General features: G+C 37.3%; 6 protein-coding genes across 8 annotated transcripts; 4 read left to right on the forward strand and 2 right to left on the reverse strand.

Annotated features, from left to right (window-relative positions):
- Window positions 1–4,058: 4,058 nt before the first annotated feature.
- Window positions 4,059–7,474, forward strand: LOC128544808 (NADPH oxidase organizer 1-like). Its single transcript, XM_053515089.1, has 8 exons — window positions 4,059–4,233; window positions 4,324–4,404; window positions 4,493–4,571; window positions 4,742–4,922; window positions 5,047–5,237; window positions 5,342–5,443; window positions 5,591–5,708; window positions 5,940–7,474. The coding sequence occupies exons 1-8, from the start codon at window positions 4,084–4,086 to the stop codon at window positions 6,562–6,564; spliced, it is 1,527 nt and encodes a 508-aa protein (XP_053371064.1). The 5' UTR covers window positions 4,059–4,083; the 3' UTR covers window positions 6,565–7,474.
- Window positions 7,475–11,209: 3,735 nt separating this feature from the next.
- tbl3 (transducin beta like 3) lies at window positions 11,210–32,666 on the reverse strand. The gene is made up of 23 exons (XM_053515486.1): window positions 32,492–32,666; window positions 32,275–32,326; window positions 32,085–32,180; window positions 30,807–30,854; window positions 30,551–30,692; window positions 29,885–29,969; window positions 29,608–29,778; window positions 29,216–29,291; window positions 28,432–28,528; window positions 27,795–28,006; window positions 27,262–27,403; window positions 26,990–27,048; window positions 26,700–26,806; window positions 25,628–25,763; window positions 24,327–24,557; window positions 24,090–24,160; window positions 23,404–23,560; window positions 22,942–23,000; window positions 22,378–22,481; window positions 19,293–19,364; window positions 18,729–18,887; window positions 16,774–16,867; window positions 11,210–13,065 (listed from the first exon to the last, which is right to left on the reverse strand). The coding sequence occupies exons 1-23, from the start codon at window positions 32,521–32,523 to the stop codon at window positions 12,705–12,707; spliced, it is 2,763 nt and encodes a 920-aa protein (XP_053371461.1). The 5' UTR covers window positions 32,524–32,666; the 3' UTR covers window positions 11,210–12,704.
- A 366-nt stretch (window positions 32,667–33,032) lies between these two features.
- Window positions 33,033–38,803, forward strand: LOC128544138 (protein SCO1 homolog, mitochondrial). The gene is made up of 7 exons (XM_053514127.1): window positions 33,033–33,331; window positions 34,423–34,536; window positions 35,435–35,525; window positions 35,751–35,948; window positions 36,044–36,136; window positions 36,880–36,995; window positions 38,231–38,803. Exons 1-7 carry the CDS (start codon window positions 33,212–33,214, stop codon window positions 38,363–38,365), a joined length of 867 nt encoding a protein of 288 aa, XP_053370102.1. The 5' UTR covers window positions 33,033–33,211; the 3' UTR covers window positions 38,366–38,803.
- A 5,087-nt stretch (window positions 38,804–43,890) lies between these two features.
- gas7a (growth arrest-specific 7a) lies at window positions 43,891–92,388 on the forward strand. 3 transcript variants are annotated; one of them, XM_053514638.1, is made up of 13 exons: window positions 43,891–44,014; window positions 55,704–55,766; window positions 57,195–57,280; window positions 60,910–60,978; window positions 70,210–70,299; window positions 74,311–74,426; window positions 76,594–76,668; window positions 76,784–76,862; window positions 78,092–78,223; window positions 81,374–81,497; window positions 87,415–87,494; window positions 87,717–87,815; window positions 89,071–92,388. In XM_053514638.1, exons 2-13 carry the CDS (start codon window positions 55,718–55,720, stop codon window positions 89,182–89,184), a joined length of 1,113 nt encoding a protein of 370 aa, XP_053370613.1. In that variant the 5' UTR covers window positions 43,891–44,014; window positions 55,704–55,717; the 3' UTR covers window positions 89,185–92,388. The 3 variants fall into 3 exon arrangements, with proteins under 3 accessions (XP_053370613.1, XP_053370615.1, XP_053370614.1); XM_053514640.1 differs by lacking the exons at window positions 43,891–44,014; window positions 55,704–55,766; window positions 57,195–57,280 and adding an exon at window positions 59,574–59,720; XM_053514639.1 differs by lacking the exons at window positions 43,891–44,014; window positions 55,704–55,766; window positions 57,195–57,280 and having other exon boundaries at window positions 60,672–60,978.
- Window positions 92,389–93,115: 727 nt separating this feature from the next.
- On the reverse strand, window positions 93,116–95,202 carry rcvrna (recoverin a). The gene is made up of 3 exons (XM_053514641.1): window positions 94,696–95,202; window positions 94,360–94,471; window positions 93,116–94,151 (listed from the first exon to the last, which is right to left on the reverse strand). The coding sequence occupies exons 1-3, from the start codon at window positions 95,074–95,076 to the stop codon at window positions 94,033–94,035; spliced, it is 612 nt and encodes a 203-aa protein (XP_053370616.1). The 5' UTR covers window positions 95,077–95,202; the 3' UTR covers window positions 93,116–94,032.
- A 3,502-nt stretch (window positions 95,203–98,704) lies between these two features.
- Window positions 98,705–106,132, forward strand: LOC128544974 (germ cell-specific gene 1-like protein). Its single transcript, XM_053515286.1, has 5 exons — window positions 98,705–99,005; window positions 99,164–99,211; window positions 99,737–99,889; window positions 102,424–102,535; window positions 105,856–106,132. Exons 1-5 carry the CDS (start codon window positions 98,705–98,707, stop codon window positions 106,130–106,132), a joined length of 891 nt encoding a protein of 296 aa, XP_053371261.1.
- The last annotated feature ends 4,430 nt before the right edge of the window (window positions 106,133–110,562 follow it).

Below are 110,562 nucleotides of genomic sequence, written 5' to 3' on the forward strand. Positions count from 1 at the left end.
AGGGCTTTTCTATGGTGCGCAAAGATAAGTACCAGCCCAATACAGATACAGAAGTCGCAATCACAGACTCCAGAGAAACAGCAGCTTAGTAAACCTCTGATTTAAGAGCTCCCAACACCATGCATGAAGCCACATGAATAAATGTCAAAAATGTTTCAAGTACAAAGAGTCACAAAGACTTAAAGATTTTAGTTTTAAATAGTATAATAATAATAATAATAATAATAATAATAATAATAATTATTATTATTATTATTATTATTATTATTGAGTTTTATGATATGATTATGATATTATAATAAAAATATTGAGTTATTGAGGCAGGAATGGTGTTTAAATAAATTCTGAACATTATACCGTGCTACAAAAATATAAAAAAAATCCTGGCATCTACATCAAAGCAGACATCAGTATGAGTTTAATAACCGTAAGCATAGCCTATTTAGACACTGCGTACGTGATGAAAACACTGAAGACAAGCAAAGGTATTTCGGTAAAGTCTCAAAAGAAAAAGGGCAGAAGTGTAGAAGCATGCATTAACATTTCCACAACAATTTTTATGACCTGACAGGAATACATGATAAAAACTTCCTTGAATCCACATCTCAGGTTTAACAGCATTTCCCAAGATCGCCTAACCTAACACTCCTGTTAGATGCTTAAAAGACAGTTTTGGATCAAATCTTGCTTAAGTCACTGTTTAAATTGTCGCTTGTTATGTTGAGATCTATGCAATTTTTAAACAAGCATTTTTTAAAAATAATTTATTTACAAGTATACTACAAGAATAAATAATTCAGTAGTTCAGTGCTTCTTCATTTGTTAATGAGAAAAATGTTGTTTAACTTGTTTTACATGTTAAAAGAATAACTCATTGTTAAGACATTATTCTTGAGAATATGCTGAAGTTAATTAAAGATTCTTGTAAAATATTGCAGCATATTTTACGTTTCAACACCCTTTAAAAATGCTAAATCTTTTTAAACGTGACAAAATTTTATACTGTTTTTTTCCATATAAAAGGTGTTAAGCCCTTATATTGCATAGCGTTAAATATACTCAGCTCTAGTGACCATACAAGAGCTTTTTGATATTTGAATGCTTAAGCACCCAATTATACTACTTAATAAGAAAACATGTAGATTATTACAATTAGAAAACTTTTATTGAGAGAATTATGAGAATTTTTACATAAAAACATAGATCCATGTCATTAAAAAGCATTTTTATCACTAACAGGAAATGCATGTTAAGGAAAAAAGTAATCATAATAGATAGGAAAAAAGAAAAAGCAAAAAGATAAGTAATGGAAAATAAACATACTGTACACACACAGAGCGAGCAATTGTTTTTACTGTGGAAATGTCTTATCGATGTTATTATCTCAAACCAGATGAAAATGGCCAGACTGGTTTGAGCTGACAGGACATTTGTCATAAATCAAGCTACTGTTCTTTACAGCAATAGTACGCAGAAAAGCATCTCAGAATGCAACCTTAAGATGCATGGGCTGCAACAATAGAGTACTACATTAGAAGATTGCCCCCAAATCTACTGTCCTATTTTGGTGAGACTGCATCTACTGCAGCCACATCATAGGTGTAAAGAGAGGTTGCACCAACTACTGTAGGCTTAATGTCAGCTCAATTGCAATGGTATGCATTTGTTTAAACTTAAGAAAAACTGTTGAATGCAGCAGTCTCAGGAGCTCAGAAGCTTTTGAAATATTAAAACCAGCCTGTCCGATAACACTAACCATGCCACAATTAAACTTAATAAGATAGTAAAGTGGTACACACCTACTGTATATAAACATCTACAAAAATGCAGATGGTCCTATTTGTTTCTTAAAGTTCCAGAGTAAATTATGTTAAAGACATGTTGAAATCAAGTTATGTTAACTGGCTTTTTATTGTCATTTTAACTATACACAGCTGGAACAGTACACAATGAAATAAAACATTGGTGCAATGATGCATCATAGTGCTACATAAAACAATACTGAACTAAAAGAGACAGATAAATTACAGGACTACATTAAGTGCGGAAGAAATTGTTAGTGTGAGCATGATCATGTTTATGGTATGAAATAGTTGTCAGCCATCACATTAAAACCATTAACATTATAACCACCTACAGTAGATTTTGCATTGCAAATGTGCCGCCAAGGCAGGTCCATTTACTCTGGACATTGGCAGAGGATTCTTTGGGTGCAGTGGGGTGCGGCCTCCATGGATCATACTTGCCTGTCCAGCACATCCCATGGATACCCAAGCAGATTGTCAGGGGAATTTGGAGGCCAGATCGACAGATTCGGGCTCTTTGTCTGTTGGACGTCGTGTGGCGGGCTGTGGTGCACCAGGTGTTCTGGTGCCTTTCTACCATGACCAGCATTAACTTTTTTTTTGGTAATTTTGTGCTGCCTTTGCCTCTTCCGTGGGATCGGAACAGACAGGCTAGCTATAGCTGTAGAAGAGCCTTAAAACATTAGTTTAAAAAACACATTCTTCCAAAACAAGTTAAAGTTAAAACAGTGATCTGCATAAAACAGGATAATATTGGTTCTACTTTGCTTAAAGGCGAGTATGCCAGATGTTTATCAGACAATCATAAATATTACAATATACAGTACTAACCATTTAATCAAATTAGCAAAGATTTAACTTTTGTGAATCTGAGGGGAGCATGTTTCTCCAAGTCCAATAATAATTGTTTGGATGGCTTCAAAGGTGTCCCTTCAGTCCTTTTGGAATTCAATTTTCAGAGCACAGACAGACCTGACCAAACATCACTCTTAAAGCTGCTGCATAGTCAGTTACCCGGACACTCAAGGACTACAGTCCCATCCAACAGCATAGTCACGCTTCTCCTGTAGCTCAAATGCCTAGCCATCACCACTCAGCAGAGCTCTGGTTAAAAAAAACAAGAGCGACAAAGATGATACAATTAACAGAACATCTAGTTATGATAAAATTAAAATTTATTATATAGGTTATATATCACCAGAGTGTGTAACAGACACACATTTGTTTCATATTCAAAAGGGTTTCATATTTTCAAGGGTTTTACTTTGTCATTCTCAGGAGTAACTACATGTTTGAAGTGACGTTTTAAACTAACCAGGTGTTTATTCAATTCAGTTTTATACACATACTGCAAGGTAACCGATATAATTTTTGTATGTACTGTAGATGCGCATTATAGTGACTCTAAAGCAAGACTAACGCAGACATTTGTTTTATCCCTTAACTTCCCGAGTACTGAAGCGCCATTACTCATTAACTGTAAAACACTTCTGGGGTTTTCTCGAACTTTCGTTAGCTGGGCGCTCGCGCGGCCGCGTGTGCTGGGGTGGAGCAGGGCGCCGTCGCTGGACACAATCTTAGAAAAATAAGGGGGAAGTTAGATACGGTTATAAACGATTAGCTCCCTAACTTATGTACAGTGACAGTAACATGAAGCGTACCGTTAGCTAAGCTTACCTCAGTAATGTCAAGGTGTTTCTGTATAACGTATAGGGAAACACATCGGCCTCAATTATATCACGTCAGTTGTCTAAAATAACTGTAAGCTAAATAAAACACACACACACACACACACACACACACGGTCATCTTCACGTCTTCAGTGCATTACAAAGTCAGTGTATATTTCCAGGCACTACTTCATATTAGACGTAGTTACAGATTACTTTTCAGATAAAAAGCATAAAGAAGGTAATAAAAAAATAATAATTTGGTTTAAGTCTCTCTCTCTCTCTCTCTCTCTCATTTTCATACACTATCCGGTCCTTAAAAATGGAATGCATTTTAAGATAAAAATAAAAAAAAAACACACACACACACATTTCAAAGACAATAAAGTCAGTTTCTCTGTGTGGTTTTTTTGTATCTGTAACTCTCTAAAAACATTCATATTGTAGTGAAATGCATGCGGAGAAATGTTCCTTTTTCTTATTTAAATATAAGTGAAACAATTACTGCCTCATGTTCAACAATTAGAAAAAATGGTACATGTTTCGGTTTAACAGCAGCTCCTGCCTGCTTCTGACTCCGCCTTCCTGAGCTTCATATAGCCCTGGACATGGTGTGTTTCCTCAGTGTGTTCATCTGCAGTGGAACAGAAGTGATAGAGGACAGAGCAGAACAAGCCGAGAAACAAAGAGACATGGAAGAACGCAGACTTCCCATTAGTGTTCGCCTTTTAGGAGTGATGCACAAGGAGAAGAGCAAAGTAAGACCGAGTTTAACTGTGTGTGTGTGTGTGTGTGTGCTGCTTTTGTTTCTTTTGCACAGTAAATCTAAACATCTGTATTTCCTTCAGCTCTACATGACCTCGGTTCTTTGGTCAGATCAGAACGAGATCGTGGTCTACAGAACACTTGAGGAATTCAGATCACTGCATGTAAGTTGAAATCTCCGCATTAATCAAAATGAATTTAATTATAGTCTGATTTTTACAGACTTTCTGACAAGTGCTTTTCATTTTCCAGAATCAACTGAAGAAGAAATGTGCAGCTTCAAATGTAGGTCCGTTCCAAAGATCAGTTAGGATTGTTCCCAAGTTTAAAGGTGAATATAATTCCTTTAAGTCATAAAACAATAAATAGTCTTTTCACTCTAAATATAGTACTTATATAGTGCATGTTGCTTATTTCTAAAAAAAAACTATTTTGAAATGACAATGAAAGAATAAAATGGGAACCTTATGGTGATCCTGTATTTCGCACATCTGCTCACAGCTGAGAAAGTAAAGCGAGGTCTTCAGAAGAGCTACAGTAAGTCTCTGCTGAGGCTGAAGCCGCTGGAAGAGTACTGCATGGCACTGCTGAGTGCTCATCCTTCTGTCTCTCAAAGTTCAGAGCTCAGCCAGTTTCTGCTTCCCAGACCAGATGATCTGAATCCAGAATTTTCCCAGAACAGGTATACACACACACACACACACACACACACACACACACACACACACACACACACACACCAATAACTATTTTTAATATATGAGAAGTGAAATATAGCATGCTAAGTGTTATGTTGTTTGGCACAGCATTATAATCATGCCGTCAGAAGAATCTCTGGGCAGAAGCAGTCAGCTGAAATCAGATGCCAGTGTAACCCAACCATTTGTGACCCAGATGTACCGATGCATCGCTTCCTATGAAACTAGGGACACAAAGAACCGTCCCTTTAAGGTTGAAGTAGGGGAAACTGTTGATGTGCTAATAAAGGACAAAGCAGGTGAGCGTCATTAGATACACTCTTGCCTTATCTATTAATCATTATTTAAATGTTTGTATATTTTTTCATGATCTGCATTGATTTTTCTACCTGCGTCCTCACAGGCTGGTGGTTGGTTGAGAATGAGGCTAAATGCCTCGCCTGGTTTCCTGCTCCATACCTGGAGAGTGCTGAAGCAGATGACGAAGAAGATGAAGCTGGAGAAAGTAAGATCATTAAAATATGCTGCTTCTAAGCTGTACAAGAGAAATCACATTCACATCTTTTGTCATGGCCTAGTAGACTATGTGAAAATCCTAACAAAAATAGACAACCTTTATGTAATTTCTATTCCTAATGTTTTTTTTCCATAGGTGGTCTATATGTTGCCTCCAAAAGTTACAAATCCACGAAAATAGATGAACTGTCTGTGGAGATTGGATCCGTGGTTGAGGTTTTAAGAAAATCGAATGACGGATGGTGGCTAGTTAGGTAAGCATTAAATTTTGTGAAAGCTAACAAAGGATCAGCTATTGCACAAACCACAGATAAACTTACCATTTGTTATTGAACAGACAGATACCTACATGTCAACCATGTATAAAAGTGTACAGTATCATTGTATGAAGCATTTGTCAATGATTTTTCTCTTTTTATTTGTTTCCATTAAACTGTTCCATAAATAATTTCTTGACATCTCGTTGTTCTTCTCTTTTATCTCAGGTACAACTGCAGAACTGGCTACATCCCTTCCATGTACCTACAACCATACATCAATCCACGAGTGCATATAATTAGCTCCCAGACTGAAAATCAAAGTTCAAACCTAAACATGGCTCAGTTTCAGGTCCCTGCTCGGTCTGCTCTGATGATCCCAGGACATGAGCTCAGTCGCTCACAGCACAACCTCCAGCAACTTCCAGGAGACAACCTGAATCTTAGTGATAAAGCCAAATCACATTCGTTGAATATTCTCACAGTTGTTCCCCGCATGCCAATCACAATTAAAGTGGAGCATGAGGAGGACAACAGGATAAGGACCTTGAGCCGCAGCAGTAAAGGAAGCTTTAGTGACTCAGACAGCTCCTCAAGCAGTGGGTCCTTCCGCATGAGCAGCCCCACGGTCATCCGGCAGGGTAGCATGCCTCAGCTTGACCACCTGGATCCCACCTGCGGTAAGCTCCTGCCCAGCACATCAGAGCCCAATGTATTTAAATTGGCTAGAACACCAAAAATTCCACCAAGGCCTCAAGCACAGGAGATCCTTAAGCGCTGCACCACTGTGACACGTAAAAACATCTCCAAGAGCCAGATGTTGTCTCCAAATGATGACATCCACTGCCGCTGAGCACAACTGAAATGTTGTTTGTTTCATTATCTCAGCTAGATGTGGATCACCACACCAATGCAAGCATGGAGACACAGTTGTGTGTGGCAAGCAGGATTCGGTTTAATGCATCAAGTAAAGGTTAGAGTCCAGTGAAGGAAAATACTGCCATAATATTATTATTGAACATACAGTATCTAATATAGTGGCTTTCTTTCTATGGGGAAAGTCTTTGAAGGAAAAGTGCAATCTGCCTTATGATGCATGCTAAGTATTTTATAGTAGTTCATTTGTACAATCTAGGGTTCTCAAACTTCAGCCTAACTCCCCCTGTGAACTGTGAATTAGCTGCCAAATTTTAACAGTGCTATTTAACATCTGCCAAATTAAAAAAACATGCAACACTGTTTTAGACTGAAGCATTTTGAAATAAATTGTTTCGATTTAATTTGACGATGTTGAGACCTTTCTGATCCAAAGGTTCTATGTGACTATCAAAAAAGATTACAGTGAAAGAATAATACAATCTCTCTTGAATTATACAGACGCATATTGTTTCTCAAAAGTTTGTAATGAAATCTTCCAAAATGCTTTAGATAATTTTTTTTCTTTGTTCAACTATACTGAAAATCTCTTCCATACTGGAAACGTAATTTAGTGCATCATATATGCAGCATTAAATACTCCCTATAGTAAGATATCACATGATTGATCTTGTATTATTGCATTTGCATACGAATAAGCATAACTTTAAATTATTATAATTTTTTCAATTTTACAATTGAATGAAATTATTCTGTAAATCATACACAAGCTGAGCTCTCATTGTAAAATTACATGTAAAGTGTGTGGGAAGATTATGTGTTCTGTTTGATTCTTTTACACTTTTTAAGCCTATACATAAAATAAAAAAGGATGTCTTGTTAACAGTTCTCTTGATGTACAATAAAAATCTAATAAAAAAGTATAAAACTAACTGCAGTTATTGTATTCATACAGTATGTATCTCAACTACAAATAGGCACAGTGAACACTCTTATAGGTCTTTTATACATTCATCTAAAAGCTCCATTGTGGCTTGAAGTGGAAAAAAAACTGATTAGGTTAATTACAATATGTAGTACTCCTCTGCACCCCATTATTTCAGTGTGGTTTTGTAAGGAATCCAAAACAAGGGCTTTTCTGTAGCCTGTGGAAAAAGTGTCTTATACAGGTTATACAAGTATAATGGCAGGTCCATGTAGTTTGGAACGTGGAGCACATATCTGTCAACATGTTGGTTTTGCTTCATGTACATGAAGATTGCAAAATATGTGAGTACATCATGCAAGATATACATAGCCTCACGTCAAACATGTTTTAGAGACACCTGCAGACAAGCAGATGTTGTGAAATATTTAATGGCTCTTTTTTGCACCATGTGATTTCGTTCTTATTTTAAAGGACCATTAAAGGAAAATATTTATTAGTTTATATACAATATGTATAATATATTTACAGCTAAGCACCACCATACCAACACGTCTTCCATGCTCCACAGTGAGAACCACACATTCAGGAACTGTCTGTTCACCCTCTTTACGCTAACAAAGACACAGCAGTAAGAACCCAAATTCTCATATTTCGACTCATCAGAGCGAAGGACAATTTTCCACGAATTTAATGTGCATTAATTGTGTTTCTTGGCTCAAGCAGATCTTTTCTGCTTGTTGTTCTTCTGAAGTAATGGGTTCTTTGCTGCAATTCATCCATTTAGGCCTGACTCATTCAGGCTCACTTGAACAGTGAATGCTGAAATAGGTCTGTCGCTTGAACTCCAAGAAGCATTTATGTGTGATTTAATCTGAAGTGCTGTCAATTGCCAGATTCAAGGCGAGAAAAATCACAGATTAACTCGACATGTAACTGCGGCCATACCTAACTGTTCTCGCTCTCTCCGTCGAGCCTAAAATGGCAATCCAGAGCTGCCAGTGATCTAGACCCCCTCTGCCCTCCAGACTTGTCCAACTCAACCTGGAGCCCCACTTCTGGTTGGAGATCTTGTTGCATTTAGGCCTTTGGCTTGCTGCTAAAGGATGGCCCCATGTGGTCTGTTTGGAGTGCATGTGGTGACTGGGGAGGGTTCCACTTGACCATGAAGAAGGTATTGGACTGGAGGACGAGTTCCCTAATACTGGTTACTTTCTTCCCATCATCTCAGGGAATTTTTCTTTGCCACCATCGTCCTCAGACACAGTCTTATAATTATAATTTATACACATTTCCTCACACCTTTTAAACTCATTTCCATAAATTGATTTAACCTGTAAAGGTGCTTTGTGACAACAATGTTAAAAGTACTATATGAATGCAACTGAATTGAATTGAACCCCCGGACCTTTTCACCGTGCTCTGCTTAGGATGCATGCAGTCCTTAATGTTTCCTAAAAAGGTTCGAAGCAATCTCTTGAAAGTTTTCTCTAACTCAGTATCCTCTTTCCAAGGAGAATGTTCTTCCTCTCGTTTTCTGGTGGCAACTGCCTTCTTCAGGTATAAACCCTAGGAAAACTTGGTTTGCAAAATAAACATAGTACTCAATCCTTATGCAGTGCATGTTTAAGAGACACCTGCAGAAAGATGAGCAGGTGCTGTTGAATATTAAAATGCAATTTTTGAGCATTTTATTTAATTATCATTTTAAATGACAATTAAAATAGATAATGTATTATTTTTAACTTAAATGAAACTTATCTCTAATATGTTCTAACCGGATTCTGTGTAATTGGATCATCAGTTGAAAAGAGGCATGTTTAAAATAATAGCAGCGTGGAGTTCAATTACAGGGGTAATTATTCTGTGGAAAACAGGTGTCAAACAAGTTCCCCTAATTTAAGGATAAATGCAAAAAAGGTTGTCCTGTGCATTTCTCTCTGAAAATCAGAGTAAAATGGGTCGTTCCAGACATTGTTCAGAAGAACAGCGTACTTTTATTCAAAAGTTGATTAGAGATGGGAAACCATAGAAAAAAGTGCAACAAATGATATGCTGCTCTGCTAAAATGCTATTAAATGCTTTAAAATGGGAACCAAAACCAGAAAGACGTGGAAGAAAACGGAAAACTACTATTTGAATGGGTTGAAGAATAACAAAATTAGCAAATTGACTCAGCCAATGATCAGAAGAACATCTAAAGTTACCTGTGTTTACTGTTACTATTAGAAGACGGCCATGTGAAGTCAAGCTATCAGCAAGAAGCCCCCGCAAAATCCCATTGTTGGGGGAAAAAAGACATTTGCTGAAGACGTGACAGTTCGCCGAAGAACACATTGACTGGCCTATAGAGAAACGGGGCATTATTTTGTGGACTGATGAAAGCAAGATTGTTCTTTTTGGGTCTAGAGGCCGCAGACAGTTTGTCAGGTGACCCCCAAACACTGAATTCAAGCCACAGTACATTGTAAAGACGGTGAAGCATGGCGGGACAAGCATCATGATATAGGGATGCTTCTTGTACTATGGTGTTGGGCCCATTTATTACATTTTAGGGATCATGGATCGATTTGAGTACATTAGAATACTTAAAGAGGTCATGTTGCCTTATGCCTAAGGGGAAATGCCCTTAAAATGGGTGTTAACAAGACAACCAGCCCAAACACCAGTAAGCAAGCAGCATCTTGGTTCCAGACCAACAAGATTAACGTTATGGAGTGGCCAGCCCAATTCCCAGATCTTAATCCAATAGAAAACTTGTAGGCTGACATTAAAAATGCTGTTTCTGAAGCAAAACCAAGAAATGCAGAGGAATTGTGGCGTGTACAATGTGTAGTACAATTGTTACAGATGTGAAGCTGTTCTCAGAAACCATGGTTATACAACTAAATATTAGTTCAAAGATGCACAAGAAAGATTAAACTTCAAGCATTTTTGTTTAAAGGGTAAATTCAACACTTTTTAAAGGTGAATGATGACACTGCTATTTTTTTGAACAGACTAATATTTGTTTTTCTTTACTTTCTGTAAACTAAAAATGCATTTAGTACATCTTTCTTCATGTTGTGATTCAGAAGAGTCAACGTGCAAGGTGTCCTATTGCATTTGTGTGATTTAAATTAAAAGTTATTATATGGACATAGAGCTTTACTCACTTTTTTCAACACACTGCTATTATTTTGAACACAACTGTATTTTGTCAAAACAATGGAAATATTGTATTTAAAATTTAACCTTGCCTAAGATTTTTCTGCATACACAATTTTTAACAAACATTGCAGGAAAAACTCTGTCTGCATAAAGACCTTTCCAACTGTATTTTTCACAGAACTAATCTTATAAAAATAGACATAAGCACAGTTTTGCATTATTGGTTCATTTCTCTAATCAAAGCTGAACTTTTCAAAGCAAAAGTCATTACATGTGAAATGTTTGAACCAGTTATGTCAAGGATATTTTCTAGATGTGTCCTAAATTTATTCAATGTTCTCCGGTGAATCTGAACTGCACCAGTTAAAAAGAATGTTCAACCAATCAGTGCGGCATTGTGATGTGGATCAGAATCTTCGGCCTGACAAACAGGTAAGTCGGCAAATGGTTATGACTGAAGAATGTTTCCGATGCTTACATTTCTAATTTAGTATTTTAACCTTTGTGCTATGACATGGTCCATCAACAAATTACAATACACTCAGGAAAAAGTGTGAAAATGAATCCTGTTCAATCTCTTCAGTAAATCCTTCACGTACAGTTATGTGTAACTTTGTATCGATTGAATTAATATACGTCATAAAAATTGCATTTTCAATTATCATCAAATCTTAGCCATAGTTTTTTTACATGCATTTTTTTTTTCTAGAAAATACTTAGAGTACATTGTCTACTGACAAAATGATTATTTCAAACAATTACACATACAGACTTGTCATTCTGATGGCAATGACAGGTTCATTTACATAAATATTTACTATACTTTTGAAAAATAAACTAAAGATTTTGACCAGGTTGTGCACTTACAGTTTTGCAAACAATAAGGATGATTCAAGAAATATTCCAAAGGGTCTAAGAAAAACATATTAGGTATGTGTAGTCTGAGACTTAAAATGTTATAATATCTAGTTAAGATGCATGCAATAGAAAAATAGCTTTTATCCGAGGGTAGTTACATCCAAACCAGATGGACACTGTTCAAATAGGGCTTGGGCATCATGATGTCACACCAATACTTATGTTTGGTCCCTTAAAAAAAAAAAGGAGGTACATCCAACATGGGGAATTTCACAGAATGCACTGTGGTGGAATTTTTTTTTGCTCCATGTTCTGGAGATGAATTTGATAGAATTTATCCTGTTGCCTTTTTCCACCAGTGACCTAATTAAATACAAGGTAACTTGTCCCACTTGCAGCTATACATACACGCACCATAAGATAAGGTGAAGTGCTATGGATTATGAGGAATTAAGTTCCATCTTTATATACTTCTCTTCCAGTCACTGTAAAACAGGTAATGTTTGTCTTTCCACACTGTTCCAAAACTAAATGGACTTTTTATCCAATCTAATGATGCCTTAAGATGTTGCTACTGGCAATGACAGCTCTTCGGACTTAATGTCAATAGTAAGAAATGGCCATGGAACTATTGAGCAATCACCCAATCAAAAAACCTTTGGTCCATAAAACATTTATGTCCTGATTTGGATGTAATCACCCTTAAATATGTTAAAAATCAGCACTTGCAACTGCGGTAGACACCTAACAACTTTGGCAATTGCCAAATATTTATGTTTTGCTAGTTTGCAGTGTAAATCACATTTACCTTTTTGCTTTAGGACAGGAGTAGGAAGATGTCAGGGTTGAATCTTAAGAAGTAAATTGAAGACTTAACAATTCACCTAGGACAGGAGGCAAATTTTCTATACAATGCCACAAAAGGGATTTTATGTGCAACATTTCATCTGATGTAACCAAAACAAATTTAAAGAACTTAATTAAAACAATGAATTTATTAAAATCTTTTTCCTGGATTTAGGAAGGTGGTATGAAAAGAAGGTCATTTATAATTGTACATGCAATTAAATGACTCTCAGCTTAATACTAGCTGTTAACAGTAAGGCCTGGTCCTTGCTCTCTTTTAACACGGTAACACAAATCAGTACTGTATACAGAAAATGTTACAGTTTATATCTTAGTGATCAGCTCACAGTGGTTGCAATGCACGAAGTTAGCATTGCAGCCTTGTTGGGACCAACCGTGGAAATTTCCGCCTCCTCCTCCTCCTCATCATCATCATCATCAGAGCTCTCAACATTGGATGGATGACCTCTGTTTTTTACACTGTTTACCCTCTTGTTTCTGGATCTAAAACCCTTCAATGCGATGACACTGTCACTGTCGTCATTCTCCGAGTCTTCTTCACTGCTGTCTGCGTCCTCCATGTCATCACTGTGTTCAGAATTCTCCTGCTGTCCACTCGGTTTTTCCCGCCCTGGATTCTTGTCAAGTACAATTATGTTCTGTGGCTCGGTGTTCATCTCTTCTCCCTGCATTTCCCCACTGGAGAAAAAGTTATCCGATTGTTAAAAAATCATGACAAGGCACATCACATACTTTCTGTTTCAGCTAAAATTATGACTTTAAAATCTTCACCAAAAATGCAAAGTTAATTCCATGAGCTGGTGCCATTTGGGTGCCTTGCAGCTCTTAAAAACATTTAACGTTTATATACATACTTTTATTATACATACTTTTTTTATGCATCTTTGCTGACAATGGCCTGATTTTGTTAATAACTGATTAACAGGGTTGAGATTTTTAGCATTCAGTTGCATATCAGACTTGAAAAGTATTCCAAATATTTAATAGGGTCAAGAGGTTTAGTTAAGTTACATGAGTGAGGGAATGTTGTGAAACTACAATATCATTTATTCACGACATGTACAGAATAACATATGGAGGAAAAAAAAAACTGTCCAGTTTCTGTAAACCCTGGGCCTACTCTAGCCTTGAATTCCTATTAGGGTAGAACCTGATATGGTTTTCTGCAACAAAGTTCGACAATTTATAAATCCGGGGTTAGTTCAGTTTCCACTGAATGCATTCTTTTTTTTTCTCCCCACACTATTTTGTGTAAATGCTAGAGGGGGTTCTGTAAAAATACCAGGAGATCAGCATCATCAAAATCATCACAATTATGGGTGTTAAATCTTCACCAGGAAGGGCAGGTATGGGTGAAAGCTTTCATTCCAACCAAGCAGAAGCCAGCCAGACAGTCTATTGAAGGCCAACAATAAATTCATTATTTAGTTGGGATCATATGGTTTCACAAATGCACACTGGGCCTTTCTGGAGAACATGACACTCCTGATCTAAACAATCCTAAGGAAAAAAAAGGGATCTTCATAATTCTTAGCCATATAAACTTACAGAGGGATTAATACCAAAACCCATGAACAACAAACAACAAGAATCAAAAATATCAGATATCACAGAAATTTACACAAATGCAAAGAAATTTACCACTAGGTAACCAACAATGCAAAGCCACATGGATAAACTGGTTTCTTGGTTTACCTGATCATGTGCACAACAACAAGCACTAAATACTGATAAACAATAGCTTTTGCATGCCAGCATGACCTTATGCCCAAGTTTGGAATGCAAAATGTTTGAAATGTTTATGCTTTGTCTGTTTAAAGAAAAACTGAAGAGATAAAACAGTCATGCATGCTTGCTAAGAAAATGTTTCTGCTGCTTTGGAATGAATAATAGGTTATGCCAAAATCTCTTCTACAGTAAGTATGTTTTAAGTTTCAATTAATCATTGTGTCTAATCAGATGTCTTCCTCATGGCTAAAACTTTCCTTTCATTTTCATGCATTAGTGTCTATCTGTTCATGTTTCCTTTATCTGATCAAATACCTTACTATTCTGTCTGAGATTTAATTTCCCTTTTCCATTAACCTCCGTTCTTCCACTATAACTTATGGCACAACCACTGAACTTAAATGTTTAGCACATAAGAGACTCTTGACTCTAAAAATTCAGTTACAGTGTCAAATGCACTGTAGTAAACTAATAGCGGGGCATTGATGACTAAGCCCCCCAAGGATGGGAATCACCAGGGACCACCTGATATGATATCACAAAACCTTGGAGCCAAACAGATTTTACTGAAGTTCTGATATTTCAGAACTTCATTTTCATACAAATGTTGTCAACAATTAGATTAAAAAAAAAAATATTTTGTTGAAATTCCCAACAAACACAAAATTTGCTCCTGCCACACAGGACGCTGTGCTGCCTGTAAGCATTTGAATGATTTACAGCATGCAACTTGTAGTATTATAGTAGAAAAGCACCTCAAATGCAACCATAATTTTTTTTCACCATCTCTTTACCCCCCCTTCCCTCCCCCCCCCCACTACTGGTTGTGTAACCTGCTGTTGCTGTAACGCAATATCCCTCACAGGGTCCAAAAAGTCTGTCCTTATGGATTAAGGTGGTGGAATATCCAAAAGAAAAAAAAAAAAAGTTACTTCATGTTCTCACAGAAATTATATCTGTAATGAACAGAACAATGTCTGTCTCTTTCGAAAAAGCAGACACTCCTTTTTACCAAGAATCTGAAATGAATCTTAAAGTCCTCTGTCCTGAACACTTTTGTAATGGGGAAACTTTGACTAATAGAAAGTACTGTGATTTCTCCCTTAAATCAAGTTAAAAAAAAAAAAAGCATTCTTACCACATTAATGCTTACACTTCTTACTTAAAAAAAGAACACTTAAAAAAACAATTTATTATCAGCCTTTTATCCATTTATTAATATTATTTTAATACAATCCTTTTGAAAGAGCCATAAACAATGTCTTACAACAATAATAATGGTCCGATATGTACTGCTATAAAATAATGCACGCCTTCTGACTGTCAACAGGCTGCCTATTTAATTCACTTTTATTTTAGGCCATTGTAATTTTTCTATTTAATTTGACTCAATACCATTAGTTTATTGTCTGACTTATCTCAAGCAAATAAATTTTTTAACAGCTTTATATGTTTTAAAGAACACCATGAGTATCTCAAACATTCATCATTAGGGACAAGTACTGTATATACATCTGAAGATGTATACATTTGTTTATTTATAGCCAGAATTTCTATTTCTGTAAAGCAGACCAATAGTAGGTGGGGGAAATTTTGTTGTTGATTAGTTAGAAGTCATGTCATGATGAAACAATAATCTTTTTCCTTGCTGCCCTAGTAAGTGGGTGTTATTTCACCAACCACCCATAAACTCAGAAAAAGGAGAAATAATCTCACAAAATAAGAGTATGTGTGAAAAATGAAAGCGGTTTGTATTTTCTGCAAAATAATGGCTAAATGAGAGACCCCTCAATTTTTCAACTGAGAACAAACTTACTGTGACAGGCTGCAAAGTGCCTGAAGATTTAAACATTTTAAACATTGCTTTTTTTTAATGTACAACCTCAACAGTAACCTAATTCCCATCCTCTCAACATTTAGCATCGCAGTATACTAATCATTAGCCTGATCATCTGTCATCATCTGCACCCATTTCTCACTGGTTCACTGATTCATAAGTCACTGTGTGGCTTAACAACCAAAATACATTTCTCTGAAACTGGTCACGTACAGGAACTTGACTGAAAACAAGAGCCAAAAAAGTCCTTTAGGAAGCCCAGAGAGCTATTCCTCAAGAGATCCTCTTTAGTAGCAAAACATGAAGAGATGCAGGGTGGGTCAGGGCTTTTCCACATTACTATATATTCTTAAAAGAATTGGTCAGTTTTAGACAATTTAACGTTCGAAAGCATACCTAAATAATTTAATGTGGGAACTGACTTATTGATTAAATTAATTGAAACACCCAACAAATGACTAAATAAATTTCAAGAAGGATTATGAATGATGAGCTCTACTTCTGATTAGTCAGACTTAAGCATTCAAGCTCATTGTGGCACCTTAGTTATCAAGAATTACATCAATTGATTTTAATAGTAGATAGAGACATAAAAATGCTGCAACAGGAATAAAAACACTTGTTCCTTGTTCCTTGTATGGCAGAAAGGTAACTTGTGCCTATGGCAAGTAAGTGCTCAAATATCATTCCAGTTGCCATCGTGATGTATAAATATGAACACAGTGATGATATGAAAATATTGGAGTACAATACGAGTTCTTAACACATGAATCCTATTCAGGGGAAAATACCTAAGCAAGGTTAAGCTCAAATCTGCTCACCTGTCTTTACTTCCTGTCACTCGCATCTTCTGCCACATGTAATCCAGGAACATGGAGGCCTGGAGCAGACGGCTGATCCTTTGCATGTGTCTCTCTGCAAAAAATCAAAGCCGGGACCGTATCACATATCTATAACAAACATTAACCCTACTCATGAAACAGCTTGAAAATCATATAATATTAAACCCTTTGCATGACACTGAATGACATTATTAAAACAAAAACAACAAAAAACAAACAAACCAAAAAAAACATACTTTTACATGTTTATGCTTCGTGAAGTCATAATTATTACCATAACTTTCATCAGGAAATAGAAGCAATTTTGTTCCCTAGGGCCAAAGCCAGGTCCACAATGATGCATTCATGTAATATTTGCTTGAATTATAGATTTTACATTAAACATTATCTCTAAAAAATGTTAATGTGTCACTTTTTATAAGGCTTTTATAGAGCTGCTCATGTAATTAAAGTCTGAAAAAAAAAACACATTTTAAAAACAACAAATTTAACCAAGATAAGGAGTAATAGTTACTACGGTTCTTTGGAGAAAGTTTTATTTAAGAAAACTCTGACGCCGGAGAACTTGGTCATAAAAATATTTTTGGAGTGACTTAAACTATTTGTCCAAGACACAATAAAATAAAGGCTTGTACAGGAATGGCTGTTTTATTGCTTTAATATAGTAAGCATAAAACACTAAAACCTTATTGACAAATTTCCTATTACAGCCCTCCTCAGAGTATTTTATTTCTTAACAGCATGCATTTTGTAGACCTAAAATACAGGGAATGTTCAAGACAAAACGAGACTCAGTTATAAGAGTAAAAACTATCTTTATTTCTCCATATAATTCCCTGCTACACTAATGCACTTATCCCAGTGTTAGACTAGTGCTTCGCCAAACATGTTGAAATTGGAGCGAGGTCAGGAGTGTATGGGAGAAAATGTGTGTGGTGTTTTTAAATGATTCTGTGTACAATTTCCATAGAGACAGATGTATCTCTTCTGCAAGTTGGCGATAAGTTATCTGTCCATTTTCAAGGTTCAGGCGTTCCACTCGCTGATTTTTTTTGAGAATAACTGCTCAGGGGTCACTTTGGCTTGGATGGACATACAGCATTCTTTAAAACGTTTCCACCATTTGAATGTTTTACAGTCTCATCAGTGTACTGTGCTCGAAGTCGGCTGCAACTATCAATCAGTTTTAAGCTTTCATTCACCAAAAATATCATCTCAAATCCTGGTTTAACTTGAATGCCCCTTGTAAATAAATCTAAACAGTAATAATAGGAATACTGATGATGATGTTATAAAATAGGAGAAAAAAGTAAAGAAATACATCTATCTAGGAACCTCTGCAGTCCAATCAGGTACCATGGGGACCAATGATAATTACCATTGTATTTATTTCTATTTTTAGGACTGTGGTAGGACAATATTCACACATTACGCACAAATGATACCCCTATCTCACCTACGTGAGAGGAGTAATTGCCCGACGTTCCACAGGGTCTGTAAGTTGTTCCGCAAAGAGCCAACTAATCCAGCAGCCTAAAAGTAAAATTACTTAGTCTTAGCCTTTAGCTAGCTACCTAGCATCGACTATGTTGCCAGAAATGGCGATGGATATGTAACAGGATGGGAGGATCCATCAGAGGTAAGCGGGGTTTAAGCTACTAAACCAACACTGCTCCTAACAAGACAAACCAGGAAACGAAAATGTACAAAATGTATTGCAGGAATTTGATGGAGTTTGTAAATCAATGGCTGTTTATCTCGAACACAGTGTAGCGTGCGCAAAATACAAAGGTTAGTATGGCTTTAAAAACACAACTATAAACTTTACAAAATCCTGATTACTTAAATTCGGGTCTTTTTGTGTGATTAAGGAAATGAAACAGGACAAATTAATGTCATGCACATACTAGGCACCCACCACAAATCGTACTAACCAGTATAGGGGATAAGACCCTCTAGATGAGTGCGCGCTCCTTGGAACTGCAGCAGCTCGTCTGGGCTCAGGTGAGTCAGTAGCACCTGTAACACTGCCTGGGAGCTCAGACAGCTTCGTGCATTTGTGTTCCACACCACGCAGTATCGCAGCAGAGACTCTGAACATACAAGCACACAAGAAGATTCAACTAGTTGACTTCCTGGACCAATGAACACAATAACCGTAAATATCCTTTTCTTTTCTTTACAATCAAATAAAATGGATTATTTTCCCTTTACATGAACTTGATAACAAATAAAAAAAAAACCTAAATGGCATTAAAAAATAAGGCAATACTTAAAATATTTTTTTTTATTAGAAATTGTATGATTTATGTTGTCATTATTTTAAAGTAGTAAGAATATCATTAAAACATGAAATATCACTTTTGTCTTAATACTTCTGGCCACCATTGTACCATTCATTACTATAACGATCTTTATATATTTTGGTACTACTGATGTCAATAATGTTCATGTTGTGATGTCCTCAAATTGAGGAGTGAATGGTGGTGTGAGCTCACCCTTTTGGTCCTGCCGTAGTCTAAGGATGGTTTTCTCCAGATGCTGCTCAGCCTCCTCCTCTTGCTGGATTTCTGCCAATACAGAGTTCATTGGAAACAGAAAGCAAGAGGGTTATACTTTTAAAACTAGGTTATCAATCACCATTAAAGAGAAATCCATTTAACTTAATTGTAAGGGCAGCAGTCTACACCTGCGATGAATCAATCTCCAACAAAGGATTGGCCAAGTTCCAACTAGTCTGGAGTTTCCTACTAAAGGTTGTTTATTACCATCTCTCATTACTCAGTATCAAACTCTTTATTGTAAACTCCAACCACTGATCACAACCAGTGTGACGAAAGCATACAAAGCTTGAACTTTGAATTCATTCATTTTCAATCAAAAGGAAGTTGACATTTATAATAGCCTGGGAGCCACTGGGCTACATTAGTGACCTTTGTATAGTTATAATTATCTTAACTTCAAATTGAATCATTAAACTATTTAAGCAGCTCAAATATTCTTGTGTTATTAACTAGTTAATTACTCCACAAATATTTTGTTGTAGTTTATGCTTGACCCCTAGTTCGTTCCATACATTTGCAGTCCCAGTCTACAGCATTTTCCTGGAACTGATGAAACACTTATTTTCATTTCGTCTCACTGCTGACTGTAGCTGGAAGTTGCCAAAAATATTTCTACACTTAATTAATAGACTATTAATCTCCGTGGTATGGTATCCCACAAATTCCATCATAAAACTATTTTAAACCTGCAATGTTTCACAATTACTGACCATTTGACTGATTCTGATTACCTCTAATGAAGATTTGTTTTATCTGATGGTCTTTGTAATACATCACTCAAATCAGAGATTCAGTTTCCTTAAAATACTTTCCTTAAAATGAGTTTTTTCCCTCCGTTATGCATCCTGCCTAAAATGTTATGCTTTCCAAGATGCATTTCTGCTCACTACAGCAGTACAAGTGATTATCCAGTTTATTTTGCCTTGAAATAACTCTTATGTAACATCTTTCATGCTAATTAAAATAGCTTTGGATATGTACTTTATCATTAAAAAAATTTGATTACATGAATATTATAAAAATTTCTTCTAAAAGATTTTCATAAAATTTATGTCTATGCCATTATAAAATGATCACTCACTTTATTTGTGTATATATACACAAATAATATTTTTATTTGCATATATATATATATATATATATATATATATATATATATATATATATATATATATATATATAGACACACACACACATAATATAAAATATATTTATTTGTATATTTATATTGTATATTTATATAATGTACGTTTATTCCTGTAAACGTAATTTGTAATGCTGTATTATACACAGCTTTTCTTACTTCTTAGGTACAAAAACGTTTTTTTTTTTTTGGAATTTCTATGACTCAAAGAGAAAAGCAGTTGTTAAACCTGTTTAGTTGGTCAAAGAAACTTTCCTAAAAAGACAACTGGAAAAAAGGAGTGCAGCATTGAATATGTTCTACAAATAGAATCCATTTAAAAGACTGGCCGGGGCAGGATTTTTTTCCGATACATGCCTGCACGTACACTGGATTACAGGAAAATTACTACTCCTGTAACGTCATGGAAGCGTGGTCACCGCCTATCATACTCTGCCTGAATAACCGGAAACCTTCACCTTCCATTCAGCAGTGTTCCTAAAGTCCGAATCTGCTTTAAGTGTCTTGACGAGTTAAGCTGCTATGTCGAAATATGTAACCGTATCATGAACCGATAGCGTTATGTTTTAAAAGCCAAACAATTGCGGAGTGCAGCAAAACCAATGAGGGCATGTAAAGTGTGTACATGTTTGTTGTTGTTTGTCTTTCCACTGCTGCCGTCGAGGTGTCGCCACACCGGATCATTCGATCCACACAACAACTTGGCACAGGTTTTATGCCGGATACCCTTTCTGACACAACCCTCTCATTTTATCCGGGATCGAAACCGGCACTTAGGTTTGAGCATTGCCTGGGAATCGAACCCATGCCTTCCTCATGGCGGAACATTTTACAGCGAAATGGAAAAAGAAAATTGTACTGTGTACGCGAGAACCATATAAGTAGATGGGCCTGACACAAGCAGACATGGCAGCTGAAGGCAAGGTTAACTCAGTGGTTCAGAATGTCACAGGTTTAAACCCCAGCTACCACTGATGGGGTCCTTAAGCAAGGATTTTTGGCCCTCACCTGCTCAGATCAGTCAAACTGGATGAGGTTGTGGGCCAAATGTTGTAAAAGTAAAATTTCAGCTACATAAGGAGCACTTTCCATACACTCCTGTATATATCTCTTGCACATCCGCACGATATCCTGCATATCTGTCCACTAGGGAGGGTATTCTTTATTGGATATTTATTTCAAATGCACAACAAGGTAAACAGCAAAGATAATTGGGTTTAGACTGTATCACTGTGCATCTCGTAAAAACAGTAGAGATTTGACATACACATTTTTCACACTAATTTCCATGATATTTTTTGAATGTGTAAAGCTGCTTTGCGACAATGACAATTATTTACAGTGCTATAAAAAGATAACAGAATTAAATTAAAAAGATATCTTCAAGCCATTAAACCATTCTTGTTACAAGACTGGTCAGTATATTACAGAGAACCGGGTGCCACTATGTGGTGTATTGTCTCGAACACTCGCCTGCATTATGATATTTCTGTTTATGTTGGAACTGTGCAGTATTTTTCTAAATGCCCATAACCTCTCAAATGTTTTGATGTATATAGGATGCAGCCAACTTGTTTATTGCTGGGACGGCATAGTCTCCTTTTCCCCCCATAGCCAATAACAGTGGCGTTATCCAATCATGAGTGTCCATGAGCTCACGCATTTGGAAAAGGGCAGACACTGATCTGGAAATACTGATATCCAGTGTATTACGTAACCCAGGTGAGGCAGCATGGGCAGTAAAGTGATCCTCAAATACAAGTTTATGCCAAATTTCAGTACTAATTTTAGCCCCATCACCAGGAGATCCCGGGTCTGAATCCCAGCGATGCGATATCTATCTGCGGTCTGTAAGGGCTGATGATCGTACAATACCTTTGATGACTCGAAGCACAGTATGAGGCTGATCCAGCGAGATGGCTATGCCCAGAGCCTTTAAAAAGTTCTTCTCATGAAGCAGATTAGATAACTCCTGTTGCCTGAAATAAAGAGTTGAACCATTATAAGCAATGATGACTATTAAAACAAGGTGGTTTGAGACTATACAAAACTCCTTTAAACCCCCCAGGAGAACAGAAATGTTAAGGTAAGCACAGATAACAACTTAAAATAATAATTTGATCAGTTAATCTTAGATCAGGGATGGTTAATCAACTTAGATTTGCGCTGACTGGATGCATGGCACTCGCACTCCATGACCTTCAGTTCCCTATCATCGACTCGGATTGCGGCGTGTAATCTAACTCCAATCTAACCTGCTTGTGCTCTGCTTTGGCACAGAGTGTTACGAACACTACTGCATGGTTTTCAACATATGGCATAGTATTCTCACTCTAAGAATACAGGATATTTTAAATTCCTTACCATTCTAATACATGTCTTACTTTTACATTGTTGTGATTGTAACACAAGCACTATGACGAACTTGAGGAATCTTACTTGAGAATCTGACCCTCTTGCTTCGCCTGCTCCTCTGCTAGTTCTTCCTCTGTGACATCCTGAAAAAAGAAATAGCAGAAACAGCCAGATCAGGGAATTACTGATGCTTGTTTTCAACTTGCTTTTATTTGTGCACATATTTAGCTTATCATACCAAGTTTATTTAAATTAATTGCTTCCTTTGTGCCTTGTCAATGAGATCTGTCCACCTTGGAGTTTATGCACTAATAATATTGTATAAAATCCCTTTGAATCACATTACCTATCAAGACCAAAGTGCCGTGACTTCTAATTAATTTCTACTTAATTAGCCTATTTGACATAACACCAGTTTCTTCTGTAGTTCAGTTAATAATCCAGTTTCTGCGGTTATGCATATCTCTGTCCTCTGCATAGCTTTAAATATCCCCATAGCAATACCTCACTTTCAACCCAGTGGTACAAAAAGCTAGACGATCAGACCTTCCAAACTGTGATGTTAGAGTCAGCGGATCCGGTCACAATCAGATCATCGCTGCTGTTGCCGTGCAGAGCCCACACTTTATCCTGGTGAGCATCAAAGGTCTTCACACACTCATTGGTTTTAATAGTCCAGAGCTTCACAAGACCATCGGAACCACTACCAGACAACAGAAAACAAAGATAGGAAAATAAATAAATAAATAAATAAAACAACTTGTGTCTGTTGTGCCTTACTCTATAGGCAGTCACTGGCCATATTAATAGGAACAGTTGTTTACCTGCTTATATAACAATTTTTAAATTATGTAAAAATCATGCCATTCTAGTGTACATTTTTTATGGAATTTTCACATCAAACTGCAGAATAAAGACAAATGTGATCTTCCTTAGTCCTTTTGCCCATGGGTTTTTTTTTTTTTAAAAAAAGCTGATCGTCTCATTGATGTCACATAGATCACATTTTTCTAAACTATTGTCCTGTAACGGTGTAATTTTATGCATTGTGCTACGGGTCTTTCTATTAATGTGGCACGCTAAGAAAGCATGCAAAACCCATCTGTGAAGATTACATTATGCTGGTTAGCAGGAGATGTGATCAAAGTCACATGATGATGTCGGGTAAATGAGATAAGACATTTAAAATAAGCCGAAAAAATGTGTAGCAGTTGCAGGATGGTGTGGCTTACCCAGAAACTATCTGAGTGCCTCGGCTGACAAATATTATCTTCAGGACAGAGGCATCGTGTCCTTCAAACGTCTGCAGAAAATAAGATTAGAATAGAAAAAAAATTAATAATTAAGCTTAACCTGACCATGAGATCACATTAACATCAAACATGCTTCCCAGAAAAACATTGTTTTCACTCATTTTATCAGCAAAACTGCTGCTTGTGTGACTTATGTGCTTACTCCATGTGAAATACCTTGAGACAGCTAAAGTCATGAAGGCCCCAGAGCTTGATTGTGCCATCAGCTGATGCACTGGCCAGCACTTGGTCCACAGGAGAAAACTGTACACACCAGATGCCTCGGCGATGACCGCGGAGTACCCCGAGCAGGCTCATGTCGGCCAGGGACCAGAGCTTGGCTGTGCGGTCTTGAGAACCAGAAGCTAGCAGCTTGTCATTGGGTGAGACAGCCACGCTGTTTACATCCTAAAAAGAACAAGTGCACCAATATAATAAATGGCTGACTGAAGAATTTCGGGATTAACTGCTTCTCAAAGGTTCCTCTCAATCTTACTTAATTAGTTTTAGTACTGTTGCCTACATTATGATACAGTATTGTTTCTATAGCAACCTCTCTTTCAAAGGAACTGATAATGTAAACAATTTAAATACTTAAAGTCTAATAATAATAATAATAATAGCATTGGTATTAAACAAAAAAGTTTGATAATGCAAATTTTGTAATTAAATAAAAAGATATATTACAGTATGGTTAAAACTTTCCGTATGATAATTTGTGGTAAAAGTGCCCAGTTTGTTATAAGGCTGCATTAATTTGTCATTTTATTTTTTAAGAAAACCTAAATAAATTATTATGTAATGCTGCTGTAATTTAAGTGGTAACAAAAGCAAGCCTTCTTTCATTAAGGTTTCGCAACATTACACGCAACTATAAATAGTTATAAAAGAACAATTCCTTCTTTTTTCCATTACTAACGAAAGATACTTTTGCAAATTGCTGCTGCACTGTGTAGAAATGATAAAAAAATATATATATTTTTTATAAATTCAATCAAAAACACACAAAATAATCAACTTCCAAGTTCTAACAGTGTCTTTACATGGCATCATGCCAGATCTCACAACCCAGAACTCATTTCTCCTAAACTGATCGGTTAATTGTTTTAATGCTACTTATAAAATAATGATTTAATCTCTTTATGTCTATAGCATATGTTGAACTGCTGAAATCAAATACTAATCATATTAGTACTGTATTGTTCTGGTAAGCAACTTCCCTTAAACCTTCTCTTAAGTCTCTTTAAATTACAAGAAAAGGATTGCAGTAAATCAACTCTCGTCATCCATGCTTTCTAAGTGAACAAAGCTTTCATTTTGCCTTTCAGACACACTGAACGGCATGACACCTGATAGTATTTCCTTCTTAACAAAGAGATTTTTTTTTCCTGAAATAAAAACTCAAATGGCCCTCGAACACATTGCTGTCATTCTCACACTAAGCCAAAACAAAGAAAGGGTTCAAAACAATGACCAACTTTATCATGGGCCTTCTCAGTGACTCGAGCAGTAAGCTGGACCGGCTCGACACCCGGACCAGGAAGATTATCAGGCAGATCCCATATTTTGATAGTGCAGTCCTGACTTCCAGACACCAGGAAGGCCTTCTTTAACCTGCAAAGACATTGAGCAGGAAGTGTTTGTTCAAGGCTGTTACATTTTTTTTTAATAAAATATTCAGCTTCCCTTTCTGCTCGTTATCATCTTATCATCACAAAGGGCTTACTAAACTCTTAGCAGGAAAAAGACAGCCTGGAAAATGCCATGGTGATTTCAGAGAAACTGATAATAGGTTGTTTTGAGCTGATCCTCATAGCTGTTTATTGAAGCGAGAAAGCTCTATAAAGTCTTGGTTTATTAGTTAGCTTTGGTTATACATAAAGGAAGTACAGGGAACCTAACAGGGGGAAAGATATGTAGTTACAGAATTCGGGGAATTCTAGAGTATAATGTTTATCACGTAAAGCTTTTATGCTTTTAACACGCAAAAGTTTTAGGCACGGCTGTGAATGATGTTTGCGGCCGTGGCGGCTCAGAACCCATTGCAGTCATGAAAGCCAGATCCGTCAAAATCGATGTCAACTTGCAGACGAGATGCATGTGTTTGAGTACGGTTCCCACAATCATTAACAAACACCACTTGTACATTACAGGGAGTTTTTGCCACATCCCCTCATACAGTCCTGACCTCGCTCCATAATTAAGAATTGAGAATTAAGAATGATGCGTTATATTTCTGTTATATTGTAGCAGCTACTGTACAAACAGTTGTTCATGATAATCCCCCATTTTAATGGCAGAACACTCTGTTATGCAAACTCTTTCAAAGTGTACGCACAGTTGCAATAGTACTACTTATTGTGCTCTTTTTCAGGTGGACTCAAACACGGAACACTGATCCGTGCACAGGCACAATACAAAGCATTCAAATTACGCAAGCGTAACAAACTTCGGAGTCAAGTGTCTTTGGGTCTGAGGCCACAATCTGAAAGCACTCTTAAACAGCCGTTACTTCTATTGCATTTATTAATATATGCTTTTATGTGTGACCTGGAGCACGAAATGGAGCCCACAGCGTTGGAGTGGCCATGGCCCTGAGCCACACACTCTACATGACCGGTCGCGAGGTCCATCTTCCACACCCGCACAGAGTTATCCTGTGTAAACACACACACACACACACACACACACACACACACACACACACACACACACACAGAGGTACATTAGGAGCAAGAGCTTTTTAGTAGCAACTTCCAAGACACCTCCGTATTTTGATGCGTCTTTAATTACCTCACTCAAATTGGGAAGAAAAAAAAAAAAAAAAAAATTCCCCTTACCTTGGCACAGCTTGCAAACATGCAACGCTTTTTAAACACATCCAGGGAGAGGACAGTGTCTATTAAAAAAAAAGAAAATCAATCGCAAAGAGGAATTGCAAAGAGGAATTTGATGAAAAAGGTGACCGACTAGATGCACAAACCTTGAATTAAATTTTACAGTTTGGCATTAAGAACCTAAAGACCACGCACATACAGTATTCACAATCATACTGATCGCAAGATTTACATGACTTGTATAGCCACAGTGCCATCTGCTGGCCGTCACTGACCTGTGTGACCGTAAAGAATCTGGCAGCTGTTGGTGGCCAGCTCGAACACCTTGAGTTGTGAGCTGTTTGTGGCCACAACTATGTGACTGTCCTGTTTTCCCAGAAACCTGACATCCAGAACGTCATCGTTATAGCCCACAAACTTCAGGAAAAAGCAAAACAGATCGAACGATCAAAGCATAAGCCATTTTGTCCCAAAACAAACATGTACAATATAACATTACATTATAGTACATGATATACTGCCTGGCGCCATCATGTTTTTAATTTATTGGCCAACATAAATCGATTAAATCAATTGGATATGCAGAGCGAACTGTCATCCAACTAATCTGAGGCATAACTGATGCCATAACTGATCAGCATATTTGAATTTTTTAAAATTTATGCCAATATTTTAATAAATATGACGGGACCTTCTGATATCCACCTAAAATACATAATTTCACAATTTATTTGCACAGAGGCTGCAGTGATTCCAAACGTCTAAGGAAAGCGTTTGGGTGGTACATTATTGACAGGTCGGTGCTCACCTGGTGCTGCACAGTGAGAGAGGGCAGCTGGTAGAACAGGATGTTGTGCTCGGCTGTGACTGTAGCCAGGCGGTTGCAAAGAGGCAGAAACATGCAGTACACTAAGCTCAGAGGATCCCCGTCCTCTTCCTCTGACTGGGAGCCTGCAGCGTTCGGTAGCGTCTGTGTGAACACACACCGTGCTGAGCTCGACTCCCAGACCCTCAGCACACCTGCGAGACAAGAGGAGAGGATTAGATCTTTCCTTATGCACTGGACAATACGGCACAGGAGACCGATCACATTAATAATACCACAATTAAAGTCTGGAGCAAGGCAGACGATTACTGTAGGTTTTGTCTATTTAGAAATGTAGCGCTTATTTAAAATGGGTGATGCAATAAACATGATTATTCATCTGAATCCAGTAAGCTTTAATAGTGTTTACTTGACAAACGTAACCAAATGTCAGAAACACCCACCGAAGATTGACACACAGTACAAGGAGATAAATGTGGAGATGATAACACATTCACACACAACATAGTATACTGGGTAGTCATAAACTTGTCAAGTGTTTTATATAAGTCAGGAAATGACTCACTAAAAACAGTAATGTGAGTGAGTCAATGTTTTCCAGGAGAGGAAGAGAGATTACCTTTACTGCCAGCAGTGACAAAGTGTAGTTCTTTGCTTTTCACGCCAAGCTTTGAGTAATCCTCGTTTTCTGGCAGAATGACTACACCCTCCACAGCCTAAGTACAACAAATTAAATAAATTAATTAATACATAAACAAAAAAAAAAAAAACAGACGCATACATACATACAAATGACAGAAGTCAACTTCCACTCCTTTTATAACTTGCTGAGCAAAATAAACATGCAATAAAACACATGTACAATATGCAAAGTACATTCAAGTCCACCTTGGACTTGTGATAAAACTTCTTTTGAATTTCGCTATAAAACACATTGACGTTTACAGAGGACTTCAAGCACGATACAGTGATGAGGCTCTGAGCCGCAGTTAAACGGCTTGCAGCAAGTGGAACACCTGATCTGTTAAAATCGAAGGATAACTTGTCTACAACGTGAGGAAAAGACGCATCTGTCTGTGGAAACTGTACACACAATCGTTCATAGACTTTGCCCGCTCCAAGCCATTTCCACATGCTTTGGCCATTAAGGGAGTTCCTGGGAGACCAGGGTTTCAGACGTGATGCAGGCAGTCTGATCATGACTCTGGTGTACTGAGAAAACTTTCTACCTTGACCGTATCTAAACACTTGGGGAACCCTGGGATAAGTGCATTAGTGTAGCAGGAAATAATACAGAGAAATGAAGGAAGTGTTCATTTGTGTTGTCATCCTGCACAATCAAAAGTCCAAGTTTGACCAGAACGCCCATGTACAATACACAAATTTCTGAAGCGAAGTCATACCTCATACACAGGAACGGTTCTCTTTACTTTCCTCTCTTTAAGGTCCCACACTGTGCAGATTTTGTCTCGACCAGAGCTGGAATCAAACACAGAGTTACAGTTCAGCTTAGATATGCATAAGGGAGGAATTCTAAGTTCATAAGAATTAAATGTAAAGCACCAGCAGTAAACCACTGAAAGCATGCAGTGTTTTAAACATGTGAACTTACAACAAAAAATAGTCTTCACAGCAATTACAGTCTATTTATAACCATGAATACAAAAATAAGTGAATATTTCTGTTTTCTATTTTCTTCTGCATTCCAGCATTTATTATTACCAAAAAACTCAGTATATTGAACCATGCTGGAATATTTACTTAAACTTTATTTCCACCATTCCTTTCAGTGTACCTAATTAAAGTGAAGCCATCGAGAGAAAAGGCAAGTGACGTGACCGCGCTGAAGTGGCTCTCCAGGATGCAGATGCACTTGCTGGTGCGCAGGTCCCAAATACGGATTCCACACTCCATAGAGGACGAGAAGAGCTGCAGCAGGGTGATATCTGGATGAAACTGCACCAAACTGAACAAAGCAAAGAAAAAAAAAAAGGTTATATATAAATTTAAAGACCACAAATCTTTCTCAGATCATCCTGCTCAGTCAGAATAATTTGTACTTCATTACTTACTGAACAACGCCAGAAGAGCCTTTTAGATTGTGCGTGCAGTACTGTTTGACGACATCCCACAGCTTTATAGTGCCATCACAACCCCCTAGAACACACACAAAAGACTTAGATTTGCCTTTTCCTCTCTCAACTTTTTTTACGGTCATGTGTAAAACTTTACGGTCATGTTAAAAAACGCTCTCTTTCAATTTTATGTTATCTGTGTGAAAACATTAAATAAAAACAATAGGATTCATGTGATCATATCGGGTCATAATATCAGTTAGGGTTAGAAAACCATTTCCAAACAATTTAACATGCAGTGTTTTAAAGTGCGTGTTCTGCTTTTCACAAGTGCCAACCTGTCCCGGAATGGACGTCTCAGGATATCCATCCCGAGATCAAACTGTGCAATGCTCAGAGAAATAAAAAAAGAGAAACCTCTTCTTTTTAAGAACATGGAAGCATAACTAAAAAATACTGAATCATAGGGGTACTCAGTACTGGCTTTGTTAATTAAATAAGTGCACAGTGAAACATTTACATGTTCTTATTCATCTGAGGGTGGATTTACTAAGACCAGCTTAGAAGATCAAATGATTTTTATTGTGTCACAAAAACATAAAATTAAAAGGCACACTCATTTTTACACATGATTATGTCTGATGAGCTTAAACTGTGTCCTACCAGTTGCCAGAAGAGTGGAGGTGCAGTCGAATGCCATGCTAGCCACAGGCACGTTGTGAATCGCCCTCCACGTGCGAGTACACTTCTCTTCCTTCCAGTCCCATTGCTTCAACAGTAGAGCCCTGCTGGCAGTCACCAGTATCTGCAATAAGACCCAAATACAGCAACCTTATGACTGATATCTTGAAAAAGCACTGTTTGTTAAAAGAAAGTTGTAAAATAAGGTTTATGAATGATAGACGGAAAAAATAGCTACCTCATCATCAGGGCTGAGTGAGAACGAGGTGATGTCCTCTTGATCATCCTATATATATATAAAAAAATATTTTTTGGTGATTAAACCACTTTGACATCATGCCAATCTACATACTACAGGTTCGCAACACTGGTCATGAAATAACCCTTACACCTATCTCTGTAACTAAAGCAGGCACATGGAAGGGTACTCAATGAAGACAGTTGCAAACCTCTAGAACAAGCATCACTAAATGATGGCCTGGATCTGGACCGAGTAAGAATTATATCCTGACTTTATTGCTTTTAAAGCGCAATCTAGCGCTTTTTTTTCTTCGGGGAGGGTGCGGCTATACACGTCACTCAACAGAGCCAATTAACGTAATAGTTTACCGTGTATAGACAAACTAACACTTAAAAGATGAATGTACAGATAAATACATGTTTATTCTTCCAGCAGGAAGTTTAAAAGCAGTTTGTTTTATTTGTTCTAAAACAATGGCGATTATAGAAAGCAGTAATTTGAAGCACTGGCATGAGAGAAAACATCAGCTGTTTGAGAAAACATATCAGAAGCAGTCTGAGGTGAGGGCATGTAAAAATACCCGAACGGAGGGTCTGCTATGACCGAGCAATCAGAGTGCTTTTACATTTACTTACAGCCCAGCAGGATGCAATTCAAGATTCACTAAAGATTGTTGGTTGTATTCTATACACTCACTCACTCACTCATCATCTATACCGCTTTACCCTGTATACAGGGTCACGAGGGGCCTGCAGCCTATCCCAGGAGACTTAGGGCACATTGCTGGGTATACCCTGGATAGAGTGCCAATTCACGACAGGACAAACATACACAAACACACACGGCAATTTGGGGTTAACCTAATCTGCATATCTTTGGACTGTGGGAGGAAATCAGTGTACCCAGAGGAAACCCAACAAGCATGAAATCTCCATGCACAACGACCCGAGGCGAATATCGAACTCGGACCCTGGAGGTGCAAGAACACAGTGCTAACCACTAACCCACTCCGCCGTTCTATTCCGTAGAAGGCGATCAAAGATCAAACTGTCCACATGTTTAACAGTAATTGAAAATTTACAAATATTATCTAAATGAAATAGAAATTTTAAACTGCTTATTTTTTCTGAACTAACAATGACTGCATACAAATAGAGAGAACTGAATCCTAAGACAAACATGAAAATCAAATCTTGGTTCGACTGTTACCTGGACCTTTTTAACTTTTAATTCAGTAACCCTTCTCTGTGAGGATGATGTACTGTATACACTTACCTGTTCAATACTGTGGAGAATTTTGCCAGTAGAAATCTGCAAAATGTTGACTCGTGGTCCAGAGGTGCAAAAGATGTGATTTTCATCACGGCTTATCTTTATGTAAAGAATAAAAAACAAAATGACATAAAAAGAGGACTAACAGTTACATAATCAGAACTGCATTTCACTATTGGGTGCACTTATTTACCTGTACTTTCCCTCCCTTGTAGAATGGCTCGATTTTACTGGAGACAGCATAGCTAAAAGCAGATAGAGCTTAAATTAGTTTAAATAGTCCAGCACATGCCCAGCTTTCTGGCTTGTGAAAACCTTTTTTATGTTAACTTGCTGCAATTTCACACAGCTACAACTAACCATATAGCTCTAGCTAACATCACCTGCATAAGAGGAAGACTCAAACTTACTTTGTTTTAAACCGCAGCGTGTTGGCTGCCATGGCCACACCTTTTCAGACCTTTTCTTTTCTTGAGGAAGCGTATTAAATGGGTTTGTTTATGTATTTATTTATTTAACTTAAAGCATTACAAATATAACTGAGCACATTCTCCCTCGCGGCTCGCGCAGTGTACATGTGTTCTCACTGGGGCAGCGTCGCACGAATATGACGTCACACAAGCGCAAAAAATCTTTCCCTTACTAACTAGGTAAACTAGGCGATTTTCTCACTACGTTTTTACAAATTACTGTTTGCATATAAAAATAATAATGTATTGTTTTTTATTTTATAATTTGCATGTGTATTGTATTAGTGATCTAACGACATTGCTAGGGAACCGTTAGATGTCGCTGTTGCCTGTTTAGTGCTGAATAGCAAATAGCGTCCTTTCTCACGTCGAGTGCACTATACACCCTGCGGTGTATATTATTTAAGGTCGAGTATAGTGCACCTAAATAGGGCGTATGATAATATTTAGCACGCTGCCAAAGCAACTGTTTTACCTCACATCCGCTTTTAGTTTTCCTCTCTGTTATGCTGCTCGGGTGACCTCAAAACTGTGCATTGCCTTGATGTACTGTTTGGCAAGAGTGTTAATAATATCATTTAATTATATTTCGAGTTTTATTTCATAAGCCTTATCTGTCTTTTGAAATTTGAAAGCAGTTTACGTTTGGCACTTTGAGTCATGGCCACACAGGTTTTACAGGGATTCAGGTGTCTGATGTCCAGGACGTTCATCCACCACAGGTTTCACTCAAACCACAGCTCCTGCCACATCCTGTTAAATAATGGAAATGTCTCTCAGGTAGGTATAAATGCTGCATGATTTGTTTAAAAAAAAAAATCACATTGCAATTATTAAGACAAACTGTTTGATTTAAACTACGTTATTTATTAATAAATTGCAATTACATAATCTCCCAGGTTCATATCGCCATTATCATGTTTATGTGCTTAATTGTGAAGCCCTTATACAATGTAGTATCAAAAAGTTTCGAGACTTGTTTTTATAACACGCCAACAGATGGCAGCACAAGGCTGCATTCACAGTCCACAGGGAGCACCGAGCTTCAAAAGTCAGTGTGCCAAAAGACCTCATCCTGTGGAGCTGTGGAACTGGTACTATTCTGACCATGTGCTTTACCATGTCTGCTATTTCATCATGGACAGCAAGTTAGAACAATGAGAGAATGTGAAATTCATCCATGTGGGACTGGGCAAATCTGCCTTAGATTTTTTAACATGATTTGTCAAAGTTTCAGACGACGCTCCGATGAGTTGTTTGAAGTGTTTTGAGTGGCACAGCAGACCATCACTGGAAGATGACAAGAGATCAGGAAGACCTTCATGGAGCTTAACCCCTGCTAACTTGTGCATGAGGATTATCATAGAACAATCCATTGAATTTCTGTTGAGGTCATACGCAACAGTCCAGGCAATCCTCACATGTGATTTGATCACCCAGTTACTTCCAAGTTCGTCCCCAGGCTGCTGACCCAAGAGCAGTGCCGTGGATGACCCGTCCTTTATATCAAGGATCATTAACACTAACGAAACTTGGGTGTGTGGGTACAACCCTTAAACGAGGCATAAGTCTTTACAATGGAACAGACTATCATCTCCATGACGGAGAGCTCAACCAAGTGCATGCTCATCGTCTTTTTCGACATGCGTGGCATTGTGCATCAAAAATTAGTTTCCAGGAGCTAGAGGTTAAAGGCTGGAAGGCGGGAAAAAAGAGCTTGTCAACAGCTAATCTCGAAATATTTTGAAACCACTTCATATATGTAAAATATACAGTGTGTGTGTATTATATATATAAAAAAGATGCGTTTGACACTACACTTGTTTCCTATTATGTGTTTATTTGACATTGTTTCTTTTTCAAATTTGCAGCTGAATGTAGCCTTGGCATGCAGAAGTCCCGTATTTCCCAGTGTGAGGACACTGTCTTCTCTCCCTCCACCACCTTCGCCCAGGGACAAGAAAACTACAGAGAAGAAGTTTGGTGTAATCCATGCAATCAAATATCTTCTAAAAAATATAGTTTTTTTTTTTTTTTTCCCTGTATAACAGCAATTTGCCAAAGTTAACCATTTTTTTGTACATTAAAGATTGCCATTTCATTCCTGTTAAACAGATATCTGTTATATTGGCTTTACACTTATAGCTGCATTTAACATTTTGCATTATGCTGAAATTATGTATGAGGTCTGTCCGGAAAGTATCCAGTATCCATATAATATGAAAAACCATTCAATGAAGCAGATACAGGGAGCATTGTACAAATGATGACAGTGATGCCTTAGTCCTTTTCAAAGTAGACACTTTCAGATTGCCAGTACTTTTACCAGCGCATCTTCCACTGTTTAAACCCCTTCTGCAAAACCCTTTGTTAGAATCATAATCAGCTGACTTGTCGTTTTTACCTTAATCACGTCGACAATCTGAAGTCTCTTTCCTTTCAAACTCGAGTTTAGTTTTGAGAAAAGCCAGAAGTCACAGGGTGCCAAATCTGGGCTGTAGGGGGGCTGAGTCACCAGGGTGATTGGATGCACTTATTGCATCATCCCTGAAAGCCGCCTGAATCATCCCGAATAGTTTTTGCAGAGAATTGTTCGAGCTAAACGATGCAACAAAATGATGCAGACTCATTGCTCTAACCGTTCAGTCCTTTTGAATGCGACGGCCACACGGTACACATGCTCACTTGATGACGTCTAGCACCCCACTGACTAAGTCATCATTGTTCATGCATGCACATTTGAGTCTCATTGGCTGCCAGGTTACATCAATGTTGCACAAACCATTCTCATTATATTAACAATAGCTAAATACTTGGCAGTCATAGCAAGGATACATAGCAAGTTCTTGAACAGTTGTCTCTTGCTCCCCTGTGTCTTTTTAGCCAGTCACTTGGAAATCTCTTGCTGTCACTTTTGCCCTGGGTGGGACTCTTCTTCTGGGCATGAAATACTTTAAAAAAGAGAAAGAAGAAAGTAAGGCTTGGATACGACTTTCTCTATTGTTACACACACAACATACCTGACTATAATGTAAAGTTTACTGTATAGATATGAATACTCTTATTGATGGAAATGTGTACAGTATTGTTTGTAATTAATCTATTAATAATTAAATTGTTTGTTGGATCTCTGTTTATGAAGCATCATGAATGCAGAGATTGCTTAAAAGGGGTGTTTTTTTTCCCCTCACCGGTATAGAGTTTGAGAAAGAGAGAACAAGGTCTTTAGGGAAACCAGCCCTTGGAGGTCCATTCTCTCTTAAGGATCACAACAGTAAACCTACAAAAAGTGAAGATTATCTTGGCCAGTGGGTGCTCATCTATTTTGGATTCACACATTGTCCAGATATCTGTCCTGATGAACTGGAGAAGATGATTGAAGTCGTGGATGAAATAGGTAACATCTTTTTAAGGGCTACTTGATTCCAATTTAAATGAAGTTAATTTTCTTCATGTTAAAAGTGTTTTTTTCTCTTTCATTTTTATATTTAGACAGGATAACGACACTCCCAGATTTAACACCGATTCTCATCACAATCGATCCGGAAAGAGATACACCCGAGGCCTTGGCAGCATATGTCAAAGGTAGAATTTCGGCTATTGTTTCTTGGTACAGCATCCTCAGGTGTGGACAAATCATAAATTAGTTAACCAACCAACAGGAAAATAAAACATCCGGCACTTCTGCACAGTTCCATATTGCGCTTCCTTAGAGACTGCAATTACCAGGTAGTACAGTAGCTAGCATGATATAGTGTATGATCAGCTTATAGTGCACTACACAAAATTTAAGGAACACGACAAACCCTGTGTCTTGGACCTCTGTAAAAAGTCAGCAAGTTGTTGGACAATGTGTTCTTTATGAGATCTGCTGCTTTATTATCACAAAACACTTAATGATATTTTCTAGTTTGGCTAGCATTTTTATTTCTCTCAGTACAGTATTTATTACATTATGTACAGTATTACATAATGTATTAGAAGAGTTACAAATTATTTTTCTTTACTTTAAGTTGTGTTTCAACATATCTGAACTTCCTGATTCCTTACAAAATCATCAGTTCTAAATATATTCTTATTAATCCACTTATTTAACCTTATTTTACTCTCACATCACTATTAGGTGCATTAAGTTTAAACATGCATATCAAGAGTCACTATTGAATAGTTTTTTTTTGTTCTCTCTCTCTCTGCTAATTGAGCCTCCAAATTAAAAATACCAATAGGTCAGACAGATATTTTTTCCTGTGCTAGGTGCGCAGGCTATTGATTTGTCTACCCTTGAATGTTTTAATGCACTGGAACAATTTATTTTTTGTTATCTGCAGAGTTCTCACCAAAGCTGATCGGCATGACAGGAACACTGGCACAAATCGAGCAGGTCTCCAGAGCCTATAGAGTGTACTACAGTCAGGGTCCAAAAGATGATGACAACGACTACATTGTGAGTTTTGCATACCTTCAAAATGTTATAAATCAGATTATACATTTTGGGTTGATCCCAAATAGTGCAGTGTGTGTGAAGGTGGAAGTTTTGCACATTGGAGATGGGTGAAATAACGAGTCAGTAATGAATCGCGATTCTCTTGTGTGGTGATTCACATATTGCCACACTGACTTCAAAATCATAAAAAAAAGTTAAAAAATAGATACATACACATTTTTACATTTATAATAGGTGATGAACTGGTTAATGACCAAAATTGGCTGGTTTTCAGTTTAATTGGCCATTGACTGGCAATCCTCTGATTAGCCTCAGATGTAAACAATGAGTGCAAAGCTTTCGAGTGGCATTGCATTTTTTTTTTTTTATTTTATTTCATTAAAATTTTTTTTTATTGCATTTCATTTTCAAAAATCTTTGCATTTTCATTTTCATATTGCATTGCATTTTCAAAAATCACACGTGTTCAAAGCCTCCTTATTACACACACACTTACACAAGTCTTAAAACACTGTGAATGCTAATTTTTCTTGAAAATTGTGCACGTTAGAAGCCTCACACACCTGTGTGCTGCACTGTCAAGCTGGGTTTTGATACTTTCGGGGAATTTGAGGCAGTAAAACATCGCTGTTTCATTATAATCCTCCAGATGGCGCATTCTGAATTAGATGTAAGGAGGAATTATTTGTAGGAGTGAATTATATGCTAAAGTTTGTTTAGAAATAATGATGGCAAATGACAACAGAAATGTTAAATGTTAAACTCTTGTATATGAGTTAGTTTGTATTGTTAAAAAGCTTGTCCTTGTTGGTTTTCCATCTGCTCCCAGGAAGGGGTCGCCACAACGGACTATTATTGTTAAAATACTGCTCTTAGTTTTTAAGTAAGAAAACTAATGTTATAAAGACTAGGCTACATTTAACTAATCCTTAATTTTTTTTAAAGGTTTAAAATAGTAACAAAATTTGAGAAAATTTGGATATACTGTAGGATTGGGATATTTATAAAACCATGATACTTTTATGTGATACTATCGCAATTTTAATTAAATCGATACCTAGGTGGTGACTTGTGATTCCCATTCCCACTGCACATTACACTTATTTTTAGCAGTGGACACAAAGCAATGTCGTAACAATTAGTTTTTTCACATTTTAGGGATCAGACAAGCATTATAATAAGTAGTTTTAATTCCCTGCATCATTGTTCAAAATGTGTTTTTGCTCCAAATACAGGTTGATCATACAATCATTATGTACCTGGTTGGTCCCGATGGAAAGTTTGTAGACTATTATGGCCAGAACAAGAAATCAGCAGAGATCTCCTCTTCCATCGCGTCACACATGAGGAAGCACAGACAGGCCAAGTAGTGAAAGATGGACTTCTTATGGACTCAACCTCAGAGACTGTTGTTTACAGAAAATGTTTTTTTTTTTTTTTTTTTGTTAAACGTTTCATAATATGAAACAGGTCTTAAATGAAATATATTTCTGTTATTTTTATTTTACTAAGATTGAAGAAGGATTCTGACTTACCATAGTGCTTTTGAGTTATAAGTGGTGTAAACCTTTGATCTCCTTCAATACTAGAAACCAGGCAGATCTATTAATAGTTATATCTTTTATATCATGCATTTTATGTGCCCAAATTCTGTTCAAGCTGTTCTCAGATTTATTTGGTAACAGATACAGTAGGAGAACATTTCTATGTCCTAACCTGCTGGAAAGGTGATGTTTTTCTCCCTCCAATTTCTGATCTGTGGTCAGGCTGCTTTTTGGGAACCAATAAAAATGATGGCCATCGCTAAATCCTTATTTGATATTTTTCAGGCTTTTAGAGCAATGGCAGTTAACTGCAGTGTGATCTAATGCCAAGAGTGATTACAAAAGAGTTGGCAGTTTTCCAGGTGTGGAGCAACGAGTCTAAAACAATAGGAGTGATAGGATGAATAAGAGGAGAACAATGAGTAAACTTTGCGTAAACTCTTTTGTTCAAGCTCTGGTAAAATAATGAGCTCTGCTTACATTTAACAGGTAATTTCTTCCTTTTTTAATTATAAATCTATGCAACAAATTTTGAAAATGCCACATTTTTTTTCTGTTGGAACCATAACATCCCCATACAGTATCATCTACAATAGAATAGTATATATTTATTTTTAGCACACTACCCAGGATGCCATGGAAACAGATTTACTCAAAATAGCTTAACAGATTTCAAACTGTCATCACATGGTTACACTTTGGAATACATTTAAATGTGCTATCTAACACTTTGGCATGTTTATACTGTATCTGAGATCAGAAAGCTTTCTAAAAGAAACTGCCAGGGAAATGCTACATTTTGTTTGTTAAACATATTAATGTTGAGCTGATTTACATTGCTACCTACTTTTTAGTCTATACGGGAAAGGAAATCATTCAAAATTTTACTGGAAGCTGCAGAAAATAGAAAAACTGAGCAGTGACTTGTGTTGGATTAAAAGACATTACCCGTGTGATTATTATACTGTAGAACTAGAATGTCACTTCTTGCAACATATATAAGATAAATCGCAATCAACTAAGGAAAAACAGACAAACAAAAAAAAAATACTCTTGATTTCACACAGTGGTATCTGATTTGGTGGGAATTACTGGGTCATGGGTATGCTGCTTGAAACAAATCCTAATGATTGTTCTCATGCTCTTTCATTAGCATGCAATAGCAATAATAAACCAGCAAAGGGTTCATTACACTCTACAAATCAGTTAGGTTCTAACATCTGGGAGGGAAAATCTGTTTTACTTAACACGGTCTCATTCTCACATATATTTAGTAAGCATATTGTCCTGATCAAGTTTGTGTCTCATAGGAGGCTCATCCTCGGAACACTAGGCAAGAGGTACTGTAGAAATACCCTGGGTCTGGTGCTAACTGCAAGGCAACATACAGTACAGACACACATTCACACACTCAGTAATACTTAGTGCCAATCTGCCTTTAGCCATGTTTTGTGGGTGGTGGGGGAAACCCATATGGACAGAACAGGCACAGACAACTCTACACACAATTATAAGCTTAAGATCAAACCCACTACACCAGTGTCAATGCCTGTTTCCCTAAAATTTCAGTTTTTTTAAAAAACTTGGTGATTTCCTCTGATGCTTAGCTGTGATCTTCAAAACCGGTTTGTGAAAGTGCATTTACCCGAAGTCAGTTAGACTGCAACCTTAAGCTTACTTAAGCTTGTGGTCAGATAAGTGCTGCACAAGTGTCTGAGACAGTGCTGGCCGAAAAAAAAAAAGGTTGATGCTGGCCATGATAGAAAGGTACCAGAACATACTGTGCACCACAGCATGCCACACAGTACACAGCTTTCAGGCAAAGAGATCAAGTCTGCTGATCAGGCCTTTAAGTTCCCCAGATTCCAATCTGGTTGAGCATCCATGGATCAAACAGGTCTGATCAAATCAAAAAGGTTTTTGCAAGCAGGTAGCTATGTCTGCCATTGAAGCTTAAAAACATATGATATTCTAATATAAATTGTATTATTTCGTATAATACCTAATATCAAGGGTTTGGGTTTTACCTACAAAACCTTTCACAGTCTTTCACAGCATGAAGGCAATTAAATGCATCAATCTACAGGCATGTTGTGGCAAGGGAACTCTTGTTCAAGCTCAGGATTGAGCATGACCAGAACTCTGGAAGTGGCATTTCAAAAGCATACACATTACATTTTTGATTAGAGGTTTTAGCCATTTGATATACAAGATGTCTCCAGCATTTGTTAGCAAAAAGTCTTACAGAATATTTCATAAGTAGTACATTATATATTTAATTTTTTATTATAGTTATTTTTTCAGGTAGAATTTTAAGAATGTTTGTCAAAAGAAGATTGTTTTGAAATCATTCTCATGGGTCATGGCGTTTACAGCAGTCAACATCATTTAAAAGGAATGCATTCAAAGTGCAATTACATTCATAACATGAGTTCATTATGAGTGGGAAAGATGACTCCTTGTGTGTACAAAGCTATGGCAGTCACTTAGAGAATGTTTTTGCAAATTACAAATGTCTTTCAGATATTTCAAATGGCAGTGACTCTAGAGTTCAACCTATCGCATTATTCATTTGGCATGTTTTAAAACACATCCATGTCACACTTTACACCTCTCATTAAAATAATTAAATTAGAATCCCTAACAAATACCTAAATAACCTATTTTTTCTTTAATGGAAATAAATGAATTAACCTTTTCTTGAAATATAAAACATCATTATTATTATTATTTTTTTTAGTGTAGCTACAGTACATTCTTTCCCTTTACAAGAAGCACTCAGTACTATAAAGAGGACAAACTATTTCAAACAGCATTTAACTTCATTCTTCTCTATATTTCAAACATATTTCCAACTAAGGGAAATGTATCAGTCCTTCAAAACTCAACCATTTATTGTGTAGACTTTTTGTTAGACTTTTTATCATTATACAGTGTGTTTCCTTCACTTGGGATCTTGAGAAGGATGCCAGTTATGCATTTGTGCCCAACTTGCAAATTAGATTACGGAGTAAACACAGAAAGCAACGTCTAACATATGCATATAGCTAACATGTGCATCTCTTCGTTGAGAAAAGGATTTCAGCTGGCCTTTAAAATGAGGTTATGTGACCAGCAACAAAGCACACATTGTGTACTTGTACAGCAGGAACAATCTAATACTTGTTAAAATGCACAGTATAAATATAAATAAGAAAAAGCTAACATTTTTATATGGTAATTATTGCATTAAACTGTATATTTACTATGGACATGAGCAATTACATGTTTGTGCCGTGATGCGTTGTGCTATTGTCATGAGATTTAGTGTTGGACGAGGGCTGTCAAAGAGGCAGAAAAATTATCTTGTTGTCTTAGATGTAGGAGGTCTGCAGTATAAGGCACTGCATTTGCATTTGTCCACCAAAGAGACACACAGTAATGCACTTTCTCATATGTGGGGGAACCATATGGGAAACTTCCTCACATATTCTCCATAGAGGAGACACCCTAGGGGAAGATTCGACATGTTTTCTCACACATAGGGGCAACACATCTAACACATAGAAGCAAGCTAGAGGGCACTTCATTTCACTTAATTTGAAGGAGTTTTTTTATTTATTTATTTGATGGTTAGCCATCATATGAGAACCCTGTGGAGCATTTAATCTACTGCAGTTTTTCATCCCCTGCAGCACTGATGGAGGTAAAGCCCTGTTGACATCTGGCATAGGTTTTGACAGTGTGACATCGTAAGACAAATGTGTACTATACAGTAGTTTGTATAGCTCGTGTTTAATTACAGGTGGTTAAATAGACATTTGACATTTTTAAATATGACAGATTTCTTTTTGGACAAAAATGTCATAGGATATGTACAACATAGTCCTCTTTTGAAAGCATGTGCCTTCAAAACTCCATAGTACTAAGATAATACATTTCTATCTTATTATATCATATATTGTATGGTTAGGTATATCGTAAATATAATTTGTGATGATCTTGAATTTATGATTTGATACAGTATATTATCATATTAGTATTTTAATCCAATATCTTGAAACTGATCTGTTATATTATGGATAGAATATACAGTATATATAGATTTTGATCTCTTGACTTGTTTTTTATCATTTTGACCTAGTGCATATGCGATGTTGGGGATCTGCAAATTGCATAATATAGATAACATTTTGTGTTTCACCATAATTCTGTTCCTTGGTTTGACCGTCCTAATTCTGACTATATTGATTATCTTTTTTTAGCCTCAGGAAGCAGAGAAGCAAACTTGAGCTTTTAGCAGCATACAGTATGTACATTATGCTAAAAGATGGCAATGATACATATCAAGGTTACTAATGTCATTAATTTAAGATTTCTTCATCATAATATGTAAAAAAATTAACAAACCCAGATAATTTACTGGTTTAATTCAGCATGATTAAGTAGCAAATTAATGAATCACAACCAAGAAAAAAAAACACAAAAATAAAAAAGTCAGTTGAATGTAAATGTGTTCTTTATCGACTAAATACCATTATACGAGGATTGAAGCAAAAAAAAAAAAAAAGAACATTTGTTTTTATCCTACTTTGGATGCATAGATGAATTAGTAACATGATAAAGAAATCATGGTAATGAAATCAATTGTGGTGATTTATGTAAGAGTTGTTCAGCACAACTGAATCATTTGTGAATCACCCATCATCAGTGCTAGCATGAATGGCCAATGAATGGGCACACTGATGGAACTGGAAGCCCATGACAAGCATGCAACTTTTTTCTTTGATCTGTTAACATGACAGAATTCTCATAAATAATTTTCGAACAGGCCGAGGGTGGGTTCTACTGTGAGAGCTTCATGATGGCTTTTTAAAAACAAGTACTTTGTCCGCCCTTCTCATCACTCATCCTTAACTCCCTGGTCTAGACACCAGTAAAAATAGCAGAACCGTTGTCTTTGTCTGAGCTACTGTCATTACGGGGGGTTGGTGGGGCGGGGCGGGGGTTCTTTGGCAGGAAGAAGAAGTCCTAAACAAGGTCCATTTGACTTGAGCAGCACAAAACTGGCCTTGTTAACTGGAGAGGGAGTCATTTCTCTACTCTCCCTGTCTTCTTGGTGTCACGCACTATGCTGCCTGTCGTCTCCAGAGTCCAGGAGAAGGCTTGTAACCCGATTGCATCTGGGGCTCGAGAACAAAGCCTTTTAGAAAGTTTCCAAGCTTGGCAACCACAGCCTGGCATTTTTGTCTGACCTCTGCTTATGGGAAATGAGAAAGGAAAAAGAAGGGCAGAGTTCACGGGTCTTCATCCATTCATTCCACATATTTGAGTCTTGGATTTGGGTCGTTTTGTACTTTCTGTATTATTGTACGAGTGAGTGAGAGTGGGTCTAGAACCAACTGCTCTGTTATAAGTGATACACAGGACATTCATCATCCCATCTAGAATTTTCTACTTTGAATATTTTGACTCGTTGATGAAGAGGAGCACCTGGTAAGAGCATTTAGTCAGTTTTGGGGAAATAAAAAGGCTTACAGGACAATTAGCTGTGTTTACTGGTCTAACAAAAATGGAGATATGTTCTAATATGCCTTGCTGATATAAATACATATATACCCTATTTAGGGTCAGTATATAGACAGAAATGTTACATTTTCTTGCTATGAGGTGCTTGGTCTATTCAAATCCTTTCTGATTGTGTAGTGTCTTTCATGTTCCATGTACGTGATTAATCAATGCAACTCAAATGGTAGATCAAACAGGTGATTTTTCTAAAATAATTTATAAATCTCTGAATTATTTACTCCTGACAGTCTAGTGGTTGTTTCTCAAATAACACCCCTGGTTATTTTATTTATTTATTTATTTATTTTTATTATTATTAAACTAAAATCAGTTTTTTTAAATAGACATATCCATTAGTATGACTTTAGATTCTTTTCATGCTGCTTTCAACTCAATCCAGTGTGTTTAATCATCAGTATCTATAATATTTTATTTCTTTTGTCATGTTGCACCTTGCCCTAGATCTAAGTATCGCTTTAACTCAAACTTTCAGGCTACGTTACATAGCCTGCATGTTTAAATTACCCTTATGATGTTTTTGTTCTGAGAGCAGGATGAATTTTGGCCATCGTTGCTAAAATTTTCATGAACTATGGTCGATACTTAGCATTCTTTTTAGAGAGAATAGCCCAAATGTCAGTTTTGTTCTCTACAGACAAATCAGGAAGGAGTGTGTAGATGGAGAAACCTGGTGACTGATTTCTTTTTGTGGACTAGGACAGTTTTAATGCTAGAGCCTTTCTAAAGATTTTACACCGTGCTTATACAATGATTACATCATCAGTCAGCACAATATATGTTTAAGCAGGAAATGGGGTCACACACATTTTTCTCTACATTACCACTCTTCAATTTGATTTTTCCTGTCCCACTATCATATTTGCTCTGTACTTTTTCTGCAGTCCTTTGATGTTCCTTTATTTTTTTGAGAAATGTAACAGTGGTGACATGCTGAGATTTTAATGAAAAAACTCCTGACAGTGCCTTTACTTTGTCTTTAATGGCACTGGCACTAAATTAGTCCCCGACAAGCATGTCACAATATATACTACTGTATAGACTCCTGATCTCAACTGAAGGCCAAAGAATGCTTTTTTGGTGGGTAATTTGGTTGTGACAGCAAACCGAAGCCGAACATCATACCATGTAAAGCTAGTTTATCTCGGAATAGATGTTTATCTCCGAATAAATGTCATGTTCCCTGTCTTCCCCTTGGTAGGTTTGTTACAACTGATGATTCTTTGAGATATAAAGAGTCAATTAATTCTTTTTAATGTCCAAGGCCATTATGCCAAATGATTACAAACTAAAGGATTTCTGTTGACAGTGATTATTGCGACATGAATCAATGGTCTAATAGTGCAATTGTATTCTTTTACTGTGATTCATGTGATGCAACATCTCTGCATCCCTATTTGGGCATTTTAATAACATTCCTAAACATACACTAAGAATTGTTTACCCGTGTTCCATTATGGTACCTTGTTGGACTGTTGGATGTTGGACTGATAAAACCAATTTTTATCAAATTGGTAAATTTACCAATTTAGAATTTAGTTTATAATTAGCATATAGGATTAGTTTGGTTCTTCTCATAACACTGATCTTGCTGAGGTTGCTTTGTGTGTGATTAACAACTTTATATAACCCTTAACTATTTCTATATTTTGTAATATTTTTATTATGCCCCTACTTGTACATTTTATTTTACTAGTTAAATTTTCTTTCGAATTTCTTTTTATTAATATTTATTCCCTATATATAGTTTTCTTTTCTTTTTAAGGTCACTGGCGGTCGTACAAGCATTTCACTGCATATCGTACTGTGTATGACTGTGTATGTGACAAATAAAATTTGAATTTGATTTTAATTTAATTGTTCAATTGTGTTGACTTAAAGCAAGAACTTTTGATTTTCTTTCTCTTCTCTGACTGAAAAATATTCATGATAATAATAATAATAATAATATCAAGAAATTTTGTGGCTGATAAAAACATGATGCACCATGTCACCATCAAAATTATACCATAATTTGTGCCACTTAATGTGATTTGTGCTATGTTCAGGCTGGTAAAGGAAAGTTGTTAAGTCATACGGTATATTCTATCAACTGCAGTGAAAAGAAAGGCAGGATTCATCACATAAGACTCACACACCACAGCCTAATCACACTGGTAAATCCTGTTCATTTTTGCTGAGTCTGTGCTGGCAAAAGAAACATTTGTGTTATTTAATTTCATTGTCATTTTAATTTTCAATATATTTCTCAATCGTAACTCCACATTGCATTAACTTCCAAATTATCCCAAAACAGTACGCTTAATACAGTATATGCTGTGCTTATACCCTTTAGAGATTTTCTTTTTCTTTTAACGAAACAATACTGTATATTATTGGCATTGACATCTGCAGTACTGTACATGCTCAGACAAGCTCAAGGAGACTGGATGTTTTACCCAACTGTGTTGGTACAAAGTCAGAGTGTATGGGTGTGATGAAGAATATGTGGGTATAGAGCAGCGATTATGGAAATGTACCAGTGGTTGCTAAATCCAGTAAGTACTGTGATAAAGTTAGCTTTAAACAAAGGATATGTCAGTCAGACATGCATTACAAAACAGGTTTCTAATCCTAAACAGAGTGCACATTGCATATTATGTGCTGATATTTGGAGCTTTTGGAGCTTCTGGATGTCAATTTTACATTTTAAATTTAAAGGACATTTATTATTTATAGTGTTTTTCACTATCCTGACATGTAGTCCAGCTATTAAGAAAAGGCAAATTTGCCCATCCATCCACCTAAATGAAAAACTAGAGGATGTGTCTCAAACCGCTTATGTAATATGTTTTTTTTTTATTTTTATAACATTTCTGAGTCCCAACAACAATTAACATTTATTGTTTCCAGTGTGTCTTCAAATGAAAAAGAAAGTTCTTCATTTTTACATTTAGTCATTAGTCACATCTTTTATTTTAAAAAGATAATCCTACCACTTTGCTTACTTGAAATCGGGAACAGTCCAGCTAGGCAGTGATACAAAGTACTGTTGTTTGGTGTATCAGTGCAAGCCTTACCGTATTGTTTTACAAAATTATTTTTTCATTATTAAAAGAGGCATTGGGAAATTTGTGTGTTTTTTCTCTCTTTTATTTTTTTACATGCTACAATAACTCAATGGCCCCAAAAATTCTACTCATGCTCCTTTATTAAAAAGGGTGCGAGGAACAAGACTCATGCCAGCAGTACACCAAAATGCCTCAGTGGATGTCTGCTAATACAGCGGAATGAAAAATTAGTAAAAGAGCTCTCCTTTGTTCCCTCATCACAGCATGTGCCAGATCTTTCAGCGTGAGTGTGAGGGAGGCGATGCAGTGTGGAATCTCTTTTATGTCTTTTATGTTACACATCAAACGTCGACCTACAATCTGTAGGAGTGCATGTAGAATGCACACCTTTATAATTGATCTAATGATCACTGGCACCCTTGATCTCCCCATTTTAGGAAAACATCCGGTGAATGAATGTTCTGTGATCGGAAAGGCCATGTTGATGGCAGAGGTCAGAGGAGAATGGACAGAGTGGCTTAAGTTGACATAATTAAGTAACTCAAATAGCCGCTTTTAATAGAAAGAAAAGAATCTAAGTCTGCCAAGAACAGCAACCTGAGGATACAGCGGGTGCAACCCACTGAAATTGAACAACCGGAGATTGGAAATAGGTATGTTGAGATTTGGGACCATTAAAATAACTGGATTTATCATTTGAGGATTTAATCGGTAGATCAGTACCCTTGGGATGTAATTCTGTCAGAGGTTAGAAACTGATAATGTATGAGTAATCTGAGATGGCATATTTGTGGCAGTCTGGAAAAACTATAATATAGTATAATACAACTATAACAAACATTTCAGTCCCGTATTCTAGTAAACAGCCAAAATATACTTATGGCAACTTTTAGAAACCAAGAAAACCAAACTATTAATCCTTTAGTCATGTCGCCAGTGAGCCAGTTTAACAAGTACAGTTATAGAAACAGTTATAAAGTCTGCCTAAAGATGAGCAAAACCTTTCTAGCTAAATTTGATTTCCTTACAAAGTAAATGTTTCCCTTTGATCAAGCTGCTTGATAGCCATGTACCCTAGAGAGATGGACAAATCATTTTGTCATTAGATACTGTTCGTCAATACGTCTGTGATAACTTATGTGCTGCAGTTGGAATAGAATATATATATTTTTTCTTTCCACTTTATTTATAAATTTTTTTTAGTATTACAAAATTATCACAAACATTTCAAAAATACAGTTTACATAACCCTTCACCCTAACTAAACATAGAAAAGGTAGTCAGGATGCAAATAAGGAATTGTCAAAATAAGATACAACCAATAACCCCCTAGTAATAAAGAACAATTATTGTGACCCCTTCCCTGACTTTAGTCCAGTGAATACGATGGAGTATTTTGCATTGGATCCACCCATGATTGGCACATAGAGATAAAGAATGCACCCTATTCAAGACACTTTCCCATAATTCCTCTGGAATCTCTTCTGATAGGTCTTCTTCCCACTGTGTTTTTAAAGATGTCAGTGAACTACTATGCAGGAAACATATTTTATCATAAATATAGGAAATCATCCCTTTCCCAATAGACCTTGGTTCGAGGAATGAGTCCAAGGGAGTTGGAACTGGAAGACTAGGAAATTGAGGATGCATATCAGAAATAAAACTGCGAACCTGTAAATAGCGAAAAAAATTGTTTTGGGGCAGTAAAAACTTATCTGAAAGCTGCTGGAAAGATGCAAAGACATCATCTATATATAAATCTCTAAACATAGATAAGCCGTAAGTTGCCCATTGGGAGAAAGTTCTATCCATCATGGATGGTGGGAAAACAAAGTTTGATGCTATGGGGGCCGACATAGGGAAAGCTTGTAATCCATTATGCCGTCTAAACTGTCTCCAGATTCGCAGTGAAGTTTTTACAATTATATTTTTTTGTAAATAGAGGGTATGAACTGTTAATAGGGGAATGTAACAGGGCTGTTAATGTAGTGGGCAGACAAGAGGTTACTTCCATAGCAAGCCACATAGGTGAACACTGAGGCTCTAAAGTTAGCAGGCCAGTAGTAGTACTGAAAGTTGGGCATGGCCATACCTCCAAGAGATTTAGGGCATTAAAGAAGTACTTTACGGATTCTAGCAGTCTTTTTATTCCATATAAACTCTGTAACTAAACCGTCAAGTCTTCGGAAAAAGGACTAAGGGAGAAAAACAGGGATACACGGAATAGAATATTTAAATGCACATTTTTTCACATAAACATAAAAAAAGTTGTTATTGTGACATCTGGAAATAAAAGTTTTAGTTCAGGAACAGCAGGCCCCCACATACATATATATCTAAAAACAGAATGCAGCAGAAGTCCAACTATTAACTGATTATGTTATGGATTCTACAGAACTATAAGAACGCTTTTAGATTATTTGCTTTTGGTATGCTTCGTTCATCAAAACAACTAGCAACATTCATTTTAAGGTGATTTGCTTCTCTTTTTTAAGTAGTCTACACTGCAGTAGTCTTTACTTCTTTAGCATCTTTTATTATGTCCATTGTCTTTTTCTTCTTTTCTATACCCATATTTCCTCCCAGTCCGAGTCTGGAGGTGGTTGATAAGGTGTGAAGAGACATTAGTTTTGTTTCTAAAAGGTAATAATGCTGTTTTTGTTTTATGATACAAGCTATACCTTTTCACACTTCACAGATACAGTATATTACATATCTGATAAGGGTCTTAACTCTAGCTGCCTGGGACGCCTGGGTAGAAGGCACAGTATCTGAAGGCATGTCTACACGGCTTATGAGGCAATGATTACACTGTATATGTTTCTAAGCATAAAACAAGGTAAATTATTATTAACAAGGTTTATTATTTTGTTATATTACTGGACAGCTGAAAAACATGAGATTAAACATGTGATTTATCAGAACAGCCAATGTATTACTAACTCTATTCTTAGCATGTCCCTAATGCTGTTGGCACATTGCTAATTAGAACACATTCTTTAAAAAATTAATCATATTCCTATTCCCTAATCTTACTCAGAAGGCAAAGGGAAAAAAGGAGTTAATAGAGAATACAAGATAAGGAACCAATAGATAATTAAGTTATTAAAGTTTTGTAGTCTTTTTTCCCCCATGTTTTTTTCTGACAGATATTTTAAGTTATGATCCAGGAGTCTTAGAGGTCCAATACCACTATAGGGCAGAACTAGACAATTTTATTTTACACTTGGACTGTAACTTCGATTAGCACATTAATTTACCCAGTAAAACTAGGTTTACTGATTTTATGTTCTTCCATGTTATAAATGTACATGATGGTGGTAAATTCTGCTCCCTTAACAAGTGACTCCTCAGTATATGGTACAGGTATTAAGAATTTTAAAAGAAAAAAGAGAGAAATGGTTATGCAAACTGTATATGGACAATTTGCCAAGTTTTCAAAAAAGATGAGGAGCTCTGGCAATGGCCAGAGTCTCCACGGGATGAGTGAATGCCCACTTAACAAGTACTAGGGCTCTGGGACAGCAGCATAGGCATTTGCTCCCCTCCCAGCTCTCATACGGGAACTGCAGACACACTGTTGCCTGTTGGTCATTCCGGCAGGTGCACAACATGGTCTTGCAAGTCTCTCCAAAGTAGTTGGAGAGATCACTGGAAGGGCAAGACTGGCCTGGGCTATGACAAGAAAAATGTCCCCTCAATGTCAGCTTTGCCCAGCAGAGAGAGTACTTACTTGCAGAGAAAATACTTGCTTGGTAACCTTGAAAAACACCATCGATAAGATAAAAAATCATTCCACTGGAATGACTCAAGGCAGACGTAAGGAACTTCTGCTAGTGGTGTCCTGAATGCCAGAAGAACACACCCAAAAAGCCGGCCCTGCCCTGCTTATCTCTCTGCCTGTTATTAGTGTGCTGTTCGAGCGCATCGGCATGGACCTGATTGGCCCACTTCCAAAAAGTCAGTGAGGAAAAGTTTGCTTCATCACCATGCTTGAAGTGGCACTTACAGAATAAGGCAAGGAGAACATTGCTTTCAGCACTGAGCAGGGCCACTGGCAGGGCTGACAGAGGCACAGTACCTGGATTGGATTAGCTACAGACAACTTAATTCATAAGAAAAAAAGGACTCCTCTCTGGAACCTGCTCTGCAACTGAAAAGGTGCAGTGGACAGCAGAAACAGAGGTGGCATTTTACCAATTGAAGAGCCACCTTACCAACTCCTCTGACCTCTGTAACCTCAATACCGACAATCCCTTTCTGGTACATATAGATGCCTCAGAAACTGGGCCTGGAACCATCCTTAACCTAAAATGGAGAGGATTATCCCATTAAGTTGGCTGTAAAGAGGCTGAAATACTACCTAGCAAAATGGCACTTCACTCTGGTCACTGATCCCCTACAGTGGATGGCAAGAGCTAAGGATACCAATCCTTGCATCACCCACTGGTTCCCCTCACTACAGGACGACTCATTCTCGATCCTGAACAGACCTAGAGCACAGCATAGCAATAAGAATGGTCTCTTCAGGCACCATACTCTGTCCTCATCTCCTGGTATGAGCTCAAAGCTCATGGATGTGCTGTGATGGTGAGTCTACTGTCAGCAACTCTTACCATCTACCAGTTGCCAGGAGGAGAATGGCAAAAGATCATCATCCATCATCTTGGTGTCATTAACGTCCCATAAAAGGACTGTTGAATGGCAGTCCGGTGAGTAGTACTTTGCAAACCACAGAGAAGGGTTCTTTACCGCAGCTCAACCGCTTAAAAGGGTCCCTCACTAAAGCCTGCCTTTTTGGCTTCTTAATTTTTAGCCTCAGTCAGGCCAGCCTGTTGATCAACCTAGAATGCCCACTCTTATTGCCAAAGATCCAAGGAATGAATTCTATGCACTGGCTCACATAACCCTCACTTCACCACCCTCCTCACCAAGTGATTCATCCCATCCCCATCACTGTTCATTAATCTGCGTTCTGGCTTACCCTATTGCAGTGGTTTACAATTTATATTTAATATTTTGTTTATTAGTTTATATTTATATATAAAATGTATCACGCCGTATGACTGCAGATAAATCCCCGTTATCCGTTATCACCCAAATTAAGATAAATTCCCTGTTGAGTCTGGTCCCTCTCAAGGTTTCTTCCTATTGCCATCTCAGGGAGGTTTCCGTGCACTGTCGCCGTCACCCTTGGCTTGCTCATCAGGACAATCTTATTATTTTGATTACACATTTCATACAAACTTCCATAGTTCTCATGATTGTTTAAATCTGCTTTGCGACAATGATCATTGTTAAAAGAGCTATATAAATAAAATTGAATTGAATATTCTACTGGTAGCCAAGGAAATGTAGCTGCCTTTTTACCTTATATTTACTAATAAAAATAAAAAGGCAGCAAAAAATTCTCTCATTTTTGGAACAGCTACAAAGGGTAAAAGTTTCTACAGAAAATGAAAGCATATGAGGCATTTTCATATTCTAGCCTAATAGCTGAGCAGAACCTCTGCCTGCTTAGCAACTTCTGCTTTATTTAGCCAAATATTTGGCTTGCTGCCACATATTGTAATACTCTCAACATGATAAAAACCATCATAGGTGCACTCTGGTACTTAAACAAATACACCTCTGGTCAAGTCTATCAACAAAAATGGTATTATTTTTAAAAAAGTGCAAATTCTCGTTTTTTTGTGTGCTGCTAAATGAATATACAGTATATTAGATATAGCACCAGTCAAAAGTTTGGACACAAGTTTGGATTTATTTTTCCTTATTATAAAAAAGACAAGAAGATCAGCTGTTCTGGAACAGTTCTTGGAAGAACAATATTGTCAAATGCATTTGCAAAACCCATTAGGCACCAGAATGAAGCTGGCTCTTAAAGACCATACCAGGAAAACAAGACCAAAACCTACATCTGCTGCAGAGGAGAAGTCCATTTAAAGTTACCAGCTTCAAAAATCACCAGTTAACAACAAACCGTTATGAAGGCTTTACTGAGCAGAAGTAGCAGACATCTCAATATCAACTGTTCAAAGGAGATTATTATGTATTTGGGATGCCTTCAGCAGTGTTTTACAATGTAGAAATAAATACAAATCAAGAAAGATTATGTAATTACTAAGTGTGTCCAAACTTTTGCGGCGTGCTACAAAGCCTTTCTGAAAAGTCCTGTTGTCTATTCTGGCATTTGAAAACGTATACAGTATACTTTCTCATTGTTTTTCCTCATCAGTGACCAGAGCCATACACCAAACTGCAAATCTCTCATCTTCGACTTTTCTTATGAATATTTCCTAAAGCTACTATCCGAGGGCGTGCGTACCTGATAAAAAATGTGACTTTTAATGAGTGCAGGCATTTCTTGTATTATATTGTGTAAGCGTAGATGCTGTGCCAACTGCGTGAAGAGCCGCAGGCTGTGATGTGCCATTAACACTTTTCATCATCTCCACAAACCGTTTATCCTAAAAACTAAAGCATTGCACTGATATAGATTGGATTTATCTGATTTATACTGACACACATAGCAACAGCAACATGGACAGAAACTCTGGGTTTATAACCTTTTTATCTTTCTATTTGGCCCCTGCATTGCCGCATGATGTTTAGCTTGTGTAATGCTGCAATAGCCATTTATTTTTCAACAGAACACTAATATAAGTGCATACGAAGGGCAGCACTGTGTAATACTGATCATTATCAGTAGTTAGAGACCAGAGCCCTGGCAGCACCCTCATGGGGCAGGCTGTATTTGAGTTTTGGATAAAGAGAGAGAGAGAGAAAGAGAGAGAGATGAGAATCAGCTGAGGAGGGCCTCTGATCTTGGATCAGTCTGCTTCTTTACAATGCTATTTAAAACCTGCTTGGTTCAAGGAGATAAACCGTTCTTGAGTCATTGCTATTCTGGATCGTAGTTTGTGTTCTGTGTATTTGGTGCACTTCTGGCATTGGCTGGGCACCACTCATTCCCTGTGAACTTCGTGCATTAATACCATGTGCTGATGCATTTACTTTGTAAACATTTGTGTCCTCAGATTTTCTTCTTACATTATTGCTCATCAGTCATTATTGCCAGCTCTGAGCAGTCTGCACTGTTTGTTCATTTATTCAGCCAGATGTCGAAATGAAGAATCGCTTTTTCTTTCTGTGTCAAAAACATCAGCCCTCAATTCATTACAGACTTACATAGACTACTAACACTGATGTCAGCCTTTCAGATTTGTATTCATATCTTATTATTTAAAGAAGTGGCTGCCAAAAGATCAATATACAGTTTGCATAGACTATCAAACTACTATTTGATTACTATTTAATTGTTTTCACATCCTTTTTTTTTTTTTTTTTTTGAAAATGAACTTCTCACTCACCACCTGGGACACAGCTGCTTTGCGAGTGCTTATGCAAGAAAAAACATTTTTTTTTTTACTTCTTCGTAAACATTATCAGAGCAACTGAGCAAAAAAAAAAAAAGAACTTTAATGCTGTTATCCTTTGTAGGTCCTGCTGTGCAAAAGAAGCACTGCACTTAGTAAAATATGATTGCACTTCTAGGGCCTGATTTACTAAGATCCTAAATAATGAGTGCTAATTTGTGTGCGCAAAAGGGTAAGCTTAGCACACAAAAAGCTGCGATATTGTGTGCAATGTACAAAAAAGTTTCTTTAATTACATTATGATATTATCAAGATTTAGAAATGAGGTATTTCCTTATGCTATTTGTGTGAGCTCTAGAGGGCCAGGCACACTGAAAGGAAACTGTTGTATAAACATAAGATGGTTGTGAGATGCATGGAAAAATTATACCAAAAGACTGTATGATCATGGCCCTGGCTACAAATTAAAATCTTTTCATTGTTGAAATGCAGACATTGTCTAGAATGCATTTCGCAGATGTAATAATCTGTGCATAGATCACATTTCTGAAGGGTTTTTCAATTTTGTATTTGGTAGATTATGCACATGTGTCCTTCACATCTGTGCCCTGTGAAGGATTGGCACCATGTCCAGGGTGTACCCCACCATAGTTTCCTGGAATAGGCTCCAGACTCCCTGTGACCCTGTACAGGATATGCAACATAGTAGATAAATTAATTGATAAATGAATTAATGCTTGTGAGGTGGTATAACATCGCAGTTTCTCGATTTTCTTGCAGATAGCAAGTTCTAAACTATTTACACATACAAAGCACACAGTGCAGCATCCCATGTGGTACAGTAGGAGCAAATATTATATGCCAAGTTAGTTTCAAAATATAAAAATCTAAGAAGAAATCACAATACAAATTGAATCGGCACATATTTATAGTGATAATATCGTATCGGCTTGTTCCTGGTGATTCCCATCCCTAATATCTACTAATTTCATTTATTTGCACTGACCTGTCCTGTATTTGGTAATCCAAACTGTAAAGTCATTACACATAAAAACCATACACAAAAATCTACTATGCATTATGTTTTAAATGTTTTTTTAAACATAAAAATATAGCAGTCTAAAAAATAAATCGTCTCTAATAACTATGTTTACCATATATATTTTCCAGAAGCAACGTGGAAAATGCCATCTACTCTAACCACAAAGACGACCCAGACATATAAAACTCCAGGTGAGGTCAAGTTACTTAAGCCCCATTTTGCAAGTTTCACTAGCCTTATCCACATCAGTGGTTAAGGCATTGGACTACGGTTCGGAAGATCCCAGGTTCAAACCCCACCACCACCAAGTTGCCACTGATGGGCCCCTGAGCAAGGCCCTTAACCCTCAACTGCTCAGATGTATAATGAGATAAAAATGTAAGTTGCTCTGGATAAGAGCGTCTGCCAAATGCCTAAATGTAAGATGTCTCTAAAAAGCCTCAATTAATCTTTTGCAATTTCTCATACTTATTTGACTCCATTATTCAAATTGTCAATATTAACATGAGCATGTGCTATACAACACCCCTACATTGTCAGTTTGCCTGTAAATAAATGGCCTAGTCCCAGTCGAGTCAACACACTATTGTGATTATGCCAAAGAAAAGAAAAACCTGCATGGGCACTAATGGGCCAACGAAACTTGTGCATACACAGGCGACCAGGCCGTAATTCCTGACAGCGTCCCACTCATTGAATGTTCACAGGAGCGGGTGCACTGAGCTTCAAGCTTCAATCCTGTACCAGGATTGTCATTTCCAGACGCATGACCTTATTTAAAATGTTTGCACCAATCAAATTTTTTTCCTGCAGCTAAGAGTCTCCTTACCGTACTGTGCTTGAAGTAATCTATAAATGGCAATTCGTTTTGCGCCTTCATTCAGGAGAAATTTCATCACACGTCCCAGTTTGACTTGAATGCCCCACATATATTTATGTCTTTCTATTGGTTTTGTCCCAGTGCCCATTAAACATGATGTTATATCCAGGAGAATAATTAATTCCATTTCTAATTTTTTTATTTTTTATTTATGGTCCCATAATAAGATTTGAGAAGAATATTTCGTATACAGTGCCACTTTTGCTAATAGAATTTTTGCCTGCAAGTAACAAAATGACATGAAAGTGTTTCAAAATGACATTATAACTCTCGATGTGTGTCACGACGCCAGGCTGTGAATTACAGGCTGAGGAACACATACACAGAAAAGGGAAAAAAACGGATATAGCCAGTGTCGGTGGGGATGTTAAAGAGGTTAGAATTAACGGACAACCCTAGGAAGGATTAGAAAAACAGCTTGTGACTCCCAGTAGAGTTGCCAATTATGTGGTCTGGCCTGAACCATCACTGCACCACATTTATTATATCACCCTCATTTATCATCATGTTGTACAGCACTTGTCAGGCTGATGTTGTCATTGTCATTTGTTTTCATGGAGCCATTTATCAAGCAGGCTAGAAGGTATATATGTTATTGCTTTAACTGTTATTGTAAATGTAAAATTTCAGTTAATTTTAGTGCAAAAGCCTAAATATCATTTTTATTATTACTATTGTAATGACACAATGAGATTTCAGAGTTCTAACTGATGTAAACCCGTGATCTTTATGTTTTTAGTAAATGGATCACAGTCTACTGACGTTCCTGTGAAGCGACTGGAGAAGGTGGACAGGATGGTGCAAAAAGCCAGAGTGAAAAGCCAGGTACTGTCCTGCTCAGGCCGGTCAGACCTGAGATCTTTAAAAGGATTGATCTGGATGTCCGTGTGATGCATTACTTAAAACAGAAATGTCAGTTTACCTTCAGACTACAGCACTGCAGAGTTCAGTCTACATCTGATTTAGCTTATCAGCTAATTACCAAGGCATTCACAGAATAAGATAAATCACTGTAGGGCTTCAGAGTTTGACACTTTACACTTAAAGTCGGGAGAATAAAAGTGCACATTGAGATCACAATGCATCAGAGTATTGTTTAATCAGCAGGATTCTACAGTACGTATAGGTGAGGCAAACCTCAAAAATATACCCGATATTTCAACCACATAACCAGATCTTCATTGGTGCTGTGTTTTACAGAGATGAACTATTCAATATTCTGAAACCACAAAGTGTTCAATAAACTTTTGGTGCCCATTAACAGGGATCCTGAGGCTACGACTAAGTACAGTAGATAAGCCTTTGGCATTACTAGAAATTACAATCATTATACATACAGTACTGTGTAAAAGTCTTAGGCACACGCAAAATTTGAGGTGACCACTGGAAGTTTTGAGATCAGCTCCGTTTACAAGAAAGTACTTTATTACTTATTGATTACTTATTAGTACTTTATTATGATTTGGGTGGGTGTGGAAGATCTCCGACGATCATCATGCACAAGGTAGCGAATGGTTTTTCAAGGTAGCGGATGGTTGAACTTGTAGGTTTTTGTGATCTCTTGACGTTTTCCAGTGATGCTCTTCTGTTCTTGCAGTGTGCATGTCACTCAAAACATCGTGAACGACTCATTGCAGCATCGCTGTAAATCGTTTTGTTCATGCTGTCCATGATGAAATATTATGTGGTCAGAATAGTATCAGTATCAGTTTCACAGCTCCAGATGTACACAAGGCGATGTCTTTTGGCACACTGACTTATGAAGGTTGGTGCTTCCTGTGACTGTGCGTGCAGCGATCTGGTGCCATCTGTTGGAGTGTTACAAAACTAGTCTTGAAACTTTTCGATACCACTTCGTAAATGCTATAGAGCAAGCATCTCTCCCAAAAAACAGTAATTAATGGAGCAAAGTCAGTACTTTGGTGCAACAATGCTTTAAAGACCTTTTAGTCTCAGGTAAAATGTGTGCAGTTTCTTAAGAGAATTAGCTACTAAGGGTTATCCTACAGAACCACCCACAGTTGTTCTGAGGACTTTGACTGTTGCACTACCTTCTTTTTGCACCAGCAGCTTCCTTTTTTTCAATTTTTATTTTTTTTTAGTCTGAAAAATGGTTGTATCATGTGCCGTTTTTTTTCAGTAGCTGTAGTTTTTTCCTTTAACATTTAATTCTGTGTAGGAATTCCACGGTTGAGATGCCATGGTGCTGTAGTGGTTAGCACTGTCGCCTTGCATCTCCAGGGTCCAGGTTCGATTCCTGTCTCTGTGTGCTTGACGTTTTCCCTGTACTTGGTGAGTTTCCTCCGGGTACTCCGTTTTTATCTCAGAGTCCATATATTAGTTCCCAAAATTGCCCGTAGTGTGTAAATGAGTGTGGGAGTGATATAGATTGGCACACTGTCCTGAGTGTACCCAACCTTGTGCCCTAAGGCTCCTGGGATAGGCTCCAGGCCCCCCGAGACCCTGAATGCAGGATTAAGCAGAATAGACAATGAGTAATCTATAGAAAAGTTTGTACTAAAAAACGCAGGGTTCCTACGACTTTTGCACAGAACTGTCCATCCATGCCTTACGTATTACTAAATGTTACAATAACACAATCAAAATCATATGTTTAGCATTGCGATGGTATGCCACCAACAAGGTATTGCCAGTTATATGGGTATAAGATGCCAACAATATGAGAATGACTTTGGCATTAGGTTATGTATAAGAAATCAAAGTTGGATCTTGTCATTATTACAGTAACAATTTAAACATTTATGCCAAATATAAGTTGCCTGGCATGTTTCTAATTTTTTTTTAATTCATTGTCAGACTCTAGTCAAATGCCAGATCACTTAAATTCAAACATACCACTACTGTCATGTAGTTCTTTCGCAAAGTTCTTTGAACCATAACGCTTGTATAGCAGAGAAAATCAGACCAAGCAAAGCTATAGTATGGGTAGGTCACATGGTTGCCTGGCAGTGGGACTTGGGCGTGAGCTTGCCAGCAAGCAGAGTGGAGCACAGGCCATATGGGCGTCCCGCTCCTGGACACTGGCACGTGGTTAGCTTCTGATCCCAGGCCAGGATCACAAAAAGAAAAAAAAAAATCAAACAGGAGAATCATAGCAAGGATAGGATTGTGTTAGTCTGGGAAGAGAGAAAAGGAAATCGAAAGGCAGTGTGGAGCTGGCACAAAGCAGGATCGGATTGTCAAACGGCAGGTTACAGAACAAACCGGGCGGTGTGGGGCCACTGCCTTCATGTTCCTGAGAAAGGTGAGAGGCTGGGGGTTTGGTGGTTAGTCGTTTTCTATGGTTCAATGTGTGGTGCTTTTGCTCTTTAGCCGAGTGTGTGGGTGTGTGTCTTTGATCCGTTACATTTGTATATTTGTATTGAATATTGCATCAGTGTTCTCCCAAATAGAACACAGAACAGAACAGAACATGGTTGTTCTAAGCATCGCGGGCGTGAGGGAAACAGCAAAGGAAAACACTGAGAAAGATCCGAACACTGGGGTGATGATGGATGCTGATGAGTTTAGGTGTAAATATAGCACCTGCACACAGTGGAGTTTTCGCACCTTTACAAAACGCACCAACACAGACGGATGCACGCTCATCACACTACCGCCTGCTCTGTAAATACAGCTATCATGCGACCCTTAGGCAGAAATAAAAATCTCATTTTTTTCACAGGGAAGGCTTTTCATTTTTACATTCTTTTGTTCCAATTGTGCATATTGGATTCAGCTCACCTCGAATCATTAGCTTCTCTGTACTTATTACATCCCTCACACTCCCCCCCGCTACCCACCCTTTTTCTTCCTTCTCCTCTTCGGTTACTCAAGCACACATAGGCACGCTGAAGGAAGAGGGAGGTGTGGTGCTGTTCGAGTAAATAAAAGCTGTTTTCCCTCCATGCGCTCCCGTTTATGCTCTCTGCTCCCTTCATCATATTTCCTTCTTGTACTTTTCCTGCCTTGCCTGTCGTTAAGTTTATCTCTTTCCCTTACTCTCCTTTCAATTTCCCTGTGTGCACGCACTCAGCCTTAAACTGAGGGACTGGAGGTGTGTCGCACATCCACTCACCCACTCACTTACTCATTCAGGCTTGCTGTCTTACTCACTTTACCTTTCTGTCTCTCTCTCTCTCTCTCTCTCTCTTTCTCTCCTGCTCTCCTTATTGCAGTTGCACGGTCACACAAACCCCCCTACTCTCCAACAGCACTGGCACGCCCCTCTCCCTACACACATCACATCTCACACACACACACACACATAAACACAGCCCACTCTGCGCTGCTCACCACGGCAACGCAGGCAAGCAAGCAGAAGGCACACAGGAGATACAGTGGAAGAGAACGAGTGAGAGAGAAGGAGTGAAGGGTCCACTTGAGAGATGGAGACAGAGGAAAGCTTTGACACAGAGGGCAGTTTTGACGATGCCTCCTGTCTCTCCCCACAGAGCCCCGGGTCCCTCTCACCAGCCAGGAGACAGAACAAGGAGAGGGAAATCAAGGAGACCAAAACCACAGTGAGTCTGGAGAAAGCGCGCACACACACACACACACACACACACACACACACACACACACAGACACATAAATTCACAAATGTACACTTAACAGCTGGAATACCCTAGAGGCTGATTTAACAAATACTGACTTGATGCTGATTTTTATTGACATCCCTCAGGCTGCAGTCTGTCCTGGATAAAGGATAGCTGTGGAGTAAAAGCACAGCTTGATTGATTATTATAAATCACTAAAGCAATATTAAGTCTGAAATGTCAGGTCATTACACTTTTAAAACCGGCCAGAAGGGTTGTAAACTCCTTGAGTGTTCTACTTATGGGAAACATCTGTTCACTAGTTCAGTGGCACTCTATTTTAGTATATGTGTGTTTCCCAAAGGGATTACATCATTGCCGTTCTATAGAGTTCCTTACAGATCAGATACTTATGTCACCGGGTGACGCTTTAGGTTAGTGTGTTAGGATTGTAGATTTACAAACTTAGGAACATCAGAATGGTCATTGGGTGTTGGTGTCTTAACTTGCTCTTTTTTTTGTCTTCCTCTGGCTCTTCCTTTTCAGTCTCCTGAGAGTACTTGGCATTCCAGACTCTGATCTGATGTGACTTTTGGTGTGTGCAGTTTGTTTAAAAAAGCTCTGGCGTTGCTGAAACTGACAGCGTGAGACTGATTTCTTTTAGACGCACACACTTCTTGCTTGCTTGCATCATTGCTGGTGGATATCTAAAGAGACACACACACATTTTATATATATATATATAAAGGCTATATATATGAGATACATGTAGTACTCTGATAGCAGCCATATTGGGATCAAGAGGGCTACAGTAGCAGATCGGTCTTGTTTGTTGTCCGGGTGAGATTTGTATTATATTTTGGGCAACATGCTTGCATCCAAGCAGGTTTAATGACAGCTCCGGATTCCGCAGGTTTTAAAGAATCCATATTTACTCCCCATCCCTGGATGTCTTGTGATGCTTTCTCCGTTTGTAATAAAAAATGGAAAATTCACATTCTTAAATCATCATGGTTATTATATATAAGAATTTAACACCCAGGTCCTCTTATTGTTGAATCACTGCTTTGACTGGTTTGTTTTGTTTCTTCCTTTTGGACATCCAATCCCATCACCTAATTAACAGGCTGCATGTAAGTGTAGTAGAGATGACAGGATCTGGTGTCCTCGATGCACAGATTTCGTTTTTGTGCGGTCTTCATATTGTGTCTAATAATGTGTCTCTAATTGTGTTTAGTGGAAATGCTCACTCGACAGGCTACAATTCAAAAAGTAATATTGTATATTGTTATATAACCAGTAATATCTGCCTGAGATAGTAAAAAAGGAATGAGTACGAGAGAGAGAGAGAGAGAGAGAGAGAGAGAGAGAGAGAGAGAGGAAAGGAATGAATTAGGGATGCCGCATGTGCTGGAAAGCAAGACCGGACTTCTCGATTATTGTTTTGGAAGAGGGGAGTACTGTTGCTGTAACACTAACAGGTTAGCAGAGCTGTCCATCAGGGCTATAAAGCCCGCCTATTGGGAGAGATAGCTGCAGCCCAGGGAATGGGGAAAGACTTGGCTAGTCCAGTTTCCATGGTGACAAAAGCACCAGAAGTGATTAATGGGTGTTGAAATGAAACACACACACACACACACACACACACACACACACACACACACACACACACACACACATATATATATAAATACAAAGATAAGGTTAAAGAGAAATAATGATTGCAACAAAAAAAAAAACCCATGAAGACAGAACAAAGACTTTTGATAAAAAAAAATAAAAAAAATACAATTACAAAAACAGAAAACATCTGGCACAGAAAAACATCTAATTTAAATATGCAGATCTTGGCAGATAGTGATGCGGCTTAAACTCATAAATTATGTGAAAAGGAAAAATCCTGGAGTGCTCAGGATAGAAGTGTGCATGAACCTGCATCTAATGGTTAAGAAAAATACTCTTATCCATCAGGCATGCATATATGTGCTGCATTTCATGTCAATGGCTGAATATTGTGAGCGGCACATAGAGAGGCTTAACATGCGGTTTTCCATGACAACCACCATCAAAGCTGCTTTCGATCAATATGGTGGGACGGCTCAGATTCATGGAGAGGCAGAGTTGTCCTTCTTCCTTCTGAGCCTAAGTGAGGCACAGCCAGTGACGTGTGCAGATCTGCGAATCCAGACTCGAATGCATTTCAAATAGCCTGAACCATAATTCTCTCAAGCACTTGTTGCTTAATTTGAGGCTCAGTACAGGCTTTTAAATAACAGCTTGTAGGAGTAGTGTAGGTATTATTTAGTTTTTTTTTATTAGGTAATGTTTTTTCATTATTAAGGCAGGTGGATGTGAATATGCTTAAGTCTGGTACAGTAAAGCACTACATTGTTTCACAAAAGGGAAAAAAAAATGTGTGTGCCTTCACAGTGAAACCAATTTGTCGCTTAGCAACAGAGGCCGAGCAGTCCACATTCTGAGCAGTGTTCGAGATCAGCAATGTTTGCTGGAGTGTGTACACTAGTGTGTGCTTGTGGATGTTTTCAGCTGTTCACTGCAGGTTTTCCAGTACAGTATGTGTATGTTGTGCCAGAGGAACCCCACACCAAATGGAGTTTTATTTACTGGTTGGCATTCCTGGAGTCTACTACACGCTATCATTATGTCCGTGGCATTTGCTATTCAGCGAAAAAACTGGGTGCTGGGCAGCCAACCAAGCATAGGCAGTGCATCTAAAAAGAAAGCGAGTGGGTTAACGTCCTGATGCCTAATCCAGACTATACACAAATAATGTGCTTACTCAAACACTGGATGTTTATAATACATTTATAAGCACTGTATTAACCTTTTATAATTAAATGAGCCATGGTTTCTGTAAAAGACATTGTCACTAAGCTGCTTTACAGAAATATAAATATACTGTATGTATTACAGTATGTGACTTTCAAAAGGGCAAACCACTTTACTCTTACTGTATGTTTTTCATCAAGCTCTGAAACACATACTGGATTTATTCGTTTTACTGTAACTGTAATATGACTTTTCAAGGCTTGTTTGTGTTTCCCCAACAATGCTATTAAAAGCAACATCAATATGAACAGCAAGGGTCTCTCACATGGTTCTGAATATGTTGGCTCTGGCTGATGCTGTATTAACTCTATAAAACCATTTGTCATTGTATTCAGGCGTTCCTTCCTCACTCTTGCACCTTTGCTATTAATTTCATTGTAGTCACTGGATAATTAGCAGTTGTTACTTAATAGTATGCTATAAGCTTAAGTCTTTTGTTGCACTGTTTTTTAAACCTAATATCATACCAGTGCATCTGTAATTAAGGAGAATTTACACAACATGTTGCCCTGCACTGAGAAAATAACCCATTAACTTGATACCTACTAACAGTGCAAGTCAAAATTAAGGGATTTCTTCAATTCAATGTATATGATCTGCTATATCTTGATTCTAGAAAGCAACTAATAGTAACACTTTTCAGCCAGTAATATACTTTGACATGGCATTTCAGATGGCTACGGCTCTGGATTGCTGATGGGAGAGCCGAGGTTCAAGCCAGAGTTGGGTCCTTGGGCAAGACCCTTAACCCTACTTCCAATAAAACCCACCCACTGCATGTTCTAGTCCCAAGCCCAGTTATAAAAATTAGCATCTGCCATTAACCTGTGCCAGTTCTGGCGAATAAATGATCTGATGTGGCAACCTCTAGGATGAAAATGAGACAGTGTCTCACCCGCTTTATCCTGTATTTAGGGTCGTGTGGGCCTGGAACTTATCCCAGGAGACTTAGGGCCTGGACAGGGTGCCAATCCAATCCATCACAGGGCATATACACTCTTTTGGAATGCCAGCAATTTGGGAATGCCAATTAGACTAATCTGCAGATCTTTGGACTGTGGGAGGAAACCAGAGCACTCGAAGGAAACCCAGCAAGCACAGGGAGAACATGCACACTCCATGCAGACAGAGACAGGAATCGAGTCTAGCTGGGAACCGAACCTGGACCCTGGATGTGAATGTATATTAACCTCCTGAGACTTGGACTCTACTGTTGTGCACATTGTAATCTCCTATTTCTGTTTATTAGCATCTGAAAATAAGCATCTGCAAATAATAAAAAGATAGGGTTTATATATATATATCCCACTCAGGGCATGAGGGGTGGAACTCCTCCTCTCACAGGAACACAAGAACACACAATCACTCTCTTACTTACATATTACGGGCAATTTGAAAACGCCAATTAGACAATGTTGGCCTGCATATTTTGGGACTATGGAAGGAAACCAGAGAAACGGGAGGAAGCCCCCCAAGCACAAGGAAAACATGCAAACTATACACACAGACCCAAAAGTTGGAGCCGTACCCTCGCCTCTGGAGGTGTGAGACCACAGTACTAACCATTATGTCACTGTGATGCCTTAATATAAGGGAGAAAAAGTCTTTGCTTTATATGAGAACACTTTTCTTCAAAGGAGTATACGTTTTTTCGGGTTTTGACCAAGTTGTTGAATAGTTACATGCCATAGTGAAATAAACATATCGAATTTAACATGATTTGTTTAATCCAGTTTGTGATCAAACACTGCCTCTCTACAAAATTGATCAAATTCATTGACAGTTTCCTGACGGAGACACGTTGTCTACAGTATTTTGATGGCAAATAACCAGCATTAGTACAAAAAGGGGGTTATTTCATAAAAGAGTAATCAGAATATCATTTACATATATAATTCATTCATAAAAGTGCAAAAATAGGGTTTAAAGTAGGGCTGCACAGTTTGGCCAAAAATTTACATTGTGATTATTTTGACACATAATGTGACTGCAATTTAAATTGCCACTTAGTATTGAAATCTATTTATCTAAGTTAACAGCAAATAATGGCACAAAAGATCACAAAATTAAACAAATACTTGTGGTGGGGTGTGGCCCCAGCTTGTTTATCCGGTGCATCCCATGGTGCTCATTCGGAATGGGATCTGGGGAATTTAGTGGCCTTCTCAACATCCCTGTACTCTTTCCTTGCTAAAGCATACACATGGTGAGCTGATCCACTTATGCCTTTCTGTCATTGCACCTGTCAGTTTGTGGTGTATTGGCTTTTTTCTGGGATCAGTCAGGAAGAGCTGGCGTTTGGTTCCCTGCAGACATTGATCTTGTTGCCAGTTCGCTGGTATATAATTAAAAATCAATGTTATTCAATTTACTTGGTAGCAAAGTTAATGCTATGCTTGTAAGGAGCTGCCTTTTGCAATTAAATAATTTTCACTCAATTTCAATTTTAAAGCAAAAGGTTTAATTGTACAGTTTTAGTTTAAATAACTAAATTCTACTTCTGTCCTTAGATTCCCATTAAAGAGAATTTCAATCATGTTAGAATTCTTCTCGATGGTAATTGCACCTACAATATCAATGCTATAGATTGTTTGCCTACTCCTTCACGAATTTCCCTGAGATCATCCTAACTATCTCACTTTGCTAAGACTTGTTACTATAATGATGTACAGCTTTTCCAAAAGTGCTGTGTTCCAGGTTTTGCCAGACGTTTGATGCTTTCCAGGCTGAGCAGTGAGCAGAGGCAAAACCGAGGCTAACGAGGGGGGTGGAGTGGTGTACGAGCGCTGCAGTGCCGATAAATGAGCTAATTTAGAGCATGATGGGAAGCTGATTTAAACAACAGCAATGACAAATGTTGAGGTGGCGTAATGGAAAACCCAGTGGCCGTGACAATTGGTATGATCTCCCAGCGAGGTAATGAAAAGGGACTGAGCACAAGTGTGTAAATCAAGACATACGACTGAAGCACACCTGGGACACATGAGGCTGTGTGAGTATGTAATGGTAGGCTTGAGTGTGTAGTGTTTGCAGGGTACTGTATGTGCACAAAATATAACCTCAGGCACTTAATGTACCTGGAGTATTTATGTGAATATAATGCATAAAATACAGTAATCAACGTTACGTGATCGGAAAACACAGCTATGGCAACAACATTTCTGAGAAGGTTAGGACATGAAAATGCACCATTAGTATTTATGGTTTTGCCATGTTTGCATATTTTCCTTTGGGGAAAATTTCTATTGCTATGAAATCATTTAAATACTGATATGGCGTTAATATCCCAAGTAATGTTTGAAAATCTATGGGAGCATCTTATCTTAACTATGTGCAAATCTTTGGAAAATATCTCTGAGAATTAGTTCCATCTTCCTGCATTGCTCTATGAGTGTGTGTATATGTTTGTGCATTTGTGTGTGTGTGTGTGTGTGTGTAGGGCAGAGGGTGCGTACTGTTTGGCAGTTGGAGGGGTGCTGTGCAGATGGTGAACATTACTTAATTGTAGGTCTAACAGGCTAATTGGAGAGGTTGTGGACGCAAAAGTGTATACTCAAACTGATTGTGTTTTATTGGTGGATACATTTGATTTCTAACTAATTGATTAAATCTGGATTAGCTATAACTATAGTGTAGGGAAAAATCATTCAGTTTGATCACATTGCAGTTTCTTCTCCTTCTTCTCCTTTCCTTCCTTGTACATGTTAGGTAATAATGCAGATGACCAGTTCATTGCTGACCTTTACACATTCACCCATCAAGCTGCTTATATGGCAGCCACTATATCTTCTGCTGACATAATCGTTTATGCAGGGTAACCTCAGTAAGGGAAGGTTTTTATTATATTTATTTATTTCATTTATGGGGGGTGGGTGGGGGGGTTATAAATAGGAACTGTACTATTAGCCAAAAATACAGTTGTTTTCTTACAGAGAGCAGCCACATGTCCATACAGGATTAAAACCATTAGGTATCCCCACATCCTTTGTTTGGTCCCCCTATAACAACTTGGATGCATATATATACTGTAAGATTTCCCTAATATCAGAATCAGAAAACTTCATTGATCCCGCAGGAAATTGCTTATGTGATGGCTGCCATAACACACAAAGACACAGAATAAATCTAAATAAAATCTGAATAAAATCTGTGGAAAGAAAACAACCACAATACAATATACAGACTGCTACACACAATGTCTATCTATCTGTAAGTCACGCAGCTGAGTGAAAAAACTACTGACATAATCGGAAGTTTAGTATAAGTTATTGCACTTAAAATCAGTGGTAATTAAGTACTATTTAGTAATATTAAGTAATGAAAAGTAATATTAACCAAGTAGTAATACTATTGCACATAAAGACAATTGTACGTAAGTTATTGCAAGTAATAAAGTGATTTAACACCCATTTCGAAAACAACAAATGATATTGCACATAATAATGTTTTAACACCTGGTAAGAGCATTGCACAGTATTGCACACAGTAGACTGTTGCACATCATAGCAAAAATAATGCACACAGTCTTCCGCACACTGATTTTAACCCATAATAAATATACAGCAAGAAGCAGCAGGCTATTGCATGGATTACTGTGTGGGATAATAGTGGCATAAGATGGCATGGTGGCTTAGTGGTTGGCACTGTTGCTTTGCCTCTAATGGGTCCAGGTTTGATTCCCACCTCGGGTATGTGTGCAATGAGTTTGCATGTTTTCCCCGTCCTGGATGGGTTTCCTTTGAGTATTCTGGTTTCCTCCCACAGTCTAATGACATGTAATGACCTACAAATTAGGTTATTGGTTTGTGTGCCCAGGGTGTATCCCACCTTGTGCCCTAAGTTTCCACGGCAGATAGGCCCTGCAGCCCTGTATACAGGATAAAGCATTATAGACGATAAGATGAGAAATGTGGCTTTTCTACAAGATACAATGCTTGTACAACCATACAAAATTTATTTTATGAAATGCAAAAAACTAACAAAAATCAGTGAGGAATGTGAGAGAATAATACTAATAAAAAAGTCTTATGACAGACCACGACTTCAAGGGAAATAACCATACCATTGTTGCACTGTATTAGGTGAAAACGTATGAGAATGCATATATGTAAATAGTTCAAAAAGAGTGATTCTGATTCAAAAACTGACCCATCAATAATTCGGTTCATATGCAAAAAATGTATTAAATTGTTTAGTCAATAAATCACACAGTGTAGCACCCATCATGAGTTGGTCAGGTCGAGACTCAGGTCTAGGCAAAATTATGTGGCAATAAAAAAAAGACCTGAACATAACGATTGACCTGGATATCATATCTATTGAGTTTTCTTCCCTGATGTTACATTGATGCTTCAGGACTTAAATTGTGAAAGAGTGGTTTTGGGAGCATAAGGAATCACCTTTACACATGAATTGTTTGCTATAAAGGCAAATGAAATCTTGTGTGCACCTTTATTGTTTGGCCACAAGTGTAGATTTCAGAGTGCATATGGATTTAAACTCTGGATAAAATTAAATTGTGTTTGTTTTGTGAGCCATTGAGTCATGGAGTACTTCATGACAACGTGAATCACAGCGTGGGAACGAGGAGATTGTGAAGTGTAGGAATAAGTGGCTAGCACATCTAGGTGTTTACTGTCTGTTCAACATTGCCTGCATTGTCTTACAACAGTGCTGTGTTTATGGTGCTGCACTGGCACTACTTGAACAGTGTGCATTATGTATGGTAATTATCGAGCATCACACTGCTGCCAGATTTCTATAATATATGGCTCCAAGGCCTATAAGAATGCTATTTTGTTCTACTGTTTACTTGTGTATGGCCAGAATGAGAGTAAGGGGCTACTACTTTATAAAGGTTAAAACATACAGTATTATTTATCTTTAATCTTGTGCTTGAACTGATTTATTATTATCATCATCATCATCATCATTTACTCAGGCAGCAGTAATGCAAATGCACTTCGTTTCTCTATCATATTTTAAACTCAGTTGTAGACATAGCCAAATAATTTAACTTCAGATTGTTTTTTTGTTTGCATAAATATATGTTTAGAAGATGTTTTTGTACAGTTTTTTTTTGTGGTTATTATGTGTTATTTTATTGTGGTGTTGACAAGAAAAAAAGAAAAGAAAATTGTGTATTGTGAACCCTTTTTTCTCATCCTTCCATACAGTATGTGCAGGTTGATTTGTAGCTCCCAGCATTTGTGTGTTTTATAACTGTAGAGTATAATTGACTATATACAGTAATATGCATTTATGTTTTTTTTATACTACTATGAAGCCTGAGATTATAATTTTTATGCTGAAATCTTTTTTTTTTTCCTTACGTGGTCCTGTTTTTCACTCTTTATCACTCTGTAGATCAACTTCGTTACGTTTCCATTGGCACAGTCTACGCCTGAGCAACAACTCCTCAAACCCAATGAATGGAGCTACTGCGACTATTTCTGGGTAAGTCAAAATGAGAGTGGGAAAAATTGGCAAGATAATCTTTATCTTAAATCTTACCCTTACAGGTACTACACAGCTTCACCTCATCCTTTCCTTTTCATTATACAGTTACATACACTTCACTTACATACACTTACTTTAACCTTTGTCTTTCCACAACTATTTCATCTATGACATAATTTTTCCAACAATTGTTTATGCATGGATTATTTCAATTCCCTATGGTTTCAGATGTTTATATACTGTACACTCAGTTGACTGGGCCTTAAAACAGAAATTCCAAAAAATAAACTAAAAAATAAAAAGACATGGGCAAGAAATGAGGCCTACAAACCTGCATGAGTTACATCAATTCTGTCAGGAGGAATGAGCTAATTGTAAGAAGCTTGTGAAAGGCTAACCAAAACATTTGACCCAAGTTAAACAATTTAAAGGGAATATTAGCAAATACTAATTAAGTGTACATAAACTTCTGAACCAGTTGAAATATACAGAAAGACATAAACCGAAAAAACAGAAATTGTGAAAAACTTGAGTGTAAACGTAGTTGTCTAAGGTTTATGTAAATTGGTGACATTAATTATACTCTACCCATTGTGTAGTTAATGTGTGGTTAATAAAGACAAGGCACAAGTGCGTAAACTGTTGTCTGCTTTAGGGAAAAGCCAAGAATTGTTGTAAATAACCGTATGCTTGGTTAAAATATCGACAATCATTATTAAGATTTAAAATAACAAGGAATTTTATTGGCTAGCTAATAAAAGACTATTTTTATTTCTTGCTGATCAAACCCTTCTGCCATCTGAGCAGAATTAACCCACGAGCCGAGTATGGCAATTCTGACCCTGCCAGGTTAGCTTTAAGTTAGTCTGGGAAGGTAACATTCGGCAGTGGCAGCACCATGCTAATAGATTTAATTGGATGATTATTAGAAGTGTTAGACAACTAACATGGCATGCCAAGATCAAATCTAATGTACCTAGCTTATTTGTCACTGGGATTGAATCTTTAAAACAGCAAGACTGTTTCTATTTTGGCATAGCCTTCCTGTTTGGTTTTCAGAAAATAAGATCAATACTTTAATGATCAAGTGTGACTTGTCTAAATTGTTATTTGTATTTGGTCTTTTTGAATACATGGCCTTGCTGATCTGCATGGATTTTTTTCTGCATAGAAGCATCATCAGAAATGTGTAGCTAAAAGAGAACAATGCTGAGCACAAGTTAATACAGAGGGGTATTCAACCAGTGCCTGGACAGAAACAGTGGGCAAAACAAAAGGCACATGGCAGCATAAACACGAGACTGAAGAACACATCAAAAACTACATGATGAGGAAAAAGACATTTGTAAGCAATTATACCTCTTTAACTTCAGCTGCTGCATCACTAGCCCCCTATTAAATATATATATATTGTAGCGTTTTTCACCGCCACGCAGGAACTTGGAGAGACGAGTGAGCTTCTTGGGTGCCCAATGCAAAATGGCTGGGAGAAATTTATTCGCTCTCACACAACGGCACATTCAAATAACAGTCACACAACACAAGACACACTTCTGATCCACACACACACACCCTGGCCGAAGCCACTACCCCAGACACCTTTCCCCAACACGGTGAACACATAACAGTCCCTCCCGCAAAGCATGATGGTTATTACTCAAACCCCACCCACGCCACAATATATTTGCCCCATTCCTAAATTGGTATATATATAACGTATATATTTCTTTTGCTTATTTGTCACCATTAAATAATTGACAGACCCAATGAAATACAAAATGCAGTTTTTAAATTATCATTTCATTTTTTTAAGGGGAAAAGTTGTCTAAACCTACCTGGTCTTATGTGAAAAAGTTATATTAAATTAAATTTAAGTTTCCCCATGAGTGATTACTGCCAGACCTGTTGAATCAAGAAATTACTTAGATTTCTGACAAAGTGAAGCACACCGAAAGATAACGTACTTGAAAGCTGGTAAAGTACCATTCCTAAGGCTTTGGGAGTCCAGAGAACTATGGTGATAGGATTATCCACACACCGAAAAAAAAACTTGAAACAGTGGTGAACCTTTCCAGGAGTGGCCTGTCTACCAAAATTAAAGACTTGCTAGTTATTGCAAAGACCTGCAATGATTGCCATTGTTCGCCAGTACTGGTTATTTATTTGGTTTAGGGGGCATTTATCTTTTCCACATAGGGCCAGGCAGGTGTTGACATTTTTTTGTTTAATAAATAAATTATTTGAAACATGCATTTTGTAATTACTCTGCAATATTAAAATGTAATATTGAAATTAGTTTGATGATCTGAATCAATCAAGTGTGACAAATGTGCAAAAAAAAATGCAACAATAAAAAAATTAAAACCAGTCTCATATATATATATATATATATATATATATATATATATATATATATATATATATGAGACTGGTTTCAATGTTACCAATAACAGGGTAAAAACATTGTCATTGTCCAAATTCCAAGGCAGCAGGATGGAAACATCACATTGTGTTGTGCAATTCTGCATTGTGTCTAGTGTCTAGTATTGGAAGGTCTATGACGGTCAACCCTACTATCATGCAACTTTAATCCAGACAATGGAAGAGGCCTGTGTTGACATTGCTGTGAAGGCATGCCAAGGCTGGATCCACCACTGAAGAAGATACTTCCCCTGATGTTTGGCCAGAGAAACCATTGCTTGTGATGGTGATGAGGTGCTGTGGCCATCAGAGACAGAACGAACAGTCCTGACAGTGCTATATACTGTTTTTTTTTTGTCATCTTCGGAATCAACAGATTTTGTGCTACATGCAACAAAGAAAAATGCAAATGATCTATTTATTTGGTGTTTCTGTATAATGTTTGGTAGCAAAAGTGACCTTTTTAGAAGTCACTAAAGAGTGACTCTGTTTATTTTGTGTACTGTAGTAGTCTTATCGCTAATTAAAAAATATTATAGACACAACAAAACCAGGCATTTAGACAATGAGCACTTGGTTCAGTTAGTCTATCCCTGTGCTCGGGTTGTCAGTCCGTTGACTCATTTTATTAGGACACTATGACGGAATTTAGTTTTTTTTTTTGGACACATGTCCCCTAGGAGGCTCCGCACATATGTAATAATGTAAATATGTAAATACCTGTGATAATAATGTTGACATGCTTCCTTTTACTAGGGAAAAAAAAAGTACAAAAAAGTTTTTATTAGAAAGTGTTTTGTACAGAAAGCAGTATTAGAATTTAAAAAAGGATTGAGTTTTCTAATTGCTCTAGTAATATTTCAGTTTGTGGTGTGTGTGTAGCCACAAGGCATTCCACAGTTCAATGAGCATTGCTTTCCTTAAATTATAAGTGAGAAGATTATGTGACACTTCTGCTATGTGTAAGGAGGTACGTCAGTGGCTGTCAGACCAGCAAATAATAGACACACACATATACACACACATTCGATTCACATTCGAAGTTTAGTATTGTTCTGTGTTTTACCAAAACAATGAATTACCGGTGAACCTCCATGCTTGTGCATCAAAGACCACACATGCTCAATTACTCATGTAGGATGAAACACTTTCTCTCTTGAATCACATACAGCCCCACACGTGATGTCATGCCCACACACACCCTCTGAATCATACAAGCTCATCCCCTCACTCACTGACTCACCTACTCATCAACATGCACACAGGTGGGTGTACTGTATGTTTGTCAAAGTAGGAGTTGGGGTCAAGGTTTATCCCTTTGTGAGGACATTTGACTGGTCCTTATGAACAAGATATTTTTAAACAATCGAACAAACAAAAAAGCAGCTTCAACAATTAGAAAAAAAATGTCTGATAATTTTCTGTTAGTTACTGAAGCTGTGTTTCAAATTTCAAATTCGAATTTTATTTGTCAGATACACAGTCATACACAGTACGATATGCAGTGAAATGCGTGGAGTGTTTTGAGTATTGTGTGGGCGTACCAATATTTAACTATTTTTACCCTGTTTTGTCTGTGGTCTATAGGCCGATAAAAAAGACCCTCAGGGGACGACCACGGTATCGGGCTTCGAGGTGCTGCTACAGAAACAGCTGAAGGGCAAACAGATGCAGAAGGAAATGGCTGAATTCATCAGGGAACGGTATGCCAATCTCTTACACTCCATCACGCCAGCACATCTCTTTAGTTTATACAGGTATGCTAGAGAAATTCAATTAAACTTAAAGGTCATGCAAATAAAGGACCAGGAGACAAATAATCGTTACCAAACTCCAAATTTTCAAGTTTACATTAGTGATCTTAAAAGGAAGTAGATATTCGTTGATGAATTTTGGTTAATCATACTGTATAGTGGTCATTTTATTGCTGCAATACCAAAAGCCACCAATATTACGTACATCTAGTTGATAGCGCATACATAATTTACATACATAGTTACACATGTACTGTACGCAGTAGAAAGACATCAGTAAAAAGCTAGCAGATGACATTAAACTGAATCATTGGTGGTTGTATGTGCTTAATGATAAAACATTTTAATAATAAAACACACGCTAAAAATACTCAACCTGAATGGTGGAATCCGTTAAAACAAAGTAAATATTCCTTTTAATCAACAACACCTTCGTGTTTCATTCCCCATCAGTAATTCCTCAACCCGAACTATTTTCTATTAATTTAAGAATGAAAAGTCTGTTTACATGTAATGTTGTAGAATGTCACTGAAAGAAGTTGTCATGCATGTGATGAGGCTGGAATGTAAGTGCATACTTCATGTCATGATGACAAACTATAAACTAACCATCTCGTAAAAAACTGAAACAGTAGAAAACTGTACTGCTCATGGAAGAGCAAGGTAGAGGAGCTTGAACAGATGATTAATTAACTCTTAATAAAAAAAACATGTGGACATAATAAGGACATTACCAATAGTGAGACTAAGTTTAAAACTAAAAAGTCCATGTCAACATAAAAGTTTCCTATAAGAAGCCACAGTAGTGCACTGTTGAGTAAATCCTGATTTAACCTCCTCGGACACCCAATGTGCCTAACAGTCGACCAGGACCCCCTCCCCACCTTTTACAGTCAGTTTCTCCCATGCTGAGACAGTGAAATTGAACACTGGAGTCTTGCTGGGGGATTGGCATGGGGTTTGTGACATAAAAACAAGGCCCTGGACTGCACAGTGGAGTTGGGACTGGGCTTGCACTTGGTGATTGGGTCAGGGTCTAGTGTGGGGCTAAAGCCATGACTTGATTATTCATGGGGCAGGATGGAGCTTGAGAACTGGAACAGGATTTAGCATAGGCTTTGAACCAGTCCTTTCCAACAGCTAGGGCTCAGTGCTTAAAACATGCACTGGGTTATAAACTTAAAATGAGCACTGGGCCAGGACTTGATCTGAAAACCAAGCCAGGACATGGGAGCTTGACAGGTTCCAAACCAGGAGGCCATTTGTTTGACCTCTCTAATGCTCTGGGCTGTGAATACCTCCAGGGTCACCACTACTGACAGTGGATCTTTGAGGAAAGTTGAGCTGTTAGCCCTTCACTGTAGTATAGTACAGTTTCCTTTCCACTTGGTACAGACTGCAATGGTGTCTATCAGCCTTGGATTGGCATATTTGATTGCTCTTGTTGGAATAGTATGTGAAGAGCTATCTTCTTGGATCATGCAAACGTCTTGTGACCATGTACTGTACGTCCCTCCAGTAGTGAGAGCCTGCCCTGCCAGATGCCTTTGTGAACCCCATGACCATGTAAATTATGGCACTGCTGTTTTAGGCTGTATAAAACCTGATGTAAAACGTGTGGTATCTAGAGCATCTTGGTAAATCATACAGCATAGATTTGATTTGTATTACTCATATATGTAACTTTTCATTAAAGCGGCTCATCACATAGATTGTAATGACCACTTTTATGGCCCTGTGCAAGACAAATTAAAAGACACCTTTGCTGAAGATATTTCTTTGTAAGTGGCTTATTTTATGAGATTTCCTTTAATCCCATGGTTTCTTACTTTCAGCTTTAGGGAAGAGTGACTCACTGTCTCTTTGCCTACCTCAAAACAAGGCTGGCTTATTACACAACTATGCCTATGGCTTATTCTCATCAAGTGTTGTACCCCATGCCCGCATTGTGTGTGTAATTACATTATTAACAGGAAACTCAACGCAGTTGGTGTATCCAGCGATATTATTATACCAGATTTATGGTCAGTGCCTCAGTTGTTTGCCGTACACTACTTACTGGATAGCATGATGCCAGTTCTGACTGTTTTTCTTCTGCATATTCTGTCTGTGCTAGAATAAAGATTGAAGAAGAGTATGCCAAGAACCTCTCCAAGCTTTCCCAGATTCCGCTTGCTGCTCAAGAAGAGGGGTATGTAAAACCAGATAGTGGCAGGCATCTGTGTGGGTGTGTAGAGTGACTGATTCATGTGTGTATATGAATTCTAGCTTTATTTCACTCCAATGGCTATTCTGTCTTGGTTTAGGACACTCGGTGAGGCTTGGGCCCAGCTAAAAAGAAGTTTGGCTGATGAAGCAGAGGTGCATCTCAAATTCTCTTCAAAGGTAGGAAGCAGCAAAACAACAGACAAAGAGTACAAAGAGTATTGAATATACACATTTAATATAGTAGTATAGTCTTGAATATACACATTTAAGGACAATCACGCTGTAAAGATAGACTCATTGTTGGATAAAATAATGAATAGATGTTGGAGAGGGATGTCTCATGGTGAAAAGAACAGAAGCTTAAACAATTTTACATTAGACAACTATCTGTCCATATGTATCACATACATATTTGTGAGGGTTTGTGTATAAATGATGGGTTTCACTGCAAAACAAGATAAATCTGTTCTGTCAGTTTTTTCAAAACAGAGCAGCAATCCCACACCCTGATTGTGTTTCTGTAGTGTTCTGTACTAGCAGCTATTTGAAACAAGTAAAAATAAAATTGGTTGCATACAGACTTCTTTTTAATCAAAAAGTCTTGGGATACATTAAGAAATAATACAAAAAGTTTAGTTCACAATGTAACATCCACGTACTCTTCCATTGTTAGCATCACTTTTGCAGATGAGGACAGCGCTTTGTCACAGCAGTCCATGACTTATTTGTAACCCACAATGGCAGTAAGAGCTTTAACCATGATACTTATTCAACAATCTCCAACAATTCACTGAACACATTTAGTTTCCTTTCCTGCAGTCACCAAGTAGTTAATGATTTTTTTTTTTTTTTTTATGTGTGTGTGTGTGTGTGTTTTTTAATAAATGTTGCTTTTACCAAAAAGCATGTAAGGTCAAAGGTTCTAGATGGAGATAACATGATTTAAATGAATAAATAACATTCTTTGTCATAGGCACACTTTATTGAAACCCATCTAATATAGGCTTTACTTTTTAGATTAGGAGCAAAGACATGTTCTGCTAAAAACAGGTATAATTCATGGAACTTTCTGGACTCTAGAGACACAATGAAAAAGATGGCGCACTCTCAGAATTTAATAATTATTACTAAGATAGGAACTCTGTACCCTATTCAAATGTATCCCCCAAAATGAGGCAAAGTCTAGCAGCAGGAAGCAGCAACTCAGGAAGCACAGCTGCCCACTAAAAGTGCACACACATCACACACACTCAGGTACTTGTACGGTTACAGCACCTACACTGACCTACACCTACACAAGGCTATGGATGACAGTATTGTTGGGCGAGTGGGCTGTGGTTAAGGGCTGGTTATGAGAGTAATGATTTTTTTCCTCTCATGTGAACCGTCCAACTTTTGCCTTAAAGCTTCAGTGTGAGGTGGAGAAGCCACTGCTGACGTTCAGAGGGGACAACTTCAAGAAGGACATGAAGAAATATGACCACCACATTGCTGACCTGCGGAAACAGCTGGTCAGTCGTTATGCTGCTGTAGAGAAGGTATGGTCCATAATCATGATTTCGGTAGAGCTCTCATTACAGACAATTTTTAAAGTATTATTACTAATAGTTATATCATTTCATCTTTAAACATTACTTAAACCCTGTCAGGATGTAAAACCCTGTTGTAAACACAGCATGTAACAGCATGTCATACTATATGCTGATCTGAGCTTCTGTGCCGTTTACATCCAGTGATATAAGTGTCATGTTACCATAAGCACACTGTAACTATCATGACAGCTTCTCTATTTGACAACATAACACCTAAATGTACTTCCTAAAATTTTTGGGTACTGTAGTTAGCACATATTTTATAAGTAGGTAGGAACTGTATGATCTGTCATATCATGTTTTGTAGCAAATCGTGAATCAAAAGCCACTAGTGTGATTATTTCAAGAGATGAAATGATGATTGCTGACACAGCAGGGTAGCCACTTGTTCTAGTTTTCCCATGGCTGTCCCATTTTAACTTTCTATCCCAGAAAATATGTTGTATTAAGTTCATGTATTGTTCCACCCATTTTTTAAATGTTTCATACAACTGGCGATGGCTTAGTGGTTTTTCAGTTGCACCTGCGGGTCCGTGTTCAATTCCGTGTGCATGGAGTTTGCATGTTCTCTCCATACTTGTTTGGTTTCTTCTGGGCCCTCCTACAAGAACTTGACCAAAGACAAGTAGATAAGGCTAACTGGCGTTCACAAATTGCCCATAGTGTGTGAATTTTAACCAGAGGTCCTACTACGGGCGTTAAAATGGGAAGTGGCTGCAATGATCCCTAGTTATCTCATCCAATCTTATCCAAATTTTATCATTTTAATTCATATACATTCACATTTCATACACATTTCCATAATTCTTTTGATTGTGTAAAGCTGAATTGCGACAATTGTTAAAAGCGCTATACCAATGAAATTGAATTGAATTGAATAGTTAACCTACGGAGGTTTCTAATTGGATGGATGTGGTTAGCACTGTTGCTAGGCTTATTGATTAGGCTAATTGGCATTCCCAAATTGCCGGTAGTGTGTGAATGAGTGTGTGAGTGTGTGCCCTGTGATGGATTGGCACGCTGTCCAGGGGGTACCCCGTCTCATGCCCTAAGTCTCCTGGGATAGGCTCCAGGCCCCCCACGTCCCTAAATAAAAAGCGGTTTAGACGATGAGTGAGTGAGTCACACGAGCTACTCCAGAACTGGCTGCCAATAATTATAATAACTACGGGCAGTCTAAACACAAAATGAGGACATTTTGCACATTTAGTAAAGAAGGATTCTTTATAAAGGTGAAGAAAGATTCAGCTGGGGAGGATAAAACTGTCTAGTCCACATGTATAGCCAAAAGGCTGTTTTAACAGTTTTTTTTCCGTTTGTTCACATAAACACGACTCCCTAATCGTAAACCCATGTTGACCAAACAGAAGCCAGAAAAAAATAGTTCTTAACTACTATATTATACTCTTCCATCAAACCCAGGAGGGAGCTACAGCACATATAGCAGATGCTCTTACAATCCAAAATGCAGCTTTTTTTTTGGTCTACACGTCACCCCAGGAAACTGGAAGACGTCTTCTGTGACCTAAAACAGGGTTTGTGTGTGGACAAAAGGCCAAAAGGTATAAAACATAAAGGTCTATGTACAGTGTAATCTAACAGTTCTTCTTCTTCTTCTTCAAAAAAAAGGGTCTCTAAGGGATGGTCAGTCTTTTTCTGTATCTGTCACTGGCAACCTTTTGAGACAGTAACTTTGTCCTTGGTAACAAATCCTAGTAACAAATGTGAGAGTACGAATCCCCCTTTCAAATTAGCCAAGCCTAGCAACTGGAAGAAGCAGCTCATTATATTTTCAGAACCAATCCTGTCGAGACACGCACAGCAAGCTAGCTGGATAAAACACGGATATACACAACTGCCAACTAACCTCATGTTGCACAATAGAGGCTCGAGTTTCTGTTATATGCACAAACATCACACACTCATACTCCTGTGGGTATGGAGTGCCTGATTATTTCACATAAGGAAGAAATTCATAGTTTATCGTAGTATGTAATATTATATGGCATGACATTACATATATGACATTCTCATAGTCTGGTTATGATACAGGACTCAATTTAAGTTTTTTTGAGTTTATGTTCTTTTATACTTAAATATCTTTAAAACGTTGCCCAAATGTAAGTGAGCAACCATGGCATTAACAGATTGTGCTGTACGCATCACCACCACACCATACTGGATCTGTGGCCAGATTGCTTCATCCACAGCAGGTGGCTGGGTGAGGCACTGGGCTGTGACAGATCTATGTTTTTCTTCCTACCAACAAAATAGTTGTTTACTACTGAAGAAATTAAAATGCTGTAGTGTGTAGGCCATTCCGAAGGCTTCTAAAGTAAATGATTGAGGCTAACAAAGAATAAAACAGGAATCTACTGTACCTTTACATGGTTAAAAAAAAAAGACACCTATCTAATGGTACACAGAGAATGATACCGATTTAACGGTATCTACTGTACTGTAGATACACAGCTGAATTCACTGGCCCCTTTATTAGAAACAAAGTGATCCCTGCTCACGTATGGTCTTTTCCAGACAGGTAAACATGTGGCGATGGAGCAATGTATAGCATTATGCAGATCCAGGTCAGGAGCTTCATTTAATGAGACGGGATAGTTGAGGATTAGAATCTCAATCTTTAACTCCCCTGTTTCGCTGAGCCTGTACGAAGAATGGAGTCAGATGGTATTCTTGTTTGGACATGCAAGAACGTCGTATAGGATGAATACTTAATTTGTTTATGGCATTGACTGTCCAACAAAACACACCATAAATAGGATTATTTGAAAAATTGAGCCAAAGCAACAGATGTGGGTAGATAATCCTGACAGAGCATTATTACTCATTAGGGGGAATTAATCAGTCCCCAGAGTGGTAGGAAATGGGCCAGTGTTTATAGATGCTTTACTAATTTCTCCTCCAAACAGGTACAGACAATAGGAAAGTCATTTCAAACAGAGATAATAGATTTAATAAAATATGAATAAAGTTATGAATAAAACAGGAGGAACAAAACACATTTTAGTAATTGGAGGTGATATATTGAGGTCTGCGCTATGTGTGTGTGTGTGTGTGTGTGTGTGTGTGTGTGTGTAGGCTCGCAAGGCTTTGGCGGATAGGCAAAAGGACCTGGAGGTGAAGACGCAGCAACTGGAGATTAAACTGAGCAACAAGACTGAAGAGGACATCAAGAAGGCCCGAAGGAAATCCACTCAAGCAGGTCAGTAGTTTTTCTAGCAGCTTTAAATGTATTGCTTTTTCACTTACTAAATGTAAAAGTAATAAATTAAGCAACATTTCAGATTCCAGTTTTCGGTGACTTTTGGTCTCCTTTTCTTTACCGTTGTGTTTTAAGCTTAGTCTTGCTAGAACTGATTTAAGTGGGCACACACTTAAAATCACATGTAAATATGTAAATAATCATAATCAAATATCAGTTCTGCAATATGAATTTGATTTAGTCCTCTACTGGACAATAAGAATGAGAATTTCTCATTATTGAGCTCATGACTTCCTGCTCTGCTCTCCATTTCCTCATTTCGAGAAACGTTCCTGAAATAAGCCTGCCATTATCTACCTTACCTTATTATCCCTTAACACAAGTAAGCAGTTTTTCGTATGTCACTCTAGTGTGAAGTCAGTTAACAAACACTGTTTTGCCCTTGAAAGAGTTTCTTGCTTCATCGCCAGGATCCAACATTTTAACGGAGCCAGTTTCTCACAGCTGAAGACTGGAGATCCGGTACAGATACAGTGACATAATGGCATTAGAGAGAAAGTTAAAATCAGTCGCACTCAACATGTTTGTCCTCAACAAGTCAGGACTATCAATACTAGATTTCAATGCTGGCCATTCAGCTCTGTTGAGAGGAAGGGGATGTGGAAACCTTCAGGATGCAGCTTTTGAAAGCTGAGAACTGCCTGATACACCATGGGAGAGTATTATCACCCAGTCAGAGCCCAGGCAGAAAATGGTGTGTAGGCATACAAAGAAGAACAGTTTGGTGCCTGCTTTAGGCTCTTAAATTAGACAGCACAGCAGGGACATATTCAAAGCTGATGACTAGATATGCAGAGAAAGTTATCTGTTTTGTAATAAATTTCTGCGTGATGTTATCTATTCTATTGCTATATATCACATGAACATTTTGAAGTCCAATAATGCTGAGGCTGTGATGTTGTGTGGCAAAGTTTACTCTGAGGCTTGCACCTAAAGCATGGTGTGAACACTGAACTGGAACTGAGCCTGGGACCTAAATAGGGACTTAGGGTGAGGGTTGTGATGGAACTTGGCATAGACCGGGGTTTTTCAACTCCAATCCTGGAGAGACAGTGTCCAACACAGATTGTAATTCACCAACACCTAAACACATGCAATGAACCTGGTAATTAACAGATTAGATGAATCAGCTGTGTTTGAGCAGAATAATCACAAAATTGTGTTGGACAGTTTCTGGAGTTCAAAAACCCTGGCATAGACACTGGACCAGGACTAGACATGTGTAATGGGCTGGAACTAAGGCACTAAGGAGGAACTTGGCATGCTGGAACTTGGCATGGGAACTGGGGTGGTGCTTGGTCCCCTGTAACTTGCATGATGGAATGATGCAGAAGAAGTGGACATGAAACATGGAACAGGCTGCCTTTTCTGCCTTTGGTGAGAATTTGTTTGGAATAAACAAGTTGCGATGGGACAAGAAAGACTATTTTATGAGCTTTAAAAAAAAAAGCTTGTCAAGAGCACAAACTCCTTAAAGCCAAGAGATGCTGCTTGCACATTGCTTCCGAAACTTGTATGTGGCATCAACAGAATGCTCCCAAAGCCAGGCAATTGCACTGCATTACATACTTAAAGCTTGGTATTGGGACCAACACAATGTCCTAAAAGCTGGGTTGTGGCACTAGCACCACATCCTTAAAACCATGGTGCATTGTAAGGCATGGCTAGGACAGAAGAGCACCCAGATTGGGCAAAGCAGAAGAGGACTCAGGCAGAGCAGGGCATGACCCAGTCAGAACAGGGCATGATTCGGACAAAACAGCATATCAGCACCCAGCCCAACCCAGCATTGCCAGGAGTCAAGGATGCAGTATATTCTGGCAAATTATTATTCCATATATTCAAGCATAAATTCAGTTCAAATATAAGGTTATGGATATACAGTCTATTATTAGCACTTATATTATTAGGCTAAACAATTCCAAAACCAGAGATATAGCCTTTCAACGTATTGCATAACAAAATTTAAATTAAAACAAGAACACACACACACACACACACACACACACACACACACACACATATATATATATATATATATATATATATATATATATATATATTAGTACATTGTACATACATTTACTGTTAGTATTTGTTATTTAATTTTATTTCCCCTATTTTTATTTTATTTGACTTTATTCTGTTTATTCTTAATCTTTAACTTTGTACTGTCAACTTGCTGCCGTGGAAAAACAAATAACGGGACGAATAAAGGTTTATCTTATCTTATCTTATATATATATACATATACACACAAACACACACACACACACACACATATATATATATATATATATATATATATATATATATATATATATATATATATATATATATATATATATATGTGTGTGTGTGTTACTGTGTGTGCTTGAACACACACAGTAACATATATTCACTTACTGTACTGTATGTGTAACTTACCAGGAACATCCAAACTCAGTTGATGACTGAGACACACCCTGTCTGAACACTTAAGCCTTTAGTTAAGTTAACGCTGATGTGTGCCATGTTCATAATGACTCAGCAGGTGTTCTTGAGTAAATACTAAATTAAGTGTTTGAGGGATTGTATTATAAAAGAATCACAGATGCTTATGGGATACACAGACTGAGCTTACCATACTGTATAAGATCTCCAGCTCAGTGCAGTGCTTACAGTTACATATTAACATATACGTGTTTTTCACTATCAATTACTGAATGTCCTGTATCATTGTTAAACGATATATAAAGACATGCATAGGTGTATACACCTCCTCGAACTTCTGATGGCAGACAAGCGATATTCTACTTTTACCGCCGCGCCTCACGGCGACAGGATTTGGGTTTGTGCGTTTGCTGGTTTTTACCGCTGAGTGGTCTAGAGTCGCACATAGTTGCAGATAAAATCAAGTGAAAGATTGTAATTAAACGAATTTATAATCACAGTACTAAAATTTCAGTACACATTTAGAATTTAAATTCAATTAAACCTTATTAGGATCGAATTTAAGCAATGTAAATGTTATCACAGTGAGCCTTTAGATTTTATCATGTGTAATTAGAAAAGCTACAGTACGCATGGTGGGTTTTGTGTTATCTTATACTTGTGTTTTTTAAATTTGTAGTAGATTCATTGACTGAAATAAGTCAAACTAAATGACCATAAAATTAAAACATTGTCAGGACGTGCTACTGCGTCAGCAGACGCCGATGTCATTCCGCAGCGCCTGTGTTTTGCGTTATTATAAGAATGAAATGCAGTAGGCTGTTATGATCATCATAATATTATTTAATAAATAATGAAAATGTTTTTTAACAAATTACATTTTTACATCCCAGTAGCACCCCCGTTGCGCTGTACCAACGCCGGCAAAACCTTTTGAAGATGATCAATTTATTGCATTTTTAGCGCAGATTTTATTCTGCTTTCTTCATAATAATGCCAGTCCATAATTACTGTAAATTTATAGTTTACTATTATACTATTAAGCTACTGTTTCTCATTACGTAAATGTGCTGTGCATTATATTGAACTAACCTTCAAAGACAACTATTGGTCCTGGTCCCTGTTGGGATATGGTCCCCCGAACATGGAGTTTTACAGGATGTTTGTCCTTAGGTTTCGCTACCTGCCGACCCCTTTTTTTGTAGCACATCAACGCAAAGCGCTCCAAAGCCACAGCTGTTTTGTTAGCAAAGATTACATTGTCAAAGTTCTCTTTGACAGCCATCCACTGCTTCGCTTGGCTGAGACGCAGGGCGTAGTTGGTGTTCCGAATCATTGGGTCTGTGCCAAACAAACAAACAAACAAACAAACAAACAAACAAACAAAACACACAAACAAACAAATATATAGATAAATATATCTGCATTTCGGTGAATGGACAATTTTAGGCACAGTTGTTATGTTTTCTTTCAAATTTTAGTGATGGATTTAATGGTGAACCATTATTATTTATTTATTTATTTATTTATTTAACAAAACCTGGACTTGTTTCGATAGCTACTTGGTTTTCATGATGCTGCACTTTTAAGGAATGTTCTCCAAAACTATGTCCTTTTAATAATCTAATTATGTGACTTTGATAGCAAGTACTTTCACCAAAGCTAATTTTCTGGTAGATTTCACATCAAAAGAGCGCAGATAATTATTCAGTCTCAACATTGTTGACTAACCCGAGCTATGTAGATCCCCCTCGTCGATATTATGCATTGGTTTGTGCAGACTCATGCTATTTATAATAAAAAAAAATTCACTTTTGGATAATTTGTAGATCTTCATGTGGATATTCACATAAATATATCAAAGAAATTTTTTTTTCTTTTTTGTGCTTTGACACAAGATTTAATTTTCCCACTAGAGATGACCCTAGTGGGATAAAAAACATTTTGATCTTCATCCTTCTTCAGGCATTAAGAAAAAAGGGGGGCAAATACATGGTCATAACCCCTTATTTGGAAGCCTTTGTGACATAATTAGCTAGAAAAATGCACTTCCACAAATGGGTGTGTGTCATAGCGTTTAAATATACATATTTGCAGTTAAAGCTTTTATTACTAGACACATTTTAAAGACCTTATGTTAACTAGGAGTAACTTATTTACTTACACTAAAAGTAAATATGCCAAGGCAGCCTCATCTGCCTTCACATGAATTTGAGTAAGATCCAAGTCCAATGGGAAAAGGAAAAGGTATTCATGGACCTTACTTTGTGCACTGGTGCGCAGTCATGTTGGAACAGAAAGGGGCCTCCCCGAACCTTTTCCACAAATTTGGAAGGAGAAATTGTCCAAAATGACTTGGTATGCTGAAGCATTAAAAGGTTCCTTTCACTGAGCCCAACTCCTGAAAAACAGCCCCACACCTGTGCCAACACGACTGCGCACCAGTGCACAAAGCAAGGTCCATAAAGACATGCATGAGCGAGTTTGGTGTGGAAGAATTTGACTGGCCTGCACAAAGTCCTGACCTCGAACCTGATACAACACCTCTGGAACGAATTAGAGCAGAGACTGTGAGCCAGGACTCCTCATTCCAACATCAGCGTCTGACAGTGCCTTGTGGAAAGCCTTCTTAGAAGAGTTGAAGCTGTTAGAGCTGCAAAGGGTGGACCAACATCATAATAAACCCTACGGATTAAGATTCGGATGTTACTGAAGTTCATATGCATGTGAAGGCAGGCGAGCGAATACTTTCGGGAATATTGTGTATAAGATGTTATCTTTTAAGTCTATTGCAGTTCTAGGTTGTAACAATACAGAAATGGGAGTTTACAGGGGGTGAGTGTTTAGGGAAGATGCAGTTTATTATAAATCTCAGCAGTAGCAGTACACTATACACTATATATGGCTGCATCTAAATGAAAAAAAAAAAAAAAAAAACATATTCCAGCTTGGCTAATCAGCAATCCTTACTAAATTCCTGCTATTCTGACGCACATTGCACATTTAAATGTAGAAGTGTCAGCATCTCACATGCCTTTTTTTTTTTTTTTGGTGAGCTCAGAAGTACTGTATAGCCCTACTGACACACACCTATGCACAGTTCCCACTGTAAATAGGAAACATCATTCATGGTTAGATGCTGCTTACTTGATGTCAGTTATCATGTTTTTCCAATTATTTAGGCAAACATTAATAAAGACACCAGCTCATTCCAATATACATGGATTTGTCACTTTGTTTAAATGGTGTAGTATTTGGTTCCTCAATCTTAGCTATACAATTATGTTTAATGTTCCAGATTGTTTTATTGTTCATTTTTGTATATTGTCCATTATTTTAAGTATGAGCTGTGACTGCCTCCTGCTGGAGTGTAAAAGCTCTGAGTCTGTGGTTCTGTAAGTCTGTTTTGCTTGTAATACTGTAGGTGATGACTTGATGCGCTGTGTGGATCTCTACAATCAAGCTCAATCTAAGTGGTTTGAAGAGATGATCACTACAAGTCTGGTAATTAAAAGTATATATATATATATATAAATATATAAACAACTTATGTAGCCCAAACTGTTTGTCTGGAAATCTCATACTTTATTTCCACTCTAAAGAATTATTGTACGTTCCTAATCTGAATCCCAATTTGGAGATTCTTGTATTGAATGTAAATGTTAGATAATGTTCTAAGACACAGTTATAGTGTTACAGTTTTCTCACATCTGATTGCTTGCACAGGAGTTGGAAAGGCTTGAAGTGGAGAGGGTGGAGATGATACAGCAGCACCTGCTCCAGTACACAACTCTACGTCGTGAGACAGACATGTTCAACCAAAGTGTAAGTGATGGACAGATTCACATATTGTTTTAACACCATCACTTTGCACTTCTAATCCTATTTATTTGGTCAGTAATTAACGTTGGCTACTGTAGTAGATTGTGCAAATTGTAAAGCTTAAAATAAATGTTGCAGAAATATATTTAGGTGGCACAGTGGCGTCGTGGTTAGCACTGGTGGGTACACCTCCAGGGTCCGGCTTTGATTCTCACCTAGACTCTGTGTGCATGTTTTCCCCGTGCAAAAACATTCAGATTACACTATTTGCTCTTCCCAGATTGCCCAAGCATATGTGTGTGTGTGTGTGTGTGTGTGTGTGTGTGCCCGCCCCGCAATAGAATGGCACCCTTCTACTCTTGTACCCTGTCTTGTGCCCTGGGATAGGCTCCAGGCACCCTGCAACCCTGTACATAGGATAAAGTGGTTATTGCTTTTTCAGTTTGGGGGCCTCCTGACTGTTATAATTCACGTGAGATACATGACGAAATCTAATCTTATTCATTCCGGGAAAACCTGTAGCGCTCAAAGTTTATACAGGAGAAAACGTTTACATTTAACCATATAAAAGTTTTTCTCAGGTGACCATGCAAATATTCTCCCTATAATACCAGATGCAGCATTTCCATGCACACTTTTCTTACAACAGCTTATTAGTCCAGCTAAAGGATTAACCATGATCCAGTTACTGATCCTGTTACTAAAAGTGCATGCTCCACATCTTTCACCCAGAACTAAACGCTTTAGCAAATCCTACCACTTAGAGCTTCGGTGACCAGGCTGTCCGAGACGGAGCTGAGTAAACAAGTGGTGTGAGCTTGCACCAGTGAAAGCTGTAGATTTAATGATGGCTGGTGGCCAAATATCAGTGTTAGACACAGTAATAAACAGTGAGGTCTCTTTATTATACAACTACAATTAAGTACAGTGACGCTCTTGTGAATGAGAGTGAAGAATCATTCTGTTAGAATTATATGCATGTCTATATACTGTATATTGGGGTGAAAAACAATGCCACTCTATATTCTTATCTGTTTTATATACCTGAAGTGGGAGTGGCCTTAAACAGGAGTGCATATTATTATGATAGAAATAGCAGCACTGTCAGCATGTCGAATAAACACCAAAAAATCCATCAAGTAATGGAGTTTTAAAAAGGATAATGCATATTTTGTTTGTCTCTGTATTTATAAAAGGTTAAAAACACATTAAAATGTTCAATTTGAAAAATGTACAATATTTGACATGTGTGTTATAGACCCTGGAGCCAGTGGACCAGCTCCTCCGGAGTGTGGTTCCAGCCAAAGACAGAGAACTATGGGTACGGGAGCACAAGACAGGGGATCTGAGACCTGTGGACATGGACATTTAAAGGTCACTAACCCCCATATTAGAAGACAACCACACACACCCCTCACACACTTTTCAAGTCTGCCTGTCTGTCTGTACAACACTCCAAGTTCTCGGGCCAAAGCCATAACAGCATTGTCCCACTCAAGCCAGCATTCGCATCCTTCAATATTTTCCATGGACTTACAACCTTACAAAGAGTGGTGATATCATTTATATCCAACAGGTCACAGGCAGAGTGCATTAATCTACTCAGCACTTCCTTTTGCATGATTAAAAATCCACCAGCCTTATCGATCAGCACACACAGATCTTGTCGGTTTACTTCCTGATTCAACACGTTATTCATATGCATTTACAGACAAACTTTTTAAAATAATTATTGAAGTTAAACAACAGTCAGGCAACATATGGAAACACATACGAATGCTGAAATATGACACCATTATGGAAGCATGCAGGCCATTATTTCTGTAAAATAATGGTTCAAAAAAAAAAAAAGAGGAAAATCAGTCATTTATCGTAGTGTTCAAAATCCGTTCTGCAGGTAAATCCAGCTGCAGTCTGACATAGCCAGCAGTCTAAACCTAAATAACCAGCATGATCCCAGATGTAGAATTTGTGAAAAATAATATTCTATTCTAGTGTCACTGTATAGTTATGTTGTTATATCTGTAATGTAATTGCAATGAGAAATTATATGGAATTTTTATTACATTCATACCCTACCTAAATCTGCAACATGAACTCTTCCTAACAAAAATAATAATAATAATAATAATAATAAATAATGACAACAACAAAAAAAAGAATAATAAAAACAGCCTAAACAAAATGCATTATCTAGGTACGGATATTTTTTAAAAATATTTTTGCAGACGTGTTTTGCAAAGAAGCATGTAGTTCTTAGAAAATGCAGTGATGAATAGTTTGGTTTCATCTACGGAATAATATTTGTGTAAAAACAGTTCCAGCCCACTGACTGTGTCCATAGAGTATGTGTCTGCAAAACACTGTATTCATAAGCCCAATCATGTAATTTTTCCTCAAGCAATGCCAAGAAACTTCTTTATGCAGAACATGATCAACTACATCATAATCTCATTCTGCTTTCATTTCAAGTTAAGATAGAGAAGTTACTATAGCTGGTGTTTAAAGCTGAGTGTAGAAACTGCTTTAATTTAAATAAAGAAGACGCATTAATTTGTCACATATACATGTATATTACTGTACTTGTACAGTATATGTGACAGTAAAATGTGACATCATGATTTGTATTATGTACACTCTTGGAATGGAGGGTTCTTTAAGGGTTCTTTAAGACTTTAATGTATATTTAAAAGGTTCTCTGCTACTACTCTTTCTGAAAGTAATCACACTGTTGTATAGGTCTATGTAGAACCTTTAAGGAACCTCCCAGAGGGACAACAGACGAGCCCTTAAGGTTTCTAAGAGTGTATAATGTACACCTTTTAGTGCCTAAAGTTTCGTCTTGGAATGTTCATGATATGTTATATGTTTGTATATAGATGTAAATATGTGTATGTGTGTGTGTGTGTGTGTGTGTGTGTGCGCGTGTGTTGTTTCTTTTTTGGTGTCTGCAAATGTCATAAGCATATCCTCCGCAAATCCTTGTGGAATAGTAAGTTAATGTGGGTTTGTTCACGTATTAAGATCTCGGTTAAACATTCTTAAATCGAGACCTGTTCATGTTGGGAAAGGGGGGGGGGGGATGGGGGGGCAGCTGAATACTGTAGGCATTAGATCATTTATATAATATTGGCAAAATGTATTTCAGATTTTCACCTCCCTCACACATTTGAGGTCCTGATTCTTAATCTAGAAATGAAGCAACAAGATTTAATTGTAAACCGGATTAATTTACACCAAAATTGTGGTATTCATGAAAAGCAGGTTAATTTCATATTTAAAAAAATATATCATTCATACCCTACAAGAGCTGAGTTTGTACATACTTATGTAGAAGGAGACTCTCTTGAGTGACTGCTTTAAAACATATTTACAGTATAATCATGTAATTGATGAGGTACTTGAGAAAGCAATCTGAAATAAGTTGATGAATTAAAAGAAGACATGAGGAAGAGTTAATGTAAATCTGTGGTAGTGAACATTGTATAACATTGTGTGAGGACCACACTCGCTCACCATGCTTGTTTCTCATGAAGTAATCATGTTATGGGTTTATTTTAAGGACCTTTTTATTGATGTAAAACACCAATGTCACTAGAACATCATCTAATTATACTGAATATATAGTGCAGAGAAAGTCTGCTGTATCAAAAATTTCCCTTTGTAGATCTGGCCTACAAAAAACATATACACTATTTTAGAAAATGCTTGATTAATGCGACCCAATGAAATCTGGACGTAACTTGGAGATGCAGCACGTAGGAACCTGAAGTACAGAAAAACCATAAAAAAAACTGATCTGCTATTTCTAAATGATTTTTTAAATATTTTTTATTAAGCATACATCAAGCCTGTCTATATAAAAAAAAAATTTGATAATAATTTAAGTTAATTGATGCGAAATGGACAAACTTGATACTCTTTTTTTAGAAATCGATAAAGCAGTCTACAGGAAAGCAGCTGCATGTTTTTATTGCATTGATCGTTGTTTTGTGTTAATGTCTTACTGTAAGTGTATGTTTAGATATAAATCCATGCAGGGACTCTGAGCCGAATGGGAGTGTATGGGGATGGGTGTAAATCTGTATCACGTCATGTATGAAAAAAATATGTATGGGTTGCAACAGTTAATTGTTTAAAGGAATCAAAAACGGCACATGCTCAGACATTTTCAGGTAGTACACAAAAGCTTTTTTCCCCCCTCTTTTTAAATAAGTTCATTTTCTACTGATTATCATTCCTTTTTTGCTTAACACTGGGCGTAGCTGCTGTACCTTTATGCAGGTTTGCATGTCTAGCATTGTCCATTTCAGAATTACACGTGTAATAACTTGTCCACACACACACGAACATTGTGCATTATGTGTATTTTTGAAAAAAATGTTTTGTTAAATGTCTGTGTATGTAACCAGATCCTTTCTAAAATATATATATATATAATGCTGTAATTGTTGATTTATTTGCTTACGAATTAATGGTCCCTATAAATACAACATGTTCATGGAATTATCATGTTTCTGTTGAATATGCCCATGAAATTACCAAAATAAAGAAATAATAATAATAATAATAATAATAATATCAAATTATTTTAACTACATTTTATGTTCCGCAACAACGAGAACAGGACGACAACATCCTCTTGAAACTCTTATTTCCTGCTGCACATTACCCTAATAACCCAGCAATTGTGACTGGAAAGGATTGATTCATTTAAGCAGATGAAACATAGCCTTCTGGCACCGGTCCTCCTACAACTCCATCAGGTCCAATCAGCTCCAGCAGCTCAGGATTCCACCCTTGAAACCAGGCCATGCATTACCCTAATCCAAAGTAACAAATAAGTCCATGTAGTGTATTTCTCACCATTCCCCCAAAGCTCTGGCACAGCAGAGCAGCAACATGCCAAAGACGGAGCAGAGAAATGAAAGCTTTGTGAGGTTTCCATTGTAGCAGCGCTGCTACGGTGTACTGTTATGATTTACTTCTGCATGTGTTCCTCTTAAAGTGCAATACATCTCAGAGACCAAAATGAATTAGTTAATTTAAAATAGAAAATTGAAGTACCTACTGTAGACACAGAGCTTTGACCCACTTTAAAAACATGCACTATTCTAAACTTTCAAACCTATGAGAAATGAACTGACTTACACCTTACACATCAACAGAAACAAATCCCTTATTTGTTAGCAATACCTGACTGTGATTATTATCAATAAGAAACCTCTGACAGACCGTCGTAGCCGACACACACAATATGATATCCTGTAAAGGCAATAACAATAGTCATGTGAATGAATAACTGTAGGACTTGTCTTTTGCATTTATATAGTGAGATTCTAAAGTCTACAAAGCCTAGAACATTTTGGCAAACACACACACACATACAATGCACCAGGAAACAGAGCTAAGTGGTATTGAACAAAAAACAAAGAAACAAACAAAATATAATAGACATCTCATATCTACTGTTAAACAACTGAGGTCAAAGGATAGGGATGCAAGACATGGTCCCTAACTGCGTCCAACCAAATCCATACTACTGTACAGTACCTCCTCGTGAATGCAGATCCAGAAGAGGGCCAAATGATATGGTGGAATTTTGCAGACAGAATTGCTAGACCTGTTATCGGTTTGCAAATGTTCATAAATTGAAGCTAAAAAAAAGGAATTCCTAAAAAATTTATTTATTTATTTTTTTGTCATTTTTTGAATTAAATTGCTTTCATTTAGTTAAAATACTAAAACACATACAAATAATCCATCAACACAAAATCAACACTACCAGTGGCTTATAAGAGTTTTCCTGGATTGACCTTCACATTTTAAGAGGATTGATTACGCCAGAGGGATTGATAACCTGAGCCTAATAACCCTCTCACCATTTTGTCTTTACTCAACAATCATGTTATTATAAATTAATAAAGCAAATAAATGCACGGTAGATGCTTAAGTAATGGATCTACCCTTTTTTTTTTTTTAAGTGATGGAAATTCATGGTCATGCTGTGGATTGAAAAGGGCTTGTTTACTGTACCCGTGCAATAGGAATAGAGATATTTGATCAAGGTCATGGCTCTGCCGTGTTAACTTAGACAATTCACATGCACACACAGATGGTCCGCTTGAGCAAAACAGTGCCAGAATGGCATAGAAGGAGTTTAGCTGTGTAAACAGGAAATGAGCAGCGCATAGTCTCAGGGGAAAATCGGCCCTGAATGTTATGGCTTCTTTTCCTTCAGTTTGTCCTGTATCTTCTTTGGCTCATCAAACTGTATCAACCTTAAAATGTCTTTGTTGTCCATCACTCCTTGGATGAACTCTCCTTCTGCGATCTTATCTGCAAAGCCAATGAGAGATTGTGAAAGTGTAATATTTTATTACTGGCTAATATTTTTTTATAAAAACAATGACCAGCCGGGTTTCTACTTTGTTGCACACAATTATTTACATTGTATAACGCTTCTTCCACAGAAAATATAATTTACTCCTATGTAATGCAATTATTTTTGGTGTCATTCAGTTTCACAACAGTAAAGTGTAATTACCATTTTCTTTCTTTTGGAAAAAGTTCCATATTTTATCTGCTCTCTTTTCTGGTGTGTTCTCATCCTCTGAAAGTTTGTCCTGGTCTTCAACAGGAATCATATTGAAAATTGACTATATTTGGAAGAACAAAGAATAAGTAACAGTGGTCGTGAATAAAGAGATTAAAAGATGCATTAACTCAACCTACAGTAGATGCTAAAGATTTTCAAACTACTCTAATAAATATTTTTAGGTGAAATTTTTTATTTGTTTAAGTAAAAATTTCTACGCCATGGTCAGATTAAACTGAATTCAAACACATCTACACGATCACACACACCTGTATATATACACACCTTCACAATCTCCTGGACTTCATTTTTGCTGATGGTTCCGTTGCCGTCAACATCATACAGAGCGAAAGCCCACTCAAGCTTGTGCAGAGTTTTGCCTGAGGAAGTCAAATGCAATGCAATTATGTACTCCTTAAAGTCCAGCGTGCCATCAGCATTCAGGTCAAAGCTTCGGAAAACATGCCGTGCATACGCAGTGGGGTCGGCGTCAGGAAAGAAGCTGGCATAGATGCCTTCAAACTGCTCCTTAGTAATGCGCCCACTAGGACACTCTTTTAGAAAGGTGGTGTACCAGGAGCTGAGCTCAGCCTCACTGTATTTTGTGTTCATTTTTAGATCCTCCAGAATCTCTTTGGACAAAGCACTGCTCTTGCTGTTTCCCATGCTGTATTTTAAGTTTATACCAGCACTGCCTCCTGTTTTTGCTTCCTGCTATCAGTTCTCTGGTGGTTTTGGCCAGATACCCAATTAGATCAATGTTTAAATCTTCTTGGGTCACTCTACGTGACAACTCCCACTAAGCTATGTGCTTGATGGGATTATGATATCTCTTTTTATACCCAGGCAAGCTCTCTGAAAGATTAATTAGCTACGTCACATAATACTGACATCCTGTATAGCAGTGGAACTGTTTACCACAGTAAATCATTATTAACTTTTTTGGCCTCATGAAGAAGGATATAGTTCTGTTAGTTACCACCATTAATTGGTATTACGGTTCTGGCCATGATTCTATTTGTAGTTGGGGCTCCTGTAGAGTTAAAATGGTCTCAAGTGTTTTGTTTCATTTTTTTTTCAAGTCTATGTAAAGCAGTGATTTACTTGAAATCCCATTCATGAGATTGTATTACAACATGTAGGTTAATTATAGCAATGATTAATTAAAGGCAGTATCGAAAAGAAGCACTCTCTTGATGGACTGGAAATGGGCATTAAGGCAGAGCCATGTACACACACACACATACACACAAGGAAATATTTTGCATAATCCTTAAATATCTTGTTTTGCATGGAAAGCAGATGTAGGTACATCTATCTCTTTGTTCACATTAAAAAAGCAAGCAGGGGTCCCTTTTAAGCTCAGGCATTAGGGGGGCAAGACAGATCTAGCCCTAATTATAATCTAGGTTTGGTCTACACTCTCAGTTGACAGCAAAGTGAAGCAAGCATGATAACATTTAAATAAATCTGTAATTGTGTTTCAGTGACAAAATGTTAAGTGAACAACAAACTAAGGCAATAATAATGGAAATCCTACTTTTAACTTATACACATGGATACAGAAATGTGGCTATACCCCATGAACCCCATACAAAAGGTTACTGGTCATTAATTCATGTGATTTGTACCACCATGAAATGAAGAGAAAAGATTATGTAAAAATCAGTTGAAGGACTTTGACATGCTGAAATAGATTGACTAGTGAACTAAAAAATAATTATATCTCTTCTCCTCTTCTGTTTGGAAAAAAAAAACATGGGTGCATGACTGAGGTTCACAAAATTGCATCTGAACAAACTACAAAACATCTGGAACAATGCTGTATGGATAAAGACCAAAGTGTAGTTGTTTGGCCTTAATGGGCAACACTACTGTATTTTTTGGGGAAAAAAAAAACATTTCAGGAGAAACGCCTCTTATATAATGTGAAGCACTACGGTGGAGGGGTGATGCTATGTTTTGCAGCCACGTGACCTGGGCGCCTGGCAGTCACTGAGTTGATCATAAACTCCTCTGTATACCAGAGTATTCTAAAGGCAATTGTGAGGCCGTATGTCCGACAGCTAAAGTTTGGTCGGAACTCGGTCATGTACCAGGACAATGATCTGAAGTGCACCAGTAAATCTACATTAGACTGGCTGAAAAAGAAAAGAGTCAAGGTTTTGGAATGGCTAAGTTAAAGTCCAAACCTACAGTATATCTATACCAGGAAAAAACCTACTTCAAGGGATCTACAAGCTATTGAGTCATAGAGGGTACTTAGTGTCCTTGTCGTTAGAATTTTACACCATGGTACTGTTGACTTGTTGTTGTTTTTTTCTTAATGGTTTAAACTTACTGTAAACTGGGAACCTTAGAGATAAATATTTTTATATCTTTATGTATTGATGTGTATGCAAAGGTGGACCAACTGAATGCATGACTTTGTACCATGCTGTCCTTTCATTCATCACCCCCTTTGAATTGTGAGACATGTATGAGCGTAGAACTGTGTGAACCTGATAAAGTTGAAAGCAAATCTGCCAGAAAAAATTAACCCCTTATATTTTTTATTCACAAATTACGTAAAGGCTATTTAATTAATACACTCCATACAATATAGTCCTTGTAGATCATTTTACTCTTAAATTAAACCAATAATTCTACACTTAATTAGGCACCCTAATCCATGCGCCTAATCAATTAATACCTGTAATACAATATGTTTTTCAATACAATATGTTTTTTCATTACTACTGTTGCTACAGGTTCTTGTTATTCAGTGTGTATTAATTCTGTATGGTGATCCACTTTCTATGTGCTTAACAGTTCTTATCTGTTTCAAGTGGCTTGGTGTCGTTGTAGAAAGTAAGGAGTCTTATGTCTGATGCTGAACTGATCATGGTTAATGGAAAATTAAATCATATATCTAGATGCAGGTCACTAGAACAAAAAACATCCTATTTTAAAATAAAAGTTATAAAACTTTATATAAGTATAATAAGTTAATGTTAAGTGTAACTGCAGTATCATTACATACAGTCAGGGGTTCTCTAACAGGCATACTTATTTTTTTGTTAAACATAATATAGGAAATCAGTGCTAAAATTAAAATGTTTTTCATACAGTATCTATCTACATATTCTATTTACACACACACACACACACACACACACACACACACACACACACGTATGTACAGTATGTGTATATTGTGGGCTACAACTAACCATACAAAATGATACAGTTTTATTAGCAAAATTAATTAAATTCATTTGGAGCCATCAAAACAAAAACACATGCACTTAAACATGCAATTGTCAAAATTATCATTTAATCCTTTCCATGGCTTTCAACTGGGGAGGATTATACTATATACTGTATGAACAGAAACCTACAAAAACATTATTAATTAAACAATTTCATTAATAGTAATAGCTTTATATGACTACACACCAGTCTCTCTTTCTTTCACTTACACACACACACACACACACACACACACACACACACACACACACACACACACACACACACACACACACACACACACAAATCATTAAGTCACTGTTGTGGCATTTCAAAAATCTATTTTTGACCCATTTGTACCCAAGCATGTAGGTGAAGCCACACAGTCTAAAACAAAACAAAACTCTTCTTTAAATTGAGATTACACAAATTAGGTAAAACAATTGTACAATCATTAAAGATGTCAGTCATTTGCATCTCTGCTAGAGAGAGAGAGGGGGGGGGGTGAGATTTATATCTGTGGGTTATAAAGCATCATGACACAATACACACCTAACAATCTTTGCTCTATGCTTAATAGAATGATCCAATTTATTTTTATCATCTTTTCATTACTACACTCTAATAAATTTTATTTTATTTAAAGAATGTATGTTAGTAATGCTAGAAAGTCCCACGATGAACACTAGGAAGAGCCATGCACCAGATTGGTGAGTAATCTGTCTGATAATCTTTTATTTTGCTGTGTGGAAATATACTATGGCTTTGGATAAAACATGATATAACCTGAGTGCTTACATGCACTTTTTTGCCATGAACAGTAAATGGTTTTAACAGAAGGGTGGGTGGATATAAAGAGAAAGAGCGAGAGCTCACAAAAAGAGCTTACAAAGAGGATGAGAGCAAATTAAAAAAATTATGCTGATGCTTTGTTTCTGCAAAATGCCTTCCATGCACTATATCTAATCTAACATGCACTTACTTCATGCATACTCAAAGAGAGGAATCATCCAGTCACTGGACGTACAGTATGAGATTAATTGACTCGAGCCACGAAGAAGCCATGAAACTTCAACATGGTCAGAGAGGCACGCTGGCCTTCACCTTAAACTGCTTGGCTTTTACTTTGGCCGTGGCTGCAGTAACAACCAGCTACTGGTGTTCTGGGACCAGGAAGGTGGTAAAGATCTTGTGCACAGACTCAGTGAAAGCCAAGCAGAATTACTGCATTCACTTCAACAGCTCCGATGTGAACAACACGCGTGTGGTGCAGTACTTTTATGAGACCGGAGAAGAAAAGTTTTTGTTGAAGAAATTTCACACAGGCATTTGGTTTACTTGTGAACAGGCTGTTGATCTTTTAGGTAAGTATGAAATGTTAGATCACTATTTTTAAGTTCAGTTGATGGAGAGACTATTATGAAAAAGTTGCAGGCAAAAATCACAATGTGATGTATTTTATTTAAGTGTTCGATTATTAACATTTATATACAAACGCAAACCAGAATTTCTTTGTTTACAGGATTTACCTGTAGAGCTTTTTTAGAGATTGCACCTAATCATGAAAAAGGTGAGTAAGTTAGATTGTGAATGTCTATAATGTCAAATAGCGCAGATCAGACACTTTTAAATACTATATATTTTGTCATGATGGGGATGGAATTAATTATGCTGTCAGTCTAATGTAACCTAATGATGGTGATCATGATGATGATGATAATTATCATTATTATTATCATTATTATTATTATTATTATTGAACTATTATGCCAAATTTACTATTTCAAAAAGGAGATTTTTTTAAGCAAACTTTACTTTTTATTGTATAAATAATATCACATTTTAACTTATCCCTCACCTTATTTATTCAGTATTTGTTTATATATTTATTGATTGTTTAAATTACTGTTATGTTTTTTCACACATTTTAGGTTTTATAATAATAATAATAATAATAATAATAATAATAATAACAACAACAACAACAACAACAACAACAACAACAACTAAATGCAAGCAAGGAACAAGTATTTGCAGAAACTTACAAGTATTTGAAAAATGCTGATAAAGTGATAAAATTCCTATTCTCTTTCAGGAGTGTTATGGCTGTGCATTATTGGTGAATGTTTGTACATTACTTTCCAATTTATTGGAGTCTCACTCATGGCAGTGGAAAAGCATCACTGCTGTAAGACAACATCCCGACTTAAGCTGAACTCTTTTGCAGCCTTGTTCACTACACTTTCAGGTAAGAGCACACACCATGAGTAAATAACTACTAAGTCACATACTTGTGGAACAACATAGCACCACTGCATACTGTACACTACACTAAATAACCAATCCAGCTGACAGTTACTGTTAAATCAACTTTCTGTCCCCTTCTCCCTGATATCCTGGAGCTGTCATACAGTAGAGTTTTTCTAGGCTCAATGTCTCCAAAACCCAACAGAAAGGTTTATTTCACTAATTCTTGGTTAAGCAACAGACACACGCATACTGTACCATATCTGTTATACTTTAAAGATTGGTCATTTGGCAAATGGCACATTGTGGTGGAAAATGTACTGTTCATTACTGCACATATGTACATTTTAAGTATACTGTACTTTACATGCAGTATACTGTATAACATGAAGTATACTTTACATACAGTAAGTATGTCCATTTGGGGGAGGTTTTACTTACTGTAGTGGAGTAAAAGTAAAGTATCGATCTTTCTACTATATTATGTGGTTTCTATTGTTACTTTTCACCTATGAATGTAAAAAGAAGCCAATCAGATTACAGAGGGGCCCAAACATTTATACACAGTTATTATTTCAAATAAGCCCATGGTTGTTTCTTTGCCTGCCCCTGTAATTCTCTATTAAGTCTAAGCAAACACTTAGAGGTAAGGTCATGTTTGTGCTAGGGTAATTTTCTTTAATGGGTAATTTAATATTAGCTTGCAGCAGAGAAATCTTTCCTTATGTATGTAATCCGTCATTACCACAGTTACAGTTATTTCGTATGCATGGCTACAATAGTTACTTAGCCAAGTGATTGGTAACTCTTTAAAAGCAAAGTGTTAATACAATTCAACTCAATACAACAACAGCAATGCAGCCTGAAGCTAGTAATCTTTTTACGTTATCCATTTAAAATACTGTATATTTGGACTAGTTTTACATGCAGCTAACGTTCTAACATATAGCAAGTGAAGTAGAGTTCTATTTCATACCAAACACATGAAACATTGATTTTATATTCTGTAAAAAAAAAAAAGAGGTAGACTGATATCTGATAGATTTAAATACATTTTTTTCTTTTGCCTAGAGAAAGTATGTATAGATTTAAAATAAATGTTAAAAAGGTTTGCCTGTTCTCAAATCCTGTTATTTTACAGACTTCCAGATCTCCCTAATTAAAAAGACTCACCTGCATGATTATTGCCCATGATAAATGTTTTTCAGTGTCTCATTTAATGACATTATATTAACAGATCGATGATACAAGAGCCTCCTTAGTGAGCAGATTAAACAAGTGTCTAATTATAAAAATATTTATACAACATTAAAGCCGTAGTGGGAGGCGCAATGACCCAGTGGTTAGCATGGCCGCCTTGTACTGTACCTCCAGGGTCTGGGTTTGATTCCCACCTCGGAGGTGTGTGCATGGAGTTTGCATGTTCTCACCTCCTGCTTGGTGAGTTTTCTCCTAGTACTCCGGTTTTCTTCTACAGTCCAAAGACATGGAGATTAGGTTAATTGGTGTATACAGGATAAAGCGATATAGACGATGAGTGAGTGAGTAAATATACTTATGGAAGTAACTTTTGATACTTATGTGCATTTGAAGATGAGTACTTTTGTACTACCTAAGTGGAAATGTAAAAAGGGAACGACTTTTATTGGAGTAATATTTGTAGGGTACTTTTACTCAAGTACAGGATTTGCGTTATTTATCCACCCCTGCTCAAAATAGCAAATAAATACATTTCATAACTCTCACCCAATAGCACTCAAATTCATTCACGCATTACCCAGAAAAAAAAGCAGTTTTAATGAAGTGATGCTGCTCAGCTACATTAATTACTTGTTTCAGTTTAACAGCCATCTGGTATTCGTGCCCCTGAAGCAGTGTTAATCATATCAGATTTTATCATCAAGTACCTTAAACACCACAGGCCTGGGGGTTAAGCAGAGGCAGCCTGGCTGGAGTATTATGGCATCTTAAGCACAGACAATCACCGAGGCTCCAGCAGCGGCAGTTCACATGGCAGGCAGGAGATCCTCTGACTGGAACTAAAGGGAGGGGGATTATACAATGCCAGCTGCTCCAGCTGTTCCACCTGCTAGCCTGTTTGCCTGGTTAACATCTACTGATGCAGCTCAGACAGAGACGTACAGCTATGTATATGACTTTTTAAAAATATATTCATTACTCCATTGCACAAGAAACTTACATAATTAAACAAGATATTAAGGTAGGACTTTGAGTTTAGTTTAGGTCTAAATGTTTAATGGGCAGGGATTTCACAGTTTGTGCTCTTATTGGATTGTAGGGCAGTGCTTTTTAGCAGAGACCACCCTCTTTTCCTGCCTTCCACTATCGTTTCCATCATTAAGATAGAAAACAACTGAATTTTAATCAAATACTTATTTAATACTGACAATGAAACTGCTGTTATTTTTTTCTGTATCACTGAACATTGTGCAACACTGCACCCTTGTGGTGTGCACTATGATCACCATGGACACTGCAGTATACTGGATGTTGCCTGTTGTTGTTGTCTAACAGGTCTTTTTGGCATGGCAGCCCATATCATGTTCACCACAGCCTTTCAACTTGTAGTCATTATGGGTCCAAAAGACTGGAAACCCAAAACCTGGGACTACAGCTGGTCCTATCTGTAAGTAAACTCAATTTACTGTATGAGACGGATGCGGGTTCATACAGTACTTGTTATACTGTACTTCTCAGGAATGTGTAACTCAAAATTCAAAGTGATTATCTGACAGTAAAATTGCTTAGTGGGCATTACAAAGCGAAGTCTAGCAAAGCTAAACAATATGGTAAAAGTGATCAAATAATCATATTAGTTAAGGGCAGAAATTACATACTTACATTTAACATTTATAAGGATACATATAAATTAATGTATTATTTATATTAATTATTTATTTAAATTTGATGTCTTAATATCTGAGATATGCCGCATAGCTATTTGGACAAGTTTTAGGATTTTACCAGGATAATTTATACAAGAATGTTAGACATACTGTACAATGAAACTGACTGGAACTTACACTAATAGATACTAGTAATGCAACACAATTTGCCAAGTAAGGTTAACTGTAAAACCAGTCAAATAAGCATACATTATATGAATAGTGATCCACAGCAGAGATGTTAAACCTGTTTTAGTCTCAAGTAGGCAACACCAATTCCTTTAATGACACAGGATGCTTTAGTGTTGACCCAACTGCACTATACATAGTACAGTACATTGTATATATACAATATACACCAAACAGCCAGAACATTACAATGCAAAAACGTTATACTGAATATTATAGGTTGCCCTCGTTCTGGCCAATCAGTGGATGACTCCATAAGACCTCTGCGGGTGTGCTGTGGTTTCTGGCACCCGGATGTTGGCCCTGCATGGATCGGACTTGTTTGTCCAGACTATCCCATGGGTGCTCTATTGGATTGGGTTGATGGACTTTGGCTCTACTGTGCCAAATGCATGGTGGGCTTTGGTGCACTTGGTGTTCTGGTGCCTTATTATCATGGCCAATTTTTTTTTTCTGCAGTTGCTGCTTTTTCATGTATGGGGGATTGGACCAGATGGGCTAGCCTTTGCTCCTCACAGGCCTTGGTTGCCCATGACCAGTTTACTGGCATATAATTGATAATTAGTGTTAAATGTTGTGTGGGGTTAACGTTATGGCTGATCGGTGTGCACATATTAAAATATAACGTTAACATAACATCCAAACTACCTGCATGATATTGTGAAGGTTCTCCACTGGTGTACTCAGGCTGTCTCAAAGTACCAAAAATATATATTTTAATAAATAAATAAGGTGGTGCATGTGTGGTAAAAAGGCATTATCTGCAGTTAAGATAAACATTTCTTTTAATGATTAAAACTAACAAACAGCAAACATCTTAGCAAAAAGTTAAGAAAATTGGTGGAATGGTTTGTTTCAAATTTTATATCTATACATCTTTACAATTTTTTTCTCTTTACATCTCTAATTTAAAAAAAAACCCCATAAAACTACAGTATTAACATTTTGTCAGGGAATCGAGAAACAAAACTCTTTTGGTGAACTCAACGGAACATCCTTTTTTTTGGAGATGAATAAACAGAATACTGTTACTTTGGGAAGACTGTGGCATTATTTGTAAGCAACATATACTAATCTTGAACATTGCTGATACATAACCTATAGTTTTTATATAGGTCCAGATACCTAAAGTATTAAATTAACACTAGGGATTTTATAAGTTTTTTATTAGAATAGGAAGAGTGGAACATCATAAGTTCAGTTACTATACTTGCTCCATGTCATGGCGAGCATCACTGACAGCTTGGGCAGCTCTGCCACTTGACATGGCTCTCCAGTTACTTGGGATGGTGAGCCTACAGTATGAAGAGTTGACAGCTGTGACCCAGCTGAAATGCCATCTAAATCTCTGGTCTAACTTCAGAGAAATGTATCTTGGTATTTGAAAATAATTCATGTATCAGCATATTTATTTTACTCCAGTCAAATATGCAAGTTAAACAAACAATATTTAATATAAGTAATAGTAAACAATGGTGAAAAATGTTTTAAGTTAAACTCACAATATTATTAAATTCTATGGAAACACTTAAAATTACCGACGTAAAATAAATCTATATTGATACACTAGTTAAAAGTAGTACATATACTAGTACATATTGATACCAGTCAAAAGTTTGGATACACCTTCTAATCCCATGATCTTTTATCATTTTTATTTGTTTCTTTATTGTAAACAATGCTGAAGGCGGCCAAAATATGCACTACTCTCCTCTGAACCATTGATATTGAGATGTATCTGCTATTTATGATCTGTAAAGCCATCATAACGGCTCTAATCCGAGGTCCTGTTATTTGTTTATTACTGCAGTGACAGAGCAGAGGTAAGTTTTGCTCTTGTTTTTCTGGGATGTTCTTCATAAGAGCCAGTTTCATCATGGTGCTTGATAGGTTTTGCAAATGCACTTGACAATGTTGCAAGTACTATTACAGAACAGCTGACCTTCATGTTTTATAGTAACAGCTGACTGTTGTTGTTACTTAATTGCCCAATGCCATATTGTGGCATTTTATAGGTTTAAAAAAAATCCAGCATTTGTTTTAGAATGTGAAAAAATACCTCCAAAAAATGTCTTCAAACTTTTGACTGGTATTTTATGTAAAAGCTGCACAAAGCCAAGATTATTTTTTTGTAGATTGGCCTTTAATGTTGTACTTGATCTGATCATATGCTTCTAGACATGTCATAGTTAATTTTCTTACTGCCATGGCAGCCAAACAGGCCCATGTTTTATAGATTAGATGGAATGCTTTGGATCTCTGGCAGTACCTTTTGTTTTCATCTTGCTCTTGCCATCACTCTATTAATCTTCAGCTCAGCTGTCCAGAATATTTTTGCATTTTTCCAGAAATCTGGAGGCTCTCATTTTTTTCATCTTGGCCTATTTGTAGAAATTTAAAAATTTTCTGTGAAGAGTAGTATTTCCACACTTGCCTCCTAAAGACTATTCCTGATCTGCCAGGCAGGTTAATTAATTCTGTCATCAGTTGGGGACGTATACAGTATGTAGTCTGATTAATAGTCTGTTTTTGTAGCAATCTGCACACAGCAAGCATGGTACCCAGGAAAGAAGGACAAACAAATTTAGTATGGCACAGCTTGTGTGACAGTGGAAATAGTAATAGTGAGTCGACAAACTGTTGTTACACACACACACACACACACACACACACACACACACACACAAAACTGATTAACAGCATTAGGTTTATATCAAAACTCAGTCTTTATTATGGTAATTACAGTACAAATATTGCTTTTTGTCAATTATGTGTAAGGGACGATTTTTTATATTTGGTTAATCTATTTATCTTGAAATAATATGACTCCAGACCATGTTATAAATGATAATTCTGCACATTTCCTCCCCAGTTTGGCCTGGACTTCCTTTGCTACCTGCATGGCCTCAGCTGTCACTGCCCTCAACCACTACACAAAAACCATGATCCAGTTCAAGTTCAAGCGGAAGAACATTGCAAACAACCTGGAGTTCGTGCATATGTCTGTGGAATTATTGGACACATATTTGAGCTCAGACGTTGACCCTGAGGACCAGCACACGTCCTTTGAAGTGAATGGCACCAGACTACTTTTTTCTTCATCTCAAGACATCGCAACACTTCACTTACAGGGGGAAGAATCTTGCTGAAGCCAAGTACACAGCCTCTGAAGTCTTGCTTTTTGTGAGGAAAGAAAAAGCTATGCGCTAATTTGGTTAAGTACAAAAGTAAAAAAAAAGATTTGACTGTTCAATTAATTTTGACCATGATTATAGAGTAAAACTTTTACATTAAACTAACACTTTTACTTCAAGTTAAGTTAAATAATGTTTATATTTTACATAGATATAAATTTTCAGGCGCCAGTCAAATTAAAGCAGTTTCATGCTGAAAGTCAACACTTCTGCTGCCAGTTGCTTTTTCAGCATTGTCATGGACAGGGAGGGATCAGCATTCCTGGCCTCATTTATCAGGAATCTTTTTTTATTGCTTCAAAGGAAGCAGCGTGATTAGGCTGCAACTCAACATCCAATTTGCAGAAAGGTGTACAGGTAAACCATTAGCTAGCTGAGTGAATTCATCAAAGTCACCTGAAACCACCTAATATGATGTAATTGCGATACCTAGGCATCAATTTGATTAAAATTGTGATTCTCTCTAAATGTGTCTACTATCATGATTTTATAAATATCTGGATTCGATATTATATTTCTCTGATTTTGTCATTTTAAACCTTAAAAAAAAATTTTTTTACTAATTAAATGTAGCCTATTCCTTATAACATTAGTTTTCTCACTTCCAACAAGGGCAGCATTTAAACATTTTAAAAACAAAAGTTTAACATTCAACTTCAAATTAAATCAAACAAAAAGCTACTGTACATTTTAAGCAGCACATAAATCTGTCACCCAAATTAATTATTTCTTAACCAAATTAGCAGATAATTTACTCCTACCACATAGGATGAAAATGTGTATAAAGTTCAAAGTATGCCACCTGTAGGATTATGAAGAAACAGTGCCTCAAATGACTCCAAATTCTTTAAAACTCAACTTGACCATGAGTGCGCACACCCGGGTGGCTTCTAACATGGACAATTTTTAAGACTAATTAGTGCTCTTGGTGGTATGAGACTGGTGAAAGCATTTGTAATGAGTAGGTTTGAGACTAATTCACTCATACAGTTTGGAGAAAAAGACAGATCAGAGGCTTTTTTTAAACAATGCAACCGCATAAAAATGTATTTCTGTTGTGCTACTCAGAAGCTTCTCTGCTCGGTACAGAATATTATATCTGTGGCTGAATCACCAGTTATGGCCTGTCAAACTGAAAACCAGATAATTCTAGCTATCACCAAGATATCGACTTATCTCTATCATAAACATAAAATGTTATTCTTTTTAAAAATAAATTTGAGTCAAGAATCGTGATTCATACAGTAACAAACAGTTTTCCTCCATCTCTTATGAGTGGGCGCTCCAACATGGCACCACCGACTATGTTGTTAGGTGTAGGAGCCCCAAAGCAGAAATTATAGGGGAGCGCTGAGGCGTGAGGGCAAGCACTTCGCAGCACTAAGGTTACGAGGCTTCTTACGCCGCTTTGTAACTCATAACTAAGAAAGGGGGAATATTTTCTACTGTGACGTGGGGCGCGCTTACAGTATGTCTGCACATGCCGCCTCACTTCTGGTTTTCTCCCCCTAATTAAAATTCTCCCAAGCTCGTGCTTGGGTTTCCCTCCTTCTCTGTGAAATAAAAATATTTATTTATGTATTCATTTTTTACCTTTTTACTTTATTTATCTTTTTTAATAATAATAATAATTATTATTATTATTAATTTGACCTATACCGGAGCAACGCATCCACACCTGGTAAACGGTCGCACACAGCGTGCTTGTTTCTGGGGGGTTTAAATAACCTACCGGACAGGTGTAGCACGTTTGCTCTGATTGACGACATGGCGGGGTTGCCTAGCAACGGCGCCCGTCCTCCGCGCTGCCTGTATATTAATCCGCGTAGTCGTCCGCAGATTTGCCTGTCTCTAATATATAATATAGCTTTATAAACGTGGAAATTAGCATGAGCTATGTAGAAAATGAAATAAAAATTAATAAAAACATAATACTGTACAAAATAGAAGAGTTGGGGATTATTTGTGTCTGTTTTAGAGATTAGTAATTTGTATAGCATTCTTAGTTAGATTATGTATGTGTTCTAACTCGAGTAATTGTTCCTACTTTTAATCAGGTATATTAATTTAGTACTATAGTTGTTGTAGTTTTCCTTAATTTAAAGTGTTTTGTACTGTTTCCACCACTGATTTCCCCATGTGTATCTCAGTTTATTAAACTTAAAAATTACTGACTGACATTCTAATTGATTTGTCTTTGTATTAAGCAGGTTTGCCTAGTGTAAGTTGATGCTGTCAGACTATAAAGGTGAAGGAAAAAGATAAAGAGACTTTATTGTCGTTGTAGTAACACAACAAAATTTGTTACCAATGCTATAGAAATAATTTTAAAAAATACTGCTGTATATCCGAGAGCTCCAAGCCACTGCATCGAAACATGCGGCCATCTTGGATCTTGTCCTTGTACTTAAATACATTGATAACTACATAGAGTACTTTTACTTCCCTTTGACAACTGTCCCACACAAACACACACACACACACACACCAGTTTATCGAATAGAGACTCATCCTCGCGCGGTCTTGAATTTATTCTGTAAACTGGTTGACTATACGAATGACGCACGTAAACTAGCGCTGGGTCGTTCATGAACGATACATTTTTTTTAACGAGTCTCAGAAGAACGAATAGTCTCGAAGAGTGATTCATTCATGTTCTACTGGGCGTGCATGCACAAAACATTGCAACCCCTTCATAGGTTATGTACAGGAAACAGAAATTAGTAGTTACCTCTGAGTCTTTGGTCTGAATCGTTCGTTATAGACGCTATGCAGTGCAAAAGATTCAAAAGAACAAACAACTCGGACCAGAATATATGGGAGGTGAGTTGCTCAGTCTGTTTATCATAATATGTCCTTAGCAGCATTGTAATATTTTCATTACTGAAACTATAGCCAAAATTGTAGACGTGTTTGGGGTCTTTTTATTGAAAATGTAACATTTTATTTTATTTCTGATCAAAAGAACAAAATGAATTAATTGACTCAAAAAAATATTAGTTGATTTACTATATGAGGATTAGTCCTTCGCCAAGACATTCTGTGCCTGTATCATTTTTAAATGTGACACCTAAAGAAATGACAACCAGCATACTGTCTTTTCTTCCATATTCTCTCATCAAGATCAAGTTGCAAAAAAAAAAAAAAAAATCTTTCTATATCATTAAAATGCTAAGACAAACTATTTGAATTTTACCATTTTAATTTCTATACACTGTAATAATATCTAAATATAAATGTAAGAAATAAGTCAGTATAATATCATGTCACATTTATGTATTATGTAAAAGCTTAGAATGTGCATAGAAGCACACCTTCTTGTCTACTAACTATCAGATCAGAACTATTATCCTACATTAATGCATTCGCACTTCTATGCTCCAGAGAAAGGCAAGTGGGAAGGTGATTTTTTTTTTTCATTAAATGAAACTCCCTTAAACCCTAAGCTTTAGTGTTTTACCTGGCTGTGCACGAAGGTTCTATTCGGATTGCAAAAACCAATTAAAACTTTTGTTATACAGTAGTTTGTATATGTAGTTACAGGAATCAAACGATGAACAGGAGATGTAAACCCAGAATTACTGCAGAATTAAAGGTCCCAGCTGGTCTGCTATCCACAGCAGGTGACTGGCAGCTGAAGGTGGACCTGGGGAGGCAACTGAAGTTTCCAGACCACATCACCAGCACAACACTCAGGCCAGACATGGTCCTAACATCAGAGAGTACAATGCAAGTGGTGCTACTGGAACTTACAGTCCCCTGGAAAGACAGGATTGATGAAGCTTTTGAGCGGAAAAAGGCGAAGTATTTGGAACTGGTGGAGGACTGCAAGTGGAAGGGGTGGAGGGCCCGCTGTGAGCCAATTGAGGTTGGATGCAGAGGATTTCCAGGACAGAGCCTGCACCAATCACTCAGGCTGCTTGGAATTAGAGGTGCTCAAGAAAGGAAAGCCACCAGAAACATCTGTGAAGCAGCTAAGAAAGCTAGGTGGCTGTGGATCAAAAGGGGCGACGTATGGCTTAGTGCGCTGCTTGGACACAAGTCGGGGTCTGATCATCCCTGGCTGGGTCGCTCAGGTGAGGGTGTCTGATGATCTAAGACCCGAAACACCCTTTGACCCTGGGTTCATCACTGAAGATGTGTCCAAGCTGCACCACCAAGGTGTTTCTTATAACTGCCAAAAATATTGATGCAGCAATATATCAATAACCCATCCACGTAACTGCTCTTAAATTCAAGTGCTTGTTTCACTGAAGTGATAAAATGTGATTATGATAATAGTCTATTGCACATCAAGTCATGCACTGTCTAATTAAAAAAGAAATTTATTGTTGCAAAAAACCCCTAAAGCAATTTAATGAAGAACTTAGAGAGCAAAACAACAT

Source organism: Clarias gariepinus, chromosome 16 (assembly GCF_024256425.1).
Source record: "Clarias gariepinus isolate MV-2021 ecotype Netherlands chromosome 16, CGAR_prim_01v2, whole genome shotgun sequence".
Classification (NCBI taxonomy): Eukaryota; Metazoa; Chordata; class Actinopteri; order Siluriformes; family Clariidae; genus Clarias; species Clarias gariepinus.

Coding starts and splice junctions, on each gene's coding strand:
- LOC128544808 (XM_053515089.1), top strand. CDS start 4,084: ATGGTGTGTTTCCTCAGTGTGTTCATCTGCAGTGGAACAGAAGTGATA. Junction 4,572..4,741: donor GATTGTTCCCAAGTTTAAAG/GTGAATATAATT, acceptor ATCTGCTCACAG/CTGAGAAAGTAAAGCGAGGT. Junction 5,444..5,590: donor AGAAGATGAAGCTGGAGAAA/GTAAGATCATTA, acceptor TTTTTTCCATAG/GTGGTCTATATGTTGCCTCC.
- LOC128544138 (XM_053514127.1), top strand. CDS start 33,212: ATGGCCACACAGGTTTTACAGGGATTCAGGTGTCTGATGTCCAGGACG. Junction 35,526..35,750: donor TAAAAAAGAGAAAGAAGAAA/GTAAGGCTTGGA, acceptor TCACCGGTATAG/AGTTTGAGAAAGAGAGAACA. Junction 36,996..38,230: donor ATGATGACAACGACTACATT/GTGAGTTTTGCA, acceptor CTCCAAATACAG/GTTGATCATACAATCATTAT.
- tbl3 (XM_053515486.1), bottom strand. CDS start 32,523: ATGGCAGCCAACACGCTGCGGTTTAAAACAAA. Junction 32,327..32,491: donor ACGCTGCGGTTTAAAACAAA/GTAAGTTTGAGT, acceptor ATCTGCTTTTAG/CTATGCTGTCTCCAGTAAAA. Junction 19,365..22,377: donor TGTGCTTCGAGTCATCAAAG/GTATTGTACGAT, acceptor CTGTATTGGCAG/AAATCCAGCAAGAGGAGGAG.
- rcvrna (XM_053514641.1), bottom strand. CDS start 95,076: ATGGGAAACAGCAAGAGCAGTGCTTTGTCCAAAGAGATTCTGGAGGAT. Junction 94,472..94,695: donor AAGTCCAGGAGATTGTGAAG/GTGTGTATATAT, acceptor TTCCAAATATAG/TCAATTTTCAATATGATTCC. Junction 94,152..94,359: donor TTTCCAAAAGAAAGAAAATG/GTAATTACACTT, acceptor TTGGCTTTGCAG/ATAAGATCGCAGAAGGAGAG.
- gas7a (XM_053514638.1), top strand. CDS start 55,718: ATGCCATCTACTCTAACCACAAAGACGACCCAGACATATAAAACTCCA. Junction 55,767..57,194: donor CCAGACATATAAAACTCCAG/GTGAGGTCAAGT, acceptor TTATGTTTTTAG/TAAATGGATCACAGTCTACT. Junction 87,816..89,070: donor CAGACATGTTCAACCAAAGT/GTAAGTGATGGA, acceptor TGTGTGTTATAG/ACCCTGGAGCCAGTGGACCA.
- LOC128544974 (XM_053515286.1), top strand. CDS start 98,705: ATGAAACTTCAACATGGTCAGAGAGGCACGCTGGCCTTCACCTTAAAC. Junction 99,006..99,163: donor ACAGGCTGTTGATCTTTTAG/GTAAGTATGAAA, acceptor CTTTGTTTACAG/GATTTACCTGTAGAGCTTTT. Junction 102,536..105,855: donor GACTACAGCTGGTCCTATCT/GTAAGTAAACTC, acceptor TTTCCTCCCCAG/TTTGGCCTGGACTTCCTTTG.